This window comes from Ostrea edulis, chromosome 9 (genome assembly GCF_947568905.1).
Source record: "Ostrea edulis chromosome 9, xbOstEdul1.1, whole genome shotgun sequence".
Classification (NCBI taxonomy): Eukaryota; Metazoa; Mollusca; class Bivalvia; order Ostreida; family Ostreidae; genus Ostrea; species Ostrea edulis.
In genome coordinates this window covers 41216378-41323018 of record NC_079172.1, presented here as the reverse complement: position 1 = coordinate 41323018, position 106641 = coordinate 41216378, and the positions used below count along the sequence as shown (strand labels likewise).

General features: G+C 35.1%; 4 protein-coding genes across 19 annotated transcripts; 1 reads left to right on the top strand and 3 right to left on the bottom strand.

Moving 5' to 3' along the window:
* Positions 1-2229: 2229 nt before the first annotated feature.
* On the bottom strand, positions 2230-17942 carry LOC125657508 (uncharacterized). 8 transcript variants are annotated; one of them, XM_056149225.1, is made up of 12 exons: positions 17785-17942; positions 15029-15442; positions 14808-14906; positions 12699-12800; positions 9363-9494; positions 9227-9249; positions 9002-9135; positions 7481-7810; positions 4354-4475; positions 3387-3446; positions 2747-2788; positions 2230-2405 (listed from the first exon to the last, which is right to left on the bottom strand). In XM_056149225.1, the coding sequence occupies exons 2-12, from the start codon at positions 15401-15403 to the stop codon at positions 2343-2345; spliced, it is 1482 nt and encodes a 493-aa protein (XP_056005200.1). In that variant the 5' UTR covers positions 15404-15442; positions 17785-17942; the 3' UTR covers positions 2230-2342. The 8 variants fall into 8 exon arrangements, 7 of the variants coding, with proteins under 7 accessions (XP_056005200.1, XP_056005202.1, XP_056005205.1 ...); XM_056149227.1 differs by having other exon boundaries at positions 2743-2788; positions 17785-17941; XM_056149230.1 differs by having other exon boundaries at positions 2743-2788; positions 4354-4463; positions 17785-17941.
* A 3262-nt stretch (positions 17943-21204) lies between these two features.
* LOC125657894 (BTB/POZ domain-containing protein KCTD9-like) lies at positions 21205-38462 on the top strand. 3 transcript variants are annotated; one of them, XR_008798562.1, is made up of 13 exons: positions 21205-21389; positions 22552-22679; positions 23062-23105; positions 23760-23940; positions 29442-29503; positions 30380-30505; positions 32162-32229; positions 32673-32768; positions 35273-35422; positions 36428-36533; positions 36726-36859; positions 37201-37794; positions 37956-38462. XR_008798562.1 is itself a non-coding variant. In XM_056149222.1 (12 exons), the coding sequence occupies exons 1-12, from the start codon at positions 21342-21344 to the stop codon at positions 37315-37317; spliced, it is 1260 nt and encodes a 419-aa protein (XP_056005197.1). In that variant the 5' UTR covers positions 21205-21341; the 3' UTR covers positions 37318-38462. The 3 variants fall into 3 exon arrangements, 1 of the variants encoding a protein (XP_056005197.1); XR_008798561.1 differs by having other exon boundaries at positions 37201-38167; positions 38227-38462; XM_056149222.1 differs by having other exon boundaries at positions 37201-38462.
* LOC125657895 (uncharacterized) lies at positions 38382-67970 on the bottom strand. Of its 6 annotated transcripts, none has more exons than XM_048888801.2 (8): positions 67815-67970; positions 54391-54530; positions 50217-50371; positions 42297-42429; positions 41232-41484; positions 39446-39591; positions 39212-39311; positions 38382-39116 (listed from the first exon to the last, which is right to left on the bottom strand). In XM_048888801.2, the coding sequence occupies exons 1-8, from the start codon at positions 67912-67914 to the stop codon at positions 38863-38865; spliced, it is 1281 nt and encodes a 426-aa protein (XP_048744758.2). In that variant the 5' UTR covers positions 67915-67970; the 3' UTR covers positions 38382-38862. The 6 variants fall into 6 exon arrangements, with proteins under 6 accessions (XP_048744758.2, XP_048744756.2, XP_056005194.1 ...); XM_048888799.2 differs by having other exon boundaries at positions 54391-54638; positions 67815-67934; XM_056149219.1 differs by having other exon boundaries at positions 39446-39558; positions 67815-67929.
* Positions 67971-75164: 7194 nt separating this feature from the next.
* Positions 75165-105201, bottom strand: LOC125657636 (antiviral innate immune response receptor RIG-I-like). Of its 2 annotated transcripts, XM_048888328.2 has the most exons (15): positions 104198-105201; positions 102225-102362; positions 94313-94654; positions 93792-94109; positions 90185-90559; positions 89401-89606; positions 89057-89238; positions 87653-87848; positions 86841-87003; positions 85816-85911; positions 85266-85426; positions 84242-84380; positions 83585-83824; positions 82642-82809; positions 75165-76769 (listed from the first exon to the last, which is right to left on the bottom strand). In XM_048888328.2, exons 1-15 carry the CDS (start codon positions 104646-104648, stop codon positions 76138-76140), a joined length of 3807 nt encoding a protein of 1268 aa, XP_048744285.2. In that variant the 5' UTR covers positions 104649-105201; the 3' UTR covers positions 75165-76137. The 2 variants fall into 2 exon arrangements, with proteins under 2 accessions (XP_048744285.2, XP_056005193.1); XM_056149218.1 differs by lacking the exons at positions 102225-102362; positions 104198-105201 and adding an exon at positions 100653-100686.
* Positions 105202-106641: the final 1440 nt, after the last annotated feature.

Sequence of the window (106641 nt, the reverse complement as noted above, 5' to 3'; positions counted from 1 at the left end):
ATAATTGCACTTCATGGTTTTCATACTTTTTGTCAGTAATCGATAGGGCTGTAGAAGTTCACCCAGCCGAAAATGTCCAATAGGACATTAACCATGATCAATTAATTCCAATAGGACATTAACCATGATCAATTAATTCCAATAGGACATTAACCATGATCAATTAATTCCAATAGGACATTAACCGTGATCAATTAATTTCAATAGGACATTAACCATGATCAATTAATTCCAATAGGACATTAACCGTGATCAATTAATTCCAATAGGACATTAACTGTGATCAATTAATTCCAATAGGACAATAACCATGATCAATTAATTCCAATAGGACATTAACCGTGATCAATTAATTTCATTTCGGTGATCCACAGGAATCATTTGACCTTTCAGTGAAGCAATCGTTTTTATGACCTTGATTTTGTATAGTTTAAAAGATGTGAATGAATGACACAACCACAAACAAAGACACAAAAATGATAAGAAACTATCGAACCAAAAATCCTCTCCGCTCTTCCATTTGGATGACATGAAATGTTTCACCATAATTTTACTCCTGGCGTGAAACATTGTTAGTAAGTATGCAATAGGAATATGTACAATAAACAAGAGATCCCATGGGCAACATCGCACATCTGAGTCACCTTAGTCCTGCCATTGTTCAGCTGTTGTGATTTTCAAAAGATTGTTTTTTACCAACCTTTATTCCCATGAAATTTTTTTTTACCCCTTATTGCATCCCCAACCTAGCCCCAAAGGATCACAATATAACTAAAAATGAATTCACATAACACAGAGATGCCTCAACACCAATATGACTAATATGATTTTGCTGTTCTGGATAAGACCAAGGTCACAAGGTCGTGGTATGATATGAAGACCTTGCCATAAAAAATATATATAGAATATAAAAGCTCTATCTTAAATAATTCAGGAGATATCAAATAGGCAATATTTTTATCAAAAGTAGGTCAAACTTCCAGGTCAAGGTCTCAAGATCAAACACTGAAGTATATCAAGGTCTTGCCATAAAAAATCTATCTACAAAATAGAAAAGCTTTACCTTTTAAAATTAGTTCAAGAGATACTGACTAGGTCAGAGATTTAAAACGTGGGTCTAACTCTAAGGTTAAGCTCACAGGGTCAAACTTCACAAAATCACAAGGTCTTGTAATAAAAAAACCTATATACAACGTAGCAAAGTCCTACCTTTATTAGTTCAGGAGATATTGAATAGGTCAGAGATTTTTTTAGAATAGGTCAAACTTCCAAGGCCAAACACCATTGTGTACAAGGTCTTGCCATAAAAAATCTATATACAAAATATTAAAGCTCCACCTAAAATAGCTCCGAATATATTTAATGTTTTGTTTTCTTAAAAGTAAGTAAAACTCCTAGTTCAAGGTCACAAGGTCAAAGACCATGATATGAAATTGAGAGTCTTGCCATTAGCAATTTATATACAAGATATGAAAGACCTACCTTAAATAGTTCATGACATATCGTATAGATAAGATTTTCATTAACATTAGGTCAAACTTCCGGGTCAAGGTCACAAGATCATACACCATTGCATCACATGAAAGGCCTTTCCGTATAAAAATGTATATACAAAATATGAAAGCCCCAGCTTAAATAGTTCAAGAGATATTTTAAAAGACACTTTCATCCCCTATTGTGCTCCCTACCCCTGGGGACCATGAATTGTACAAACTTGGATCTATTCTATATCAGGAAGGTTTCTTGTAGATTTGAACTTTTGTTGCCCAGTGGTTTTGAGAAGATTTTTAAAGATTGTCCCTATATACTCCAATGTAAAACTTTGACCCCCTATTGTGGCCCCATCTTACATTTGAACAAACTTTAATTTGCACTATGTCAGGAAGGTGGCATGTAAATTTGAACTTTTCTGGCCCAGTGGTTCTTGAGAAGATTTTTAAATTGACTCCACCCTATTTTTGCATTTTCGTGATTATCTCCCCTTAATTCGAACAAAACGTAAATCCCCTTTACCCATAGATAATGTGTACCAAGTTTGATTGAAATTGGTCCAGTGGTTCTGGAGAAGAAGATGGAAATGTGAAAAGTTTAGACAGATGGACAACGGACAAGTGATCAGAGTAGCTCATTTAAGCTTTCAGCTCAGGTGAGCTAAAATGTTTCACCATAATTTTAATCCTGACCTGGAATATTTTTAGTAAGTGTACAATAGGAATATGGAAGATCAAGTAGACAATTGGGTTTTAATTTCTCTGTACATGATTTTGAAGCTGCAAAAGATTTCTTTCGTGTCGTTTACAATTCTTCATTTACTCCATTCTATTCCTCTTCTTTTCAGTCAGTCAATCTTCACTGCTTGGGTGTTCTCTCCTTACGATCGTCCTTGTTTTTTCCTTTTGGGGTAACTGAAAATAATGTCTACTGTCACAAAACGTTAAGTTAAATCTAGAACATTTATTTAGTGTTACTTTAAAATACTACTCTTTCGTATTAATACCACACACACCCACCCACACACACCCACCCACCCACGCACACACGCACACACACACACACACACACACACACATATATATATATAAATATTGAAAATCAGAATGACACATTCCATAAAAAACATATATATATATATATATATATATATATATATATATATATATATATACTTGGATTACTTCTGTTTATATAATCCCACTACTGTACACAATACACTACAGAAATTCTAGTCCAAAACAACCTTACCTACTTTTATTTCTTCTTTTCTCAAACCACCATAAAATCGTCTTTCCTAATTAGAAATTCAGGGTAAATTTACAGTTTCAAAGTTTTATCGACCTATTCAAACATATGAAGTATATAAAAAAAATTCGTAATCAAATTTAAAATATTCTGTACAGCACATCTAAGCTAATGGTCAGCAGCAGTATAAACAAGATCCACAACGTGGATACAAGGTCAAATACAAGAATCATACAAAGCACTAAAGTGACCAACGACATGGATAATAGTAGATTGTCAAATTTTAGGGACGACATATTCCTTCCTCAGGACAAACGAAAAGGTTTACATAACATGGATAAATATATACAAAGAAAAAAACCTACTAGCACTAAAACTACACTAAATCTACAAACGTACTTTACATGGCATAGTCCATGTTTATTGTTTTTTGGCTATCTAATCATTGTTTTCTGAGGCGTGAATTCGGACACGTAGTATTCGTCCAATGGACTGACCCACAATCTTTTAAATTACTGGATTTATGCAATAGAAAGCTTTATTCTTGTATAACAAAGGGTTAAAGAAAAATTGACAAGATATGATTAAGTTACAACTCAATTTTATAAGTCTATTCAGTATATACATAGAGTTTGCAAGAAACTTACCTCAAAGCTGAATCGTTCATTCCGTGTTGGAGTATATTGACTACCATACTTTAAAGAAATCTGCAACATAATATATCGATATGCAAAACTTCAATGTAACTTTGTAATGTTTCAGTTTCAATCAAATGAAGGAAATAAATCAGTTAGTACATTTACTATAATCAACCCTTTGCATCATACGGTTAGTGTGTCGAAGAAGCACTTAGATACGGAACAAGAGCAACTCTCACTACAAAATACGCCCATCCAATATACATGTATTCAGTAATGCATTAGGAATTAAAAAAATAAGATATTCTACGTTTTAAAACATGGCGCTGACAGTGTTCTTTCGACATTTTCTATAACAGCACAGAGTATTCCTAAAGTTTTAGTTCTAACGTATTTTGCTTTGTTAAATATCAAAGTGAAGACTTACATCTATCAAACTTTGTTTTACCTCCCTCCGAAATGTTTTTACTCATATTTAAATAAAATCTTTAAACAAACACTGTTTGAAGAAGCTGGTATCCGAGAAGGTAGAAAGTAACAACGCATACAGCATCTTGTTTCATCTCTAAATGCTGAATCACGGAATAACACCTCAGCAGTTAAAGATATCATAAGATGTTGCACGTACTCTTGCTTTCTACTTCTCAGACACCGGCTTCTTCAAACACTGTTTGATGCCAACTGATGGACAACTTAAAAATGTTTCAGTCAATCCGAGAGTACATCAAGGGGGAGGGCGAATTTCATTCATATGTGACAAATTTCACAGGGGCCTGAGATGCTCGCCCATATTACCAATTTTTTAAAATTATTATTATGTCCGATTGTACAATCTATTTCGTTTCGTTCAGTTTCATTTTATTTCTCATTTTATAGATTCCCTTTCTATCTAGCCCATAAAAAGAACTGGCAGACAGATAGACTCATTGCGCCATACCATAATACGACCTGTCCATGACGGGTGTACAAAAATTACCAAAGTCTGTATTCGCTGCCTTTCTGTGTACCCCATTTTCAGTCCAACAATACTAGTTTGAAAATACGATGCATATGTTTCACTCTCTGTATCCATCGCTGCTTCATTTCCTATAACAGAGTCTAAAGCAAATTATTACAGTTAACAGCTTTGAATTCATTGCACATTAATTTCATAATTTTCAAGTGAAATCTATCGCCAACTTCAATTTCCATATTAAATTAAGACTATGATAACAAGATATAATCAATGTAGCGTAAACAAAATAGAATTTAAGCAAGAAATGTTTGTAAAGAAAACATATATGCCCGCAATGGTGCAAAATTAAAAAGGGTTGTACACGTGCATCATTTAAATGATAGTAGTGCCAAACCATTTCAAAATATTGAGCAGACAAAAGAACAGACAAAATGTCCAGAGTGGATTGACAATGTGACCTTAAAATCAATAGGGGTCATCCACTCCTTATGCTGTACCAGTGTACCAAGTTTGGTGTCAATCAAGCAAATAATTCTAGAATATAGGAGACAATATATTACCATGTCCAGTTTAACCCTTGACCATGTGACTTCAAAACCAATAGGGGTCATCTACGGCATAAGATGTACCATATTTGATGTCTGTCAAGCAAAGGGTTCTCAAGATATTGAGCAGACAGTACATTCCTATGTCCAGTTTACCCTTAACCTTTGACCATGTGACCTCAAAATCAATAGGGGTCATCTACTCCTTAAGATGTACCAGTGTACAACGTTTGAGGTCAGTCAAGCAAAGAGTTCTCAAGATATTTAACAGAGAGTATTCTCCTATGTCCAGTTTGACCATGTGACCTCAAACTCAATAGGGGTCAGTTACTACTTAAGATGTCCCAGTGTACCAAGTTTGATGTCTGTCAAGCAAATGATTCTCAAGATATTGAGAGGACAGTATATTCTTATGTCCAGTTTGACCCTTAGATTGGCCTTTGGCCATGTGACCTCAAAATCAAGAGGGTTCATCTTCTTCTGAAGATGTACGAGTGTGCCAAGTTTAATGTCTGTCAAACAAAGTGTTCTCTAGACATTAAGTGGTCAGTATATAAACCCAGTTTAATCCTTGACCTTTGATCATATGACCTCAAAATCAATAGGGGTAATCTTCTTCTGAAGATGTACCAGTGTACCCAGTTTGGTGTCTGTCAAGGAAAGGGTTCTTAAGATATTGAGTGGACACTGTCTCTCTATGTCCAGAGTAGATTGACCTTCGATCTTTTGACCTGAAAATCAATAGGGGTTCTTTTCAACTCGTAACCAACCCATATATGAAATACCATTACGATGGAGTGAATGGTTCTCAAGATATTGAGCGGACAACATCTGGTCTACCGACCAACCAACAGGTGCAAAGCAATAAGTCCCTCTTCTTGGAAGGGGGTATAATAAAGCTGTATAGAATGATTCTTGAAATTACTCAAAAGTTGCATTATTTACCTTTACACAAAAGGGTCAAAGGTCATCAAAAATGGCATGCGACACCCTGTCTTATCATGGTATACCAACATACCAAACATCAAAGGCTTAGCCCAAAAATTCTATTAAATATCAAAGACCTATGTTAAAAGACCAAAACAGTTATGTTCTGGAAAACAAAAATATCCAAAAAAATTCTTTTATTTGACCGTTACATAAAAGGTCATCAAAACTGGCACATGACACACTGACTTATCATGGTATACCCACATACCAAATATCAAAAGCCATGTCAAAAGACAAAAACGTATGGCCCGGACAACAAAAATGACCCAAAAAATTATCATTAGAGCTTTACTTAAAAAGTCAAGGTCAAAGGTCATCAAAATGGCATACCAACATACCAAATATCAAAGGCTTAGCCCAAAATTTCTAATAATATCATAGGCCTATGTTAAAAGACAAAAACGTTATGGTGTGGACAACAAAAATTCACCCAAAATTCTATTATGTGACCGTTACATAAAAGGTCAAAGGTCATCAAAACTGGCACGTGACACACTGTCTTATCATGGTTTAACAACATACCAAATATCAAAGGCCCATGTCAAAAGACAAAAAAATTATGGCCCGCAAAAACTTTGTTTGGGAAGCGGAAGAAGAAGAATCGGAAGAATTCACAATAAAACATGTCCCCCTCCTGGGAAGGGGAGACATAATTAAAAGTAGAGCAAACACGGACCCCTGGACATGCAAGAAGTGGGATCACCTACCTAGAAGGAGTAAGCATTCCCTGTCGACCGGTCACCCGCTGTGAGCCCTACATCTTGATCAAGTAAAAGAACCTAACACTTGGTATGAAACAAGTCAGACAGCATTTGACCCAATCACACGTTATAATGGCAAACTAGATCGCTATAACGACCATAAATGTTTTTGAAATGCTGACTTTAAACGAGATTGTTGAAACCCCTGTAACATCAACTTGTTTTTCAGTAGCCTTCCTCGATTTAAAACCTGATCATACCCAAAACAATTTAAGCTCTTGTGTATCGAATCAGCTGAGAGATAAAAACACCACATGCAGGTGATGATGGAATATTGCTACATAAATATGGGAAGTTGACGATGGCGAAGCTGAAATCATCCCGTTTTTCATAAAGTTGAGTTGTTAGTTTGCCGTTAATATCTATCTAAGTACGAAACAGATGTGGAGGACTCTGTGGTGTATTTTATTTCGAGTTCACTGGGATTAACTACAGATAACTCTGTTTACCTGATCAAGATATAGGGATCAAGGCGGGTGCGACCGGTCGACAGGGGATGATTATTCCTCCTACGCACCTGATCCCACCTTTGATATATCCAGGAGTCTTTGTTTGCCCAACTCTCTATTTTGTATTGCTTATAGGAGGTATGAGATTGATCACTGTTCGTAATCTTCACCTTTTATCGAATCGACATATAATGTGAACATCAATCTAAAATAGTCCTTAAACATTTGAATCCTTCTTTGATATACTAATGACTTTCAGCTTTACTAGAATATTGCAAAAGGTAAAAGATTTACATCTTATTCCATCAGAACAATTTTAAATTTGATAAAGCATTCTATTGATTAAAGCATGAAATGAAAAATAAAATTTCAGAATTTGAACCCGACAAGTACACTCACTGACCTGTTACGAGTAAAACATGGCATGGTTTACTTATGTTTTGTGTTGTACTATATCTGGACACCCGGGTTGTCTGTTGCAGAGAAAATTTTATCAAATATCTACTTTTGGGCTCTAGAAAGAAATTTTCTTTAACATTTGCGATACATTCGTCCTGAGAACAGTCGTCAGTTCGCCAGACGACTTTCTTCACTGAGTCTCGTATTTCGACAGACATCGTCCAAGTACTGGACAGAGTAGAGCTGGGAATGTTCACGAAATCCTGAACACGAAGTGGTTCTGTTACATCATCCAGATACACAATATGTCGTGGACATGTAAGGTGGAACGATGCTGAAATTAAACACGCACTACTGAAAAACGTTGAATCTATATGGTTAAAATAAACATGTGGTACTGACAAATTTTTAACAATGCTTAAAATAAAAACATATTACTGAAAAGGTTAGAACGATGCCGAAAGATATGGTACTGAAAAACTATCAAATATATGCTTAAAATAATCACATGTTGCAGTAGCTGCAGTAGCTGCAGAACTGTAGCTCTCTGAAAAAATATTTTGACGGAACAGAGAGCTACAGATTCACCCCTTATAAAAACCTTTGATTGACGGCGCACAAAAAACTGCGCACGGTTGAGGCTTTATATCGTTGTATTCTTGTGTTGCTGTCTCATAAATTTAATATGAAAAAATTCTGAACATATTTTCCTACTATACGTGTGTCCAAACATACCTTCAAATATTCATTAAAGCCCCATACGACCCGAAAACTCCCAGCTTTAAATGATTTCATATGTTGACGTAGCCATGTTGGGTAGCCGGTCAATTAAGATTTTTTTTTATATCAAATTTATGAGACAACAACACAAGAATACAATAATATAAGGCCTCAACCGTGCCAGCTTTTTGTGCACCGTAAATCGACAGTTTTTATAAGGGGTGATCCACCTCAGAGAGCTACAGTTCTGCAGCTAATGTTGCTGAAAAGCTTAGAACGATACCGAAAATAGCGATATTGTACTGAAAAACTATCAACTATATCCTTAAAATAAACACATGCTCCTGAAAAGGTTAGAACGATGCATAAAATAAACATATAGCTCTGCGAAACTATCAACCATATGCTTGAAATAAACATGTGGTACTGAAAATCCATTTAACCATGCTTAAAATCAACAATGTACAAAACAACTTCGAACCATACATACCATAAACAAGCTTACTGAAAAACTTTAAACGATGCTTAAACATCAACACATGTTACTGAAAATCTTCACTTATCATACACAATTACAACGAACATGTACTTATACTTTCAACAGTACTTAATCTATATTCTTGAAATAAACACATTATACTGAAAAACTTCGAATGTTACTTGCAATAAACACGCTTAATGAAAACCTTTAATCGATGCTAAAAGATAAAAATATGTTGCTAAAAATGTTCCCATGTAACACAAAATTACAATTTACATACGTCCTTTATTATTTAATCGCTTAACTATAATCGATGTAAATCACCTGAATTTCGTAGCTGCAAGGATTTAGCCAGTTCGGTTTTTTCAACATACAGAGATAACGGGGACATCAAGGTCGAGACAGATATGTCATCGGGACTTTCAAGACACTCCAACTCTCTCTTGTGTTGATTGATTCTAGGATAAGAATTTTGTTGTTTAACATTTGGAAATTATATTATAGGTTCACTAATTTTTTAACACTTTGGATTATCAAAATTATTCCTACCTTTTCCACAATGTTTGTCCACTCTGAAACAAATTACTTAAAATTTCATTTCATTGTAATGCTGTCATCATGAACATCCATGTATACTATACACTTCCTCAGTTAATTACAAATGCATAAAAAATAACCAACTTACAAAATGAAAACTGAGTAGAGATTTTTTCCCCAAGGTGTGCAATGATTTCGAGAGAAGTTTACTATCTTTCATCAAGTATGATCCATATTCTCGTCGCCGTTGTCGTATTTTTTTCAACTGCACACTGTATTCCTAAATTAAATACACGAATGTTACAAATGATATAGAATTTGGACACACAACCTTGCAATCTTCATTGATTGGTTGGTTTAGACATTAAACATTCCTTTGAAGATCGTTCAGTCTGTTATATGCAGAGACATCAACAGCTTTCAGCAAAGAGCCACAAGGAATTGGAGTTTTGTCATCGAAATTTAAACATTCTTGGATTTCTCTTAAATTGAGTACTTTTCACATTGCATTAGTCTAAATCTAAAATAATTTTTTTTATAAATCTCAAAACAACTTCCTCTTCTGAAATATGGCATCACAAAGTTTGTGATTTTTTTCTTGAAAATGTTTTGCATGTCTACATTTCGAATAAAATCAATGGCTACATGCGTTATCCTGTATGTAAAACACGGACCCCTGGATATTCCAGAGGTTGGAAACTACGCACAAAATATCGTATACTTGGCATAGTTACATGTATTCTAATGCAAAGAAAAGTTTTCATCAGCGTAAAAGCACTGAAAATATATCCATTCGTGAGCCTAGAACACACGTTATATGAAAAGATTGTGCTCATGGTGGATTTTTAGGACAGAATTGGAAATGAAAAGTGAAGAAAACGAACAGTGATCAAATTCATAACACCTTAAAGGAATATATAATATAGTGTTGGACAAACAAGGACCCCTGGATATACCAGAGGTGGAATCAGGTGCCTAGGACGACTAAGCATCCCCTGTCGACCGGTCACATCCGCCGTGAGCCCTATATCCTGATCAGGTAAACGGAGTAATCCGTACTCAAAATCAGTGTATGTTTTGCGCTTTACACCATTTAGTAGTAGGGTCTCATCCAAAGATTCGTGCCTTCTACTTTCAATGTCATCAACAAAGGAACAGTTGCTGCCTATCCTAAACACTCTATTCTTCCAAGGCCTGGAAATAAACCCGACAAACTTTCCTCACACGAAGAAATCTATCTACTGACTCAAGGCCTGGAAATAAACCCGACAAACTTCCCCCACACGAAGGAATCTATCTACGGACTCCAGGCCTGGAAATAAACCCGACAATGTTCCCTCACACGAAGAAATCTATCTACTGACTCAGGGCTTGGAAATAAACCCGACAAACTTCCCTCACACGAAGAAATCTATCTACTGACTCAAGGCCTGGAAATATACCCGACAATCTTCCCTCACACGAAGAAATCTATCTACTGACTCAAGGCCTGGAAATAAACCCGACAAACTTCCCTCACACGAAGAAATCTATCTACTGACTCAAGGCCTGGAAATAAACCCGACAAACTTCCCTCACACGAAGAAATATATCTACTGACTCAAGGCCTGGAAATAAACCCGACAAACTTCCCTCACACGAAGAAATCTATCTACTGACTCAAGGCCTGGAAATAAACCCGACAAACTTCCCTCAAACGAAGAAATCTATCTACTGACTTAGCTACCAAGGCCTGGAAATAAACCCGACAAACTTCCCTCACACGAAGAAATCTATCTACTGACTCAGGGCCTGGAAATAAACCCGACAAACTTCCCTCACACGAAGAAATCTATCTACTGACTCAAGGCCTGGAAATAAACCCGACAAACTTCCCTCACACGAAGAAATCTATCTACTGACTTGGGGCCTGGAAATAAACCCGACAAACTTCCCTCACACGAAGAAATATATCTACTGACTCAAGGCCTGGAAATAAACCCGACAAACTTCCCTCAAACGAAGAAATCTATCTACTGACTTAGCTACCAAGGCCTGGAAATAAACCCGACAAACTTCCCTCACACGAAGAAATCTATCTACTGACTCAGGGCTTGGAAATAAACCCGACAAACTTCCCTCACACGAAGAAATCTATCTACTGACTCAAGGCCTGGAAATAAACCCGACAAACTTCCCTCACACGAAGAAATCTATCTACTGACTTGGGGCCTGGAAATAAATCCGACAAACTTCCCTCACACGAAGAAATCTATCTACTGACCCAAGGCCTGGAAATAAACCCGACAAACTTCCCTCACACGAAGAAATCTATCTACTGACTTGGGGCCTGGAAATAAACCCGACAAACTTCCCTCACACGAAGAAATCTATCTACTGACCCAAGGCCTGGAAATAAACCCGACAAACTTTCCTCACACGAAGAAATCTATCTACTGACTCAGGGCCTGGAAATAAACCCGACAAACTTCCCCCACACGAAGAAATCTATCTACTGACTCAGGGCCTGGAAATAAACCCGACATACTTCCCTCACACGAAATCATCTATCTACTGACTCAAGGCCTGGAAATAAACCCGACAAACTTCCCTCACACGAAATCATCTATCTACTGACTCAAGGCCTGGAAATAAACCCGACAAACCTCCCTCACACGAAGAAATCCATCTACTGACTCTAGGCCTGGAAATAAACCCGACAAACTTCCCTCACACGAAGAAATCTATCTACTGACTCAGGGCCTGGAAATAAACCCGACAAACTTCCCTCACACGAAATCATCTATCTACTGACTCAGGGCCTGGAAATAAACCCGACAAACTTCCCTCACACGAAGAAATCTATCTACTGACTCAGGGCCTGGAAATAAACCCGACAAACTTCCCTCACACGAAGAAATCTATCTACTGACTTAGCTACCAAGGCCTGGAAATAAACCCGACAAACTTCCCTCACACGAAGAAATCTATATACTGACTCAAGGACTGGAAATAAACCCGACAAACTTCCCTCACACGAAGAAATCTATCTGGTGTGTCCAGGGGTCCGTGTTTGCCCAACTATCTATTTTGTATTGCTTGTAGGAATTATGAGATTGATCACTGTTCGTTATCTTCACCTTGCATCTACTGACTCAAGGCCTGGATATAAACCCGACAAACTTCCCTCACACGAAGAAATCTATCTACTGACTCAAGGCCTGGAAATAAACCCGACAAACTTCCCTCACACGAAGAAATATATCTACTGACTTAGCTACCAAGGCCTGGAAATAAACCCGACAAACTTCCCTCACACGAAGAAATCTATCTACTGACTCAAGGACTGTAAATAAACCCGACAAACTTCCCTCACACAAAGAAATATATCTACTAATCGAGCTACAGTGTAAATATTTAAACGTGGTAGCTTTTTGAAAAGTACATTATTTATTGGAACAATATCTATGTTTATTACAATATGTAATGTGGAATATGTTAATACCGCCTCCAGATCCCTCTGCATTTGTTGTTCTCGTTCTGTAATCAGATGACGAAGTGATGCAAATTCTTGTCTCAATATCTCCTTATTTTGTAGATTGTTCATCTAATAAAGAAACGAAATCATCAATAGCAAATCTAAAGAAAATCGAAAGTTAATACTGTCTCTCTACTTCTAAATATTACAATGAACAAATATTATTTAACAAGCCACATCGCTCACCTGAGTCATCTCGGCCCATATTTAAAGATTTTCCTTATATATTCGCATGTAAAACTTTGCATTATTTGCACTATGTCGGGAAGCTTTCATGTAAACACACACTTCCCTGGCCCAGTGGTTCTTGAGATTTTCTAGATTTTCCCTAAATATTTGTATGTAAAACTTTGATCCCCTATTATGGCCCTATCCTACAACCGGGGTCAATAATTTTAACAATCTTGAACCTGCAGTATGTCAGGATGATTTCGTGTAAATTTGTACTTTCCTAACAAAGTGATTCTTGAGAAGACTTTCAAAGATTTTATCTATATATTCGCAGCTAAAACTTAATCCCCCTATTGTGGCCCCAGCCTACTCCGGAAGGCATAATTTTTACAAACTTGAATTTGCACTGTCAGGAACCTTTCATATAAATGTAAAATTCTTTGGCCCAATAGTTCTTGAGAAGAAGAATTTTAAAGATTTTCACTATATATTTCTATGTAAAACTTTGATCCCTTATTGTGACCCCATCCTTCCCCAGGCTCATAATTTTAACAACATTGAATCTGCACTACATCAGGAAGATTTCATTTAAATGTAAACCTTTCTGGTTCAGTGATTTTTCAGAAGAAGAGAAGATTTTTAAAAAGAATTTCCTTATATATTTATATGTAAATGTTGGATCCCTTATCGTGGCCCCATCCTAACTCTGGGGGCTATGATTTTAGGAAACTTGAATCTACACCATGTCAAGAACTTTACATTCAAACATACACTTTTCTGGCCCAGTGATTCTTTAGAAGATGATTTTTAAAGATCTGCCCCATGTATTTGTATGTAAAATTTTGATCCCCTGTTGTGACCCATCCTATCCCCAGGGGCCATTATTTTAACAAACTTGAATTTGCACTATGTCAGGAAGCTTTCATGTAAACATACACTTCCCTGGCCCAGTGGTTCTTGAGCTTTTTAAAGATTTTCCCTAAATATTTGTATGTAAAACTTTGATCCCCTATTATGGCCCTATCCTACCGCCGGGGTCAATAATTTTAACAATCTTGAACCTGCACTATGTCAGGATGATTTCGTGTAAATTTGTACTTTCCTGACAAAGTGATTCTTGAGAAGAAGACTTTCAAAGATTTTATCTATATATTCGCAGGTAAAACTTGATCCCCCTATTGTGGCCCCAACCTACCCCCAGGGGCCATGGTTTGAACAAACTTGAATATGCACTATGTCAGCAAGCTTTCATGATCTCCCCTTTGAACGGGACATGGCCCTTCATTTGAACAAACATGAATTCCCTTCACCCAAGGATGTATTGTGCCAAGTTTGATTGAAATTGGCCCAGTGGTTCTGGAGAAGATTTTTAAAAGTTGTTAATATATTTTCACCATTTTGTTATTATCTCCCCTTGCAAAAGGGCGTGACCCTTAATTTGAACAAACGTGAATCCCCGTCACCCAGGGATGTTTTGTGCCAAGTTTAGTTGAAATTGGCCCAGTGGTTCTGGAGAAGAAGATGAAAATTACGGCGACGACGACGGACAAATTTTGATCAGAAAAGCTCACTTGAACCTTCGGCTCAGAAAAGCTCATCTTCGCTAGCCAAGGGTGACGATCCACGGTGTTTCTCTATTCACGAAACACCATGGAACGTCACCCTTGGCTAGCGAAGATGAGATGAGCTAAAATTTTAGTGAACCTTTCCAAAGGAAATTTTATCAGTTCTGTTAGATGAGTACAAAAGCATCATTCCTTTATCTATCTATGGATGGAAATGAGATAAAACAATTCAAATATGATAGTGACAGTAATATTACATTTATAGTTCTGTAAACAGTCTTTGTTCAAAGCCAGACTATGTTCGATAATCGTGAAAACTAAAACATTTTTTAAAACCTACCAAAATTACGTTCTCTGTCTTGTCCAACTGCTCCGACAACATATTGATGGTCCGGGAACTTGCAGATGAAAAATTGTGTATTGTTTCATCAAAGCTGTCCTTAAAAATTAACATAAACATTAGAAATAAATTCCCCATCACAAGAACTGTACACTTTTAATTTCAGTTGAACAGGTGAAGATTTCACGGTTAATTTGGTATAGTAATATTAATATAATTACCTTTTGTTGTGAGATATGCTTCAGCAATTGTATTATTTGATGTTCAGAACCAGAACATTTTCCATTCTTAGCGATGCAGTCATCACATTTCTGTGCTTTACACAATTCACAGAAATGACGACAGATTTGTTTGTGTTCAGGACAGGCAAGAGCAAGGAATGGTTTAGATTTGCAGATGGTATGAGTTGCAGGGTGGTATCGCTTGAAGCAGTCATCACAGAAATATACCATGCAATCTTCACAAATGTTGTAACGTTCATGTGTCAAACGACAATATTTACAACAGTCATCCGGCAAAGCGTCGTCCTCTTTGGAAAGCACAAGCTGGGCCTGTGTGAGTCTTTCTATCTCTGATCTTGTTCCTTTGCGTAACATCTTTGTTGTGGCTTGCACGTCGTGTGTTCCACTTTCTTTCTGCATACAGACGAAAGAAGTATATTACAATGCTTTATGATGTAATCACTATAAAATAAATATTTCTTTCGTGCACACTTTTTTGAGAAATAATTACGAAAGAAGTGAATATATCTTTAACAATCCTTATCTTACCAACCTGTCAAATTAGACAACAATCTAAGGTGAATAAAACTTGCCTCAATGTAGTCTAACTTTGTAACAATGTCCATTAAAACATGATCTTTGCATTTTCTGCTTTCTATATGTACAATCTTCACACCGTCAGCTGGTACAATCGCAACAGAAATATTAGAAGATCATTATGTGATAGAGGCAGCCAAAATCTGAAAACGCTTTTGCTTGGAATGTAGCATGAAGCAGCGTTTGTGGATGATACAGAGACATACAAGAATCACACAGGAAAATCATGCATTCCTTGCAAACGTTCCAGTGCAAACACCACCGATTGCACAAACAGCATGCCATTTTTTAGGTATATTTGCTCTCACTTTGGAAAATTGAGAGTTGTTCTTCTTTCTCTTTTGACGAGAAAACTTTGAAATCAAAAGGAAACGTTTTGAAGCACTAGTCATGCTTTTTTTCGTGATGCATTAGTTACAGAGGCCAACGGTTTTAACTGTTGGTTAGAAGGGGATGCAGAGCTAAAGTGTTTGTTTCAACATCCGATTTTAGAATATCTAACAATTGTGAATCTTTAAAGGGTTCTTTCTGCAGTGTTGAAATGCTTGATGTAGTCCTCTTCGTCCAGCATGTAACATTTTTCTTTTTTTCCCCAAAAATTCTTTATTTTGACTTTGAATTATTTTTGAATCTTAAAAATCATCAGACAATTGAGATTTTCTAATTTGATATTCTTGATATTCTGATGGAGCCTTCACTCCATTGTTTTTGTCTGTATGAACCAACTCGCAACCCTTTTCTACCTCGTCGTGTCTGTTTGTGACAGTGGATGAAGTTGGGTGATCTTTCTGTTCACTTTTTGATAATTCAGAAGAACCTTCATCAAATATTCTCTCTCTTTCTTCGGAAATCACAGAGTTTGTTGGGTTTTCATCATGCTTTGTAATCGCCATCTCATTTTTCTCGGAGACATTTTCTAGTTCATCTGCTCCAACTTCGACACTTTCAGAATCAGCATTCGTTTCTCTGTGTGTATTATGCGTTTTGTTTCCTATATCAGTTTTTGCGTTTAGTAACTGTCTGTTTTCATTATCCTGTTCCTCTAGCATAGAATTACCTTTATTTGATCCATTGTTTTGATTGTCTGCGTCATGTGGTTCTGCACTTGATGAAAGTTCCTCTGCCGATATGTGAAACTCGGTAGTTTTATGTCTCAAGTTTCTCCTTATCGCAGTGGATGACCACGTTTGAAATGATACATTTGCGGTTAGTGGTTGTCGGATTCAGCGCCGATAGGAACTGTTCTGCCTCTTGGATTAGTCATAAATTTCTCAGATTGAGATAATTTCATCTTGTCGTCTTCTCGATAAAATTCCTGTTACTTTATTCTTTTGGGTTTTCAGATCATTTTCTGACTGGTAACCAAATCGCTGTCCATTTAATTATTATTAGTCTTTCTAAGTGATACTTATACCATGCCAAACCCACTCTCCCTTTTATCGTAAACTGCTCTTCAGACCTAGATTTTAAAGCGAACAATATTTATAATTTCTCTATTGTTTGAACAAATGTTTGAAGAAATCAAACAATTTAATCAATTTAGAAAAAAAAAACCTCCTTTCACACAACAACCAGAAGACTTGATGGTGTTTTGTTTCAGTACCCTAAATTCCGTGGCCATCCTTACGTACTTTGCAATTCAAATTGGTGAAAATGTCAGGAGACAATGATCATTCTAACATTCTGTCCTGTTCTGGTGGAAGTTGTTCTTGTGATATGGTTTTGTTTCATTGGTGTGGTTTTGGTGCTTTTGTATATAATTATACATCGCTATTTAACACATCGAGCATATATCTAAAGCTCAAATAAAAAAAATAATAAGGTCGAACATGCGGTGCATGAGAGATTATGGTGGTCGTGGTACGTCCTGTGCACCATATTGATTATAATATTCCAACAAGCTGGGGAATATGAAAAGGTGAAGATAACGAACAGTGATCACTCTCGTAATTCCTATAAGGAATACAAAATAGAGAGTTGGGCAAACACGGACCCCAGGTAAGTCTGCACTACACGTAGGCCTAATACATTTATATAAACTTCTTTTCCGCAAATGATATTTACATATTATACCTTTGTAACTACAGTGACAGCATGATAAAGTCGAGCATGCAAAGCGGGATAGGAGAAAACAAGCAAAAATAAAGTTCAGAACTCACATACTTCCAGCACAGCGCCGCTTGCACCGTATGTTTATGTGTACAGCGACATTAACGATCGACTAGGAAGTTATATACTTTCTTTTTCATTTCTATGTACATACAAATTAAGACCACGTGTCCTTAGGCGAGGATCCAGGATTTTTGTCTGGAAAAAAGAAAACCATTATGGGTCGTAAGAATTATACTTTGTACGCTCTTTTCCCAAGGTAGATTAGCCCTAGACGGAGATCAGTTTACCTGTACATTCAAAATGATCTATCAAACATGTTTATTTAGATCCACTCATTATATATTGAGTAACAAGGATGCCCATAATCATATGACATATATCATATCATTTGTTTTTTCTTAAATCCTTACATTGTTCTCTCTCTCTCTCTCTCTCTCTCTCTCTCTGAAATTCATAAGAATATGATATATTTTATATAAAGGTATTCTAGAGCTGGGGAATAAAGTGACAGGGGAGCGCTGTATGTACTTAGTAATGTATCGTATCAGAAAGAGAAGGTCTGTCAACACTCCTATCGAAAACACTTGATAAACACAGAGTGGTGTCATAAGTCGCTCTCATAGAGGATGAACACAATACATAAGCGTGTTTCTGTATACAATGTAGAACTTTTTTTTGTAAACATCGTGGATTAGTTTATTGCAATCCCATTGAATTGATAAAATATTTTCTAAATATGGCTTTTTGATGGGTGTGTCTCATATTCTGTGAGTATTTACTCGTCTGTTCAGTATTTAGGTTATCGCCTGCAGTTGTATTCTGGGACCGTTATGATCGAACACTGGGTGACAACCTCACCCTCTCCCATTAAAACAAACTGAGACATTAAAAAAACTAACAAATCAAGAGGACCGTGGGCTACAAATCTACTTGAGTCAACCTGGTCATGCTGATCTTCAGAAGATTTTTAAAAAAAGTTAAAACCTTTTTATTTCCACGAATTTTATTTTATCCATATCATAACTCCACCTTAGCCAAACGGGGTAATCACTTAACCAAACTTGCATCCCCAGAGATGTCCTATTTCCCCTATATCCATTCATCGTGTAAATTTTATATCTAATTTCAGATCCATCCTTACGGTAACCCCATGGTCCATATCTTTTGTTCAAAATTCAAATTTCCCCACATATACATCAACGTGTAAACCTTTGAATCCATATTGTGACCCAAACCTACCTCCAGGGCATTGACCCAAACCTACCTCCAGGGCATTGACCCAAACCTACCTCCAGGGCATTGACCCAAACCTACCTCCAGGGCATTGATTTGAAGAAATCTGAATCTGTACTACCTGAGGATGCTTGTACAATGCTATTATGCTAGAGAAGTACAATGCTAAGTTAACATAAGAAAATATGAAATATCCGTAACCCAAATACCTTCAAGATATGACAGAAATATCTAACAAACTGTAGCTATACGATCACTGTCCCTGGTGAATGACAGCCGCAGATGATGATGATATCATAAAACAAGTATTATTATCACTGATGGTGTACACCCAGAGTCACTCGTTACACACAGGTAAGACTTTGGTGAGTACAGCTTAGATTTACGATGAATTCTAAACTTGCAGGTGTAGAGGTGATTTCAATCCGACATGACCTGTCACCCTACACTTCTCACCGATTATCTGGATATTCTGAATGATTTTGATGGTATTGGCCAATTTATAAGAAGAGGACGAATTGCGATGAACCACCCAAATCCATGATACGTATGATGGTGTTAGTTTTATATATAGAATTCGGATTACAAAGGAGGCTGCTTTAACTATTCACCGGTAACATTAACAGTAAGATTGGTGATGATGTATGCACAATGCCACAGCGTCTCCTTCTAATAAGCCTGAAATACTATGCTACTGGAAATATGTTGACCGTATATGTACAGTTTCAAAACTCATAAAGAAAGTCTCTTCGCTAGCCAAGTTTGGGTTGGAACATCAAACAATTAAGAAATACATGTATAAGGAATCTTTTAAACAGCTCAAGGTGCACCTTAAGGAGGAGTTGAAATGTTGTGAAGAGAGTTTTTGTGTATACTTTTGATTTTTAAACAATTATACTGTGACATGTTGTGTTTGATTGCTTTAAACTTCATACAGGTTTTTTTTTAAATACCTGTCATATCTGTAAAAGGTGCCTTGATTACACACATTTGCCAAAATATTGCCTACACCCTAAATCAATGCAACGATACTGTGATAACCATTATATGTTGATTTAGTTCAAACTTCTAATCCTATTTAAATTACATAATATTTTAAGATCATATACCAGAAATGGATACATGTATTTATATTTCATCTTCTCAGTTAATATGTTATTTATATCACCTTGTGTCATACATTGAATTTAACCTGAATAAATCTATCTATCTATCTGTCTGTCTGTCTGTCCGTCCGTCCGTCCGTCCATCTATGTCTGTGTTTTATTTACTTACTCTTATCTCGGAGAGGACGAACAAATTGGATACCTGGCTGGCGAAGATTTTAAGAAAGTTTGACCTAGCTGTAATTGCTTCTTAAATTTATATAATAATCAAATTACCCTTTTCTCTGAAAAATATTTTTTTTTGAAATTCAGAGAACATTTAAGCAACAAAGTAGAATACCTGGCATAGCTGCATTGAACGACTGCACGCACATTCAGTATCAGGTACATGAAATAATGCGGAACTTTCAAAGTGGAAAATGATAAAGATTCAGATTTATATGTATTCCTGGGTTCTGGAAAAATAGTTCACTCATCGAAGATAATTCCTAAAGTGAAGAAAATCCTAAACAAAACCTTTCAAAAACCAAAATACACATTCAAAGGTGAGAATGAAATTAAAAGGTCATTCAATTTGTAGGATACAGATATTTTTGTACAGAAACATATAGGAATTCAAAAAATCTTTTTCTCAGGAACCTAATTCTATTGACAGGTGTCCTCGCATAGCATAGTTTGGATAAATTTGAGTTTGGGTTCAAGGGGAAAGGAGGGGAGGGGTCACCACAGTTCTAAGAGGTTAACATTTTTACGAAATGTTGCACAGGAAAATGGTCTACATTTTTCATAATGCTATCACAGGGGCTTATTCATTTTGTTCTCAGTCTATATATAAATAATTAGATATGTATATATACTTTTTGTAGATTGAGAACAAAATGGATAAGAAGCCCCTGTGATACGACGTACGTGTTTTTTAAAGATAAACTCTCAATAAACATTCCTTGACGTCTATTGAACATTGCGCAAACTTCATTGTCGGAATCCCCCTTGGTCTAGAGATATTGTTGAATATAAAAATCTCGTCATGCAGTGTGATTCAAACACGTATACCCATGAAGATAGACACCAAAAACACGATAGCATGAAATCGATATCGATACGAATATCATATGTACGACTTAACAAATTCTTTATTTTCAAGCGACAATATCCAAAAATAGAAGAAATAGTATATTGATCTATTTTTATCTGCGATGTTGTGAAAAAAAAGGTGTGATACATTTACAAATGCATCCTTTGAAACAGTTTAAGTCAACACCGACATGAAGAGAGTAACGCTATTTCACAACAGCACACCAGCAGACGGAAGGGTAAGTCTTGTATATCTAGAGCTTGGGCCGTGTGCATGTGCACATATCATGCAAATGTACTCACTGTTTATAGTATATTAAGACCCAAACACCTGTGGAAATGCTACTATCATTAGATTATAATGCCAGATATATGTGATTAATGGAAAGGAGGTATGGTTTTCACTTAATATTCTCGTTGACAGGTATATAGCCTACATCCCTGCCCACTGTCAACATGATATGCTTGTAATAAGTTATTTAGCTACACTGATAAAGAATTGAAATATTTGTACATGTAACAGAAAAAGAATAAAAAGCTTATGCAGAGGACTGAACTGTAGTAGATCTCGACTGGCTTGACAGCTAGGCCAGTGCTGCATGTACTGATCGAGCTAAAAGGTTCAGCCACCAGCCAGCAATAGAAATTAGGTCATAGTTCTGTAATGGTCAGTCATAGTTCTGTAATGGTCAGTCATGGTTCTGTAATGGTCAGTCATAGTTCTGTAATTGTCAGTCATAGTTCTGTAATGGTCAGATGGATTTGATCACTGGTGACCAGATAACTCATCAGCTAGTAGAACACCGGACTAGAGATTCAGGCCTGTGGAGGTTATTGTGTTGCAAAACTGTGTCTCTTTAATAGAGCATATCTAGGGGTCCTTGTGTGACTGGTCGACGGGGGATGCTTACTCCTTCTAGGCACCTGGTCCCACATCTGGTATATCAAAAGGGGTCCGTGTTTACCCAACTCTTTATTTTGTATTGCTTATAGCAGTAATGAGATTGATCACTATTCGTTATCTTCACCTTTTTCCTTATAGGAGTTATGAGATTGATCACTGTTCGTTATCTTCACGTTTCATGGATAAAAGTTTACAGTTTGTTTCATTACACACACCACACTACACTGGTATCTTACAGAACTATGACTGAACATTACGGAACTATGACTGACCATTACAGAACTATGACTGACCATTACAGAACTATGACTGACCATTACAGAACTATGACTGACCATTACAAAACTATGACTGACCATTACAAAACTATGACTGACCATTACAGAACTATGACTGAACATTACAGAACTATGACTGACCATTACAGAACTATGACTGAGAGGGCTTTAGCTTGATATGTAGATTTGTACCCAATGTATGTATGATTTCATTTACAGTTGCTGTTTGTGTCACCAACACACACCTTGGAAGAATTTATTCAGGAGTGTGGCAAGAAATTGGACTGTGATGCTAAGCTGTTATTCACTGCGCAGGGAGCAGTATTAGATGATGTTAATTTTGTTAGGTATATCGTATTCTAAATTTTTTTATTTGGTAAATTTTCTTCCAATTTTTCAACTGCGATGGCTTTATGATTTTTTTAATCATATAATATATAAATGAAGGTAGGTTTCACCAAAATATATGCATTTCATGTTTTTTCCTAAAACCAACACTGAGATGGCTGGGGTGCACAAAATGACATATTTGTATTATCAGTCTAATTAAAATTAACTGTTTTGAATCCGCTACCGCTTCATGCGGTAGCAGATTCAAAACAGCTAAATTGAATAAGATTGAGATATTATAAACTTCAAATGAAAGTTATTTCTAAGTAGAATTACATCAATATCTGTAAGTTTGAATTTGTATTTTCAATTGATACTAATTGATATTTTTTTAATTAGGGAAGATGATGTGTTTTACGTGTCAGAAGGAAAACCGTTCATAGGTAAGTATGTAATGGGTGTGGAATGCAACCTGGTCTACTTACATGCACATGTATGGTTATTGAATCAAGTATGTCAATAATCAATTAACATTGTATATGATGCCATTAAGGCTCTGTCTTGCACACCTTCATTGGACTTATAACAACCAGACAAACTTCTGTAGACAGCAACTAACCTTGTAAGTGTTTTGTTTTGTTGAGCACCAATATGTTTATTATGTATTACGAAAGATATACAATTAAAAAGATGTTCTGAATGCCATGTTGCTGTTGAATTTTGCTTCTCGCTGTGTGAAGAATTTTAGATGGCAATCACATGACATGTTTATCTAATGACAGAATGTCATTCTAGGCCAATGCAAAACAAATTCTAGTAGACTGATTGTAAAGTGATGGATATAAAAACATCTTTGTAAAGGTAAAATGGATGCAATGTTTAGCACAATTCCTTTCCTTTAGGCCTAGTGACATTCAGTATAATAAATCAAAAACAGCATGTAGTTCACTGTTGAGGGTAACATGGAAAATTCCCATCTGAGAAAACCATGACCAACCTCAGTACAGTTGACAATGAATTTCTCGAGGTAGCAATTTCCAATGACATAGTCCTTGACTACATGCAGTGTTTATATACTTTTGTCATCTAATTTTCAGGTCCGTCCCCGTCCAGATCTACCCCTGTGATACGCCCGAGGTCTTTTTCCTCAATCAGCCCCAGAAATGATTGTAAGCGTCACTCGCGGACACCCACTGAATCAACCACCTCTAAGTGCACTTGTAGCAGCTCAGAATGGGTGACTCTCAATGTCGGAGGTCGAGTGTTTACCACAACAAGGTAACGGAAATGTTCATCCCGGATTGTTAGGACATTAAAACGAATATTGATACTAGACTTTTTGTCTCCAGAATCGAAGATTCAGGGGCATATAGTTATTGGCCCATCTGTCTGTCTGCGGCAAAATTTTTAATCTTGGTCATATCTTTTACATCATAAGAGGTAGAGCTTTCATATTTGGTGAATATATGTATTTCTTGTGGCAAGACCTTTCCTTTGACACCAGAATCTTTGACCATGTGACATTGACCTTCGACCTGGTTCCACTTTGTTGTAATCCGTGGGCATCAGTGTTTCACAAACACATCTTGTTATTTTAGTAATAAATAGTAATTTTCCTCTGGTTTAGGTATCTCGTTTTCAAAAATACTTGGAATCAATTTATCGGACAAAAGGTGAAAGTTTTCATTAATAATTTTTCACATTTTTGAAGCTAAAGACCACAATACTATCGAAGGTTGAAGGGGATGTAGTATTTTGGATTTTGAATCAAAAGGGAGATGGATTATCTTTTTTCATAGCTACAACTTATCTAAAGTTGAAATCTCTTATTTCAATATTGGTGGATCAATGGGGAGTGGAGGTTTCCACCATGTTTCATACTCGGGATTTCTGTGATATTTAGCTGTTACCTGTATCTCAACTTAAGGTAATTCCCCATAACACGTCAAATAACTTTAGAAACGTTATTCACGAATCACGAATGTTATCGCACATTCAACGAACCCGATGACATTTTGGTGAATTTTGTAGACCATATTAGGACTGATTGTTTGAAAGCAAACAACAAAAATTTAGAATTAAAAAACAACAACATAGAATCGCAATATTACAAACAAGCCGGTGATATACAAAACAATGAGAGAAAATGCTTATATAGTTATACATCGTGAAGTCGTAAACTCTCCATACACATTGCGTTATGACACACAGTCGTTTAGTAATTCCTGTGAGATTTCTGCAAATATTCCAGATTATGATGTTACATCGTGTTGCCAACTTTCAATGTATCTATTGTAGGCCATTTTCTGTGATTTCGGATCATTAATGACGGGTAGAAATATTGAACCTCCTACAACAAAATGCAAATTTTTGTGTGCTAATATACTGAAAGTCACATATTTAGCCGAGTTGCAACGAAGTTGAACTTAGCTATTGGTTTGGTGATGCTGGCGGGCGGGTTGGCGGGTGGGCGTTTGGGCGTCAACAATTGGTTTCTGGATGATAACTCGACAAGTTTACAATCTAATCAAATGAAACTTTGAGATATTGTTGGGTACCAGGTAAGGAAGACCCCTATTGATTTTGGAGAAAATAGGTCAAAGGTCAATGTCACAAAGACCGAATATAGAATGAAAACTTCAGAAAAATTTGGTTTCCGGATGTTAACTCAGAAAGTTTAAATCCGAATCAAATGAAACTTTGATATATTGTTGGGTATCAGGTAAGGAAGACTCCTATTGATTTTGGAGAAAAAAGGTCGAGGTCACAGTGACCGAATATAAAATGAAAATTTCAGAAATATTTGGTTTCCGGATGATAACTCAGAAAGTTTAAATCCGAATCAAATAATACTTAAAGATATTGTTATCTGCCAGGTAAGGAAGACCCTTATTGATTTTGGAGAAGATAGGTCAAAGGTCAAGGTCACAGTGACCGAAAATAGATTTAAAATTCCAAAAACGTTTGGTTTCCGGAGGATAACTCGAAATTTTTTAATTTGAATCAAATGTAACTTGGATATATTGTTGGATACCAGCAAAGCAAGGCCCCTATTGATTTTGGAGAAAAAAGGTCAAGGTCACAGTGACCGAAAATAGATTGAAAACTTCAGACAAATATGGTTTCTGGACAGTAACTTGAAAAGTTTAAAACTGAAATTAGTTCTTCACAATTATAAATATGCCACATCATTCCTGACTTTACAATGTATCCCATGCAACTCGGCTCATGCACCCTTGGGTGCATACATTGATTTTTAGCCGAGTTGCAACAAAGTTGAACTCGGCTATTGGTTTTGTGATGCGTGCGGGTGGGTTGGCGGGCGGTTGGGCATCAACAATTGGTTTCTGGATGATAACTCGAAAAGTTTACAATCTAATCAAATGAAACTTTGATATATTGTTGGGTACCAGGTAAGGAAGACCCCTATTGATTTTGGAGAAAAATTGTCAAAGGTCAAGGTCACTGACCGAAAATAGAATGAAAATTTCAGAAAAATTTGGTTTCCGGATGATAACTCAGAAAGTTTAAATCTGAATCAATGAAACTTTGATATATTGTTGGGTACTAGGTAAGGAAGACCCCTATTGATTTTGGAGAAAATGGGTCAAAGGTCAAGGTCACAGTGACTGAATATAGAATGAAAATTTCAGAAATATTTGGTTTCCGGATGATAACTCAGAAAGTTTAAATCCGAATCAAATGATACTTAAAGATATTGTTATGTACCAAGTAAGGAAGACCCCTATTGATTTTGGAGAAAATAGGTCAAAGGTCAAGGTCACAGTGACCGAAAATAGATTTAAAATTCAAAAAAAATAATTAGTTTCTGGAGAATAACTTGAAATTTTTTAATTTGAATCAAATGAAACTTGGTTATATTGTTGGATACCAGCAAAGCAAGGCCCCTATTGATTTTGGAGAAAAAAGGTCAAAGGTCAAGGTCACAGTGACCAAAAATAGATTGAAAACTTCAGACAAATATGGTTTCTGGACAGTAACTTGAAAAGTTTAAAACTGAAATTAGTTCTTCACAATTAAGAATATGCCACATCATTCCTGACTTTACAATGTATCCCATGCAACTCGGCTTATGCACCTCTGGGTGCATATATTGAATTTTTTGTTTTGTTTTCCTAACAATTTATTTCAACCTGAAAGAATATGATGTCTTCATGACCTAAATAAAGTATACATGTATGCATAATCTAAAGCTATATGACATTGTTGCCCCCTTCGCAACATTTTTAGCCGAGTTGCAGCGAAGTTGAACTCGGCTATTGGTTTGGTGATGCGGGCGGGCGGGTGGGTGGGTTAGCGGGCGGTTGGGCGCCAACAATTGGTTTCCGGATGATAACTCGAAAAGTTTACAATCTAATCAAATGAAACTTTGATATATTATTGGGTACCAGGTAAGGAAGACCCCTATTGATTTTGGAGAAAATAAGTCAAAGGTCAAGGTCACAGTGACCGAAAATACAATGAAAATTTCAGAAAAATTTGGTTTCCAGATGATAACTCAGACAGTTTAAATCTGAATCAAATGAAACTTTGATATATTGTTGGGTACCAGGTAAGGAAGACCCCTATTGATTTTGGAGAAAATAAGGTCAAAGGTCAAGGTCACAGTGACCAAATATAGAATGAAAATTTCAGAAAAATTTGGTTTCCGGATGATAACTCAGAAAGTTTAAATCCGAATCAAATGAAACTTTGATATATTATTGGGTACCAGGTAGGAAGACCCCTATTGATTTTGGAGAACAAAGGTCAAGGTCACAGTGACCGAAAATAGATTTAATTTTTTTTTTAAGTTGGTTTCCGGAGGATAACTCGATTTTTTTTTTATTTGAATCAAATGAAACTTGGATATATTGTTAAATACCAGCAAAACAAGGCCCCTATTGATTTTGAAGAAAAAAGGTCAAAGGTCAAGGTCACTGTGACCGAAAATAGATTGAAAACTTCAGACAAGTATGGTTTCTGACAGTAACTCGAAAAGTTTAAAACTGAAATTAGTTCTTCACAATTATAAATATGCCACATCATTCCTGACTTTACAATGTATCCCATGCAACTCGGCTCATGCACCCCTGGGTGCATATATCGATTTTCTTTTCTAAAACACTTCTCTGGCTGGACATGACCTTCACTGATGTTTTGATTAAACGTACGTCTTGGAATCTACGCTGTACTACATGTCATTAACACTCACATCACATGGCTGTATCATATTGTTAAAAACTACAAGTAATTAAAAATTACCAAGGGGGCGAGGAATGCAGAATTCGGGTGTTTTAAACTATTCAAATTTCCCAAAATTTGTAACTTGAGCATAGGTTAGCATTCTCTGAATGAGCGTTAAAAATGTAAAAATCATTCTGATCTACATCACTTTGTTTGTTCCAACTAGATCCGACAACATAATTTTATTTTTTGCATCTATTGTGACATCATGTCAGTGTTCATGTGACATAGGCTATGGATTTAGTAAGCTCCATAGTAAAGTTGGGATTTTCCTAACTTCAAGTCTGATCCCTAATGCTTACGGCAATCAATGAAAGTGGTTTTTAGTTATTCAAAGCTTTAATGTATTGAACTGTTTTTCAAAAACCACCTTGTAATATTTCTTGAAATGGTAGTTAAGTAATGTAAATGATGAATGAAACATGTTTGCAGAGATAGGAATTTTAGACACCATTTTCAAATATGCGTTTTTTCAAGGGTTTTAACCTAGAGGGGGTCATTGGGCTCTCAAATTATCTGATACCCTATCTACTTCTTATGTCTAATGATTGCTGGAGTGTAAACGGAAGACATATTGAAATGTTTAAAAAAATTGTAGGTTTTTGATAACACAATTTTTTGGATATGGTAGGCTATGATTAGTCAAAATCTGACTACTATATGTGCATTTTCATCACTTTGAAACCAAGAGCATGGTTCAGTAAATGAAAAATTATTGAAAACAGTCAAATACAATACATTTTCTTCAATTCATATGAAAGAAACATTTCTGTAGTGTAGATAAAGACAGTGCCTTAAAATCTATGTACATGTATATTAATACTGCATGTTTTAAAGTGATGTGTTCTATTTTTAGAAGCGGCTGCACTCTGAGAAAAGCCGCTAAACACATTTTTCTTTGTGAATTTGATCAATATACATCCTCGATGAAATACATGCAAATTTTGATAGAAATCTGTCTGTTTTTTCAATATTAAGATGCGGTATGGGGAATTACCTTAATATACTATCAAGGCTCTCATTGAACTCCCAGTAGAAACATCCAAACCCAAACTAAAAGTGGGATTTTTCCAACAGTATTGTGTGAAGACTATTTTAAATTGGCCAGACTGTATTGTTGTGTACTACTTTCACTCGAGTAAATTCTGCTGTGTTATCAAGGGTTAATTCTGACTCATAACAGTATCAATAGAACTGACTTGGTAACTGATACTTGATTTGAATTCCCAAACTTGAAGAAAATAAGGCTTACTTTTTCCAATTTGTTGAGGATGGAGAACCCTGTCTATGTACCATGTAGTTTGAATTTTGATAATATTTATATAGAGTACATTATCTCAATCTAATTTAAAATCAGATATTCTCTAACCATTACTTTCTCCAGTGTAATGGTTAGAGAAGATCTGATTTTAATTAGATTGTAGATTAACTGCATGACTCCAAGATATGGGTATATGTGAGAACAAAAGCATACATTTCAAGTATTATATTGGTCTAGACCTTCTGAACACCTCTAGGTTTTTGCATTGTAGAAGTACACTTACACAGCAGGAACCAGAGAGTATGCTGGCTAGAATGTTCTGTGATGAAGATCGTAAGTTTCAGTTGTCTCATATTGACTTGGGGAACTTTCTCCATTTCTGATCACATCAGGACTTATTTGTCGTTTTATGTATTTTAGGAGGTTCAGAAAGTAAAAGTACACATTTAATTGGAACGTATTGATTTAATTTTGATATACCAGATAAACAGAATTTTTAGTGAGGACTTAGTTTTGGCATTATTAGTTATGTCTTTGAGATTGCTAAAATTATATAATTCTAAACTGTGGTCAGTGTGGAAAATTAGAGTTATCTTTCTTGGCTGCTGTCAATGCCGTGGGTATATATTTAAATTTACAAGATTTTTGAAGAAATGCATGGTAATAAGTTCAATGTGGCAGAGAAATTTGTTAATAGAACATAAATAAAGACTGATTTTAGAGGGGAGGGGGGGCATATGTCTATTTCTGATGGTACAGCAGTGTGGATGTGACTGGAGCTTAATCCTCTCTTGTTTGTAATGTATAAGAATGGTACAGCAGTGTGGATGTGACCGGAGTTTAATCCTCTCTTGTTTGTAATGTATAAGAATGGTACAGCAGTGTGGATGTGACTGGAGTTTAATCCTCTCTTGTTTATTTAAGAATGGTACAGCAGTGTGGATGTGACCAGAGCTTAATCCTCTCTTGTTTGTAATGTATAAGAATGGTACAGCAGTGTGGATGTGACTGGAGTTTAATCCTCTTTTGTTTGTTTAAGAATGGTACAGCAGTGTGGATGTGACTGGAGTTTAATCCTCTCTTGTTTGTTTAAGAATGGTATGGCAGTGTGGATGTGACTGGAGTTTAATCCTCTCTTGTTTGTAATGTATAAGAATGGTACAGCAGTGTGGATGTGACCGGAGCTTAATCCTCTCTTGTTTGTTTAAGAATGGTACAGCAGTGTGGATGTGACTGGAGCTTATTTGATTGACAGAAGTCCCCGGTATTTTGAACCAATCCTTAACTACCTCCGGCACGGTCAGCTTGTCCTAGATAAAGACATCAATCCAGAAGGTAAGGCTAGAAGACATCAATTCTGACGTTATAACACAAGCTTCCTGAGGGACATTCATAGAATATTTATCATGATTACTGTCAGAATATGTCATGGGGTGAAATGAGCTGTGCAATGTGATTATACCAGATAAAGAATGTATATGACTTCAAAAAGCTATAATTTTGATAAAAATAAAGATTTTGTGATAATACATGTGTCTATTTTAAATTTGGAAAGTAAATAAGGTCTTAATTTTAGTATGTTTCATATCCAGTCCTTTCCATCTTTCTTTTGACTGCAGAACTGTAGCTCTCTGGGAACAAAATTGGGATAAACCATTGTTTTTTTTGTTTTTTGTTCTATGGGAACAAAATTGAGATACAGGTGACTCTCGAGAAATCGAAGTTTAAGGGACCTTGATAAAACTTCGAGAAATCGAGAGATCGAAATTCGGAAATTGAAAGTCCACCGGTATGGTTCAGATTTTACAGTAACCGGAAATGTATACCAACAAGATCATATGAGCCGTTCCTAGCAAAAAGGGACCTTAAGTATTTTAGTGCTAAGTGTGAACTATAGACAGTAATCTTTCAAAATAATAGAGTAATATTGATCGTTGTTAAAATATTACAGTCGGTCAAAGATGACAACCAACTCGTGATTGGTAATCATGACCTTTTTCTTTACAAGTATGCAAAAAATGACGTCACATTTTTTCATTATGTCATTTTTGATAAACATTGTTGGATGAGATAAGGGTCTTTTTTGCTAGGAACGGCTCATATGATATCGTTTTGACATATTTTCCATCATATTCATCAAATACTTTGATATGAAAATAAAAAGCCTTATTTTGCATTAATAAAAACATTTCAAAGTTTATGTATTTATTTGTTCTTTAATCATGCTTAGATAGGCATACAAAACCAAGTTCCGATGACGCTTTACTATCGCAAAATAAACAGAGCACAATGTTATGTCACTTTACCCAAAGCAAAAATTCTAATGAATGAGTAAAACGATGTTTTAGAGTAACTTTACACAAAGAACAAACTCGAAAAATTTCACAGTCTGTAGATCTCTAAATTATGTATAAAACTTACTCTCTCGTTGTCAAGTCAAAACAAATTATAGATTTTATTCATAGTCGGATTATATATAATTTAATCATCACAACACAAAACCTCAGTGCAAGGTGTAAACTGACCAATTAGCCAATTATATACTCAAGTGTGTCACCTGCACAAAGAAGCACGTTCAACAAAATCCAGGTAAGGCCCAAGCGGAAATTATTACACACTTGGGTAACAGTGGGTATACGCTACCACCACTTTGAGAGATCGAGAATGAAAAACAATGAAATGTGTTTTACGGGACCCAACTTCACTTTGAGAGATCGAACATTAGAGAGATCGATAGTAAATTTGCTTTGTTATATAGAGAAAAAATCGGGACCATGATTTCACTTCGAGAGACCGAGAAGTTCGAGAGGTCGAAGTTCGAGCCATCGAGTCACCTGTACTTGATTTTTTTCCCCAGAGAGCTACACTTTTGCAGCTATCTTCTTTGAATTGAAAGCTCAAAGTTATTTTAGAAACAGTAGTTATTTTCTTACAAAGTGTATAGTATTCACAGTTTATGAAATGTAATATATCTTTAATTTTTATTTTAAGGTGTATTGGAAGAAGCCAAGTTTTTTGGTTTGACTTCTTTGATGGAAATTCTAGAAGATGTCATTGAGGTACATTTATCAAAAGCTGAAGGGATTAATGCCAATGAAATCAATGCCATCATTATATATATATATATATATATATATATCATTATATATATATCAATGTCTAACTTGTCAAATGCTACTATTTCTCTACTAATTAAAGTGCCCAATACATTGTGCATGTAAATTACCTTGAAGTTTATGATTTTTTTGCTGCAGTAACATTAGTAATTTGTAACTTTTAATAGTAATGATAAATGTTACAATTATAATAACTGCACTGACACATGAGCTGAAGAAAGAGATTTTATAGCATATTGTAATAACTACTGCTGCTCTATCTCAGTTCCCATGCACTTCATATTTCAGTGTGAACATTTCATATAACATTATTGTTTATACATAAGCATTGTAGTGAAATGCACTTATTTTCCTCAGACATTGTATCGCGTTTTATTTTAAATCAGAAAAATCAAGTACCTGACGATAGCACCCCAATCAACAGACGAGAATTCGTTCTCCGCCTGCTCTCCACTCCCACCAACAAGGAACTTCGATGTCAGGTAAATGTCAGGACTTATCAAATAAAATCTTTGTTCTAACATCCACTCCCACCAACAAGGAACTTCGATGTCAGGTAAATGTCAGGACTTAATAAATGATAAATTCTTTGTTCTAACATCCACTCCCACCAACAAGGAACTTCGATGTCAGGTAAATGCCAGGACTTAATAAATGATAAATTCTTTGTTCTAACATTTATTTATTATTTACCATCATGGAACTTTGATGTCAGGTAAATATCAGAATTTATCAAATGATAAAATCCTTGTTCTAACAGTCATTACTAATTTACCAGAAAGGAACTTCAATGTCAGGACTTAAGGTGGGTCGATCCTCATGTGACTTATCAATATTAATGGTTAAAAGTGCAAAATCTTTATTAATTTCCATTCAAGATAGTTAAATTTAATCAATAACCAAAGAAAATGTGTATGTTGCCACATTTTTAAAGATGTCAGACGTAAAAAAAACGGAAGTATATGTTAACATCAGAAAATCACACATTTTTGTTATACAGAATAATAAAAGAGATAAAAACTTGTTGAAATGACAAATTTTAAATGTCAACAGTTTAAAAAAAAGTTAATTAATAAATATGTATAAATTAATTGTGGATATTGGGGAAATCATGTATAATAGACATACGGTAGAAGAAATACCAGCATAGGAGTTATTGCCCTTGACAACATTTTTTTTAATTACAAAGAATTGATTATCTATGGAAAATATGTACTTTTTCAAAATCAATAATTTACCAGATTTTTTATTTTATGCAGTGAATAAAATTCCTCTGAAAGATATATTTCTATCATGTACAAATTTAATTTATGATTTGATAAAGAGTTTTGCAAAAAACCTATGACATCACACGAGGGTCGATTAGCCTTAATCAGATCCAGATTTGTTGCCCTCTTTCTCTCTTTGAGCTTAGAATGTAAACTTAAATGAATTTTGAGATATTAGAATAAAACTTAATGTTGATCAATCCTCATGTGATGTCATAGGTTTTTGTAAAAATATTTATCGAATTAAACTTTGCACATGAAAGAAATATTTATTTTCAGAGGAATTTTATTCACTGCATAAAATTTTAAAAATTGGTGAACTATTGATACTGAAAAAGTTTATATTTTTCATAGAATTACGTATGATAGAAAAAAAATGTTGTCAAGGGCAATAACTCCTATGCTTGTATTTTTCCTACTGCATATCTATTATACAATGATTTCCCTAATATCTACAATTAATATATACATATTTATGTATTAGCAGTTTCTTTAAACTGTTGACATTTAAGATTTGTCATTTCAACAAGTTTTTATTTATTTCTATTATTCTGTATAAGGAAAATGTGCGATTTTCTGATGTTAACATATACTTCTTTCTGTTTTTTGTAATTGTCTGATATCTTTAAAAAGATGGCAACATACACATTTTCTTTGGTTATTAATTAACTTTAACTATATATAGTAGAAATTAAATACAGTTCTCCCACTTTCAACCATTAATATTGATAAGTCACATGAGGATGGAACTACCGTAAGTAATATGTATTGTATGTTGATTTTGGGGTATCTTATTCGGATGAAGAACCATGACAAATGTGAAGCACGAATCTCCACCCTTCATCAAGATAAATTAAGATACACTGAAATAGATATTCAGCAGTTTACTTGTATCATGACCAATTAAAAAATAGATCTATCATGTAACCAGTGGCCATTACGTGATTTTATCACCTGATGAAAAATTTAAATTTTGTCAGATGGCCTCGTTATTTGATCTTGTTTCCAACACAGCACACCGTGTATAAGTAACTTGAATTTTGCAGAGTAATGATATGTGAATGTGAATTCCTAACAGTAAATCTGGGAGATTTGTAAACATGATGTAGACTTTTTATCAACTGAGGAGGACCTCATTTAAATGCAAGTGGAATGATCCACAACTTTTTTGTGAAGCTAATTGACTTCATTTGTTCATGCACCCAAGGGGCACACTTTGTTTGAAGATTTCATGTTTTGTCAATATTCAAGATGGCCAGAATATCATTTAAATCAATTTTACCAGAGTTGTGGTTCATTTTAATTTTATCATACATGTACAGTAGAAAAATCCTCCTCAGTTGTTAAAAAAAGTCCATAGCATGTAAATTCCTCATGTTCATTGTTGGGAGTTCGTAAAATGCTTAATTTGAAATTTCGTCATTTTGAACAAAGACATTGTCAGTGAATCTTAATTTCTTAATCAAAATTAAAATTTTGTGTTAGGTTTACAAAAAGTGTTGAGTAATTTATTTACACAGCACAGTTGTGTCATGTGACTACTGGCTCCGCCCACTGGCGTATCTCTTAGTTAATGTACACTTGATTTCAAAGAAGGGAAAAACCTGCCACAACCATAATGCAAGAAGAAAATGATTCTACAAAGTACAGACTTGTCTACAACACACATGTTCACAGTCCTGAGGTTTGTTTGAAGAATATTCCTTTTCTACCTACAGGGTATGAATTTTACTAATGCGAACCTTTCCAAGTTGGACTTGAGGTACATCAACTTTAAGTATGCTGTTCTGAAGAATGCCAACCTTACTGGAGCTAACCTGTCGTACTGCAACTTTGAGAGGGCTGATCTGTGTCAGGCAGTGCTAGACGTAAGTATCCTTTGTTTTGATATATGTTTAGTATACTTTGTTTTGATATATATTTAGATGATTTACAGGAAAGGAAATGTGAACTTTTCCTCAAATCTTGATTTTTCTTTTTGTGTTTTTTGTTTCTGTGTAGACATATATACATGTATGTACTATTTAAGGGATACAATATCTCTCTACTCAGTGAAGTGAAATTTTTATTGCATGCATTTCCAACATGAATGTTCCAAGTCTTCTAAAATTTAAAAGTTTTAAAGAGTTGAAATGTGTTTATGAAGGATGTACTATAATTTTACCACTGAGTGAGTTATCTCTCTTATCAGAGAGATAATGAGCCCTAAACTCAAAGATAGTTTATGCTGTACCATAGGTTCCCTGTCAGTTGATACATCCCAAGTTAAACTTGGGGGGGGGGGGGGGGGGGGGGTGTTAGGGATGCTGTCTTTAAGTTCACAGTGGGTCCAGGACAAATAGTGGGGACCAAGGGGGCAAATCCCCTGAAGCAAATATGTTCTGACAAAATAATATGTATATTTCAGTATTTGTGGATGTATTTCTATAAAAAATGGATCATATTTATGAGAGGGGGGGGGGGGGTGCCAACTCTGGAACCTCCACTGTAACTACGAAAACATGTACCAAATTAATGGATATCATTCTGTACCAAATTAATTAGTGGATATCAGCCTGTACCTAATTAAATAATGGATATCAATGTGTACCAAATTAATAAGTGGATATCAAGTTGGGAGATGCACATTTACAATCTTTGTTATAGAGGCTGCTTTTAATCTATAACTTACAGCAGAGTAACCATGTTAAGATATATTGTCCCCTCTGAGTTTGAACAGATTTGAATGGATAATACATACAGGGATACAGATGTGAATTTGTGCTCTGGATACTTGATATGACTTTGAACATTTTAGACAAGGATTGAAAATTCAATGGTTGTACATTAAGAATGACAATGATATGTGCATGAACTTTATTTCTCTATGACAGTCTGCCAATTTGCTGGGAGTGAAAATGTTGTGTGCAAATATGGAAGGGACCTCACTAAAGGGATGTAATTTTGAGGATCCCGCAGGCAGTCGAGCTAACATGGAAGGTAAAATGAAGCCATCTATGGCTATTTGTTGTTTTCAAATATTGATTTAATGAAAGGCTCTCTAAGGGAATCAGACTTAAAGTACAAATGTCACCATTTTTGTAAAAGAGTTGTATTGTCAAAGAAAATTAGAGATAATAGATACATGCAAGAAAAATGAATTCATAAAACAATTGTTATTCTATTGAGCAGGTGCCCTAATGAAAAATGTTAATCTGGAAGGGAGTCACATGGCTGGTGTGAATTTAAGAGTAGCAACATTGAAGAATGCCAATTTACAGAATTGTGATCTCAGAGGAGCAGTGTTGGCAGGGGCAGATCTAGAGGTATATATACTCTGTACAGTGTTGGCAGGGGCGGATCTAGAGGTATATGTACCATGTACAGTGTTGGCAGGTGACCGATAAGGCCTGTGGGCCTCTTGTTGTTTGTAAAATTGTGTGCTTTATAAATTTTGATAATAATAAATAATAAATTGATGCTTGTTTGTGAGGGCACAAACAGCATAGGAAAATATAGTGTAATAATTAGAATTTATGTAATGGGTGATATCCACTGGATAAAGGAGTAAAAACGTGTGATGAATAAATGTATAACATTACATACACTGGTTTGTGAGTACATGTTTAAGACTGCTAATATATACGTGTATTTCTTGTCTTATCAGAACTGCGATATGTCTGGTTGTGATCTACAAGAGGCAAACCTCCGAGGGGCTAATTTGAAGGGAGCAGCACTTAAACTGATGCTGAACCCCCTTCATATGGCCCAGGCTGTGAGGTGAAGAGCCGTGAGAAGGGTGATATGATTTCTTATTGACTGCTCAGAAAACGGGGACCCAGTAAGCGTCGGTGGAGTTATTTCATCACTGTATCCATATTGTCTGGTCAAATAAGTATTAAGTGAATAGAATGCGAGGTTTAAAAACACCTTTTTTTTTAAAAAAAGTATTAATATAGTTTTATTTTGGCCATATTTTTGATCTCAGAAATCAGATGACTCTGTAGTTGTTACATGTAGTATTATTACAGTACATGTTTTGTCCATTGAGACTGAGTACACACGTATGTATGTATATTGCTAGGTACAGTACACGTTTTGTCCATTGAGACTGAGTACACACGTATGTATGTATATTGCTAGGTACAGTACACGTTTTGTCCATTGAGACTGAGTACACACGTATGTATGTATATTGCTAGGTACAGTACACGTTTTGTCCATTGAGACTGAGTACACACGTATGTATGTATATTGCTAGGTACAGTACACGTTTTGTCCATTGAGACTGAGTACACACGTATGTATGTATATTGCTAGGTACAGTACACGTTTTGTCCATTGAGACTGAGTACACATGTATATTGCTAGGTACAGTACACGTTTTGTCCATTGAGACTGGGTACACATGTATATTGCTAGGTACAGTACACGTTTTGTCCATTGAGACGGAGTACACATGTATATTGCTAAGTACAGTACACTTTTTTTCCATTGAGACTGAGTACACATGTATATTGCTAGGTACAGTACACTTTTTGTCCATTGAGACTGGGTACACATGTATATTGCTAGGTACAGTACACTTTTTTTCCATTGAGACTGAGTACACACGTATGTATGTATATTGCTAGGTACAGTACATGTTTTGTCCATTGAGACTGAGTACACATGTATGTATGTATATTGCTAGGTACAGTACACGTTTTGTCCATTGAGACTTAGTACACGTTTTTATGTATATTGCTGGGTACAGAGTGCATGGTATGAAGGGATAATTTATTGATTTTGCAGAATGTTTTATGAATGTTTAAAAAACACAGAATTGAAATGTTTAACAGTTTAAAGTACAATAAAATACATCTTTTATTTTTATTTATTTAAATGTTTAACAGTTTAAAGTACAATAAAATACATCTTTTATTTTTATTTATTTTCATGATGCAGAACTTGTATGGCCATTGATTGTGCAGAAAATTTATGAATATTAAAACACAAAATTAAAACATTTAATAATTTAAAGTACATTAAAATATATTTTGAAATGATAGCATTTTGCGGTTAGTTTTGCCTTGATTTCATAAATTACCCCAACTTCAATAGGAAATTGGACTAAATTGACCCACAACATGTTTTTGTAGAAATTGATTTTTAGTAGTGAAGACTTATTTACGGCTAGATACTGCACACAGAGACATGTTTTAGATGTGCATAATTTTTTTTTTTAAAGAAACTCTTTTTTAAAAAATCATGTATTTAGGTCAATACGGAAGAAAAGCACATGTTCCTGTAATTATATGTTACACACTATGTCCACTTGACTGCTATATCAATCATCTGTATCAGGTTCGCTCTCAAGCATGAACTCATTACAGGACTTCACACCGTCGAGATATTGTGTTTGGGGACGTGTGCAACAAATCCCCCGCCTGAGTCTGTACACGCCCCTTTCTGATAGCTGAGGCATATCGAAAAGAAAACTTGGGCTGGGCTCAATGAACGATCTTTTAGACATGGATTTTGACATTCCTAGATTATTGATTTGGAAAGTCTTCTCTGTCCGCTCGTATTTCACACATTCATCTACAATAATTAAATAATAAAACCATGTTAACACGAAATAATAGTGATGAACTGGAACCTGACTACAATTAGAGTATTATAGATTAATAGCATACTTTCGTATAAGAGCATTTCGTAAACGTTGTAGCTGTTGTCAAGCTCGTATAAAATGAAAAATCGCTCGTCTGGGTTGTCTGCTGATATTGGCTTCTGAGGCTGAAGCGAAAAAATGAATGCAGTGTTACAAAGACGCATGCATTTTAAGTTTTACATTTTCTTGTTAATTTTTTAAATAATTTTCCTGAAAGTTTTTCATTTTCTTGGGAGTATTTTTTAAATATAAATTTTACACTTAGATTAAATTCTTTTGTGTCCACGTCTCCGATGACGTCATAAACTCCATCGCCTACTTGACAGATCATGGTGCATACTACACGTTCAACCATTTGTTTGGACCACTTCACTTGACAGAAATAAAACGTGAAACTGAATAGATCTGCAAGGAAAAACTCAATTTAATCAGAGAAACATTGATGCCTCTGTACAGTGGCATAGTAATTCTAATGTCTTGTCACGAGGAATACACATATGAACGCCTTAGAACTATGGAGCGCCAAATTAACATAAACTCAAATAACTGAAGATATCATCAATTCAATTATTGCTCTCTTTAATAGAATTAATGCGCGCATTATATCAATTATTGCTCTCATCAAATGAATTAATGCGCACTTCAATTCAATTATTGCTATCATCAATTGAATTAATACGCGCATCAATTGAATTAATGAGAGCAATAATTGATTTAAAGCGCGCATTAATTCAATTATTGCTCTCTTCAATTCAATTGATGAGAGCATCAATTTCGTAAAAATATTGCTCGCAATAATTAATTTAGAGCTTGGTATAAATAAGTTGATGATCTCTTTAACTCAATTGAAGATATCTTTAATTATTTACAATGCTTTTGTATAAGGAATTAATGCGCGCAGCAATTTCATTGTGGATATGTTTAATTGAAGATATCTTTAATTATATAGTTGCTCTCTCTAAAAGAATTATTGCTCTCTTCGAATGAATTAAAGATATCATTAATTCAATTGAAGAGAGCAATAATTGAATTAATGTGCGCATTAAATCAATTATTGCTCTCATCAAATGAATTAATGCGCGCATCAATTCAATTATTGTTCTCATCATTTGATTTAATGCGCGCATTATATCAATTATTGCTCTCTTCAATGGAATTGTAGCACTCATCAATTCAATTGATGATATCATTAATTCATTTGAAGAGATCATTAATTCAATTAAAGCGCACATCAATTCAACTGAAGAATTAATGTCATCTTTCAATTAATGCGCGCAATAATTCAGAATTGAAGATATAATTAATTATTTGAAGAGATCTTTAATTAAATTGTTGCGCGCATCTAATGAATTGATGCTATCTTCAAATAATTGAAGATATCTTCAATTATTTGAGTTTATGTTAATTTGGCGCTCCATATAGAACTAACCGTTCAATACTCATGACTTTACCGGTAAGCTTTCCAAAAGTTAAATTGGTCAAAGTCACAATGTAAAAATTTCTGGTACCCAAAAGAAAGGTCTTGTCACGAGGAATACACGTGTGAGAAATGAAAACTAGCCAGGTATGACTTTTTAAAAAATAAGTTTTTCAAACGTAGATCAAAATTTAATACTGACGTCAGGGTCACAATGCGAAAAAATTTGGTATACGATTGATTGTCAGATTGCGGATTTACTCCGTTTTGGCAATATTTCAACAATTTTACGGGGTGATTTGTCCAGAGAAAGGCCTTTTCACAAGGAATGCACTTGTGAAATGCATGTCTGAAAGCCCTAGAACTAAGCGTTCAAAAGTTATGATCAACGTTAAAGTAGGTCAAACCTCAAAGTCACAATGTCAAAAATTTTGGTACCAAAAAAAAAAAAAGGCCTTGTCACAAGGAATACACGTGAAATATGAAAGCCCTATCACCATCTATTCAAAGGTTTTTGCTAATACAGACAGGCCAAAAACTATATGTCCCCCACATCTCCGATTACAGGGGCCTAAATCACATTAGGTGGGTAGTGGGAAATGATAGACAGAGAGGGATCGGATCTTACAAAATTGTTTTTCGTCTTTATTCATCGGTGCGACTGTTAGTGTTTCCGTCTCTGGTTGGAATCGAACATAAGTCCCTGGCATTCCGCTTTCCACTTTGATATATTTCTTTACGTTGGTCGCCTGAAGTGTGAGTTTTCCATGTTTTCGGATTTGCCGACTTGGAGGAGGTGCTGACACAGCATTATTTTTAGATTTAAAGCTAAGCTGAACGCGAACCTCTCGTATATCGCTCGTTCTCCAGCGCCATAATGTCTGCAAACAAAATGCTTGGACTAAATTTATTTTGAATCATGAAATGGAAGAACATTGTACAATATCTTAAGACTGTCAAAAAAATACAGACTATACATGCATTATTAGCAGATCTTTTCATTAAATTGTTTAAGATATATGTCATATAATTTAATATTGTAAATAAGAAAACAAGTAGGATATCGGGTATTTTGGCTGTGTGTATTATTGTATAGGACGCCCTCACCCATTGTTTTATTTTGAAACGTTTGCTGGAAGTTAAGCTTTATTTCACAGTAGTGTCCCAATAGCGAATTGTCTTGTAACTTTATGTATCAGTAAGTTGTCATGACGATGAATTGTGTTGTTGACAAGAAGTTTGGATGAGTTGTCATGACGATGAGTTGTGTTGTCGACAAACAGTATGGATGAGTTGAATTGTCGACAAGCAGTGTGGATGAGTTGTCATGGCGATGAGTTGTGTTGTCGACAAGCAGTGTGGATGATTTGTCCGTGAATTGACGAGTTGTCCGGAACCTCGTCTTTTCAATAAGACTCCAAAGGAAAGGAACTTTAAGAAGTATCAAAATTTCAGCAGGCCTATAAAATGGCACAAGACGTACGTGCATGGCACTTTTATTTTAGCTCACTTGAACTGTAAGTTTAAGTGACCTTTTCTGATCACCTTTTGTCCGTCTGTCTGTCCATAAACCTTTTCACTGATTTGACCTTTTCTAAAGAACCAATGGACTAATTCAACCAGACTTGCCAACTGCTTGGATAAAGAGAAATTTAAGTTTCCTGAAATGAAGATCCACATTGTCATACTGTACCAATGACATCCTTATTCGATGTTTACAGCACTTTTTCAAATTCTTCAGTTCCGTCTGGAGGGTATTTCTGAAGGAAGTGGCATCGCTGTCTTTAACGTCACTGTGATTAATTCGAATAATTCTGTCATATTTCCTGAAAGATGAGGAACACTACTGTTAGGAGATTTGTTTGACCTTTATAGGAGTCATGAGACTGATCACTGTTCATTATCTTCACCTTTATAGGAGTCATGAGATTGATCACTGTTCATTTATATCTTCACCTTTATAGGAGTCATGAGAGTGATCACTGTTCATTTATATCTTCACCTTTATAGGAGTCATGAGATTGATCACTGTTCGTTTATATCTTCACCTTTATAGGAGTCATGAGATTGATCACTGTTCATTTATTTCTTCACCTTTATAGGAGTCATGAGATTGATCACTGTTCATTTATATCTTCACCTTTATAGGAGTCATGAGATTGATCACTGTTCATTTATATCTTCACCTTTATAGGAGTTATGAGATTGATCACTGTTCGTTATCTTCACCTTTATAGGAATTATGAGATTGATCACTGTTCATTATCTTCACCTTTATAGGAGTTATGAGATTAATCACTGTTCGTTATCTTCACATTTATAGGAGTTATGAGATTAATCACTGTTCGTTATATTCACTTTATAGGAGTTATGAGATTGATCACTATTCATTTATATCTTCACCTTTATAGGAGTCATGATTGATCACTGTTCATAATCTTCACCTTTATGGGATTGATCACTGTTCATTATCTTCATCTTTATATAATTTATGATATTGATCACTGTTCGTTATCTTCACCTTTATAGGAGTCATAAGATTGATCACTGTTCGTTTATATATTCACTTTTATAGGAGTTATGAGATTGATCAGTGTTCGTTATCTTCACCTTTATAAGAGTTATGGGATTGATCACTGTTTGTTATCTTCACCTTTATAGGAATTATGAGATTGATCATTGTTCGTTATATTCACCTTTATAGGAGTTATGAGATTAATCACTGCTCGTTTATATCTTCACCTTTATAGGAGTTATGAGATTGATCACTGTTCGTTATCTTCACCTTTCATGTATATACTAGAATGCACAAATGTAAGATTGAATCGTAAGTTATAGACCACCAACCATTCAATAATATCTGTTCAGAATCTCACCAAGAAAGAATTTGATGTGGGTAAAATGTGGAGGATGAAAGGTGAAGATAACGAACAGTGGTCAATCTCATAACTCCTATAAGCAATGCAAAATAGAGAGTTGGGCAAACAAGGACCCCTGGATATACCAGAGGTGGGATCAGGTGCCTAGGAAGTTTATGCATCCCCTGTCGACCGGTCACACCCGCTGTGAGCCCTATATCTTGATCAGGTACACGGAGTTATTCGTAGCCAAAATAGGTGTGCCAAGAACGGTCTAACAATCGGTATAGAACACGTCAGACAGCATTTGACCCAATGATAGATTGGCTAAGTAGACCGTTATAGCGACCATAAGATTTGCGAAATGCTGACTTTAAACGAGACTATAGAAACCCCTGCACTATCAACTTGTTTGTCAGTAGCCTGCCTCGATTGAAAAACTTTTCATACGCAGAACAAGCTCTTGCGAATCAGTTGAGTTATAGACACACCTAATGCGGGTGATAATGGAATATTGCTATATAAATATGGAAAGTTGATTATGGAGGAGCTGAAACCATAAAGTTGAGTTGTTAGTTTGCAGTTAATATCAATTTTCAATAAAATATCTAAGTATGAAGCAGAAGTGGACGACTGTGTGGTGTCTTGTATTTAGAGTTCACAGGGATATATCGAATCTACGTATGAATGAAAATTATCATTATTTAAAGATAAAACGTCGATATATCTAAATAGTTACATTTACTGAATCTTGGCTCTTATATTTCTTTTAAAATTGACATTGCTTTTATCTGCGACAATAAATGCATGTTTGTTGCAAACTACTTAGATTCGGTTTTCAGTACCACCTATCCGTGTAATCATTACCAAATATGGAGCGTCATCAAGGTCAAAGGGTGCAATGGCTGTTCAGTTTACTGTAACGAATGGGTCAACCATATGATATTTAAGTACTTAAATCTAGTTTATATTTTCTAAAAATGCATGAAAATATAAATACTGTTTAAACAATAAAATGTCTTTCTTTGTTATTTCATCGGGTGATGAAGATAACAATCATTGCAAAAAAAATTTTACGCGGTTATGACTTTTTTTCTGAAATGTTTGCTACCGTCACCATCTGATGAAACAACAAAGAAAGCATTTCATTGTTTAAATGTCGAATTGGAGGCCACAACAAGAGATTTTTTCTTCTCACGTAAAAGTTTTTGAATATATTCTGCTTCATAAGAAATAAATACAAGTCAGCTAACAAAGTAGCACAATTCGTGCCCATGGGAATTACAACAGACTGTTGGAAGACCTGATCACCAAAGACTACGAACTTCAAGATATTGCCAATGAGGAAACCCAGGGTATTTTTTATTTCGACTTCAGAGTACTTGTGCGTGGAATCAGAGTGGTGTTTAACAAAGTAACTTTTTGGATGACTGATCACTAGATATAAACATTTCCGTTTTCCATCTTTGTTGAAGAAGCAGCTGTAAAGATATGATGTCAAAAAGCCTAGTCTTTAATTTATCGTGAGGAATGGTTGTATAAAGTGTTGGAAAGTAATGTTTTGATGTTGTTGATTTGAGAGAAGTTTTGTGATTTCAAGTTTACTAAAAGTTCTTTAGAACTGATGAATAGTCAATGCACATTGGATGCCTCACGAACATGTATAATGTCAGTGCACGCCCTCATCCGCTGAAATGTCGCTCATATAATCTTTATTTTCCCGCCGATTCTTTTCTAAAGCTTGCTTTATCTTCAACTTTCCCCGTTTTATAAAATCGACTTAAATTTGCTCACAGGTGATAAGAACGCCTAGGAGGGGCATATTCAATATCGCAATGTAAAAGTAAAACCGATTTCATGGAAAAATACCACATTTAGATTGTCACGTAGAGCGAAGATATGACTACTTTAAAAATATTCTTCTCAAGAACAACAAAGCATATCCTGCTTGCGTTGTAAATACGATAACGGCATCCGTTTCGTCAATCTCTACCCAGAGTTATCGTTCCTTGCTCTCACTTACACCTCTGTCAACGTCTCAAGGGTTTTACAAGATTTTTGTAAAATGGCACGTATGCTCAAATGAAGTATGGTTTTGACTTCAGTTACAAAAATATACGTAAATAAATAAATATTGAGCAGATGTCAAGTCTTTTTGTGACACAAGAAGCATTGATTTGGGTTGAAACGTGGATATTGGGTAGTTCTATTGCATCAGGCCTATACATAGGTACATGAAGAATATATAGTAATGGAAAAAAAATTTACAACTAGTTGCTTGTCCTACATTTCCCCGATATCTTATAAAATAGTTCTTAGTTTTATTAGCCGTAAAAAAGGTGGATTTACATGTGGAATAACATTGCTTATTTTGAGACGTTAACAGAGGTGTAAGTGAGTGTAAGGAACGATAACTCTGGGTAGAGATTGCCGTTTCGTAAGATTCCTTGTATACGGCGCGCCATGTAGACTAAAATTCAAACTGTACATAGCATTTTACTTTTATTTAGTTCATTTAGATCATTTTCAAATCTGTTTACATACTTTATTTTGAGTTTCCACAAAGACAAAAACCGTAAACGAGAATAATTTTTAGCAAATTTATAATTTTTTTCTTATGTCTGTATTACTTTTTATATGAAGATAATATTACTCTCTACAACAAAAAAACCACGAAGCATTTTGAATTCATTTCATTTGTTCAACTTTATATGGATTCTATATTAAAGGGTAATTATAAATTGCGTTTTATTTCCTTAAGTAATTCTATTTTCCCATTTATGTTAGATCTGAAAGTATTTATTTCAGATTAATTCTAGACCACACACTATAGTTTTGAAGAGTACCACACCGATGGTTTTATGACCTTGATAGTACCACACCGATGACTTTGTGACCTAGATATTCAGTTTGTGTAATGCTTGTAACATTAGACCTCTCCAAAAGTGCCACATTTTGATGACGTCGTAACTTTGAGCCATCGAGCTTTGATCAAATTATCGGAAACGATAACTGAACTATGTATAACTGGGATGATCTTTGACAATGAGTGGGCGTACTCCTTGCGACTAGACATTCCAATTGAACGTATATTGTCAATAAGGTTTTATCGTATTCCCCAAACATATGTTCAACTCCGTGAAATATACTCCGATTTCGTCCAACGTTTCCTCTTTGGTCGTTCACATTTTCTTTCTTTCCTCGATATACAAGAGCTTGTTCTGCGTATGATCAGTTTTTAAAAAAAAAAATCGAGACAGGCTACAGACAAACAAGTTGATGTTATAGGGGTTTCAACTGTTTCGTTTAAAGTAAGAATTTCGCAAATTCTATGGTCGTTATATAATGATCTAGTTTGCTACATGAAAGGCGAAGATAACGAACAGTGATCAATTTGACCCAATGACAGGTTGTATTGGTTCTTCTTTTCGAAAGAACATTTAGGAAATTTGAAATGAATAGATAGATAAATGCACGTTAACCCCCACCCCTCTCCTCTTCTTAAAAGTGGAAAGAAAGCAAAAACATGTAATAATAATCTTATGTTGTGTTAGAAGATATAGTGATTTTAACACTACAATTCCTTCAATTCATATGTTCATACATGCACATCGTAATATTTGCAATTTTTTTTTTTTTTTTAAAATAAGCTTGTGCAAAAATTGTGTTCTTGTTGTTGAGCTTATAGCCTCTAAAATAATACGTCAACTCTACATATGACTTTCTTACGCAAATCATTTTTTCAAAGATAACATAATCTATGTTGCTTATGACATCCCATTTATTTGGAAAATGATTAGTCTTAAGGGAAAAAAGGAGAAGTACATTGTTATACAATATACAAGATATTTTATTGACCAATCAAGGGCCCGAAGGCATTTTTAATAAAAAGTATAATTTAAACATTATTTCAACATTATTCTCAACAATATTACTTGTTATATAATCATAACCAGGCATCATTGTCTCTAGTGTTTATGATGAAATATAATTGTACTTATATGTGTAAAAGTAGATGTTAATTCAATACATATACTTATTGCACCCATACAGAGGATGTTGCACCTCTCATGTTAATTTCCCTAAAGGTGTTGCATGAAAGATCGAAAAATTTAAGTTATTCAAACATACGATAAAACCAATTGGAACGTATGTCTTGATTCAATAATTTTTGAAAATAAGTTTAAAAGACGTTTATTGACAAAATTAGCCAAAATATTTCGAGTTTAAATTAAGCAATAAGCGATTTATGATTTTTAGCGTTAAAATGGAGGGATATCCCCGAATTTCAGAAAAACTGCCTCCGTGAAACAAAATAAATTTAGCATGAGCATGTTCTTCGAATTTTCCTCTAAAAAACTGTCGCTTTGAAATTTTGTTTCACGAGGGCATTTTTTTGCAAATTTAAAAAAATCGAAACGACTTCATCAGTATTATTTTCAACTTAATTCACCTGTACGTTAATTTTTCCTGTATAATTTATGGTCTACAGCGTGGTTCAGTGGATAAGGTCGTCGACTCTTAAATGTAAAGATGTTTTCTATTTTTAAAACGACCGGGTTCGACTCCCTCACGAACATATCTTTATTTTCATATTCCTTTTCCATCTAATTTTTTTTCTTAATTAAAACACGCTTCTAGTTTTTATAAATGTTTCTTGTCAAATCGCTGTTTATTACCATGTTCCGAGTTTGAAATAAGTTTCCAACCTGGACACTGTTTAGTTTGTGAATAAGACTCAACAAACACACCGAATACAGCATGCAATACCTGTGTTTTGATAGTCAAGGCTGCTAACGAGAACTTGTATGTTTTTCTGAATGAAAGTTGTTAACAAAGGCATGGTGCCTTTTACGAAAAACCGTTGTGAACTTTGCAAAGCTTTGGAAGAAAAACTTTAAGGCCAAACGAGGTAAATAACCGTTAAACAATTTGAGTTTATATGTATTTCAGTAGCAAATTGCTATGTTGAATCAATTTTTACAGGTGCATGTACTTTGAATAATGTTGAATTTTATTAATACGTATTAAACTTCCCATATATTGTTTTGTGGCCAGAGTCATGTACAGTTGCCAATTGTTGGTTGTAGAAAATAAAACATCCGAGTATTTAAGAGCTTTTGGACTGTAGTAGTATAGAATATTAAATATTTGATACACTCGTAACATGTAACCGTATACATTGTATCGGATACTCAGGAAAAAAAGAAGACAATTTAATTTTCACGATTTCAAAACTTATCTTTAGACTACATGTATAATGTATTGACACATAAAATGTATTAGGCTTGTCCCTAGTACTGGGGAATCCTTCAGGTATTTAAATGGCAAATGCGCAATGAGTGTATAAATATGAATGAAGGTCAGTTCTACGTCACGAATGTTGGCATGGAGCTCCGATTAGGGAAAATTCCCGCTTCTGTGCAACACCCTCACTTTATAAAAATTTCCCTATGCATTTAACAACGAAAAGATAAACTCCCCAAAAGCTACATGCACATCAAAATACATATGTTTATACATTGTTTCTTTTGAAGTCTTACTATTTTCAAAAATAAATTTTCCAAGCAAACATAAAACTTCTTTACTTTCATTATTCAAAACCCATATTAGTTGCTCAGTAGGTGTCAAAACAGAGAAATTTGAGTTGATTCTTGAGATGGTTTCCATTAATTGTAACCTCTCATTGCTATATTTTGAATAAACAAACTAGAAATGTTGGTCGTTTTCAACCTCCTGCATATCACATTGAAAGCATATTCTCAGGGAGAAGTCCTGTATATATCTTCATAATATTTAACTGATGTGCAGAAATTCGGAGTTTAGTTATACTCTTCCTCTGAACAAAGTTATTACCAATATAGAGAGATTAGATGTGGAAGGGGTGTTTGCTTTTGAGAGGCGATAGCAATAAAAATAGTATGTTAATTAACATGCATACTTTTCGATGTCTCTCTATTGCTGGAATATATATCTATCTTATAAATGCAGTTTTTTCATGAATGAGCCTATTTAAGGCCGAGTATAGATCTACTTTAAGAGCTTTTTTTCCCTTTATATATATCTACTAGCTGGGTAGCCCAGTAGGTGAGCGTGTCTGTCGCTGAATTGTAGATCGCAGGTTCAAGTCCAGCAGGGGTTTTAATTTTTATTTCTCAGATTAACTGTGCATTTTTGTTTTTGACTAAATGAAGTAAATTTGAAAGTTTTACATTTCTAAATATTGTTGTACATATCCTCCACTTTTCATCCACATGAAATTTCTCTGGTGTAGCATACTTCCCTAAGATGTTTGACATAGGTATAGTGAAGTTCTGTCGTCAGGCTATCGGCATTAATAAAAGTCATAGATCTTTCGGAATAGCGGTCCCGTGTCGATTTAGGCATCGACAGGATAAGGATACATCTCCTTGCTACCAGTTCATCTAATTAAAACACGTCTTGTAAGAAGCAGTAGCGGATTAAAAACAACTCATCTTAATCAGATTATATTGCTACGGCCTTTAGCGCTATGTGTCAATCTCTCACACAGAGTTGCCGATCCTTGCACTGCAAGGAACGACAACTCTGTATGAGAAAAACCCCAAGTTTGTGGCACTTCTACGTTCATCTGACTGGTGACGTCTCCGTGTGCGTGAGAGGCGTTATAAAACAACATACGATGTATAAATAAAAATATAAAGGAAAAATAATTCAATAAATATGTATTTCTTTAGAATATTTTTAAAATATATTCATAAAAGTTTCCGACTTACATTATTTCAGTAATGTCATGCCCGACATCGTCAACCACGTGATAGTATCCCCACTGGTGCGGAGCTGGAATGGTTATTATAGTAAACAGAGTTCTGTCAAGGACACGAAAATCGTATGACCTTGAACCGTCCACACCATCCGTCTGTGAAGAAGACTAATGGAAACAAAATAAATGCACATTTCTTATTCCATTATGTACATATAAAGAAATACCTAGACATGCGGAGGGTCTATGGAATGGAAGTAAAATGAAATATTTGCCATCAAAGTTCAACTTTTAACTCTCTTCAAGAAAGTTATGTAAAACAAACGATATCAGTGGGAATAGTTATTTTATTTTCCCTCCCCTTTTAAATTACTATAAACACAGTTCTAACTTTAATGGCTTTAAATTTCGAATAAATCATACCATGTTGGTAACACATTCTTTTCGATATGTAATTAAAGGAAAATATGCAAATACCTGCCAATTATATGCAAATGAAATCGAAACAATGAATTGAACGTACATGTATTTTCTGCGAGTGTGAGGTAGTGCAGGATTTAAATATATCATAATACGACATACTCAAACATAGATTTAAATATATCATAATACGACATACTCAAACACAGATTTAAATATATCATTTTTTTATTATTATTATTATTATTTATAAGTTTTTATTTCACAAATATTGACATAAGACACAAGAACATTTGTCATTTTTTTCTAACCACACTTTCACGCACTTTCATACTCACACTCATACTTTTGTAGGTAAGTGCTTGCATTTTTAATTTAATTGTAAGAGAAAAATGATAACAATACAGGGCTCGAGTAAATAGATAAAAGTACATGTGGCTTCAAAAGTAGAAAAAAATATTGCTTGAAATAGCAAAATTATGATTTTTTTTATGTTGTCAAAAAGTGTTTTCCATACATGCCAGGTATTTTGTATTTCTAAATTCTGATACGCGATACATTATTCAACTTTGTATTTGTTGTATAAATAGAACAATAATTCCAAGAATCTTGGCAATTTAGTTTTTTTTCAAACAAGAAAAAATATATTGTTTTGTATATATATAGGATAAGGAAATTTACAATTCTGTTGCCTTTCGACAATGGAAGTTCACCTAATAAAATATTAAGTACATTAAAACCTATTCTTTTGGAAGTTGTTTTATAAATGTGCATGCTCAGATTGCTCCATAATATAGATACTTTTTCACAGCCAATGAAAATGTGTTGAATTGTCTCAACTTCATCATTACAAAAGGTACAAGAATCAAAAGACACAACATTGATTTTTTAAAGATAATAATTGACAGGCAGAATTCTATGAAGTATTCTATATTGTAACCATTGGATAGTAGAGTCCTTGGTAGTCTTAAAACATACAGTAAAAGCATCCTTAACACATATTTCTATTCCATAAGATACCAGCTCTAAATTCCACTTTGTAACAGAAGTATGTATATCATGGTTTACATTTAACTGTTTGTAAACAGATTTAGTACATTTAGTTTGCAAAATCAAAGGTTTATAATATAATGGAATATAAGGTGAAAAAGATCTATTGAATAAACCTTTGTTTTCAAACAATTTCAGATGAGTTGATATTGCACTCAATACACTGTTATATTGTAATATACAAACTTGGATATCAAATTTATGTTGAAAAAGGTTATGTGATAAAAGATTCCCTTTGTCATCTAGGAAATCGTCAATGAGTTTTACACCTTTTTATACCAGCTTTTGATAAACAGTGTTTTCATACCCACTCTAATATTTGAATTATACCACACAGGAATGCTGGGATAGGTTTCCTTGTAAAAATTTTTTGGTCAAAATAGAGTTTATGAAATAAACTAATTTTTGGCAAACTGTAGGCTTGTATATCTTATTAGAGTTATCTCTCTTGTACTGTTCATGTTTAGCGCAAGGGGAGGTTTTTGATTGTTGAGTTAATCAACTTTGCATATAGAGGGCGCATATTGGCGCATTCTAGAAATTTCTAAATTAATGGCTGGACAAGTCCAGAGTAAACAAAATTTCCCCACCTCCCACCCTGATGCATAATTTGTTAATTGGGGGGGGGGGGGGGGGGGGGATATGCTAATAGTCTAGTTGGCAGTTGATCGATGAAACTGGAGATGATGTTGAAGCTAGTTAATTTTTGATAAGGGGGGTGTTAAGTTCCCCATCTTTGGTGGGCCATATAATTGTGGATATTAAATGTATGTTGATTGTGATGTTTCATCATGTATATCTTGTTTATTATTTATGTCTCCGAACACAAAGTGTCGGAGACATATTGTTTTTGCTCCGTTTCTTCTTATTATTTTTTTTCTTCTTATTCTTATTATTCCTCTTCTTTAGTGAGAAATTTGTCCGACCGATTTTGTTAAAGTGCTTCAACAGATCCACTTCAAACTTTGTGAGCTGATAGGGGGTCACTAGGAGGGGTGCATTCAACTTTTCAAATTTTCAAAATGGCCGCCGTTTCAAGATGGCGGCCAAAAAACGTCAAAAACTCAAGGTTGTCGGATTTCAACCAAATTCTATTTCTAGGGTAATTTAGTGACCCCAAGTCCATTTCCACCATCAATTTTTTTTTTGAGCCGCCATTTTCGAAATGGCCGCCATATACCGAAATATTTGAAAGTGTTAAAATCTCAACAACATTTGGGTTCTGGGGTAAATGGAGGGTCCACAATTCATTTCTAGCATCAGTATTTCCTTCCAATCAATTTTCAAATGTTTCAAAATGGCCGCCATTGAAGAAAATGGCGGCCAAAAAATCAAGTCCGTCGGATTTCAACCAAATTTAGTTTCTAGGGTTATTTGAGAATCCTGATCTGGCATCAAAAATCATTTCTGACAAGAGGAGGTGTTCGGAGACATTTGTGTTAGCATCCCAACACAATTATAGCTCGTTATTGGTTGTATTTACCATTGCATATTATCTGTCATTTACATTAATGAATGACATTTTTCACATCAACAAGATTTTGTCATTCAGACCCACCAAACTAGCACACACTGTGTTGACAAAAAGGATTTTATTACATGGAGCATAAAATTAAAAACATCTTGCCAAAAAATATTGTTTTCTGGAATGACACATTCAGAGATAAATGCATCTCCAAAATCAAGTAATTTGTCAGTGAGCAAAATCATGACCATTAATTGCTTCAAAAATATCTACCCAGGATTTATTTCCCATCAATAACCTTTTCAACCAAGAACATTTTAAAGACATGATAAAATTGTTGATGTCCACCATTTTTAGACCTCCATGTTGGTGGTCTTGAGTTACAATAGAACGTTTTACTTTGTCACATTTTCCATTCCAAATAAATTCAAAAATATCTTTACTGAATGAATTAATTATCTCCTTTGATTTAAATATATCATAATACGACATACTCAAACACATACTCAAACCTAGATTTAAATATATCATAATACGACATACTCAAACCTAGATTTAAATATATCATAATACGACATACCCAAATATAGATTTAAATATATCATAATGCGACATACTCAAACATAGATTTAAATATATATCATAATACGACATACTCAAACCTAGATTTAAATATATCATAATACGACATACCCAAACATAGATTTAAATATATCATAATGCGACATACTCAAACATAGATTTAAATATATCATAATATGACATACTCAAACCTAGATTTAAATATATCATAACACAACATACTCAAACCTAGATTTAAATATATCATAATACGACATACCCAAACATAGATTTAAATATATCATAATGCGACATACTCAAACATAGATTTATATTGGGATCGTGTATAAATCAGACCATGTTTTAAAAATAAATTGGTATTGCATCAATGGGCCATTGACCCTCCCCATCTTAGTTGTACATGAATACATATCTACTCTACTATATACATAATGTATATAGATAAATTAGATATATCTTTATTTACATGTACCAAGACAGAGAGCACGCAAAGGAAACAGAAGTTTTGTTGCTTTAGAAATCTGTGGAGATAATAGTGTGATATTTTAATTTGTGAAATCACTAGTGTATCACTGGGTGAATTCCAAAATCTGAATTTAGTCGCAGAATACCGAGATAATGAGAACCCGAGAGAAACTAGCCTCAACTTGGCACAGTCCCTGATTCTTACCTGATCGCTGCCTGAGGAGGAAGTTGAAGAACGTCTCTGTAGAAGTAACTCCGGCGATGTCAGCGCACGTCCAGTTAGCGTCGTCGAGTTCACTATTTTTATCATTGGTTCTGATGTGTATAGAGTTTTAGCTGTCATGGCTGGAGAGAAACAGCACGCGCACACATATGTAATATATATTGTACGATTTCTCAATGGCCTGTTTCCGAATCACATTCATATACTTAGCTCTTCATGGATTAAAGTCCCTCAAAATGAGATCAAGACACAAATACTTCGAGTGCAATTATAAGCATCCCTATCTACGATATTGAACTGTGTGGCTTATAACCCCCACTTTTTGATGCTTCCTGGATTGATGACCTGTAACTTGAAATCGCAAACAGTTGGGTGGTATAGGGGGCCTGTATTACTTGAATATCCGCAAAAAGCAGTTTCAAATAGGGACTCTTTTGGATTGATTGTTTGTTTTCATTCCCGTCAAGAATTTTTCACTTATATTGAGACGTCATCAACTGTAGGTGAAGTACCACAAAGAACCAGAGCCACGAATAGCCAAAAATTGCCCTTAGTCAGAACATGACATTATTCTCGGGAACAGAAGCCAAGAATATCTAGTTTACAAATATGTTATCCTTTTCCCGATATCTTTTCAATTTTTTTAGTTATTGACGTTCAAAGTACTCATTGTTTTGGCCAGATTGTTATTGACGTCGCAATTTTGCAACGTAACGTTTGAACAAGAGCCACGAATACCCAAATATGGCCCTGTGATTTTGAGTAAAATAAAGTATCTTCATTCCAATATTTCATCATGGTATGAAATAGCTTAAACCTTCTTCTTTATAAATCCAGTGTGTTTTTTCCACGAAAATTCACGCATATAGAAATTATAACATGCAGAACCCATAACAGTTCTGTTATTTTTGTAAAAGCTGATAATATCCAACAATATGCACCAAAAATTTGTATAACCCCGGGCCTCGATCCAATAAATCTTAATGAATTGTAAATTAGTATATTACATACTGCATAGAAGTTAAGAGTTTTTTTTGGATCGAGGCCTGGGGGATAAGTGAATTTTTACTTTTTATGTTCTGCAAATAACCGGAATTTCACATTCCATGCACGAAATCCGAATACTTTTCCAAACTATAGGTTTAATACCGAGCGAAGCTCGGACGGGCCGAAGGCCCGTCCGCGAAGCAAGGCTCTAAAGGTAACACGTATGTAAAAGAAAAAAGTCAAAATCAGCAAAAGAAAAAGAGATAATCTCTATATACGTTCACTGAAATTTTCGTGAGCCATATGGGCGCCGCCATTTATTTTTTCATTACCTGCTTCAACAGTTATTCGCGTTTTATTTTGAAAGCCAATAATAGAAGTCTCTGACGTGCAATTCGTAATTTAAACACTCAGTTTGTTCAAAGTGAATAGTACAATTATCATTGTAACAGGTTTTAGCAAATAAATACATAAAAAACGGTAATACGACTAAATAGATGAACGAGTTCATGGGTTTCTTTGAATATACGATAAAATTACGGTTACTTTTTTACCATTTTGAATTTATTGGTTAATTTTGTTTAGTTTTAACGGCCTTTCTCATTGCATACGGAATGTATTATTGTTGTTTATAATTGTTTGCTTTGAAAAAGAGAAAGTCGAGGCTAAATGTGACGTCGCAATGCACAGTTTACGTCGCCTTGCGTTTTATTTCCCGCGTTCAATGAATAGGCGGATCATGTAAAACTGCTGTCCCCATATAAACTCCTTTAATGAGATGTTACTGGGTGTTTAGCGCAAGAAAATTTCATTCAAAATATATATTTTTAAAATGAATCATAATCTACCGTACTTAACGGAATTATGATTACCACTCGGGAAATGGAGTTACGTACATGATGTATGCTTCGCTCGGTCCAACGGTCACACCGTATACATATTACAAATCGTAATATTTAAATATTATAGTTGGGGATTGTTCCATTGTCTTTTTACGAAACCAGTAATTATTCAAAGTTAATAAAATATGATTATTTCAAACACTATTATTGAAATAAAACCGGATCCGCGCCATCGTCGGAATCGGGCTATGTACATCAATCGATTTTGCCCCCCAAATTTCAAATAGATTATATGCTCAATTTATGAACTTGAATATATATGTAACTATGTTAGGTATAGTTACAAAAACCTTGCACTAGTTAACAGTTTTAGTTATTTGATCAACCAATTACGAAGCTAAGTCCTCCAATCCACTCCAGATACAATCGAGATCCACCCATCGTCTGCGCCGCGCCTTTACTTCCACACGTTCTTTATACGTTATCACATATATTTTAATTATCTGAAGGCCGTTGAATTTAATACCGAGCGAAGCTCGGACGGGCCGAAGGCCCGTCCGCGAAGCAAGGCTCTAAAGGTAACACGTATGTAAAAGAAAAAAGTCAAAATCAGCAAAAGAAAAAGAGATAATCTCTATATACGTTCACTGAAATTTTCGTGAGCCATATGGGCGCCGCCATTTATTTTTTTCATTACCTGCTTCAACAGTTATTCGTGTTTTATTTTGAATGCCAATAATAGAAGACTCTGACGTGCAATTCGTAATTTAAACACTCAGTTTGTTCAAAGTGAATAGTATAATTATCATTGTAACAGGTTTTAGCAAATAATTACATATAAAACCGTAATACGACTAAATAGATGAACGAGTTCATGAGTTTCTTTGAATAAGTATATACGATAAAATTACGGTTACTTTTTTACCATTTTGAATTTATTGGTTAATTTTGTTTAGTTATATAACGGCCTTTTTCATTGCATACGGAATGTATTATTGTTGTTTATAATTGTTTGCTTTGAAAAAGAGAAAAAAGTCGAGGCCAAATGTGACGTCACAATGCACAGTTTACGTCGCCTTGCGTTTTATTTCCCGCGTTCAGTGAATAGGCGGATCCTGTAAAACTGTTGTCCCCATATAAACCCCTTTAATATTGAGATGTTACTGTGTTTTTAGCGCAAGGAAATTTCCTTAAAAAATATATATTTTTAAATGAATCATAATCTACCGTACTTAACGGAATTATGATTACCACTTGGGACTCTCCAATGACATGACCATTACATGCTTCGCTCGGTCCAACCACGGGCACTGGAAGTTAATGTAAATATATAGTATGTGCATGTATAAAAAAGGAAGGGTAGGACACTCTTTTTGAGGCAAATTCGGGTTTGGGTTATTGTGGGCGTTTCTCAAACGGCCTGACGCGATGAATCGTTCACATATACCTTACTTCCAATATATGTACGGTTTCTTTCCGTTCCAATGCCGTTCATTCGAAGAAAAAGATGTTTTTACACCTCCAAGTGCCTAAGAATTTCGCTAGACTGTCTTACTTCCGGTTTAATCGCACTGAATCGAAAGGTAAGTTCTGATAGGTCAATAATAAAATTGAAGTCTGAATTGACACACGTTATCTATTACATAAATACATATGTAGAAAAAATAATTCTCAGGATTATTACTTCATGATGGTGTTAGAGACTAGTGGTTAAGTACATGAGCCATGTTTGTTTTTATAGTTCAAATATTCTTATCATTATTTCAAAACCAATAAGAATATGACTTAAACTTATCAATGTTTATCACATTGACCAATCACAACTTACCTTTCGATTCAGTGCGATTAAACCGGAAGTAGGACAGTCTAGCGAAATTCTTAGGCACTTGGAGGTGTAAAAACATCTTTTTCTTCGAATGAACGGCATTGGAACGGAAAGAAACCGTACATATATTGAAAGTAAGGTATATGTGAACGATTCATCGCGTCAGGCCGTTTGAGAAACGCCCACAATAACCCAAACCCGAATTTGCCTCAAAAAGAGTGTCCTACCCTTCCTTTTTTATACATGCACATACTATACATTTACATTAACTTCCAGTGCCCGTGGGTCCAACGGTCACATCGTATACATATTAAATATCTGGCTTCACATGTTTCATCTCCGTGCATTCAGTTTTCTTGGCACTGATGAGCATGTTGAAATCGCTGTCGCAGTACATAAAAGACTTGGAGGACCGAGGGGTGCCTAACTCGATATGCTACTTAGATGCGAAGATATATTGGCCTATCCCCATACTACCCATAGTCCTCTGCGTCTCCGCAAACGACCTCTGGCGGAAGTTTGGGCCTATCCCGTATTGTTTAATGATTTCTAAAGTTATAGTACAATATGTGGGTACCAGAAAAAAAAATTAGGCGTCCACATAACAATATAAAGAATAGACTGTAGGCTACAAGTCTCTGAGCTACAGATCTACAACATGTAACATTCGTTCCGTTGTTTACGTGTTACAACCGATTTGGACATACGTCATCGGGTACCGTTATATTTCGACACACAGCTATTCCGGTCCATTGCATATTTCATCCATAGAAATCAATATATAGAAATACATACAAATATGAATACGAAAAATATATCTAGCAACATGGATCTTGTTTTGCTTTTAAATGAAATTCACAACCTGACTAAAGTGCAGACCTATATTATTATATATATAGGTATAATAATATAGGTCTGTACTTTAGTCAGGTTGATGAAATTCATTGACAAACAGAATTACATTTGATCTAATTAGCAAAAATACAAGGCAGTTAATAAAAAGGGATAATAATAATGAATAATTCGAAAATTAACATTTTTTTTTAAAAAAAGAATGTTAACGAAAATAGTATATATTTCATTGTTTCAATTATATTTATCATTGAAAATTCAGTCTTAACAGCAAATATTCAAAACCACAAATCTTATAACAAAATAAAAAAGACAAATGGAAAAAAGAAGACGATATCATTAATACTGATTAAAATAGAGGTGAACATATGAATTACACTCGTTCCTGAAGTAAAAGTTGATGTATTTATTTTTAAATATATTATCCTACATAATTAAGTAAAATATTACTAAGCATTATAGAAGGAAGAACTGAACACATTATTAAACCACTGTCCTGCTTAGGAAGTGTCTGATAACGGAAAAAGGTTTCCCTCAAGCATTTTATGTAAGATAAGAACTAAACCTAATGACAGAAAGAAATGTGAAAGTGTTAAGATAAGCAAATTTTATGGTGTTAACCCCTTGATTGAAAAAATTCTTGTTTCTATTTATGTGAAAATAATAAATAGACCTATACACGGCCTACGTCACAATCAAATGTAAATGCGGAACCACGCGTCCGTTTTCCGAAATGTGGTATTTCAAAGATATCAGTTTGATTTTTTACATGGCGATATGATTGTCCGATATTAATTCCTTCCAAGGCGTTCTTATCAGCTGCGGTCAAATTTTGTACAATGTATTATTTTTTTTTAAAAAGGGGGGAGCTAAAGATGATTCAAGCTTTAGATAAAAATCGGTTGGAGAACAGACAACATTTTGGCGGATGAGGGCGTCCGTGAGATACATTGACTATTCATGTATGTAAAAGTTTTACAATGATCCATGTTCAACATATGGAATTACGCGGGCATCAGAAAGTTGGAGAGACAAGTGGAAAAAGGGGACCAATTCATATTTCCACCAGCATCATAATAATAATACTATTTCTTTTGTGAGGATCCGGGTTAAAGTAGGTCCTCAGTACCCCATGCTTGTCGCAATAGGCGACTAAATGGGACGGTCCTTCGGATGAGACCACAAAAACAGAGGCCCTGTGTCACAGCAGGCGTGGCACGCTAAAAATCCCTACTCAAAGACCGTCGGGGTCGAGCATAGGCCTAAGTTTTGCACCCCCTCACCGGCAATGGTGACGTCTCCATATGGGTAAAAAATTCTCGAGCGTAATAATTGCTAATTCAAAACTACGCAGCTGTTGAAATCAAATTATCATGAACAAATACATGGTAAGCTTGTGTAAAAATAAAAATTCATACTTCGCTGCTCCAGTGACCACAGATGTCGTAGTTATCACAAGCTTCAAAGAACGGCTGCAACTAATTTGTTTTATTTCACCGACCGTCATACATTTTTAATTTTTCCCTCATCCCCTCTCCTGTTTTTAAAAATTATCGGGGCGGCATCTGTATTATGCGATTACAGTGTAGTTCCTTATTGAGATTGCATCTACATAGATCGGCGTAAGTGGTGTACATGTACGTATATCCAATTTATGTACATACAAATGATTCCATGATAAAAGATATTACACACATGCATTAATCATAATAGCAAAACTATCAAAATCCAGTTTGTTACTTTCGTTTTACATTCACATTGTGAATACCATCTTCTAGAATGATTTGTTTTCAGATAAAATATAAAATCTAATTGCAACCCACATGTATCTATAATACTTATAGTTTAACATAGTTCAAATTATTATCCAATGTTGTAAATATACTCAAATTTCACATGTCGTATGAAAATATGATATTAAGGCCAAAATAAAAAATATGTTTGTGTTTCCGGTCGCCCGACCGACCCTAAATATATCCACCGACCCTATATTTTTTTTTCAATTTTCCCATTTCAATGTATCGATGTACGAACTATTACCCGAAATCATTTTGGTACGAGTTAACAATACCGATGACAACAATGGCGGCACATCTATTAGAAGCTGCTTCGGTGTCGGCAATAAAGTTACCTAAATGCCAGTATCAGAACCCCAATTATATTATGACAACTGTCTTGCACAAATCGATATTAAACGACATATTCAAGGCGCAGATTTTAAGGTGGACAGTCGTGCGGACGTGAAGTGAGGGCTAGCACCAAACGGGTCTAGACCCTGTTCGTAGTCGAACATTTTTATTCTTTATCTCACACTTGGATCCAGTAGCAGTTTCTGCGACATATGAAGAAAATTTAATGATCCTTCACTCTTTTCAACCCAAAACGCCCGTGCACTGCGGGGATTTTTTAGGGTCTGTGGACAAGGATTTATCAGTACTTTCTCAGGGGCCGATATTCGGCCCCATTCCCAATCGAAAGTAGGCTCAGATTTTCCCAATTTGCGGGTAAAACTTCCCAAAAATAAAATTTTGAAAAAATTGTGTTTTTTTAAATCGCAAATCGTGCATTCTGTTTCCTGGAACTTCTTTGCATTGTTCATGTCTCTACTGCCTCTGTAGAGAGAGGCTTTTCCTCAATGAGTATTATTTGCACTCCATGCATTTTAATAGACTTGTACACATATCTTTGGACAGTATTATTAGAATTTGCTGATGCGGTCTGACCATGTTAACACTGTGTTGTGTTTCTGTGAAAATTAAAGGTGATGTTGGAATTTAATATATTTTCCCAATTTCAACAAGTTGTCGATTAAATTTTCCCAATAATGAAAAAATGGCGTTTCCCAAAATAGGCTGATAAATCCCTGGTAGAGTGTCGAAATTTGGCCCCATTCCTAATCATGGGCAATGCTGAAAAGTAGATGTTTTTCCCAAAATGATGCCAAAAAATTCCCAAATTGGATGGTTTGATGAGAATATACCATGAGGGGCCATCCAACCTCAGTGTCACTCTGTTGCAAAACATTTGTGACAGTTTTTTCTTTGCTAAAGACCGGAAATGAAAGCTTGTTTAAAGCCAGCCACATTGATAATAAAATATCAAATGGTTAACTTTTTGCTTGTTTTTCTTATTCATTTGTATAAAACAAATTTCCCAATTTCAATCAAATATCGCTATTTTCCCCAAACTTGAAGGCCCTGGCCCCTGGATTCAAGGGGTAAAAAAAATCCTTCACTGGTAACTTGTACAGATTGTTCAAAGCCACGAATCATTTATTCAAAAACGAAATTAACTGAACGTCTAAACTATGTTTATATATTACTTGTAGTATGTCAAAGCATGTAAGTAATTATATTTAAAAGAACTATTTGGTGGAAGTATAGGACTTCCACGAGAATATGTACATGTACAAAGTCACTCAAACCAAGTGCAAGGGTAGTCTTTAACCTAATAAACATTGTATGAACTATATACTATACAATGCCTTTTGTCAAATGTATTGTTGTATGTGGTTGAATATTGTGTTTTGGGTAGAAGTTAAGCTGACACATTGATTACAAACAAATGACAATGTTTATGAATAATAATATATTTATCATAATATGTACCACCTTTAAAAATGCGTACGGTTTCTGCTCCATATAGGATGTCTTACAATTTTGATATGCTAAGACATTTATTGTAAATGTATATCAAAACTCAATCATATATTGTGCATATTGTCAATTAAACATTGTACTCTGAACCAATTTTTTATCCATTAAACTACTTTAACTATCAAATTTTCATTGACGGCACATATTTATTTGAAAAAAAAAAATATTGAAAAAATAAATAAAAAGCCTACCTACCGACCCTCTTTTGAAATCGGAGGCGACCTGAAACAAACATATTAATTTTTTTGGCCTAATGTATAATTCAAGATTTTGGGGGGGGGGGGGGGGGGTGTACTTGTTATAGAGCTTATAGCTTTTAAAATGATGCGTCAACATATGAATTTCTTACGCAAATCCTTTTTCTGAGATAATAATCTGTAAATTAGAAACAATTTATTCAAGGTTTAGTCCATAAAAATTGGAGAAAAAGACCCAATATTGACATCAAATGGCATTTTCAACAGTATTTCTTTTAACATATGTGGGCTCACAAAGTGTACATTATGAAAATAGTTATTCAAATTTATTAAAATAAATGATTACATATCATTAAATAATGGGTATATAGTCTATGTTGCTTATTACAGCCCATTTGTTTTGGAAAATAATAAATATTAAGAAAAATAATAAGGAGGAATACATTTTCATTAATGCTGATTATATGTGGATGGGGTGCGTACTTTTGAGAAGCAATAACAATGAAATTAGCATGTTGACATATATATTTTTCAATGTTTATCTATTACTGGAATATATATCTATCTTATAAAGGCAATTTTTTCATGATTGAGTACATTTAAGGCAGAGTATAGGTCTACCTTAATTTTGTTTGCACACTAACCAAATATATGCGAGGAGGGAGTTTGGTTCTATTATATGTAGCAGTATCAGAATAAGACTTTTTAATTAATGAATTCGTTTCATAGATGTTATGGAGTTAATGATAATAATTAAGGCAAATACACACAGGTCTAGATATTATTGTAATAAATGATCCGGATAGGAAACTAATGAAATTAGATAAATGGAACATATTTTACCTGATTATTAGTACACGTGAACATTTTCTTAGCCTAATGTAAAATAAATTATATCCATATGGCTAAACTAAATGTTCATGTGTTATTCTGTACATGTACGGCTACTTTTGTAACAGTTTCCCTACCCCCCCCCCCCCCCACACACACACACACACATCATAAACGTAACTCCCTATATAACAAAACACAAATAAAAGTGTGAAACATAGGATTAAAATGTTTACTCACTGTCCAAAGTTGTACATGTAGCAAAGTGCGTCTGAAATAACGCCACTGTCCGAAGCCTGGATATTACTGTTTTTAGCGTGATTACATGTACATGCGGGATAATAATAACACCCCCAAACAAATAATAAAAATAAAAATCCGCAAACTTATAAAAGATTGTTAAAAGAAGTGATCAATATGCAACGTAAACTACATGTAATATTGAAACGCACACACATAGGTCAATAGATCTTATTCGTAAGTCAACGGTTGGATCCACCGTGTTTTCGTGTACATTTTAAGACCCCCCCCCCCCCCAAAATATCGGTATGTGCAATAAATGTTTATACAGTTAAAATATTGGGATTGGGTTTATCTTCATATACTTAAATAACAAAGATTAGTAAAGAGGTACTGAATTAATATTACTTTAAAACTGTTGAATGGTTTCATAATTATATAAAAATTTAAAAAATATAAAGAGAGAGAAGGAGACAAACAGAGAGAGGAGAAAGAGATGTACGAGTATACTATATAGGTGTGTGTTTTAATATAGAATTAACATAGACAGATTTAAATATTTACAATATCATAATTAAATTGCACTGAATAGTGTTTTTGTTTCACTTTTATACCTAGAGAACTTTCACGTAAAAGTACATGAAACGTTGTAAAATTGTGATGTTACGTTGCAAAATTGCGACGTCAATAACAAACTGGCCAAAACGATGGGTACTTTGAAGGTCAATAACTACAAAAAATGAAAAGATATCGGAAAAAGGATAACATATTTGAAAAATAGATATTCTTGGTTTCTGTCCCAGAGAATAATATCATGTTCTGACTAAGGGCCATTTTTGGCTATTCGTGGCTCTGGTTCTTTACAACGTTTCATGTACTTTTACGTGAAAGTTCTCTAGGTATAAAAGTGAAACAAAAACACTATTCAGTTCCATTTAATTATAATATTGTACATATTTAAATCTGTGACGGTGAGTCTGTCTATGTTAAATCTATATTAAAACACACACCTATATAGTATACTCATACATCCCTTTCTCCTTTCTCTGTTTGTCTCCTTCCCTCTCTTTATATTTTTTTTTATTTTTAATGACCTTGACCTTAAGGTCAAAATTAAATATTAGTCCAAATATCCAGGCTCGACGAATCTCGCTGAGATTAAGGGGTGCCCAACTCGATAGGCTACTTAGATGTGAAGATATATTGGCCTATCCCGTATTGCTTAATGATTTCTAAAGTTATAGTACAATATATGGGTACCAGACAAAAATTAGGCGTCCACATAACAATACAAAGGACATTGTGTACACACAGGTCACGTGCTACCCACATCAACAAGCTTGATGACGCGACCTCTAATTATAGAATGTACAAAGGATAGAATGTAGGCTACAAGTCTCTGAGCTACCTACAACATTCGTTCGGTTGTTTACGTGTCAACCGATTTGGACATACGTCATCGGGTACCGTTATATTTCGACAATCAGCTATTCCGGTCCATTGCATATTTCATCCGTCAGAAATCAATATATAGAAATACATACAAATATGAATACGAAAAATATATCTAGCAATATTTACAAGATTCATATTTCTAGATATAACTTTTCTATAACTTTAGAAATCATTAAACAATACGGGATAGGCCAATATATCTTCACATCTAAGTAGCCTATCGAGTTGGGCACCCCTTAATCTCAGCGAGATTCGTCGAGGCTGGATATTTGGACTGACGCCTCAGTCCAAATATCCAGCCTCGACGAATCTCGCTGAGATTAGGCACCCCTCGGCTCTCCAATTCTTTTTATGTACTGCGACAACGATTTCAACATGCTTGTCAGTGCCAAGAAAACTGAATGCACGGAGATGAACCATGTGAAGCCAGATATTTATTAAATTCAACAGACTTCATATATAGTGTGATAACGTATAAAGAAAATGTGTGGAAGTAAAGGCGCGGCGCAGACGATGGGTGGATCTCGATTGTATCTGGAGTGGATTGGAGGACTTAGCTTCGTAATTGTTTGATCAAATAACTAAAACTGTTAACTAGTGCATAAATTGAACATATAATCTATTTGAAATCGATTGATGTACGTAGCCCGATTCCGACGATGGCGCGGATCCGGTTTTATTTCAATAATAGTGTTTGAAATAATCATATTTTATTAACTTTGAATAATTACTGGTTTCGTAAAAATACAATGGAACAATCCCCAACTATAATATTTAAATATTACGATTTGTTGTTTTGCACACTCGGTGCCGCCATATTTAATTACCTAATTATATATGCGTGTCACGTAAGCATGGACGCAGCCTTTTGACAAATCAACGATGTATTGCTTTTCCCCCCAACGTTTATAATGATTTATCCCTTATATTAGGATACAATTTGTTTACATAATAGGTAAAGAGGACCAAAAGTTTACTTTAGCATATCTTTTATGGAAAATTTCTAAGAGAAACTATTTATTGGCACTAATGTTGCTTTTCATACCCATGTTTGAAGATTCCATTTCATAATAAGACAATAATTTTTACACTTAAAAATCTTAATTCTGAATTGCACAAAAATGTAAAATTTCGATAATACCCCTCTACCGACTACTGGACCCATTGTATTGTGATGTTTTTAGGGGGAGGGGGTATTTAATTATCATTAATGGTAATTTTACAAAGAGAATAGATTATAATGCATTACAACATATCACGGCAGTATTATCCAGGGACGTCGTAGCATCCCTTTTCAAGGGAGGGGGGTTACAAAATATAAATATTGACAACTACTACGATCTATACAGATAATATTTTTTGAAAGAAAATTTTACAAAAAAAAGGGGTGAGATTATACGCACGACGACCGACGACAAATTTTGAAAAACACTTGTAATCTACATAGTTAGTGAAAGTCAGGAATAATTCAGGGCTTTTCCAACCCCCTTCTCTCCTTACACTCGTCAAATACACCCCCATCTCCTTACAATAATACAAACCCTCCTTTCTTAGAATCGTCTATTAACCAACCAACCACCCCCCTCCTTTTCCTTACACTCGTCTTATACACCCCTTTCTCTTTACACTCGTAAAGAGAAGGCGGTGGTTTAAATCAGACTGCTGAAAATGGATTGACTAACAGTTGGGTATTGGGTGGTGACCCACCACCTAAATTGCCTGGTTTATAATTAGTATCCTTATTATTTGCAATAAGGTGTCTAGCTTTAATACATATAGGCCTACATATGTTATTACATAGAGAAGTGAACTTTGAACTGGTCATTTGTCAAAGTTAGAGATAAATTAAATAATTGTGTAGACATCTCGTTTGATTTTTTTTTAAATTGTCAGAAGCTTATAAGATTTAAAATCATACAAATTATATATATCTCTAACTCTGTCTCACGGTCAAGTAGAAGAAATTTATAATTGGGAAAAGAATATCGTGCGGACGGATAGGAGCTCTAATTATAATTATTGGCACGACAGTCATGCTGATAGACACTTAAAACACAAAACTCTTAAAACTTACTTCAATCCAAACTTCAAAATCCTTAATTGTGTGAGGGGTGACTTAATTCATAGATTCAAACTTAATTACTACTCAGTACTGCATACCACAGAAGAGAGAGAGAAGGGGGTTGGGGGTTAAGCCGATAAATCTTAAAAATCAAACGACTTTGTCATTTTAAAACAAAAAAGACACATTGTCAATAAAATTATTGAACTGTTATCACTTCTCTATGCAATGTACTACTTCACTGGGTTAATTTTAGAGAGCTATTTAATTCGATAGAAAACATCGCAAGTGAAAGTAGCGAGCGCGAGCAGACATAAACAACCTATACTTCACCAGCTCAAATTAAACAAATGTGAATGAAACATTCTAATCTGCAACTCTTAGTGGTAACTTTAAAGTGTATTTTTTACGAATGTTATATTTTCATCATCTTACATGCTTAAACAAACTATGTCTCACCAGTAAAATGTTGGTGAGCATCCGTCGTCGTTCGCTGTTTCACATTGACAAAGGACCCGGATGTAAGATTTTTTTTCCCTATGACCTTTTGACTTAGCATGACGTTAGAGTGTGCAAAACATCTTATACTCACTCACTTTACACGTGAGTAGGAAAAAGATATTCCGGGAAATTGCCCGGAACCTCGTTTTACGTTTCTAGAATAAAACTGGTGTTGTACACATGGGAGTGGTGTTATGGCGAGTATTAAGTGCATATATCACAGGCACTTGTCTCTGTATATAAGTTATGACGTCTGTATACTAATAATAGCATAAGTGCCTGAGGCATATATGAATGAATGGTAATTATAAGGGGAAGGAACGGGAAATATCGAAAACAATTAGCAATTTCCGTTTTAAAAAAAATAAAATGCCTATTTCCCGGATGCTCTTGTTCTGGGGAAAAGTAATATGTTAGATACGCTAGCACCACTAACCACGTGAGCTAATTATAAAGTATTTTTATAAAAATTTAATCACATTGAAGGAAAACAATTTCCAATTTAATAATTAAAAAAAAAAACCCGTCTTGATCTGTAGTAACACATATTGTTATGAATATGGTATTTGACTACCAGAAATGCATATATAGCATTTTGATCTGCACTCTACGTGCAATGTTCAATTAGAACCATTACAAGAATATTCCTTGTTTAACTTTAGTTAATTAGAGATTTCAAGAAAGTAAATCAAAGTTCTATACTTATATACTATATATAGAATAAGCAAGAGTTTTGGCCACAAGGAATTTAAAGTTCAGATCACTGATTGATTGATTCAAGAATTTTTCACTCATATTGAGACATCACCATTGCCGGTGAAGGGCTGCAAAATTAGACCTTTGCACGGCGCTTACGGCCTTTGAGCGGGGATCGAGGGATATTTGCTGTGACCGAAGGACCGTCCCATTTAGTCACCTCTTACGACAAGCAAGGGGTACTGAGGTCCTACCCATGGAACACTGCATTAAATCCATCTTCAGGTTCAAAGCGTCATATATAGTATTTGTTGACTATATCTCATTTATAAACAGATGAAGATGCTCATTCACCACAACACTCATCTTGGTTTTGCTGTTCATCATCAACAGATTTTTAAAAGATCTTTACGAAATGACCTTGAGACACCTTGGTCCAAAAGATCAATAACTGTTGAAATGAAGCTATTTTCATTTATAAGGTATATGTTCTGAGTGACCTTTACCTTTCCAAATTGACCTTGGTCCAAAAACTCCTATCTCAAGGAATAGTTGTGATTAATTTCTGATGAAAGGTTTAGATGTGTGAGCTCTGACAGACAAATATGACAGTGATTATATGATTCTCAGGAAAAAAAATTCAGGAAGCACGAAAATCTATGATAATTATAAGATAGAATACGTTGGCCACCAAAAAGGAAAAAAAAAAGAAAGAAAGAAAAGAAAAATTATAGGTTCACCTTTGTGTCCACTGGTTTTTGATAAATCGTGCATAATATACCGTCTTCAATGTAAGAGACTTTGGATATTTTTACAAAACGCTATTACCATTGTTTAAGACTTTTACATCTTTCATTTTATATGAGTGAAAAATTCTCGAGCGAGACGTTTAGTAAGATACAATCAATCGTCTAAAATGGGTCATTGCTCCATCAATTTGAACAATGAAAAAGGCAATTCGTTTTTTAAGTTTTCTTTAATTATTTGACTATAAAAAAGGGACGAGTGGGTGGAAAGTCGACCCACACACGTTGAAATTTGACTGTTCTCATTTCCACATTCCAACAATTGCTTGGGCGTTTCATTTACAAGCTTTGATAAATATACATACATGTGCTTTAAAACTAATTGGAGTGATTTTATTTTTGTCTTTCCTATCCATCCACTCGCAGGCACCTGACTTATCCATCTGTTTTCCCCGAAATTAATAATTTACTTCCATACGATTTGGTCATTGTTTCAATATAAACAAATGAAATTCTAATGTTCAAATGACAATAAAAGATTGCAAGATTGTAATAAGTTCTTTTGAATTTTGGTAGACCGAGATTGAAAAACAATAAATTGTAGAATAAATAAAAATAAAATTCAATTATTAAATCACAGAAATGAAACAGAGACATCCTTTCACTCCACACTTGAAACAATGAATAATTATGAATGTACAAACAAATAGCAACGCTAGCATCTGATACTTTTTAGAGAAATACTTGCTTGTGTCACAATTCACTACTAAAGTCCTTTAGATCTAGAATGCTTCAGATGATAAGGTTTTTTCTTTTCAAAATCACTGCGTTATACTAAATATTCAAAGTGGCAGAATCTTAGAAAAGGTTCCAAAGATTCAATTTTTACACATACCGGGGTATATCATAACTTTATTTTCAAAGTTTTGAGTCACTTCATTCGCTTGTACCCTGAAATAAACTTTGTTCTGGTTTCCCGCCAACCTGTGCTCAAGATTCCTACATGATGCCAAACTCTGACCGTAAGCCCCGGACTCCTTAACAAATTTCTACCACGCCCTTTATATTCTGCCAGATATTCGCTTCATCTTCTGTAAAGCTGACTCTCATCTTATATAATATGAAAGAATAAATTAAGACTTAGAGTAGGGCAAACATGGACTCCTGGACACCAGAGATGGAATCAGGTGCCTAGGAGGAGTAAGTATCCCCTTTGGACCAGTCACACCCGACATGAGCCCTATATTTTGATTAGGTAAACGGAGTAATCTGTAGTTAAATCAGTGTTCAGAGAACGGCCTCAATTGGTACGAAACATGTCAGACAGCATTTGACCCAATGACATGTTGTATTGGTAATCATTATAACGAAAATAAAATTTGCGAAATGCTGATTTAAATAAGACTGTTGAATCCCTGCAATATCAACTTCTTTGTCAGTGGCTTGCTTCGATTTAAAAACTGATCATACGCATGGCAAGTTCTTGCGTATCGAATCAGTTGATAGACATAAATCACCATATGAAGGTGATAATGGAATATTGTCACATAAATATGGAATTTGACGATGGAGGAACTGAAGTCATCCCGTTTTTCATAAGTTTGCCGTTAACTTCCGTGTTCAATAAAATATCCAAGTATGAAGCAGATTTGGAAGACTGGTGGGTTTTTTCTCGAGTTCACCGAGATAGATCGAATCGACATATGAAAGTTATTATTGTTAGTAGATAAAACGTTGTCGATAAACCTAGTTAAAGGCCACAGCAAGGGATTTTTAAAGAATTTTTTATATACAATTGATCACAAGATATGAATATTTTCTTTTTTAATGAAGAAGAAACTTTCTATGATGTCAAAAAGTCTAGGGTTTAATTCATCGTAAGGAATAGTATGGCAAACTGTTGAAAAGTCATACGTTTTGGTATTGTTGATTTGAGAAGTTTAGCGATTTCAAATCTTTAGAATCAACTTCTGTCGCATGTCGTGGCACAATACGTTTGAAGTTTCTCCTTCACAGCAGTTAACGTTTTCACGAGGAGCAAAAATTGGGGCTTGGTAGAACATTTACTGGATCCAGCAATGTATCTATGCTTGTAAGGGGTTTTGTGAAGTTTAGGAATCCAGGATAGGTACTGCAACTCGTAACTATTTTTCCCATTGACTTGGGACATTAATTTATGTGTTTAGAACTGAAGCATGAATTTGAAGAATTTCATCTTTGAAAGGACAGTTGGAGAATAAATAGGATTACCAAAAGTCGAAATTAATGCCAAGTTCGTTTGCAACACAGTTGTAATAATTAACGAGCCTTACAAAGACAATGTTGTTACAAGCTTTGCAGGCGCGTAGCTACGTTTACGTCAAAACGCCCGGGCGTACACATAACCCCCCCCCCCCCCAAAAAAAAAAAACCCCTATTAAATGCTACAAACATAGGTGAAAAATAAGTGTCTGCAGTATATGCGGTACATTAGTCTCCCTATTGGTACTGATATCTTGTTAGTGCTACACCTTTCCGGGTCTGAACCGTTGTCGTTACGGCATGTTTTTCTCTATTATTGTTCCGGCAAGTTGTGAAACAGGAGTACATATTAACCTGGATATTAATTAACTCAGGCTACGCCACTGCTTTGTACGCTCAGGGACTAGGTCCCTGGTACGCTGAAACCAAAACATATTCCTCGTGTAACCTATCCAATTTTCTCATCACTTCTGGTTTACTAAATTGGTTTTGATTTCTACTTGTGCACTAATTAATTTCTTAAAACTAATAACTTGCAAATAAATTGAAAACCAAGAACTCGAAATAAACAAGAGTCCCATGGGCCACATCGCTCACCTGAGTCACCTTGGCCCTGCCATTATTCAGCTGTTGTGATTTTTTAAGATTGTTTGATCAATCTTTATTCCCATGAAAATGTTGACCCCAAAGGATCAAAACATGACTGAAAATGAATTCACGTAAGAGATGATATGACTAACATGATCTTGCTATTTTGGATAAGAACAAAGTCACAATGTCATAGATTATGGTATGATATGACCTTGTCTTAAAAGATCTACATTTAAAATATGAAAGCTCCATATTTAATAGTTGAGGAGATATAGAATAGGCAAGATTTTATTCAAAACTAGGTCAAACGCTGAAAATAAAATAAAAAACTATTTACAGATAGGGCAGGGGAAATTGATCACGTCCGGTTTTTTTTTTAAAGAAGAAAGGTCAAGGTCACAAGATCAAATACACTTGTATCACATGATCTTGTCATAAAAAAAACCTATATACAATAAGAAAGCCGCATCTAGAATAGTTCTGAAGATATTTAATACCAAGGTCACAAGAAAAGGTCTTGCCATCAGAAATTTATATACAAAATATGAAAAATCTACCTTGAAGAGTTCATGAGATATTTAATAGGTCAGATATCTAAAAGGTTGGTTGGTTGGTTGTATGTTGTTTAACATCCTGCTCGAGAATTTTTCACTCATATGGAGACATTAACATTGCTGCCGAAGGGCTGCAAAATTTACACCTATGCACGTCACTTGTGGCCTTTGAGCAAGTCTTTATCATGCCACGCCTACTTTAACACGGGGCCTTGGTTTCTGTGGTCTTATCGGAAGAATTGCCCCAATTTAGTCGCCTCTTACAGCAAGCAAGATGTCAAGGTCACACTTCACTAAATAACAAGTTCTTACCATAAAGAATCTATATAAAAATATGAAAGCCATCCCTTATATAGTTCTGAAGAAATTGAATAGGTGCTTTTTTTTAAAAGTGGGTAAAAAATTAAAGCTTATGTACAAGGTCTTGTCATTAAGAATCTAAATAAAATTATGAAAGTCTTTTCTAAAATAGTTCAAAGAATATATTTAATAGGTTATATTTTCTTAAAAGTAGGTCACAATCCAAGTTCATGGTCACAAAATCAAAGATCATATGATGTAAGTTTGGATTGATTGATTGAATATTGTTTTACGTCCCTCTCGAGAATATTTCACTCGAATGGAGACGTCACCACTGCCGGCGAAGGGCTGCAAAAGTTTGGTCTATGCTCAGCACTTATGGCCTTTGAGCAGGGAGGGATATTTATCGTGCCACACCTGCTGCGACACGGGACCTCGGTTTTTTGCGGTCTCGTCCGAAGGACCGCCCCATTTAGTCGTCTCTTACAAGCAAGGGGGTACTCAGAAGACATATTCTAACCCGGATCCCCACGGGATCAAAGATCATATGAAATGAAAGGGCTTACCATAAAGAAATATCTACAAGATATGAAAGATCTGCCTTAAAAGTTTTTTGAATGACCCCAATCTATTTCTGCATTTTCGTGATTATCTCCCCTTGCAAAAAAGCGTTGCCATTCATTAGAATAAACTTGAATCCCCTTCACCCAAGAATGTTTTTTGCGTTGGTTGAAATTGGTCCAGTGGTTCTGGAGAAGAAATAAGAAATATGGAAAGTTTACAGACGATCAGTGATCAGAAAAGCTCTGAGCTTTCAGCTCAGGTGAGCTAAAATCCTTGCTAATCTAAAGAACTTACAACCTACCAACAAAATATGCTTATCAGCAAGGAATAAACTCATGTCTGCCTACCTGTATCCTGTTCAGTACCTGTCCTACATCTAACTGGACATAATCACATCTAACTGGACATATTCACATCTAACTGGACATAATCACTAAATTTAGAACATGTAGGAACTGTAAACGTGACCCTCGACTGATGTCGTTACCATACCCAATCTGACCAGGAACAATCATGGTGGAGATATACAGTGCTATACAGTGGGCGGTCTGCCCAGTAGAGGTCCTAGCTGCTACACTAGGTTTGCTGCGGCAAGGTGTCAAACTGGGAAGGGCTTTTTGAAGACAGCTGTGGCAATTCTTTGGTCAATCAAGCCTCGAAATAATTGGGGAGATGGGTCTTCCTGAAGACTGCCTGTCAGATTACAGATGCCTAAACCGTTCACTTATATGCTCGTATTAAAATTGACTCACCCCACGATACCCCGTTCGTAACAAAATCAAATCATATACAACTAAACAGCAAAACATAAGAAACTGAATGAACTTCATTACTGTATTCAATAAATCAATATTACTTTTCCTAATCTGATGAACAGCCGAAAGAGTGCAAACAAGATTCGCTGGAGAAAACGTGTCCTTCCATTTGCATGGATATTTAAAGAATGACAACAAAACTGCATCAGCTTCATTAAAAAGATGTATGAATTTTCATGTATCAGTGGGGATCTTTCAGCTGTTTTTGTCATTTTGGTAAGAATAGGCACATTTGACTTTAGCAGCAAATGCCCCTTCTCTTTTTCTTCCTGCAATGTACATGGCTCCATGCGGAGTATAGTCGTGCTGGGATAAAAGGTTGAAATCTTGCGGTGAAAGGCTCTTGTGATTAAAACAGGATAAAAACTATGTCTCTATCTATGGTGTCATTTGTTCACCATAAATAGAGACATACTAAAGTCTCAAGTGAATCAGCGTGCATGATGCATTGTGGCAAGGACTTTAAGCCAACACCTGTCAACTATGAATCTACACATTAGAATGCTTGAATATTATAAAATCTAATCAGTAAATCTAGATAAGAAAAATTTCTTAAAGATTATATATGCATATACTACCATGCAAGTTATTTGACAAGGGGAGATGACTCTTAAATCAATACTGAGAGTTTATCAAAACTTTTTAAATATACATGTATTATATTCAAATATACATGTGAAACAGTATTTGGTATTTTCAACAGATATACAACTTCACATTAATTGTTTATCTGCTGAAAATAGCCATTATCTTTTCTTTAGGTATATGTTAGGGATGGAATACCGTAATGACCACTTTCAATACAATAAAGCATTTAATAAATTACATGTCCGGCATTTCAAAACAAAAACTCACCATGATAGCTTTAATTGACCAGGCAGGTTCGGAGACATGTGGACGATTACTTTCATGTATTATTGATCACAGGGATGTGACTGAATTCCTCAGAAATCAGAGGAAAACTGGTCGAAAATGGAGGAAAACACCTCACCCTACCTGGAAAAATATCATTTTCTGCCACTTTAGATCAAATCCAGTGTTTAATTTTTTCGAAAATTGAGCAAATCAGAGGATTTCCTCTGCAAAGAGGAAAATTCACACCCCTGTGATCAAGTGAAAAGGCTATCATTATCTGTACAAAATACTACATGTACATATATCACACAATAAATTCATTAAATAATATAACCAGCATGCGTATCATTGTGTTAGTAGCACAATGTTACTTTTCATCACAGATCATACAAGCATTTACAGGAATTAATGTTACATTTCATCACAGATCATACAAGTATTTACAGGAATTGAGGTTTGATTTATAAATAAAATAAATAACTTGAGCTATCAACATCTGAGAACATTCACACAACATGATATTGAAAAACATTTCCACAAAATTATTAGCAGACTTGTAAATATTGTTTGTTACAATTTCACTCAGATAGAATGTACATTTCTTTATAATTTATTCATTTATCATTATATCATTTCATTCATTTATAATTAAACACGTGGTAATTCACAAAACATTCATTATGCAAATCCGTGGCCTTATTTCTACATAAACAACAAATTTCGACAAAACTGCGACACACTTATACATGTACATCAATAGAATTCTGAAAAGCAAAAAGCTCTTGCAATAGTTCTTATGTAATAAGCCACATGCATTAATTGTCTTGTACACATGGTAATTGTTTGATAATTGTTTAAAGCAAAGCTTGTATTACATGAATATAAAGCTCGTAATCGTGTTTTAGTACACTTCTAAATCTTATTCAACATATTTTTCTCCTTGGATTCTCTTTTCAAGGTCAGGAAGAGTCAGAGGAGGTACAAAAAATGGAGCTTGTTTCCACTTCTTTTTTGTGACACCATTTCCAGCGCTATCAATCATGATCAAGTATTCACATTTCAGAATGCAGAATTGTGCCCCCTTGTAGATAGTGATGTTTCCTAATGGATTTCCACAGTTTTTACAAAACAACTTCCCGGCTCCGACGCTCATATTTTGATCTTCGTAGTCGGGAACAGAGGACTCCACATTTACATTCTCCATGATGTCCTCATTAATGGCTGCATGATGAGCGTTCTCAATCTTTTTTATATCAGTAGACATGCAAATGAAGTTTCTGCACGGATTGCACGTTATTTTGAACTCGCCCAGATTCGCCTGGACAGCCTTCCTGTTTTTGAGGGCTATGTCCCTTGCGATCTTGGCCTCACGCTGGATTTCTCTCACCCTCCTGAGGACTGCGTCATTGCTCCACCTCAGCTCATCCCGGAGGCTGGCTATGGCTTTGTTCATCATGACTTCTCGGATCTGATTAAGCTCCTCCTTCTTCACCGTGTTGCTATCCTCTGACGCTAAAACAACATACTTGCTGTCTTCTGCTCTTCCTCTTCCTGAAGTTTTAAAAAATATCAATTATTCATTCAACAATATCTCTCTCTTAACATTTCACCTTAGATTCTGACGTTTGGTATTTAGATACAGTATTATTTTGTTTTGTTTTATAGTCAATAAAGAATTTTCTAACTCGTATTGAGACATCATCAGCAGTAGGTAAAGTGCCACAAATTTTGACTTGTAAAAGTTGTTATTTACAAGTAAAAAATTTCGTTTGAGCTTTCCAATCAGGTGAGCTAAAACAAGTTTCTCTGGCATGCTGCATCTATTGAAAAGGTATTGCATGAAATTTTTTCCCCATAATTTATATTTGTTAATTGTAAATGAGGTAACTCTTTTATTATAAGTATTTATGTAAACTTTCAGAAGGTTTTAATAAAACTGAAAGTATTACTTTGATTATTAAATAATTATTGAATGCATACTCATTTATATGTGCAATTGTTTAAAGATAATAGTGTCAATTTAATAGTAAGTAATGTACAGCTATTTTTTTTATAAAAATAAAAATTCCATTGCTTATTCTATATAAACATGTACATAAGAAAGAAAAGGTAACTCTTTTTACCAGGGCTGTCGCTGTCCTTTTTGGTACAGGGTCCGGGTCCTATTAGATTGGGAAAATTATCAATGTTTTGAGTCAAATTGGGAAATTTTACTTTTTAGGCCTTGACGAAAATGCGTGAGAAATTATAAGTAAAAACGAAACTAAGGCCTAAAAAATTAATTACTTGGTTCTCAGGCCCACCCGTATCTCTTTTAACAATGCGCATTACCCATTCTTATCATTAAATGAATAAAATAAAATTTCTCTCATGCACTCGTAAGGTGCTAAAAAAAATCCGGAAACCCCAACTGCATTTTAGAGACTCCCGTCAGTAAAATGTTTGACAAACGTCTGGATGATACAGACACGTGCAATCAAATCACGCCATGGTTTGAGTAATGGTGGCCCCCATATGTAACCCGTGTTGTCGCCTTTGCCATGACATTTTGTCTAAAAAACAAAGACGGGCGATTTTAGGAGAACGTTTTGGGATTTACGATCAACTTCTAGAGATAATCGATAATGTACCTCACCCAAATGACGATAAAGGATTGAACAAACTCTGCAAAATATAGTACCGTATCAAAACGAAAGTAGAAATGCTGAAATCTGAATGACATGTTTTGATACGTGATTTATGCCTTAAACACAAAGATGACATAGACTTACAGCAATTATGCACACTTCAATAAAAAATAAGATTGTTGTTTTCATCTGTCAACTCCATTTTGTAAACATACACATGTAACAAAATTATAACGCATTATCTGATTCACTGGATTTTGACACAATCTGAACAAACTGGTATATATTGTATATGTTCCCTCCAATATGCTTTTACTGTGCAGATAGCACAGTTGAGCAAATTGAAGGGGCTTACAGTACCCGCAACGTTATTCTTGACATGATAAACGATAGAACACGATACGATAGGATACACGCACGATACGATAGGATACATGCACGATACGATAGGATACACGGTAAACCTGATAAACGCAAAACCTGATAAACGAACTTCACCATAGACCTGATAAACGCAAAACACGATAAACGATCTTCACGATAAACGGAAAACCTGATAAAAATGTTGTAAATTTAGAAACAATTTAGACAGAACAAAAGTTTGATACGTATAAAATAATTACATTATGTTGATAATAATATTGAAGGATTTCAATACTCAATATATACCTAAAGCATATAATTTATTTATCCACGGTTGTACAGTACGTTTTTTTTGTTGTTGTTTTTTTAAAAATTCTATTTATGTTTTTTTTTAACGTCATTACAGCTAAAATCCGGAAGCTAAACTATATACGGTATTGAATTCATTATTTGATGTCTATATAAATTTTCTCAGCCAATGACTCTAAAACGTATATTGTCACCTTGAATGTTTAATATATGAATCATACAGGGAGTGATTGATTTTTATCTTGCTTAACGTCTCGCTCGAGAATATTTCACTTATATGGAGATGTAACCATGACCGGTGAAGAGCTTTTAAATTTAGGCTTATGCTCGGCAATTACGGCCATTGAGCAGTGAGGGTTTTTTAGCGTGCCACACCTACCGTGTCACAGGGCGTCTGTTTTTAAGGTCATCTCCGAGGACCCGTGGCATTCACACTTGATGCCGAGTGTTAAACAGGGAATTAACAAAAAGTAATATAATGTAGTGATATCATGCTTCAATAGCTCTCTTATTCTAATGTCTATTATCTTGGATATCAAATAAAACCAAGTAATATTTTGTGTGTAGCGAGGAGGGGGTTATTTTGCATCAAGCTCTGAGTTCACCGCTCATTTAACAACTACAATTATTTTCATAATGACCGCTTTAAATACAATCCACTGCACTACACCATATGCTCATATGTTAGATATTTCTACATTATGAGTGATAATTGATAGTCATAAGTAATTGGAACATATTTATATGAATTGATATTTTGTTAACAAAAAATAAATAAACTATTAAAAACATATCCGAAACCCGGCTTGATTTAAAGTCGCAATTTAGAAACGCTTTAAAATGTTTGTGTTTCGCATGTAAAAAATTCAAATAATCATCAAAACCAGCATAAATTTCCAGTATCTACATGTACGACTATTGGTATATGTGTTCATGTACAAATAAAAAAACAACAACAACGATGACAGCTGAATCGTGCCCAATTGAGCAGAATTTTGGGAGATGCAATATACCCTTGCACTCATTTAAAACTTAATCTTCTAAATGTGTGAATTACAATGTTCCTGAGAATGTTTACTGTCAAAACACGGGTGATACACAAAATCAGATTGATAAGAACGCGCACAAGTTCAGTAGTTGGTATATAAGTTGAATACAGGTGAACAAAATCGGAAGAAAAAGAACCATTATTAAAATATATGTAATAAACAATGTAATTTACTGATTTTTCCTTTCAGATCAGAACTTCCTATTTCTCTGTTAGTGTTAATTTCAAATAATTGTTTCTAGACAAGGAAATGTTTATGAACTCCAGATGAAGGAGCTTTCAGTTTTACTGTCCTCGGTTTGCTCGGCAAACCACTGCCTACTTTCCAGACTACTTAGAATGAAATTGTGATAAATTTTCACCCTCTTTGGACAGACATATAGCTCTTTTTCTGCCTTAAAATCGACAGGCTTTATGTTCTCTTTCAAATATACTGTCTTTCCTCGATTCCTAAAAATAGCCTCTTTAAAACAAAACGAATAAAGCTTTCGGAAAGTATCTTACTTTTTCATTAGATTTAATATACGATCCCGATAGTTTCCGAAGCTACACGATAAACGATTTTCACGATAAACGGAAAACCTGATACACGCAAAATACGATACACGATAGACCTGATAAACGCAAAACACGATAGAAAACGGAAAACCTGATACACGATAGGATAGGATACACGCACGATACGATAGGATACACGCACGATAGGAATGTCAAGAATAACGTTGCGGGTACTGTACAATGTATCTCACTTGTGAAAGCTGAAAGGCTAATCAATTGCCACACAAAAAGAAAGAATGTAGAAAATGCAAGAGAAAACAAGAAGACAAGGAAATAATGTTTTTAATTTCTTTCAATGTGTATTGAGTAATGGATAAAAAAAAATGGAGTTTTTGAAATAAAAAAAACCCCAAAAACAAGAGATGTTTGTAAAACACATATGCCCCCCATGGTGCAAAATTGAAAAGGGTTATACACACACACATCATTTAATTGAGAGTAGTATCATCAATTCAAAATATTGAGCAGACAATATCTTCCTATGTCAAGAGTGGATTGACCATGTGACCTAAAACTCAATAGGGGTCATCAACTCCTGAAGATGTACCAGTGTACCAAGTTTGATGTCTGTCAAGCAAAGGGTTCTCAAGATATTGAACGGACAGTATATTCCTATGTCCAATTTGACCCTTGACTTTTGACCATGTGACCTTAAAATAATTACTAGTCATCTTCTCCTGAAGATGTACCAGTGTACCAAGTTTGATGTCTGTCAGGCAAAGGGTTCTCAAGATATTGAGCGGACAGTATATTCCTATGTACAGTTTAACCCTTGACCTTTGACCACGCGACCTCAAAATCAATAGGTGTCATCTTCTTTTGAAGATGTACCAGTGTACCAAGTTTCATGTCTGTCAAGCAAAGGGTTCTCAAGATATGGAGCAGACAGTATATTCCAATGTCCAGTTTGACCCTTGACCTTTGACCATGTGATCTGAAAATCAATAGGGGTCGTCTTCTCCTGAAGACGTACCAGTGTACCATGTTTGATGTCTGTCAAACAAAGGGTTCTCAAGATATTGAACGGACAGTATATTCCTATGTCCAGTTTGACCCTTGACCTTTAAACATGTGACCTCAAAATAAATAGGGGTAATTTTCTCTTGAAGATGTACCAGTGTACCAAGTTTGATGTCTGTCAAGCGAAGGGTTCTCAAAATATTGAACGGACAGTATATTCCTGTCTAGTGTGACCCTAGACCTTTGACCATGTGACCTCAAAATCAATAGTGGTCGTCTTCTCCTGAAGTCGTATCAGTGTACCAAGTTTGATGTCTGTCAAGAAAAGGGTTCTCAAGATACTGAGCAGACAGTATATTCCCATGTCAAGTTTGACCCTTGACCTTTGACCATGTGACCTCAAAATGGATGGGGGTCATCTTCTTCTGAAGATGTACTGGCATACCAAGTTTGATGTCTGTCAAGCAAAGGGTTCTCTAGATATTGAATGGTCAGTATATTCCTATGCCCAGTTTGACCCTTGACCTTTGACCATATGACCTCAAAATCAATAGGGGTTATCTACTCCTTAGGATGTACCAGTGTGCCAAGTTTGATGTCTTTCAAGCAAAGGGTTCTCAAGATATTGAGCGGACATTATATTCCTATGTCGAGAGTAGATTGACCCTTGACCTTTTGACCTGAAAAACAATAGGGATCCTCTTCTACTCATAACTAACCCACATATGAAATATCATTATCATCAAGTGAATGGTTCTCAAGATATTGAGCGGACAACACATGGTCTACAGACTGACCGACCGACCGACCAACCGACCGACTGACAGGTGCAAAACAATATGCCCCCTCTTTTTCAAAGGGGGGCATAAAAATATCCCTCATCTGTTTTTTATGAGGTAAAAAGGAAAAAAAAAAGACTTCCCTCCCTCATTTATTTTTGACAAAACTGACCTGAGAACCAAGTAAATAAATTTTTTTGGCCTAACACGATTTAATTTTTTTTTTATACACACAATGTAACAGTATGTGATATTGGGAATTTCTAGATAAGTAAATTGGGAATTTTGGGTTTTTTTCCCAATTGGGAAGGGTCCGTTTATCGGACCCAATTCAAAGAGATTGACGGCCCTGTTTACACTCAACATATATATATAAAAAAAAATATAACTCATGCTACAGCCACGTAAGTTGAAAAAAAAAATTACCTGCCTGCCTCATCAAAATTTGAAATTTTTGGCCTGAGAAACTACCGTATTTATTCTTTTTTTTTTGGGCCTTACTATTGATCACTTTTATTTCACGATATGATATATTCATTCACGAGACAATGATTTATTTATTCATGAGACATAACTTTTACAAATTATTATTTATAGCAGTAGTCTTTCATATGTAAGGGTTCATTAGTAAGAACTCAATTTTTGCAAATGGCTAGTCTTTGAAATTTGGTTCTTGCAAATAAAATATGATCTACAGTTGATAATGAATTTTATCACATGACAGAGAAATCATCTTGCTAAGTGATTACACTGTTAACAACCAATCAGAAGCGAATTACCTCTTGACTGCACCATGGCGATTTCGTTGGTCACATGATCATACCGCACCACCAGACTGCACTTCTGAATGTCCAGTCCCTCTTCTGCTACAGAGGTAGCTATAATCACCTTGTGGTTCCCCTCCCTAAACAATCTCAGGATCTCGTCCTGCTCTACCTTAGTCATACCTAAAATCAACAAAGATCAACACAAATTCAAGATTTTTAATGACTAGTAAACCTTGAATGGTGTAATCTTTACTATATAAGAATAAATTAATGCAATAAATGATAACACAGCTATTAAGGCAAATTTTGTATTTATAAGAAAAATGTTAGCTAAAACCAGGCCTCGTAACTAGGCTACAGTCAAATTAACTCAGTGCATAGATTTAAATTTAAAACCAGGCTTCATAACAAGGCTACAGTCAAATTAACTCAGTGCACAGATTTAAATTTAAAACCAGGCCTCGTAACAAGGCTACAGTCAAATTAACTCAGTGCACAGATTCAAATTTAAAACCAGGCCTCATAACAAGGTTACAGTCAAATTAACTCAGTGCACAGACTTAAATTTAAAACCAGGCCTTGTAACAAGGCTACAGTCAAATTAACTTGGTGCATAGATTTAAAAGTATGTGGTATATACACACATGGCCTACACAGAGAATAAAACTTCATTCAAACCTGATCATTCATGGCCTAGCTTCCATAGGAAGGAGAATAGTGTGACCCCTTATTTGAACAATCTTGAATCCCCTTTACCTAAGCATGCTCTACATGGCTAGTTTGTTTGAAATTGGCCTTGTGGTTATGAAGAAGAAAATGTGTCAAGGACAAACAGATGCATGAACGCTGGACAACAGGTGATCAGGAAATCTCACTTGAGCATATAGCTTAAGTGAGCTAAAAACTATGTATATACATGTATTCTAAATATTTTGTTTTACAAAAGAAAGCTAACCTCCTCTCTCCTTGTTGGCTTGAACACCGACAAACTGTATAGGGTTCAGAAACTGTAGCTCATCGGTCTCCTTCATAAACGTCTCTATGGCTTTCACCAGTTCTCTCGTTTTGACGAATACTATGACTCTGGAATCTGGGTTTTCTTGAAAGTAATCAGCAATCATGTGTTTCAGGGTTTCCAGTTTTGGGTTCCTGTGTTTAGGATCCACTGTGCACTTTTCCAGCATGTCTTTCGTTTCTGATCAACATTAATGTACCAATCAATGGTAAAATTATCATTTCATAACAAATACAGTTCAACTTCGATATCTCGAATACCATGGACATGTCAAAGTGATTCGGAAGTTCCAACCACTTATTCTTTAAGTATTTACCATCAATATCTCGAATCCTTGGATATCTCTTCTCGGTCCCATCGAGTTCGAGATAATGAGGTTTAACTGCATGTCAGAATTATCTGTCATTTAAGATACATATACAATTTTCACACCCAAACTTTCCTCATTCTGGCAAAGGGGTGATTTATTTATAAAAGTTTTATGAAATACAAAAAGTTTCAAATGGTCTTTTGTAGCACATGTACATGAAAGCCGGGTCACATACAACGCATTGATACACGAGATATAAATAAAACATTGTATTTTCTATTACGTACTGTCGAACATTTTCTTCATTTTGTTTTCTGTATCGTCAGGAATGACCGTCTGTTCCCACTTCTTCGTTTCTTTAAGGATGAATGTCAGGGCATCGGTTGGACGTGCATCTTTGTAGATGATCAGTGCCTTGTTATAAAGCTGTGAGAAAAACTAAACAGTCAATTTATATCTTCTGTGTGGTTATTTTGATCTCTTCAAATAGCTTCAGTGCTAAATCACACTACCCGAGAGAATGTTGCATTATATTAGCTGGAGAGTTTAACCTTCAGACATAAAAACAAGAGGCCAACAGGTCTTATAGGTCACCTGAGTATTAGTTAAAAGTATCACTAATCCACAGGCCTTATCAGTCACCTGGGTATTAGTTAAAAGTATCACTAGCCCCGAAGGCTGCAAAATCTATTAAAGATCCCTTATCTTAAGGGTAATAATTTTCCAGTTCTGTATATTTAAGCTGAATTCTAATATTCAGCAGCAGTATAATACAAGATGTTTTCAAACTTTTTACTATATACTATATCACCAAAGATTGGCCTCAACCTGATATCTGAATTGCTACGGGGGGTTAAAACATTTAAGCAGAGGACTTTATGTACAAAAATTTTCGACACCAATATGACAGCATTATTGCTTTAAAGAAGAGGACTTGTGATCCATCATAACAAAGTATTTAAATGGTGGACCCTTTTCTGCTCCTCCTAATATTCATTTTACTTGCCTAACCTACAACATTTTATTTGAAACAAACTTAAACCTAAGTTTATTTGGAACAAACTTAAGTCTAAATCATTTTATTTGGAATAAACTTACACCTAGTACGTCATTTTCTTTTGATCAAACTTAAACCAACATCACTTTATTTGGAACAAACTTAAACCTACGTTTATTTGGAACAAACTTAAACCTAAATCAGTTTATTTGGAACAAACTTAAACCCAAATAATTTTATTTGGAAGAAACCTAAACCTTAATCCTTATATTGGAAACAAATTCACACTTTTGACATGTAAACAGAAAACTTACATCAAGATATTTACGACAGGTGTCGAAGAATCGCCCGGCTGCCTGGTCTTGGATCTTGGCCGTCTCCCTCCATAACATACTGACCCACTGTGTGTACTGGTCAGATCCCTTCTCCAGGGGAGGCTTTATCACAGCATTAGCATTCTTGACCAACTTCACATCTGTATCAAGATTCAATTCTTCTTACATTTAATACAGCAATTCATGTTAATGGGTTATAACATTTGGTGCAGATTTCACTAATAAATAATAAAAAAAATCCTAATCTGGACCAAAATACGTTACAACCCAATGACATAATATATACTTTAGTTTTAAATTGTAATTAATGTGATTTACATGCTTTTAATTATATTTTTGAGCATTTTAAACGAAAAACACCAAGTGTTAAAGATGTTTAAATGCTAAATATGTAGCAAATTATGTTATTGAAAAAGAATGTACATGGATGGTGCTAAGTCAATGAAACAAAACTAAATTGTGTATCCACATTACAAAAGAAATATGGCATTAATCAGTTGAAAACTAAGCCACATATTTCCAGACTTACAGTTTGAATTCTTCATGTGCTTCTCGGTAGCGTCCATTAACTTCTCCAATAGTGTTCCAAAGTAATTCTTCTCTCTTTTTGCCACTTTATAGATTCCTACAAATGAAACAGCACTAGTTAGTACACTCACACATTCGTACCTATAATGCACACTATTAAAATCTCTGTAATTAGTCAGTACCCTTCTCATTACCATTTTGCCTACAGAACACAGTGCTAATTAGATGAAAACTTTTTTTGCATGCATTTTAAGTCCAAAATCTAGCCTTAACTACTGCGAGATAATAATTTCTATATATACAATATTAGCTATTGTCAGAAAAATCCATTCTTACATAATATGTGGTACCCCCCCCCCCCCCCCTCTCAATCATACTCTGTCCTCTTTATAAAAACTGTAATTTGCTGATCACTCGATATAATTATTATCAAGTGAAAGTATTAATTGCAGGAAAATAAATCTCAATATTATGGTCCTTCAAGCACAGTACTTAGAAATGACAAGTATGTACTTTATTTAGGAGTGGTAACAATAAATACTGAACACACACTTTAAGGAGGAAAAATACATCACCATAGAGGTGGAAGTCCTTTTCAAACATAAAATGACAATATAAATATCAGCTAAATTTACAAATTCATTTGTCTAGCTGGGTAGCTCAGAAGGTTGACACATTGACTATTGATCTGTAGGTCAGGGGTTTGAGTTAAGCACCGATTCTAATCTATTTTTTTCTCAAATTACTTTCTTCTAAAACTGTATTATTTTAACTAAATAAGGCAAATTTGAAAGTCTTCAACTTCGAAACATTATTGTACATTTCACCCACATCTGATTTCTTTGGTGTGTTATTCTTCCTTAAATATCTGATAAATCATTAGCTATATACTTTTATTGGGTCAAGTACACAATAAGACAAAAGTAGTCCCATTCACACATTCAAAATTACAAGCACTATTTCATTCTTATTTTTGTACTTGAGCCCTTTTGTTTGAATATTCCAATAGATATCACTAGTATGTACTTTGTTTAGGAATAGTGACAAATTTAGCCAGTTCCAACCGGTTCTCTGTCACTGTCACAATCACTTCAGCGTCCATATTTGCCATCACTTTCTCAATGTGACGTTTGACCTTGTCATCTTCCGTAGACTTCCCCGCCCCTACAGAAGCTGTCAACCCGACAATCTGTAATTTAATAATCCAGTTATAATAAAACTCCCTAAAACTTCCAGAAAATAAATTTTACTCTAAATTTCAGATTTTTTGACCCTGGAGAAAATCATGAACTTGACCATTATAATATTAGCATGTCAAAACAGAGCAATTTGGCCAACCAGTAAAATTACTTGACTTCAAATTTTGGCCAGGGGTTTCCACACAAAAGAAAGCAATTAAGACTTTGAATGAGATTATCACTATATGAAGCAAACCATAATCACTGTCTGCATATTGTAGTTTCATATTTGTTTCCTTGCTTTTACTGTAATTTGTTTGTGGTTATTTCAGAGGTATTGCAATATTTGAGGCGAGGATGTTTTTCCTAAGAGACATGCATTTGTGTTACAGTACATGCATGTTTAACAATGTACTACCACACATCAGGTCATAGGGAGTACATAATGTCATTTGAAATGTTGGTGCTTCATTTTTTTTTTTTGAGGGGAATTTCAATTAATGCAATTATTATACATATGCACTTTTCATTTTTAGCGAATTTTCATCATCAGCGAAAATGGCCAACATTTCCAAAATAGCAAAATTACCCAACTAAACAAAACACATTGAAAAACCCAACAATCACTGCATTACTTGATCTGATAAGATGTAAATATACCATGGGTAGATTTTTAGCTTTCTCATCGTCCTGAAATTTGATGTCCAGATACCGGTTCATGATCATGTTGTAGGAGTGGTTGTCATTGGCGTGATGACATTCATCAAACACCAGCAGTGAAAAGTCAGTCACATTAACCGTACCATCTCTAAGTGCATTCAATAGGATCTGGGCTGTTACAACCAGCAAATCACGCCTGCTCAATACAGGAAAAAATACGTACAGACATTAAAGTTAAACATTTACAATTTCCTTATCAGACAATTAGACTTCCTTCCTCTCCTACAAAATAACGATGTTGACATTTTCTGAAGAGAGGATCTTTAAATTATGTATTATTTGGTTATTCATGATCATTATATAATTACAAGTGGTTTTAGAAACAACCCTTGTGAATCAGCTTTTGAAATCACTTTCTTGTACAGCTCAAATTGTCCCTCTGACACTTGTGTAATTTGTTCACTGTGAATTTTGACCAACCCAATATTGTCTTTTCCCCCCTTATTCTTCACATTGTGCAATCCGACATCCTCTCTAATCTGACAAACTTTCTATCTGAGAGTCGGATTAGACAGGTTTCACTGTATCTTTTTACAGTCCCTTCACATTTTCTCAAGCATTTAATTACTGTACATCTGGTACACGAATCATTTAATTTTGAATTCTTTAAAATATGGCAAAGTACAGTGAAAAAATTTGATGAATGTATATTTGATAAATGTACTTGACTGGAAAGTCAGTTCGTCATGGTCATTGTCTATTAAGCTGAACAATGTTTACTTTATTTTCAATATACCTACAGGACATTTTCCTCACATGGCACGCCCCTAGCTATGTAGCATGCTGTGTGTTGTTGTGTCACTGAATGAAGTGTTGTTACAATGATTGTTGTCAAATCTATGACAAATTTTAAAAATTCAAATTAATGGGTATTTGGCAAATGGTAAGGGAATCTATGAAAATTTAAAAGTACTGAAATAATAACAGCATTAAAAAAGCATGATTTTAATTTCTTCCAGTATTTGAACATTGAAATCAGTATTTGAACATTGAAATCAGTTTTTGATATTCGGACCTTATAACGACTACTTGAGTAAATGGCTACTCATTGAGAACCCAAATTAAAAATCGGATTGACAGAGTGACAAATATTGTAATTACAAGTATGGCTGTGGAGGATAAACACATCATCTAACACTGAATATCCTATAGTTACCTTTCTACTCATTTAAGCTCTTCATCCTCTCATTTCTTTCTATATCAATTCTATCCTAACCTTTCTATCCTCTCATTTAAGCTCCTCATCCTCTCATTTCTTTCTATATCAATTCTATCCTAACCTTTCTATCCACTCATTTAAGCTTCTCATCCTCTCATTTCTTTCTATATCAATTCTATCCTAACCTTTCTATCCACTCATTTAAGCTCTTCATTCTCTCATTTCTTTGCGATTCCCCGGTAATCACTTTGACTTTACAAGGGAGATAAGTCATGCACTGTTTGCCTTGTTGCTCAGCCAAGGCACTTTGCTCGACCAAAAAAATAACTTTTGGGTGTCGTCTGGACTTTATTTTCTCCATATGATCCTGTAAAAAGACAGTTCAAAATCAAGACAACATAGTTCTGATTTGATGCTATAAAATTCGTCCAACAAGAAATCATAAACTTCAACATTGGACTTTGTTCTACTGTTTTAACCTTTAATGTGCTTGTATTTTCTTTACAGAATGTCTCATTACTACTTGTACCTTGATAATATACAGTGCCACGTGTGTTTTTCCACTCCCGGTCGGAGCCACGATGACCGAGTTCTTGCCTTCAAGAGAAGGCCTGGCCAGCTCCATCTGGTAGCTTCTCAGCTCCAACTTCTCTTTTGGAACAGAAAGATCTTCCTCATCGTCCGAGTCATCCAAGTTGACCCGTTTATTGGATTCCAGTAGGCTTGCACCCATACCTGAGGAAGAAGAGGAATTTGTATTTTCTATTAAACAGGTATGGCTGGTAATATGGAACAGTTTAATTCAGATCACTGCATTGGAAGTTATATTTGTGGGTTCTAGAGTTTGCATCCCCCTCCTCTATTTTTGCAGCTAACTGTAGGTGCTTAATTTCAAAATATATTCTAGGGAAAAGAATTGAAGCAAGATGTGTTTGTGATTTGAAAGTCTATATCTCTTATGGCTTAAAGATATGACCAACGTTAATGGTTTTTGAAAATGTCCATAAACTAGGTCAAAGGTCAATGGTGTAAAAGATACGACTAAGGTTAAAGTTTTTTGCCACAGATAGACAGACGGATGGACAGATAAACAAATGAACTACAGGGATTCAGAAAAGATCAGGTGAGAAAAAACCTTCCGTAAAATTATCACCTCTATGTATCAATTGATTTTGTAAGCATTTCATAAAACATGTATACATGAACTTCCTGATATGATTTTTCTAAAGATGTCGTTTGAATGTTGAAATAGATCTGTTAGTAGTACGTTACATTGACACATTGAAGGAAAGCAATGTATATGATTCACTTACTACTGTTGATGATGTTTGGACGACTTGTGGTCGATTCCACCTCCCTGTCCAAACTCTGACAGACATTTCTGACAGCCAGCGAATCCACGCCTTGCATGCTAACCATCTCATTATCTGTGCTGGACTGTAAGCTTGTCTTGTCTGTTGTGGAGAGCAGGCTTTGGTTATTTGTGTTCGACTGTAAACTCCTGTCATCAGGGTTGGAGGATGCATTTCTTCTGTCCACTTCCTTCATGTTGGTCTGTTCAGTTCTCCCATGACTCAGAGATAAAGAATTATCAAAATTGTGAGCCAGCTGAACGAACTCAATATCCAGACTTTCTTGCTCCGAGTTTCCACTCAAATTGTTCACAGATTCATGAGCTTCAAATGTCTCTGTTAAAACAAATAGGATACTATAATAGAGTCCCATGGGCATCAATGCTTACCAGCTAATTCAATTACTCAAAAATATGCCTCTTATGATTATGATTAAAAAAACCAAGAGGCCCATGTGCCACATCGCTCACCTGAGTCACCTTGGCCCATATCTGAAGACTTTCCATATATATTTGAATGTAAAACCTTAGTCCCTATTATGGGCCCAACTACCCCTGGAGGCCACGATTTTTGCAAACTTGAATCTACACTATGTCAGAAAGCTTTCATGTAAATGTCAACTTCTTTGGCCCAATGGTTCTTGAAAAGAAGATTTTTAAAGCTTTTTCCTATATTTGTATGTAAAACTTTGACCCCCCCCCCCCCACTTGTGGCCCCATCCAACCCCCCAGGGGCCATGATTTGAACAAACTTGAATCTGCACTATGTCAGAAAGTTTTCTTGTAAATATCAGCTTTTCTGACTCAGTGGTTATTGAGAAAAAGATTTTAACTATATATTTGTATGTAAAACTTTGATCCCCCTTGTGGCCCCATCCTACCCCCGGGGGCCATGATTTGAACAAACTTGAATCTGCACTATGTCAGAAAGTTTTCATGTAAAAATCAGCTTTTTTGGCTCAGTGATTCTTGAGAAGAAGATTTTTCCTATATATTTGTATGTAAAACTTTGATCCCCTATTGTGGCCCCATCCAACCCCCCGAGCCCATGATTTGAACAAACTTGAATCTGCATTATGTCAGAAAGCTTTCATGTAAATCTCAGCTTTTCTGGATTAGTGGTTCTTGAGAAGAAGATTTTTAAAGTTTTACCCTATATATTTGTGTGCAAAACTTTGATCCCCCCCCCCCCCTTGTGGCCCCATCCTATCCCCGGGGGCCATGATTTGAACAAATTGAATCTGCACTATGTCAGAAGTTTTCATGTAAAAATCAGCTTTTCTGGCTCAGAGGTTCTTGAGAAGAAGATATTTCCTATATATTTGTATGTAAAACTTTGATCCCCTATTGTGGCCCCATCCAACCCTCAGGGCCCATGATTTGAACAAACTTGAATCTGCATTACGTCAGGAAGCTTTCATGTAAATCTCAGCTTTTCTGGATTAGTGGTTCTTGAGAAGATTTTAAAAGTTTTTCCCTATATATTTGTATGTAAAACTTTGATCACCCCTTGTGGCCCCATCCTACCCCCGGGGGCCATGATTTGAACAAACTTTAATCTGCACTATGTCAGAAAGTTTTCATGTAAAAATCTGCTTTTCTGGCTCAGTGGTTCTTGAGAAGAAGATTTTTCCTATATATTTGTATGTAAAACTTTGATCCCCTATTGTGGCCCCATCCAACCCCCGGGGCCCATGATTTGAACAAACTTAAATTTGCATTATGTCAGGAAGCTTTCATGTAAATCTCAGCTTTTCTGGATTAGTGGTTCTTGAGAAGAAGATTTTTAAAGTTTTTCCCTATATATTTGTATGTAAAACTTTGATCCCCCCCCTTGTGGCCCTATTTTACCCCCAGGGGCCATTATTTGAACAAACTTGAATCTGCAATATGTCAGGAAGCTTTCAGGTAAATTTCAGCTCTTCTGGCACAGTGGTTCTTGCGAAGAAGATTTTTAAATGACCCCACCCTATTTTTGCATTTTTGTGATTATCTCCCCTTTGAAAGGGACATGGCCCTTCATATGTAAAAACTTGAAAGCCCTTCACCCAAGGATGCTTTTGGCCAAGTTTGGTTGAAATTGGCTCAGTGGTTCTGGAGAAGAAGTCGAAAATGTGAAAAGTTTACAGACAGACAGACGGACGACGGACAAAATGTGATCAGAAAAGCTCACTTGAACCTTTGGTTCAGGTGAGCTAAAAACTTCGAAATATCCAAAGATTCAAGATATTGAGGGTAAAATACTTAAAGAATAAGTGGTTAAGACTGCTGAATCACTTCGACATATCCATGGTACTTGAGATATCGGTGTTCTAAATCTGAAGTTCAACTTGTTGTGTAATACTTGCACTTGATTGACACTTGTGACCTAGATTATTCTAGAGTTTGATGTTATCACGCAGTAGAAAGATGACGTAATGCTTGAATAACTGTCTTTCAAGAATGTACCAGAAAATTCAATCACAATAAAAATACACTGTAAATTTTTATGATGTTATGCTCTGATAGAATAGCAATTACGAATTTGAATTATATTACTGGGAACTAGAAAATCAGAAATTTAATTTGTGATTGTGTGTAGATTTAGCTCGGCATTGGACAGTATTTTGTACCTCTCTAAGTTAGTATTTTGTTATTGTTATAATTTTCTTTAAATTGTTATTGTAAATACCGTATATACTCGCCTATAAGTCGGTCCGCCTATAAGTCGGTTGTATTTTTTAAGGTTATTTTGTAGGAATTTGTCACTGACCCGCTTATAAGTCGGTACAAATTTTTGTCAGAATCGGCTGACATTTTACTTATGTTTCAAATAATATTTTGAGAAATTAATAATTATGAGGTGCTCAATATCCAAGCCATATCTGTTTGGGGTTTAAATGCATCCCTTGATCTATTATTGACCATGATCCCTTGTTTACCTAAGCAATTATGGTCTCCTAATTACCAGTACCTGACACCGTGTTTACTTAGTGGCACGCACCTTGCGAAAACTGTTATTGTGGGATTCTGGTATAATTCATTGTATCAACAATAGAGTTTTTAAGAGTCAAGAATGATAATCTAAATTATCTGTTAACAATATTCAATCTTTTATGAAATATATTTCAGCTGGTATACATATGAATATTTCAATATTAAATCGGGTTCGTAATTCAATTTTACCGATATACGATAGATTAGTTGAATTGAAAGTATTAGTTACCGGTATGTAAATAATTTTTAACTAGATGAAAATATGTAAATACTTGTACTTTATACATAATTTTAAAATACATAAACAATACAATATGTCTAGATATTTGTGAACAATAATCATCTGTGTGGCAGTCCATGATGATCGTCGGGGTTGTTTAAAAAACATTACGTTACGCCGCCCAGAAAAATACCAATCTTCTTAGGACGCGCCTATAAGTCGGACATAGAGTTTTGGACCAAAAATTGACTCCCAAAAATCCGACTTATAGGCGAGTATATACGGTAAATCTTACTTGTTGTTAAATTGCCTTTGTAAGTAAATTCTGCTGTTGGGTTAATTCTGACCCATAACAAACTGTATTATTACTAACCAGACAGATAGTTTTCCTTAATGGAACTATTTTTGTCCTGCTCCTCTTTGTTGGGGGACACCGAGTTGTGAGAGAACTCCCTCTCCAGCTTGTCAGACTTTGGTCCCCCTGAGTTGTGAGAGAACTCCCTCCCCAGCTTGTCGGACTTTGGTCCCCCTGAGTTGTGAGAGAACTTCCTCCCCAGCTTGTCAGACTTTGTTGCTTTACTCCTTTCCTCCGACTCCTCTCTCTGATATTTCTCCAACATGGAACCTTCGTCCGCATTAGACTTCGAACTAGTCATGTGATCCTTGCCATCTGGAAACTTTTGTTGTCTTTCTGCCATATAAAAAAAGCTTTCAAATTTGACCCCACAAAATGACATTATTTCATTAATTGTATGTACATACATCATCTAAATGGCATTGAGGAGAACTTATAACTTAAAATAACATTTCTGTATTTACCATTACCCCCTCCTCCGAACCAAGAAATTATTCTCGAATTCATATCGTTAACAAAAATATTACTATTAAGCTTACTCTCGAGAAATGAGTCGTCAATCACTCTCACAAGTTCTTCGTACTGATGATTGCACAGAACATCCAAGAAGATGTACAACCAGTCCCGTTTACAACGCCAGATATTATCAATCAGTATGATGGTTGCTGAAGATTCACCATTGTTTTTTTCATCAAGCAAAATTGCATCATAAAATTCCTTATTCAGGACTTTCCTTGCATACAGTTCAGGAACAATTTCACTCGGTTTCAACTTTTTGTACAGCTGGTGTGCAAAAATGTCAATAAGACGGGCCTGTGTTGTGAATGTGTCTGTGTGAATTATTTCTTGTTTCTCCAGAACTTTTGACACATACTCATAATCTAAAAGAAAAATAAACCTGTTTAAAATATTTTTGTTTTAAAAAAACAATTTTCCTGTGAAAATGGTATTTATGCATATCTTTTATTTAACAAGTACAATGTACCAGCAATTTAATGCACTGAATTAACAAGAGGCCCATGGGCAGCAGTTCCTAGCAATAAACATGCAACCTTGAGGAAAACTATGATTATACCAGCACCTTGGTTCAGATTTTTTTCTTCAAAGAAAACCACTAAAAATTCATTATTTAGTTAATATTATCTCCCCTTGAAAAGTAGGATGGCCCCTCATTTGAACAAACTTCCGCTAACAAAGGATGCTTTGTACCAAGTCTGGTTGAAATTGGTCAGGTAGTTCTGTACAGGATTTTTAAAAGTTGTTATGTATTTTTGCTATTATTTCCCTTTAGAGAAGGGCAATGCCCTTAATTTCTCTAAACCTAATGGTACATGTAAATCCTCTTCACCCAAGGATGCTTTATGCCAAGTTTGGTTGAAATTGGCCCAGTGGTTCTAGAGAAGACTTTATAAAAAGTTGTCAATGCATTTTCACTAATATCTCCCCTTTAAGACAATTGTGGCCCTTTATTTGAACAAAAACTTAATTCCCCTTCACCTAAACAAGAGGCTCATAGGCCTTATCAGTCACCTGAATACTAGTGAAAAAGTATCACTACTTCCATGGGCTATGAAATCTAGAAAAAATCTCCTGTTCTGAATATCTAAGCTAAATTCTAATGTTCAGCAACAGTATAAACAAGATGTGTTCTTAAAGGTCATATGAAACGATATCCTGAAGAAATTGAGTTATGTATGGAAATTCATTAACCAAGGTTTATTAAACAATAATTCATAAAATAATTTTTATTCAATGCATTATAACGTCATAACAGCTGATCAAATCTACTCGATCACGAAAATGATTTTGATGATCGCGGCTGATCTCCCTTGCTGATGACGTCAAAAAGACCCCACTGTGATATAAACATCTAGGCCTTGGTATAACTAAGTATTAACTGTATAGCTTTGAAAAATGCCACAGTGTGCTGCATTTAATTGTAGTACATGTGTTAGGTTGTAGAAGAGGGTGCATATATAGCTCTTCCCAAAAGATACCAGATTTAGAAGAAAACAAGAGGCCCATGGGCCTAGAATCGCTCTTCTGATACATTGTAGAACAGGCAAAAATTCTCACTAACCAAGATTCATCAATTAACAAGGTTTTAAAGACCTATCACATGATAGTGTATGAAGGGGATATCATACAGTACACTATTAGATAAGGCAATCAAAATAATTACAAAATGAATCTGAAAATTTTAATGTAATTGTCCAAAAGTAGGTCACGGTGACCTACCTATGGTCGACACACTGAAGACTCAAGATGCATCAACTGACAAGTCAAATAGTATTCATATATAGCCGTCAAATTCCAAAAGAAGGCCACAGTGACTTACTTTTTGGTCGACACACTCCAAAGACTCAAGATGCATCAACTGACAAAGTTTGATATTTGAAGTCAAATAGTATCTGAAATATTCAGATATAACAGTCAAATTCCAAAAGTAGGTCACGGTGACCTACTTTTTAGTCAACACACTCTGAAGACTCAACATGCATCAACTGAAAAAGTTTGATAATTGTAAGTCAAATAGTATCTGAAATATTGAAATATAGCCGTTAAATTCCAAAAGTCGGTCACAGTGACCTACTTTTTGGTCAACAAACTATGAAGACTCAAGATGCATCAACTGACAAAGTTTGATGATCCTAGCTTTCATAGTGTCCAAAATATGCATCTAAAATTGAAAATGTGAAATTTGAATGTCTGCAAAATTCAAAAAGTAGGTCACAGTGACCTACTTTTTTTTTTTTTTTTATAAATATGTTTCGAGGCCTCTAGATGCATCAACTTACAAGGTTTGATGATTCTAAACCTCTCGGTATCTGAAATAACAACCTAAAATGTATTCATAAATAATTAGCCATAAAATTCAGAAAGTAGGTCATGGTGACATACTTTTCACATGACGCACTTCAAGGTCCCATGATCCATCAACTGACAACTTTTGATGATCATAGGCTCAAAACTGTCCAAGATATGCATCAAAATCCATTTAATAATAATTACCTGCGAAATTCAAAAAGTAGGTCACCATGACCTACTTTTGAGACAACATGATATTAGGTCCTAAGATGCATCAACTGACAAAATCTGATGATCCTAGTCCTTACATTAAGCAAAATATCAAAGTTTTAACAAAACAAAATTTAAGGTCAACTTTGAAGTGACCTTGAGACCACACCCTTTGCCCCAGGATGATGCCTTGAACAATTTTTTTATCTACAACCTATCCTCATCCTTATGCATAAGTTTGGCGATAATTTGCCCAGTGGTTCTTGAGAATTTTTTTTAGCAACCACTACTTTTGTTTGCATTTTCCTAATTATCTCCCCTTATTAAAGGGTCACAACCCTAGTTTTAGTATAAATGAAAGCCCTTGGGCCAAGGATACCCTGTGACAAATTTTACAAAAATTGGCCAAGGGATTCTTGAGATATAGCCCTTTTTCCAAAAAGTTGACGCACACCGCACACCAGACATATGATTAGCTCTTTGAGCCAGCTAAAAAAGGAAACTGGGATTGCCATTACAGATTTTAGAATATTTCATAAATGAAATGTACACAAGTTCATACGACTATCTAGAACTAATCTTTTTAAAATGATAGTTAAACTTCAGTATCTGATGGCATGGGGTCTTGAAATCCACAGGCATCTGTAAGATGTATGGACAGTACCCCCCCCCCCCTTCCATTCTGATTTTTTTTTCCAGCCATAATTTCTCCAAAATATTTGGATTCTCTGTCTAACCCATCCCAATTTCAATTTATGCAATCATTTGACTTTCCCACCTTTTGTAAGATTTAGAGATTAGCCTCAGTTCTACCGGTTTTATTGTTACCGGTAGATGGCCAATCTCTAAAGCTTACAAAAAGTGGGAAAGGATTACATAAATCGAAATTTGCATGGGATAGACAAGGAATCCATGCATTTTGGAGGAGAAATTATCCCCGGAAAAAAAAGTCAGAAAAGGAGGGGTTAGTAGTGGCCATACTTCAGGTGCCTGTGCAGTGTTGACTTCTTCAATATCATTCTCTGTTGAAGAACGTTATTTGCATGCCGTGCATCATTCCTGACTGGTTTAAACTGATATTGTTGAACCACAAAATCGGGAAGTTCGTCAGAAAACAGAAATTAGTCCATATTCGTTAGATGCAGTGAGATATTTCGTTGAACAAAACGGTAGGCCTACACTATTTTCTTTGCATTGTTTACATCGATGGGTCGTTGTGATATGTCACAAACACACAGAATCAAGAACGATAAGCGGGTAACAAATCCATTCTATGTACAAGTTTACAGCTTTATTTCTTATCAATCCAGACAATAAATTTTTATCAAACGCTATTTGACCTTCAGTCATACCCATCTTTATGTTTTTAATTAAAAGTAAAATACCATTGTTAGAAATCGTTTCATATGACCTTTAAAATTTCACTGCCCTCAAAAGTGCATACACTGATGAAAGGCTTTAAATAATAGGTGTATTAACATTAAAATATCAAAAGATATGACTAATTTGGACTCATCCTAAAGTCATAACCCTGGGTTATGAAATTCACCATTTTTTGTACATCCTTTTCTGCTATCTCTAAGTATGCATTTAGATTTTATACAGTATCAGCAAACTAACACATACATACTATATACTAAAATTGGCCCTACCCTGGGGTCAGAACCCTTACTCTGGAGAAAATCAAATTTACAATTTTGGTAAAAGACTACTTGCTCTATCCATTTAGCACTATATACCAAGTTTGTCTCTGCCCTGGGGTGAGAACTCTTACCCCGGGGATCATGAAATTTAAAATCTATGTCCCCCTTGTTCCAAATATGCTTCATATCAAATATGAAAAGAATTGGAATAATAGTTATCAAGAAGAAGTTAAAAATGTCTATTGTTCACACATTTATTAACTGACCATTTTGGCTCCACCCTGATACCAAAACCCCTACTCCTGGGATCATCAAATTTACAATTTTGGTAAAGGACTACCTGCTCTTTTTAAATATCTATTTACTAGTGTCAATATAGTATCAACCACACTAAAGAAGATGTTATTTAAGTGTTTTACACATTAACACTATATACCAAGTTTGGCCCCGCCCTGGGGTCAGAACTCCTACCCTGGGGATCATGAAATTTACAATTTTGGTAGAAGCCTTCCTGCTCTCTATCACCAATCATTTAGTTTTTCTTACACATGTCCAGTTCTTGAGAAGAAGATTTTTGAAAATTTATCAATTTTGGGCAGTTTTGCCCCGCCCCCAAGGCTAGAGTTGGGTACCGCAGAAAATAAAGGTACCGCGGTATACCGTGGTATTTGCAAAATACCGCGGTACATACCACGGTATACCGCAGATTTAATCTTTTAATTGTATGATTCAGTTTTAGTGGATTTTAGTTGTGATTTATTGTATATAATGAGCTGTTATTAGTTTATTGATTGTAAATTGCATTTAATTTATTCAAATATAAATGATAAGGAAAATATCTTATTTAAATCTTAAACCAGTTAACAGAACAAAAGTTTAATCCAAACGTATAAGTATATCGTACATACAATATAGCAGTGTCTCTGTATCATGACTAGAATCGACTGTGACTAGACTACTGACTGGAACGATTATAAAAATAATTAATAGGGGGAAACCTGTGGATTTTATTTGACACGATCTCAAAGTAGTCTAGAAGTTCTTAGAGTCGCGAATGACGAGAACTTCTACATGTAGAATACGCCTGTCCACTTCTCTAAAGAGAATAACGAGAACATGTGCGTATGAACGTGTTCTTGTTCTTCTACCACAATTCCTCAAACCCATTAAGTCGGCGTTCAGAATCGGCAGGAATTTGTACTCGCGCGATGAACAGTTGTTTCGAACGCACAAGTCTGCATCTGCCATTTTATTTTATTTTTTACTTGGGGTTTGCCTTATAGCCGGAAATGGTATCCGACCCGAATAAACCAAACAACATAAAAACAATTTTTATAATCTACCTTATATATTAAAATAATAACTTAATGAAATGTTTTCTATTATTTTTTTCTTTAATTTTGATTTGTTTTCATATCATTAATAATCAAATCATCGCGTTTTATACTTCGTATGTTTTACCGATTGTGTACAGTTATTAGACTTACCTTTCATTGCATCACAATGAGGGAACGATGTAAATAAAGTGAGTCACTGCGTACACAAATTTCTTAAATTATTTTTTCTTCTTTCAATTTTATATTTTCGTTAAGAGTTATCAGACTTGAATATACCGGTATTTCGCCTCGTGTACCGCGGTACATACCGGTACCAGAAAAATACCGGTACACCGGTATACCGGTAATACCGCGCACCTCTACCCAAGGCCCAAGGGCCAAGGGGTGCAGGAATCCTGAAATTTACAATTTATGTTCCCCTTGTTCCAAATATGCTTCATACTAAATTTGAAAAGAATTGGAATGATAGTTATCAAGAAGAAGTTAGAAATGTCTATTGTTCACACATTTAATAACTGACCATTTTGGCTCCACCCTGATACCAAAACCCCTACTCCTGGGATCATCAAATTTACAATTTTGGTAAAGAACTACCTGTTCTTTCTAAATATCTATTTACTTTCATTTAAATATAAGGAATGAAGCTAATTTTGACCCATGTTATACGCACACCACACTTTATAATCCGCGCAGGGTGTGTATATATTTTTTAATTACAATAATTTTTTGTGACATTTTACACATAATTCACTTGCATTCTATATCGTTTAGAACTACAAAAAATCTTGGGGAATATTACCATCATACTATTTCTGTTTTAGAGCAGGCATATTTTGGAAGTTTCTGGTTGTTGCAAATAAAAATATGAAAATGTAACAGACCAGACCGGGATTCGAACATGGGTCCCCTGAATCTTTAGTCAGGTGCTGTACCAACTGATCTATCTGGCCACCGATGATCGAATCTGGTTGACTGCTACATTCCTCCCTCGTTAAATGTCTTCACACCTGAAGACATCAACCCAGGATCTTTATCCCCTGGCAAACATTTTCACCTGTCAGTTCCAAGGGCTGATACATGTATTTGGCACCAAATGTAACAAAGGAGAGGAGAAAATCTATGGTTGCAGGGCTAGAAGCTAACTTTTTGTGTCACCAGTCCAGCCGGACTGATGGGGTATAATTTCAACCAGTCCGCAGAAAATTTTACCAGTCCAACAGAGTGTTCCAGAAATAATTAAACATATTTCGTTAATGTTATTAAAATGAAATCTAACTCAATATGCCTCAGACAATATTGTAACACTTAAATGTTTGATTTATATTTACAAATCAGATTCGTCTGATATCTACATATCGAAGCATGTCAAATGTGTGTATAAAATTTCATAAGTATAATTTCCAAAATGATGCTTTAGAACATTAACCAGTCCCATCGGACTGACTAAAACAAATGTCAGTCAGTCTGCCAGACTTTCAACCAGTCACAGACTGACGGGCATATGTAAATTTCGAGCCCTGTGGTTGGACTGGGAATCAAACCTGGGACCCCTGCATTACTAGTTAGGTGCTCTAATCACTGAGCCATCCAGGTCGATATCCACGATGCGCATAGCCCAAACTACTACATTCCTCCATCCTTTAATTTGTTATCCATCTCTAAGACACACAACCCAGATTTTTTTGCCCCTGGCAGGACTTCCACCTGCAAGTCCAGGGTTGGTCAATGGCACCAAATGCAACCGAAGGGAGAAAATGCAATGGACCAGACTGGGATTCAAACCCAGGCTCCCTAAATCTCTAGTCATGTGCTCTCTCAACTGAGCTATCTGGCCACCGGCGATCAAATCTTGCTGGCCACTACAACTATAACGTCAGCTCTTATGTATTACAATAAGTTGTATAAATGGACATTACTGTAGCAAAGAAGGAGAGAAAAATCTTTCGAACAATCAGGTATCGAGCCTGGGACCCTTGCATTACTAGATAGGTGATCTAAACACTGAGCTAACCAGGTCGATATACAAAGTATGATAATAATACAATATAGAATTTAGACCTATTTCAGAAATCATACAAGAACATCTATCAAATTGAAAAATAATTTTAGAGAAAATGTCAGAAACGTTGCGCATGTCCTAGAAGTCATTGATACAAATGAACTTCTAAGGAGAACACACCACACGCAGGTTATTTCACCAATGACTCGACGGTGACTGGGCCTAATGGGGGGGGGGGGGGGGGGGGGGGGGGGGGGGGGGGGGAGGGGGGGGGGGGGGGAGAAACAATCATATTGCATACCGAATACTTGTTTTTTTTAATGTGAACATGAAAACATTACATGTCAAGCATTACGATATTTCACAGCTGAAAATGTGAAAAACATGCTGTTATACATACAAGCATTACGATATTTCACAGCTGAGAATGAGATAAACATGCTGTTATACATACCAGCTTCTTTTATAGCATGCACAAATCGGTTCCATCGATCAGGAAAATGTTTCTTTGTTTCCAAACAGTTCAGGAATTCTTCCATGCCAGCTTTTGTTCCATCTGTTTTTGAAATAGTTTTAATCCTAGTCCTTTCTCCTGTACATTGAATTAGATAACATTAAAACCTCACAGCATGTCATTGTGTCTGCTACATTGCACCTCAACAGAATAAATTGACCAAGCTCATTTTAAATTATGCATTAAACATTACATGTAATACTGCATTTAACTTGATTTATTCATAGAAGTTAATTCAGCTCCAGATCTTAACACTCCTGCTCCTTGTATCACAAAATGCTTGGATCTTATGCATCTTCAACATAAATATACATACATGTGATTCTAGCTGCAGATCAGCAGGTAGTTCTCTGGGATAATGTTGGGACAGACCAGAGAGTTTCCGATCTGCAGCTAATTGCGAATTAAGCATTTCACGATATCAGGCGTGTGAAGTGCCTATAACATAAAATGCCTGTCAGAGTTTGAAACTAACTCTTTATTTCACCAGTCCAGCCAGATTGATCAGATGGGGTCCACAGAAAAAATTACCAGTCCAAAGTTTTTTTGTTTTTGTTTTAGAAATTATTAAACATATTTGATTTGTTTTCTTCAAATAATGGGATAACTCGATATGCCTCAGGGAATATCGTATCCAGGGTTTGACATTTACTTTTTTGAGCAACTAGACCAGTCGGGCTACTTCAAATGAATTTTACTAGACCTGACCTTACATCCACTAGCCCTGACCAATTGTACAGAAAAAAGTGATAGTTTCTCCATATTTAATTACTTACTTCTAATGACAAACGTTAAGTTTGAACTAATCCTTATTTGATTGTCTCAAAAACATCAGTCTCGTCAATCAATTTGATATGCTTTAATTTTCAAACACATTTTCTGTTTCGTTAAATTCTACTCGGCACGGGAATTCTTTAGTCCATTTAGAATAAAATTATCTCAACCGGTTTTTTTTTTAAATTTCTATTTCATAAGCCCTGCTTTGTTTCTTCCCAACCTTTTCCTTTTCTTTCTTGGACATCTTTCCTTGAGGACGAGACGTCGTATTTAAATATAGAGACATTCCCGCACATATGTCAACACCGAAAAATGGCTCTTTACGACGTAATTTATTAATTTGATAAACACTTTCTTATATTTAATTCAAATAAACGTTATTTTTTAAAATGAATTCAATTTATATCTATTTATCCGAAACATAACTTTACACCCGTCATCGAACAGATGTCGTAAAACATCACTTCCGATTGCGACTTATGTATTAGAAATAGAAATAAAGATTATGTCATCACGCGGTTCAAAATTGCTCACAAACTCTTTACAATCTTATTGTTTTAAAGTTTCTTGTTTATTTTTTCAACACGACCAGTCGGACTAGTAAATCGACATTTTACCCGACTGGACCCATCATTTAGTAGACTCGGTCGGTCGGACGTGCCTTAGTGTCAAACCCTGGACTATCAGTACTATGTGAAATCTATAATTACTAATCTAAGGTTAATTGAGGTTACTAATAAATTCCCCTGCCCTGGTATCTACAGAGGAGTACATGTCAAATGCGCATTTAGGATTAAAGTAGGTTTTCCAAAATAAATTCTTTGAAAATTGACCAGTTCCATCTGTCAGACAGACTGACTGGTGACAAATGTTAGTCAGTCCACCAGACTTTTGTCCAGTCACGGATTATGGGTATATCTGAATTTCGATTTCTGTCTGTGCTTTGTCAACAGTCACGGACTGACAGGCATATATCTGAATTTCGAACCCAGGTGGCCTAGCTGTGCTTTGCATCGCCGTCCAGTTTGCTTAATTATAATATACTGCTATTATTTAGCTATTAATGTTTACGTTAATTTCCAGGTACATTGTAATAAATCATGTTCAAAACAGAAAATAAAAAGGCTAATGCCCACCTTGGTCATCAAAAATATCTCTCATCTGGGGCAGTAAGGGCAGACAGTCCACACACTTGACAATCATGGGCCTGTATAACCGTATGTAGTGAGGCACACTGTCATCCTCCGGCTCCAGAGAGGACATCATATTGTCCTGACTGTATTCCATACTCAAATACTGCCCCGCTTCTTCTTTCGGTTGTCCATCTTTCAGCTGACCAGAAGTTTGTATGAACTGCTTGCCTGCTCTTTGAATGTCTTCTGCTACAATTTTAGCAGCCGCTTCCTGGTTTGATGCTCCACGTTGTGGCTTGATATCATCTTTTGCAGTAGATTGTTCTTTAAAAAGAGAACTGCCCAGTTCCTCACTGCTTTTTAGCTGAAGACTGTCGGCGTTCTCTGGATGCGTCAAACTCGTCTTATCAAGAAGCGGGGCACTGGGTAATTTAAGGCTCCCTTCGGAATCCATCTGTCATGCAATGTTATATACCCTTGGTTGTCAAAGAAATCACAAGATAAAATTTGATTTTTCTGCCCTTGTTGATAATGAAACTACATTGCAGTTTGTAAATACGCAATTTTAATTCGCTGGAATATACAGTAGCTCAACGCAATGGTCATACTTTCATAGCCGATTCCGTATTCATAGTCTGCTCTTAAGACTATCAATTTCTGGTTCTCTCAGTCTGTTCATTTTCGTGATTTTTTCTGCGATATACACCCAACAGTCACCAAATTACTTCTCTGACAGTTGGTCACTTCCACGAAGTTTTTCCACTTTCTGTTTCGTTTTTTCTGGATTATTCCAAACACCAGTGAATCCTATAATCTTTGAATTGAACATTAAATTTTCTGTTGAAAAGGCTTCATATTCTTCACATACCATCTAGCACCTTCTAAAATTTGGAAACCTATTTCATATTGAACATTTAAATTTCGATATCACGCGATGGAATCTGACGCGACGTCTTGTTAAAATTTCATACAGGTAATCCCAAATCTAAATTTAACACAGGAACGTCACGAGTTTTTTAGCGGGAAAATCCAAATATCAACTTCGTCGCAATTCATTGCTGAAATTTCAGCTTGCGACGATGTCAGGGCCGTAAATTACATGGAGGCGGAGGAGGCAGCTGCCTCCTCCAACTTTTGAGCCAAAAAAAATTAAAATTTAAAGTTCATTAGAATTTATGTTGTTTCCAATAACTAAGAACATGATACCTCCCTTAAAAAGCATTCCAAATCTTTCTTTTAGAATGAGTTAGTCAAGTAACATCTTAGAAGGCCCTAGAATCAAGGATTTTGCACGAAACGTGTTCAGTGTGCACAAAATGTGCCTCCTCCAAATTGAAGGTTAATTTACGGCCCTGCGATGTTAGTGCTAAGGCTTTCATTATCGACATCTAGCACCAAAAATTTAGACCTCACGACCTTCATTAGGGGCTTGACCTATTTTAGAAAAACTTAAACCCTGGCCTTTTATTAAAGTGCTTGGGCTTTCACACGTTTACTGTCACTATTCCTTGTGACAAATAATTTGAATTTATTGATACCAGAATGACTTTGCTACCATTTAGGGGCAAAGTGGTTGTCGAATTTAGAATTTCCCATTGTCTTTTTTAACTTTAGCCTTGGATCTATGGAGTGCCAAATTAACATAAACTCAAATAAATATATTTATAAATGTTACAGGTAACACGTGTGTTTGTTTTTTAATGTCAGCGTTTTTTATGTTTACAGCCAATTCTTGATTGGTTGTAAAAAGCTATTCGTGCGTATCGAAGTTTACCCGAGTAAAGGTTTAAAGTAGTAAAATCATTCGAGAATTCGCTGCCCATCGTGCAACAGACCCCCACCCACCCACCCTTCTTTTAGCATTTCATGTATTTAACATTGTTATTGACATTACGTTTTCCTATTGTAGAATGTTGAATGAAATGAAGATAAAAGATTTATACATGTACATTTGAATAGAGTAATAAAGTCTGTTGCACTCGCGCAGGCGAGCTGTTCCTATATATTGTGTTTGAGATTTATAGTTTATAAATAATTTATGTTTGTTTGAAAGGTGAATTAGAACATAATTGAAGATATCTTCAATTATTTGAAGATATCATCAATTCATTTGATGCGTGCAACAGTTTAATTAAAGATCTCATCAAATAATTAATGATATTTTCAATTGCGCGCATTAATTGAATTTATGATAGCATGAATTCTTCTGCTGAATTGATGCACACTTTAATTGAATTAATGATCTCTTCAAATGAATTAATAATATCAACAATTGAATTGATGCGCTCTACAATTCAATTGAAGAGAGCAATAATTGATATTATGCGATTGATATGAGAGCAATAATTAAATTGATGCGCGCATTAATTCATTTGATGAGAGCAATGGATTTAATGCGTGCATTAATTCAATTATTGTTCTCTTCAATTGAATTAATGATATTGAAG

What these genes read in the sequence shown, in the direction of transcription:
- LOC125657636 (XM_048888328.2), bottom strand. Translation starts at nt 104,648, where the DNA reads ATGGATTCCGAAGGGAGCCTTAAATTACCCAGTGCCCCGCTTCTTGAT. An exon ending in AGATATTTTTGATGACCAAG is followed by an intron (nt 102,363 to 104,197) that starts GTGGGCATTAGC and finishes TTCAATGTACAG; the next exon opens with GAGAAAGGACTAGGATTAAA. An exon ending in CCTGTCGTAAATATCTTGAT is followed by an intron (nt 84,381 to 85,265) that starts GTAAGTTTTCTG and finishes TTTTTCTCACAG; the next exon opens with CTTTATAACAAGGCACTGAT.
- LOC125657508 (XM_056149225.1), bottom strand. Translation starts at nt 15,403, where the DNA reads ATGTTACGCAAAGGAACAAGATCAGAGATAGAAAGACTCACACAGGCC. An exon ending in CTCTACTCAGTTTTCATTTT is followed by an intron (nt 9,250 to 9,362) that starts GTAAGTTGGTTA and finishes AATTTGTTTCAG; the next exon opens with AGTGGACAAACATTGTGGAA. An exon ending in GGACAAACATTGTGGAAAAG is followed by an intron (nt 9,136 to 9,226) that starts GTAGGAATAATT and finishes TTCTTATCCTAG; the next exon opens with AATCAATCAACACAAGAGAG.
- LOC125657895 (XM_048888801.2), bottom strand. Translation starts at nt 67,914, where the DNA reads ATGCTAAGTCAAAAGGTCATAGGGAAAAAAAATCTTACATCCGGGTCC. An exon ending in ATCGAATAAGGATGTCATTG is followed by an intron (nt 41,485 to 42,296) that starts GTACAGTATGAC and finishes TTTTGTTTGCAG; the next exon opens with ACATTATGGCGCTGGAGAAC. An exon ending in TAAAGACGAAAAACAATTTT is followed by an intron (nt 39,592 to 41,231) that starts GTAAGATCCGAT and finishes TTTTCCTTGCAG; the next exon opens with ATCTATTCAGTTTCACGTTT.
- LOC125657894 (XM_056149222.1), top strand. Translation starts at nt 21,342, where the DNA reads ATGAAGAGAGTAACGCTATTTCACAACAGCACACCAGCAGACGGAAGG. An exon ending in AGAAGGAAAACCGTTCATAG is followed by an intron (nt 23,106 to 23,759) that starts GTAAGTATGTAA and finishes TCTAATTTTCAG; the next exon opens with GTCCGTCCCCGTCCAGATCT. An exon ending in ACAAGGAACTTCGATGTCAG is followed by an intron (nt 32,769 to 35,272) that starts GTAAATGTCAGG and finishes TTCTACCTACAG; the next exon opens with GGTATGAATTTTACTAATGC.